Source organism: Lacerta agilis, chromosome 9, assembly GCF_009819535.1.
Source record: "Lacerta agilis isolate rLacAgi1 chromosome 9, rLacAgi1.pri, whole genome shotgun sequence".
NCBI lineage: Eukaryota > Metazoa > Chordata > Lepidosauria > Squamata > Lacertidae > Lacerta > Lacerta agilis.
Genome location: NC_046320.1, coordinates 44352641 through 44496819, shown reverse-complemented (window position 1 = coordinate 44496819; position 144179 = coordinate 44352641). Strand labels below are relative to the sequence as shown.

Here is a 144179-nt window from a genome sequence, read left to right as displayed (position 1 = left end):
AGTTTAAAGGACGAGTCGAAGTAAGAAATCAGCACATAAAGAGTTATATCTCCTTGTGATTTGTGCATGATTGAAATGCAAGTTAACGTAAAGCATCTGTTGTCCTAGAGATTTCTGAGTATTATTCTATCTTCAGTGATGGCAAGGCATTCTTAGTATCAGGAAAAGTATAGAGTTGAGCCAGTGGGAAGGATTGCTGACTCTGTTTTCTATAAACAATAGGGGGAACATGAATTGCTGCAGGCTCTGGTTTCTTTTCTGTCCTTTCATGCTACTCTACAGCTTTTCTCAAATAAATACACTGCCCGCTGCAGAAGAACAGCCAGTTGGCAGTGCTATTTTGAAACCTATCCACCGACTACCTTGTAATCATTTCAATCCAGCTGGAAAGATGGCTATTTCCTTTGGCTACTTCTGAAACGTGACCACTCATACAGCCCTTTGGGGCTCGTCTTGGAAGGCTCGAGCTGTGTCCCACTCTCTGAGGTTCTCCTAGGAGGCGCAGCCCATAATTTGTTGAGCTAACTGGACCCCAGCAGGAGTTCGGAGTGGTACTGCCAACTGAAAGCTAATTAGGGGTAGCTGAGACTGGCAACGGTCTTGACCCAAAGCCAGCACAGAGAGCTCTCGCAAAATAAAAGAATCTGAAATGAAGTAGACTGACTTGGTGATCCCCCAGTCTACAAACATCTGAGATTTCTTGTTTCTTCCACACTGTATTCTATTCTTAACTACCACTTGCTCATTTGCTTGAGATCAGAGGTGGGGAATCTACCGTCCTCCAAATGTTGCTAGACAACAGCTTCCATCATCCTTGATCCCTGACCATGCTAGCTGGAGCTGATGGGAACTGGAGTCCAACAGTGAAGAGCCACAGATTCCCCACTCCTGCTTTAGCTCAATGACTGTAAGACATGGCTTTCTTCTTCTTGCACCCTCTGAGGTTATCTACTTACCTGCAGGGCTCACTGAAGTGCTTTCATCCCCATATGTAGGTCAATGTGTGGTGTATGGAGATTGCTGCACTAGTCTGTAAAAGAAGCAAGTCCTAGTGATTAGAATGAGTAGCCAGCTGGCTTTAGGGCTGCTTCCTTTACTAGGTGATGAGCTGTTGACTTAGTCTTGCAGAGACTCCCAGCCTCTGCAAGGGCAGATGACTTGGTAGGTTGGTCCACCTCTGGAAGCCAATGCCATACTACAAGGTCTAGATAGATAGATAGATAGATAGATAGATAGATAGATAGATAGATAGATGATAGAACAAAATAAATTGAGCTTCTATTCAGCTGTTTCCAAGCTTCTTCCCATCTCATTCAACATGAGCTTTAAAATGCCTACCTTGTATATTTTACCTCTTTCTACCATGAATAGCTGCTGAGGCAGCATTTATGTACTGCATTTCAGGTGTTCAGAAGTATTTCACTTAGTACTCTCTGTGCTGATCTCCCTAGGCCCCGCTGGCCAAAAAACAGACAACTCACAGACAATATACGGGGAATTTCAACTCAGCGCAGTTAAAGTGGTTTAAATAACAAACATTCATCTGCTAGGCAGGAAAAGCATGGTCAAAAATTACTTGGGACTCAATCAATACTAACAATGAAATATAGCAACTGCCTTCCCACCATGGCTTTGAAGGGTGTGTGCTTGATTCCCTGTTGGTAGCATTTAAAATATTTCAGTGATGAAGTTACTTTACATCTGCAGCATATCACATTAAATTTGCGTTAATGTTAACATATCAGCTATCGTTTTAAATTACTGCCAAAATACACATGGCATTTGAGTGGATGGACTTACAAACAAGTCAAGGCAAACAAGACTTTTTAAAAAATTCATTAGAAATATTAACAGTCAAGGTTAACAAAAGAGGCTTTTTATTCTATTAAAAAAAAACAACACAATGTTTTTTTCTCTCCTGACAGCTATATCTTTGGCAAATCTCTTCTTTAAGACAGAAGCTTTCCATGTTTGGTCTCGGTCTGGGAAGTTGCTTTGCCAAGTATGACATCTTCAAAGTAACCAATACACAGAATTATGGAAATGAGGTTATGATTCCAAGCACACTTATTTGTAAGTTACTACCATTGAACATAAGTCACGGTGCCAAAATAACAGGCCAATCCTCCCCCACCACGTGTGTTTCAGACAGAAATGGTGTGTGCATGTGCATGTAAATGTGTTGAGTCAGTCAACACATGGTGCTAGAAATGCAAGCAGGAAGAACAAAGTCATTTGTCTTCATCATCCCTTCCCAATCCCCTGTTCTATCATAAAAAAGAAAAAGAATTCATATACATGACAAGTCCCATTAATATTCTTGATTGATTGATTGATTGATTGAATTTATATACTGCCCTTCATCTAAAAACCACAATGCAAACAGTTGTTTGTCGGAATACACTTTGTGGATCCGTTAAGATCTGCGGTTATTTGTTTATATTAATGCTTTATTTAAGTACTATTTTTAGTATCCTTCCGTTCTAAAGTGAAAGTAAAAGTAAACTCAGTGAGCACTTTGCCACTGAAGATCACTCCGCCCAAAAAGTGTAGTTCCAGAGGTTTTTGAAGTTGTCAATGGACGTTTATTCTGCTTCCCGCCTTTTTGGAGGGCAGCAACAGCATTTCTATTGGTAATTTATCAATCGTGATGTCATACTTGGTGATCAATAAAAGGCTGAGGCTCCCCGCTTAGGCATCTCAGTTAGATCTTAGTTCTTTTATCCTTAGTTCAGTAAAGTTTAGTTTAAGGGTTTGGGGGCTGAGGGTTGGATGGGCTGGAAGCGCGTGCAGGTGGTAGTTAGGGTCTAGATCGCGGAAGACTTGGCGGTGAAGGTTAGATAGCCCTTAGACCTAGCATAGGTTTAGATCGCGGAAGATTTGGCGGTATAGTTTTATTTAGTTTAGCATTGCGGAAGATTTGGAGGCGCAGGGACTGAGAGTTTAGGGAAAGCTTAGCATAGGGCTAGGAACAGCAAAGCGTAAAGAAGCCTATGCGGGTCAGCCAAAGCCGTAAAAGAAATATCGGTGTCTGTCTTTATTGGGGAAAAAGGTTTTTATTTAATTTTGAAAAATGTCAGGGGTTTCACCTTAGTGCTTTAACCTTGCCCTTAGTTTAATTGTTTTTACGTTGGTAACAGTACAGGAGGTCGCAAGTAACTTCAAGTTAGTTTGAGGCATTCATTTATTTTCGAGGCATTCATTCATTTTCGAGGCATCCATTCATTTCCGAGGCATCATCATTTCCGACTTACTCACGCAACTTCAGGTTATGAGGCTTGGCCGGCGTCCGTGCCAATACGCACATGGAACGCTGGCCGCATTTCCCCAGCAACTGGTATCCCGTGTGTGGGTGGCCTAGACTCACACACGGGAAGCTCCAGCACCGAATCCCCGCAGTTGTTGGCATTGTTTAATTTGTTAGTTGCTTTATCTGGCCCAGGACAACCCAAGGCAACTTACAAACAGTTTAGAATTTAAGGGGTATCTCACTCAAAGTGAAATCCCTGTATATCACTTAATAATCAGTGTTTCTCCAGCAGTTGTTGGACTACAATTCCCATCATCCCTAGCTAGCAGCACCAGTGGTCAGGGATAATGGGAGTTGTAGTCCAACAACCACTGTAGACTAGATTATCCATTCAGAGTGATGAGGGTACATTAGCAGACCAGCAGCCATCTTCATAAAACCAACTTCTGCTTTGAGTGTGCCAGCGAACATATTGCTCACCATTTCAGTGGCACACTTCAAATGTCAGCACTGGAGCTGAAATTTATCATGTGATAGGATAGGAAAAAGACCCTTACAGCTTTCCACTTGTTCTCAACACATTTGTTTGCCTTTCCAGACCATTTCTGGCTCGTTTTCTTTTAATAGCTTATATATTTCCATCAATTGAACTCTGAAAACCTGAGTTTATCTTCAAAATACAAGAAAATATGTATTTTCTTCCTTTTCTGCTAAATAATTGCTTCCATATTTTTGGCTCCCTCTGGATGCAATGTCAAATTGTTATGATTATTAGCTGCTGAAAATAAGGAAAGTTTCTTTCCATTAAGCTTCCATGCGGATCCCACCAAATTAGAATAACTTCCTTTTTAATTAACATTCATATGTACCATTTATCCACTTCATTCAATGAATGTATTTAAAAACAAACGCACACAGACACAAGATTAGCAATGCTACAAAAGACATCTGCTGAGCTTCCAAACACAGTTCTCACAAGAAAATCCGGCATGAATCTAAAAAACATACAAGTGAGAAACTGTCCCAAGAGATGTAAACATAAAGTAGCTGCTACCTCCATGATTCAAATTTTTGTTGTACGTGCGTGGAGTGGAAGAAAGTGTTATACGACTGAAACCACAGCTCAAATCCTATCAAAGTGCTACTATTCTTCCGCTGTCTCAGGAGAAAATAATTTCCTGGAACAGAGACTGAACACCGCATCAAGTTATGTAAATAGAACTTCCTGATCTTCAATATTTTTCTGCTTCAGTTTCATCTGTGTCTCTTATTAACATGTACATCTTCCATGACTTTTCATAGCTGGAAGAGGCAATAGATGTAGCCCATGGGCCAAATCCAGGCCCAAGGCACTTCTGTGTGTTCAACAGGAGTGCCTTATAATCCAGGGAATCCCAGCTTCAGTTTTTTAAAGTATGTTTCGATTCATGCTCTGTGTATATCTAAGATGACTCCCAAATGAAGCTCTGAAACAATTTGAAGCACAGAGTTTGGACCCTTGCCACCAAGAAGCAACCAGTGCCATCCATTCGTGACCCTTTCCTCTCTGTGCTGACATTTATTTCTTTTTAACCAGAAGCAATGGCAATGTAATGTCCACATACCCTCCGATGAAAATAGGGACGTCCCATTCCATAATGATAATTTTACTATTTATACCCCACAAATCTTACTGGGTTGCTCCAGCCACTCTGGGCAGCTTCCAACATATATAAAAACATAATAAGACATAAAAGATTTTTTTAAAAAAAAAAAAAAAACCATCCCTATACAGGATTGCCTTTAATATGGCTCAGGGGTCAGATAACTCCATCCCATCCCAACATTTCTCCACTGAAAATAGGGACGTCCTAAGGAAAAACGGGACATTCCGGGATCAAATCAGAAACCGGGATGGCTTCTCTAAATCAGGGACGTCCCTGGAAAATAAGGACACATGGAGGGTGCAGCATGTTAAAATGACTGCCACAATGAAAACAAACATGTACATAGAAAAGCCAGGAGCCAGAAACAAGCAGTGAGGGAAGCAGCTAGAGCAGCTGGCACCAAATCTGTGCAAAATCCTTTTCTAAATGCCCATACCTTCTATATACAACTTCATATATAGCCCCTATAATTTTGTAATAGTTTGACAAAGATTTAAAAAATCAGAAGAAACTGGAAGGCAAATATATAATTTTTCAACACCCAGTGTGGTGTAGTGGTTAAGAGCGGTAGACTCATTATCTGGGGCAGTGTTTTTCAACCACTGTTCCGTGGCACACTAGTGTGCCGCGAGATGTTGCCTGGTGTGCCGTGGGAAAAATTGAAAAATTCAAGAGAATTACTTTATATATAGTCAATATAGGCACAGAGTTAATTTTTTTAACATTTTCTAATGGTGGTGTGCCTCGTGATTTTTTTCATGAAACAAGTGTGCCTTTGCCCAAAAAAGGTTGAAAAACACTGATCTGGGGAACCGGGTTTGTGTCTCCGCTCCTCCACATGCAGCTGCTGGGTGACCTTGGGCTAGTCACACTTCTCTGAAGTCTCTCAGCCCCGCTCACCTCACAGAGTGTTTGTTGTGGGGGAGGAAGGGAAAGGAGAATGTTAGCCGCTTTGAGACTCCTTCGGGTAGTGAAAAGCGGGATATCAAATCCAACCTCTTCCATTCTGGCCACACCTCCAAGGCAGAACACATGTGTTTTATGTAAAGGTTAGTAGCTTTGATCCCTTGCATATCCAGTTAAGGCTGATGTGGGGAACCTTTGGCTGCAAGCAGTGTCTGGGCAAAAATCGGCAAAATGTCCAGGAAAATCTGGATGTATGGCAGCCGGTGTCGGCAGTGTTGATTTTGCCAATTTTCCTCAGGAAAAGCTCAAAAACCTCCAACTTCTTTGCAATGTTGCAAAAAAAAAAAAAAAGCTTTGGGGTTGTTGTTTTTTTAAAAAAATGCTCAACAACTTTTCTGTCCAGATTTTCACTTTTTGAAATATGGCAACCCTACAGATGTTCCTCAGTTGTAACTCTCATCAGCTCTAGCAAGCATGGCCAAAGGCCAGGGGTGGTGGGAGTTGTAGTTCAACAACACCTGGAGGGTCACAGCTTCCCCACACCTGAGTGAATGTTTAAATGAATAAATGTCTGTGCAGTGGGGGGGGAGACTGGGGGTTGGGTGAGAGAAGTAAAACATTCAAATTTTTGTTTAAAGCTGGGAGAAAAGGCCATGATAGGTCTTGTAGATGCCCTTCAGGTTTACACCAACAAAAATAAAGATTTTCCACTAAATGTCGTGAAAACTGATATTTGAATGTAACTTTTTGCTTCCAGGAATTCTGGTGAAAACTGTAGTGAATTATGTTTTGATAAATCTGTAACACTTAGAACAGGATGCATTCATCATGGTTGCACTTAACATAATCAACTGGCATTGATTTTCACAATATCTGCATTTCCATGTGATCTTTGGAAGAAGGGCAGTATAGAATAGTTAGTTAGTTAGTTAGTTAGTTAGTTAGTTAGTTAGTTAGTTAGTAAGAATAATAATAATAGTAATAGTAATAGTAATAAACAAAACCACCTCCTGCAAAAATCCTATGATATCAAATGCAGACAATAGGTATACATGCATGAAAATGATATGTTCTTATTTAGAAGACTCTAAAATTCACAATACAGTGTGACCTACAGTGAAACTACTGAAGCAATGCAAGCATAACTAGCATCTGCCAAAATCCAAAGCAGCCTATAAAATGCCACCAAAATCCACTGCCTGGGCCCCCAAAATGAAACTGAAACTGAAATTCTAGTGCTGATTTCACTCTTGACTAGCATCAGCTCCTGCCCTCAGATTGACTGCATTTCTGATGTAGCCCTTGGAGCACAACAAGATGTTTTACATTCTGAGTCATATCCCCAACTGGCACAATTAAAAATTAGGTCAGTGTAGCAACACTTATTAGCATATAAAGGAAAAGCGTACTGTGGGGATTCTTGAATGCATTAATGCGCATCTCCTTTGATGCAGAGAGAAAACCTTGGCTGTCGTCTCCACTATAGTATTGCTCTCTCCCTTTCTCTTGCTGTCTAGCTGCCAAGTGAGACTCATTCAGCAGTGTGTACCACTAATCACAGCAGGAGAAAAAGAGGCCACCTAACCTCTTAGATGGCAGCACGATAGCACAGGAATAGCCAGATGATTTATGACAAAGTGTTTGCTTCTCACTTGTTCGCTTGCCTGTAGGTACGGAACCACAGTAACAGAGAAGCATAAAAACAAAGATGGAAACAAATGAGAGGAAAACAGGGGAGGAATAAAGTGACCACATATACTGAAATTTTATGGAAAAACAATTTCCTCTACGGGACAATAGTGAATCCCAGGTTGTACTGTGGCCAGATTTTTTTTCCAAGCCATTGTTCCAAAAAAAGTCTCCACACTGCTCTTGCATTCACAGAAAACACTTTATATTTTCTCCTCAGCTACTCCATTTCCTCTGTGGGTATGTAGTTTTTATTATGCATGATTGCCACCTTTGCTCACTTTATGATGCATCATGTTTTTTGGGAAATTGTTCCCCAACTCATGGTTTGTTGGTGACGTACTATGTTCCCTACATGTGTTATTTCCACTTGGAAAGTAAGCCATCCACCAGAAAAGATGGCTAAGTGATCACCCTCATTTGCTTTTGGAGGGACAGAAATAATTCCAATGGCGCCTTGCAGGGACGGCAGCTTGAGAAATGTCAGAACTGTCTCATTGCTTTCTAAGAGGAAACTAACAGAAAAGGATAAAATGGAGAGGTCATTGTGGTTTTCCATTGTCCCCAAATGTTTATTTTTCTCCTGCACGGTGCATTTTTAAATTCACAGCTTAAATCTGTGGTCACAGCTGTAGTCACACACAAGGGCATGCACCAAGAATGAATGAATTTTCATCATATCTTTTCTGCATAATAATGTTAATCATGTTATGCTTAGGGCTGCCATAGGTTTGGGGTTTGTATAAAATTGGAAACCACAACAACTTTCAGGGTGTCCTGGTTTTTACTTCTTGAAATATGGCAACTGTAGTTATGCTAGTGTACTTTTGCCAGTTCTGTTCTGGCCATAAAGTCTGTGCAATTCTGCATAATCCAACAATAAATGTTGAATCTGTTATTGCATGGACTCCATATTCTGAAATCTCAGTGACAGCTAGAAAAACAGCAGCTTTCTTCCCCTGTTGCAGAGGTGGGGAATATCCAGCCTCTGGGCTGCGTATGGCCCTCCATGCCTCTCTGCCTGGCCCTTGGGACTTTCCAGGCCAGATCCCCTCCCTGATCTTACTGGTTCAGCTGAACCGCTTCCTAGCCCAGGAGGCTGTAAATACAGCTTCATGACAAGCTGTACCTGACAAAATCCCCTTCTCTGCAAAACTTAGCATTTATTTGAAGGGAATAAAGCAAATAAAAATTCATTTAATCAAATGTTGAAGTTCAGATACTTTTTATAAAATGATCGCAGAAACACAGAGCCTAGCAAAGCTTTCACAGAAAGAATCACCTCAGCTTAGTGGTAGAAACATGTTTTGCAGGTAGAAGGTCTCAAATTTAGTCCCCAGCATCTCGGGGGGGGGGGGGTCATACAGCCGGTGCTGAAAGTGATGGAGTTTGGTAAATTTAGAGTCTGGATTTGGTGGGCTTATGTTTGAATGGCGATGTGAATTTCTTCAGTAGCTTCAAAATGTGGCAGGCCAGTCCAACTGCATTTGGGGGCCCTCTGATGAATGGGGCACTGTACCTTTGCCACCAAATCCTACCCCAGTGGCGGACCTTGGGGTCTGATAATTCAGTGGCACCCTGTGCAATGTCAAAATTTGGCATCCCCCACTTCTCACTCTACATTCCAAAGTATAGTTGCAGCATCCCTTGTGGTGCCTCCAAGTCTCCGTACCGAACAGGACCAAACCAGTTGCGGTCCCATAAATTTATCTCTGCCTACCCTAACAATACCACTGAGAAAGATCTCTGCCTAAAATGTTGGAAATCTGTTGCTAATCAGGGTAGTCAGTACTGAACTAGATGGAGTTGCTATAAGGATCTCTGCTAAGCACCAACTTGAAACAAATAGTTCCTGTGTTCAGACCAGCTTCCAAACCAACCTCACTCTATATCTTTATTCCATTCTGCTTTGTTGGCACGATCATTTCTATTTAAACTAGGTCAGAATACAAGATCAGTCCTTTCATGGGCAAATACAACTGTAAGATCAGCAAAACTAAGACAAAAGTAGATGTTCAGGATAGCATGACATGAGGAGGTAAGACTGTCACCCATTACAGTACTGGAAATGAACTAGCAATAAGTTGTAACTGATACAATATGCTGCACTTACTCTGTTTTCCAACATTTAACTCCAAAGGTCAGGATTTATTAAGGCTGTGGCGCCTTCCACACTAGCAAAGTTGGAGCAAGTGGAAAGTTACAGATATGTTGCTGCAAATTTGTTGCAAGCTTGAGCTGCTTGAGTGGTGTATTTTTAGGCATAATGCTGAAGGAAGAACCGGCAGAGAGAGGAATATGGTTTTCACTTAGCCACACAGAATACTTCCAGCATGTAAGAAATGGATATGGAATACTGTTCAGAATCCACAGCTGGCCACAGGTGCCTTTTTTCTTTTCTTTTTTTCAAAGAGAGACAATCTAGGTTCGTTGAGTGTTAAGCCACATGCGGTAACATTATAGGGCCTGGCAACAAGGGTGGAAAATGGTCAGCTCAGCACTTGTCATAAAAAGTACATTTGTACAAAACAACGTTTTCTTATTCCTGGATCCTTCCATATATGGAGCTGCCTCCTCTTGTAAACCATCCCAATCTTAATGGCAGATTTATTTTCACCATATATGAATACATGCAAAGAAGTGATAGATTTGCACATTGATCTCTTTAGCAAATTAAACTGAGTGAAATCAATGTTCAGAAGTGTCCCCAACATTCATCACAGATCCTGCCATAAAAGGTAAAGGTAAAGGGACCCCTGACGGTTAAGTCCAGTCGCAAACGATTCTGGGGTTGCGGCGCTCATCTCGCTTTGCAGGCCGAGGGAGCCGGCGTTTGTCCGCAGACAGTTTTTCCGGGTCATGTGGCCAGCATGACTAAGCTGCTTCTGGCACAACGGAACACCCAAACCAGAGCAGCGCACAGAAACGCCATGTACCTTCCCGCCAGAGCGGTACCTATTTATCTACTTGCACTTTGACGTGCCTTCAAACTGCAAGGTTGGCAGGAGCTGGGACCGAGCAATGGGAGCTCACCCCATTGCGGGGATTCAAACTGGCGACCTTCTGATTGGCAAGCCCAAGAGGCTTAGCAGTTTAGACCACAGCGCCACCCACATCCAGATCCTGCCATGCCAGACTTATTTTATATATATATATAAACCAACCATCTGAGGTAGAGGTTCACCACCACGTGACTTCCCTCTGTCCCCCTCAGTATTTACATCGTACGTGGTTGTGTTTGCATTGGACTATATATCAGAATATTCTAGAAAACAAAATTCTTGTGCCACATGAACACTGAGTGTATGTGTGTGTGTATCCCCACCCCTGGCTCTAATAAGGCCTGTCCTGCACACTGTGAACCTCAGAACATTTATTCAGAAGGTCAACTGTGTTGAATGGGACTCACTGCTAAACAAGTACACATAGAATTCTAGTCTTAGGGTAGAATTAAGGTAAATCCAGACTTAGGTTTAAAACCACTGAAATTAATGGGACTTTGTTAAATTATGCTGTAATCCTACCCTTTTTACCTGGGAGTAAGGCTCACTGAATTCAATAGGACTTCTGAGTAACATGTTTAGGATTGCTCTCTTACTTAGTAACTTATATCTCACTGATTTCAATAGTTCTGCTATAAGAATGACTAATACCACATTAACATCCTATATCAAAAGCACTCTTTAATAGTCATGGCTCCCACCCACCCACCCACCCCAAAAAATGCTGGCAACTGTAGTTTAGGAGTGCTGGGGGCCATAGTTCTGTGAGCAGCTCCTAATTCTTAGCACCCTTAACAAGTCACAGCTCCCAAGATCTAAAAGTCGTAACTAATAAAGTGTTATAAGAATATTATAAACGTATAGTGTGGATATGACCTAAGTCCTTATTCAATCCCAGGTAGAGCTTTTGTGCGTAAGATGCTTTTCTACGCAATGTGGCAAACACAATTTCATATCTCTGGCGAAGGTGGTATCTTGAAAACGAATAAGCCATGGGCAAAAGAAGGGTTAAGCACACCTCCCTCCCACCTGACCGCTTCTCCTTTTCAAACGACTTCCACCCCTGCTGCTTTGCAGCTGTTTGGCAGAAAATTTGGTTCCCAGACCTGCATTTCAGCCCAACGCCTTGCTGCACCCTCTGTTGGGTTTTATCTCTTAAGATCCTTAGGAAGAAATGTCTGAAATGCATGCACTCTGCAAGTTTGACTCCATGAAAGAAAGAAAAAACCTCTCCAAAAATAAAAGAAAGAAAAAAATGAAAAGCCCTCTCACATCCAAATTTCTGTGCCAGATAGATTTGAGATGGAAAGAAGCCCAGATTTCTTACTGTGCTCACAGACTAAATTGCACTAAATTATTTCATGCTTCACTACTACTGCATATTATCTGATGTCCTGTGAGTACTGGCCTATTATGCAGTACTGTGAACCCTGGTCTACCACGCTGAGCTTTCTTTGGGGCAGCATTCCAAGAACTGCAGCACAGGTTGGATAATTTATACTTCACTGCCAGAGGGGGAAATGGCACTGGGACATGCCTGTGCGCCAACTCCAGCTGGGCTCACACCTCTTAAACACTCTGAAAAGGGAATATCGTTTCAAAGTGTCTTGCTGGAGGGTTTTTGTTTTTGTTTTTAATAGGGCACAGCCACCTCCTTCATGAACATGGATCATTTCTGGCCCTTCACAGTGGGTCCTTTGGAATGGTGAACAAATCAGTTCTTGAGATCACATAACCCACACAGCTGTCTCTGCTTAACCGGTGGGCTGGTATGACCATATCCTGATCATGGACCCGGTTCAGAGGCTACCTCCCTTCCAGGACTTCAGCTGCCAGAATTTCATTGATTTGATTTTTTTAGGAGGTCAGAGGGCTGCTCATATTCCCTCTTCTGGGCCAAGCAGCTACAGACAGACAAGACTGATATACAGGCTTGATTTACATGCAAATTCACTCTGACATCTACTCAAGTTTCACAAGCCTGATGCAGCAAACAGCAGTCCGTTCAGGGCATCTTAGGCTGGGAGCTTGCCGAGGCTTGGAAAGCCAGTCAGTCTATCCATGACAACCTCACAACACAACAGTCACTGGTAAGAGAAGTGCACATGGCTCATTGGTTACAATAAAATTTAGCATTTATAAACCACTTTGAAGTGCTCACTGTGCATCACGTCAGTTGTGTTGCTGTAATCACTTGTAATTAAATGCTGCAATCCGTGGTATTATTCCTATATTTCAGATGCAGAGTGGGGGAATGGAGGAAGGTGGGACAGTGCCTACAGTGAGTGTGGGCCAAATATAAATCAGGGTTTATTGGTAGATCACTGGGTGATTTTTAGTAGATTGTGGGGGGGGGGATATTTGAAACAGAATTATCTAACCCCTCCACCTGAGGGCTTAATCTCACCTCCCCTCCCAAGTGATTTTTTTATGACCTCGAAAGAATTAACCAATTTTAACAGCATCACCAAAACTATCTATCATCTATCTATCTATCTATCTACACACAGAGAGGAGGAGAGAGAAAGACCACTGGACAGGTCAAAGAGGTTTAAATCTATCTGCCCAACTCAGTGCCCTAATGGGAATGCAAACTATCCCATTCCCAGCCATCGGACTAATCATCTGATGGGCAGGGAGAGGGCCATAACCTACCACCTCAACTGACCTTCAAAGATCAGCAGAAGTTAGGTCTGTGTATATCATGTGTGTGGCATTTGTGCAAAAAATAATAATAAAGTGGGACATGCAACATAATGTTGCAGTGTGCCGTGTACCTGTTCACTATACTCTGGGTTCAAGGTTCTTGTGCTGCTATACAGAGCACTGAACAATTCCATATCTGCCTTAAGGACTGCCTGAGCCCTGGTGCTCCTGGTGAGATCAGAGAGGATGGAGCGGAGTATGAATGTTCAATTAACAGGTTGTCTAGAAGTGACGGGTTCTGTGATACACTAACACTTGAATTTATCCACAAAACCTTTTGTTTGCATCTCTATGCATAGTCTTTTTTCTGTTTAATTGTTTCATGCCAAAGCATCTGCATTCTCCCTCCTTCTTAATCCATTTGCATTAAATCATTTCCTCTAAACTCACAAAAACAAACTCACCCTTTGACATCAACCAAATCTCTACTTTACATAGATATGGGACTCCGTGGTCTTATCTTAAGGGGGAATTGATTACATTTCACAAACTGCAAAATAGCAGGAACCAACTGAAATTTGAAAGACCAACAAAAACTAGAACCGAAATGGATTCCTGAATTCATTGTACAGAGAAAACTAGCTCATCAGTGAACTAGAGTCCTTCTGTGTGACATAGTAACTTACCTCCACAAGTGGGTTTTCTACATGGACAACATCTTTAGATTAGATTACTACAACGCATTATACGTGGGGCTGCCTCTGAAGATTGTTTGGGCCCTCTAACACACTAGGTATCCGTGCAGCACCATATTAAACAGGATGAAACCCTGCCAATTTTCCTTACGAATACAGGCACTTTTCATGAAGGTTGCCATAGCATTTGGACTAACACAGCTAGTTGGTAAGCTCTCCAAGGCCAGGCTTCTTTCTCTGTAATGTTCCTCTTTCTCCACAGCAGTTTTTTAAATTATGAAATCTTAATACTCTGTTAAATTGCTTAATAAAAAACCTAATTTATTAACTAGTGTTTTTTAAGTGTCAAGACTTTCACTGAAAGAAAAATATGAACCAGTGTTGGCTGAAGCCGGTGCAGTTTTCCATTTACTTGTATGAATAAACTAGATACGTTGTATGCTTAACAATTTGAAAAAAGGAAATAATTTTTTAATTTAAAATGATTAATACTTACAGAGCACCGTAAAGAATGGAAAAGAAATGGTTTAAGCCATATGGTGGCTGGAAAAGTTATTTTAAAAGCCTTGGCCTCAAAGCTTCTTGATGACTGAAAACTACCTTTAATTTGCTATGCTATTTAATATTAAGCATCATGTAATTTGCTTTTAGAGTGTAAGGTTTTATATTCAAACCTCCCCCACATTTTTTTTAAAAAAACCTTTTTGAATGGTAGAGAACAAATAGGATTCAGATCAACAGAGTTTTCTGCAGGTCGGAAAAGATTGCATGCTTGTTAAATACTTAAAAGGCCACTTCTCGTGATAACCTTATCAGTCGCTAGTGCCCTTCTCTTTTTTTTTTGCAAACTCTTTTTATTTTCATCAAAAGGAAAATAAACACTCACAAGTCATCATACAAATGTTTACAATATTACATAAACTCCGCCGAGTTTTTTGGACTTTTGGAGCACTGAGAAGGAAGCTAGTGCCCTTCTCAGTGCTCTCCTCCTGCGTTGCCATCCACATGTTAAATGCTCACCTCCAAGCATACACAAGGTAGCTAAGCTCCCATTTTTTTCAGGGGTTCCCGTTACCTATGCACATTTGCTTGTCTATATGGGAGCATGTTGCAGACATGAATTTCAATTCACAAATATCAGGGAAGGTAGGTTTGTCACCATCCCCATGTTTGTATGGAAAAGAGCCCTAATGACTTCAATCTTCAGTCAAGGGACTCATGGCTTGCTTGGTGCCTTCCTTGCAACAAGACTCAACAGCCAGCGAAAATAGTATAAGAATATGAACGCGGCATGCTCAAATCTGCTGTATGTGTATCTTACTTTGGAAACCCATCCCAATCAAAACCTGATTTCTTCTGCAGAACAAACATGTAGGGTACCTTCTTGCCTGGGCTGACTTTCAATGGCCATGGCCAATTTTTGTTGTTGCAGTTGCTGTTATTTTGAGCAATGGTTATGATGCACATGTGCTGTTCATCAAAAATACTTTCCAGTTTTAAAAAGTCAGCTGATGCTTATGGTTAAATTGCTGCTGTGGTACGAGTTTGTACTTCTAAGCAATTTCCCAAAGGTCAAGTCATTGTAATACAAAAATAGAGTAAAGAAAATGATAAGAGAATAAGTACTGCTGTGTTTTATCAGAACAAGGCCCATTTAGTCCAGAATTCTGTCTCCAACAGTGGCCTCTGGGAAGGCTCACAAATTTGGGAAGGGGTTAGGCTTGATGCAAAGAAGTTACTCTCTTCTAGCTATAATTGCATAACACACAACAATTTAGTTATAGCATGGAAAACTTGGCTTAACCCAGCAGTGGTCCTAGGTTTTGGATAGAAAGTTCTGATATGTAATTATCTACTTTACTCAAACAATTGCTTTCTGGAATAGAAGTAACTGACTTATCCAACTGTGTTCTGGCAAGGCCCAATGCCTCAGTCCACGATTGTTTAGAGTTGAACCATTCTAAAGTTTAGAATCCCTGCAGAAAATATATTTATCATTCTCTGATGGCTTCTGACATTGCTTCATTTTCTACAAATCACAGTTGAGCTATGTATTCTGTTCAGAGTCACAGACTCCTATGTTTGGCTCTCTTTTGGATGATGTACTAGGAAAAGCCAGGTACCAGATCAATGCAGCTATGAATATGGTTGGTGATATTCTCTAACCCAGAACAAAAGCAGCATCTCCTAGTGGAACAACTAGTGCTCTACCCCAACTCAGTTTACTTAGAAGTAAGTCCCACTTACTTCCTGGTTAGGGTGTAGACAGCTTTAGTGAAGGAAAACTGAATATTCAGGTGAAGCTAAAGCCCTCCAAACCTATTTCAAGACATCCAAGTACAAACCAAACAATATATACTATGGGGTCAATAGCATCTTCTGGTTGCTTCATGCTTATTGTTTAAGCTGATATTAAACTATAAAGCAATGATTTGTGTGCTTTGCCTTCTGAAGATGGAGGACACAGAGTTCCAGCTGATAAATGGTGTTCACATTGGGCACAAGGATGAACATGTGCACATTTGTTAGTTGAGTCCATTAACTTCAATGGATCTAGTAGAACTAGCATTGAATACCACACTGATGTTGGAGTGATGGCGGCTACTCTGTATTACCAAAACATTGAATTTACAAGAAAGTAACTGCTGGTGAAAGATGACAAATCTAGTAAATGGAATACATGAGATGCTAACTCATTCCTATTTTGAATCACCAGATCAGTCAGGGGAAGAAATAGCTTGGAAATCTCTTAGACTGAGAAGCTTCGCAGTAAGGATTTCCTCATTGCATATCTTTTGGAAGCTCCACAGACTTTTAAGAACCATGTCATATTTCCAGAACTTGTCTAAATTTCTCACTAAACTTTGCATTTAACTGAGTAATTCAAGTAGGGTTGAATTTTCATCTCCCTTATCTGGGAGTAAGAAAAGCCTGCAGTCAACAGTCCTCCTTGACATTGAACAAATCTCTACTCAGCCTGGGATTCTACTCAATATTTTAAGAGCTCGGGGGACTGCTTATTTCACCAACCATATCACTGCATCCTATTGCTTTGGTGTGAAGAGTCCTTCTCTTACATTATCCCAGTATTGTAAATTGATCCTCAGCCTCTTCTGGGGAAACTTAAAAGGAGTTTGTAATTTGGCTTTATTTTCTAAAAAGTCTTTCCAAGATTAAACTTGGCAAACATGCTCTTAGTTTTAGATACTTTTCACGTCTGTGGGTGCTTGCGTCATGCTTATACAATTGCACACAGAGAACCACTTGTGTCTCATTATACTGAGTGTACCGCCATCTTACTGGGAGACATTCAACTGGATTCCATCTTATTTGTTTATTTTGGTGCAGGTGGGAGTGGGAGGAGGCCGCAGCAATAAATCAGGTCAGGCTAGAGTCTACGCCTCACCTCTCAGCATGAGAGATAAAGCAGAAACACAGAGAGGGAGGTGTGGACTTGATGAGGAATCAGAAATATTAGAGAAGCAGAAGAGGGGAGAGAAGGTGGAGAGGAATTATAAGAGCATTTCATCCTGCTGGCACAATGAGCAGTTTGTGGGGGCAAAGCTAAGTGGGTGGAGCCCTCTAAAGCAGCATCTGAAGAAAAATGAGAGCAGAAAGGGAATCGGGAGGGAGAAGCCCTCACACTTTGAACAAATGAGAAAACAACAAGAAAGAGAAATATTGGAGTCAGGGGTTGGGACAAAAAGTCCTACTAGAGAACCTATAACAGGAGACAAGAACATAAGGAAAGTAGAGATAGGACACATGATAAAGGACAAGCCTAGGGAAGGAGTCCAATGATGAGAAGTAAGTTTGCACTCTTGTAGCACTGGCCCCCACCCAGTATACTCTGAAGCAAGCATATGCTGGCACTTGGAGGATCCTTGTGGTGGGGGTTGATAAACACAGAGGCCTCATCCACAGTTCTGCTTGTCCCATGCCTAGAAAACGTGGGTCTGAGTGCTTCCCCACTTGTCCTATGTTTTCTAGGCATGGGTCCAAGTAGTTTTGCCTCCCCCCCAAAAAAAAAAACACCTCCTGTTCTTTAGTGATAAATCAAAACAAAGGAGAATCCACAGAATACCCGGTTGCCATTCGTTCCAAATCAGCACTAAATCACAGGTTTTCCTGGGGTGGGGGAAGTCAGGGAAAAATGGAAGTGTGGATAAGCCCAGAGTTAATGCAACAGGGAGTTTTAGGCTCAAGCAGCAGCACACCAACAGAAGATCACAAAAGGCTTTGCAGGGTAGAAGCCATAATGCCACAGTAGCATCTGCATGGCTGTTAGGTTGAAAATCATGTCTACTTAGAACATTGAGTTAAATGAAGCTTAGTCCCCCATAAGGGAATAGCACTGATTTCACTGGGGTTCCACAATTATGAATTATGAATGGTCTCATTCGTCCATTGACCACAATCCTAATACAGAGCTAGGCACACTTAAGCCCCCTATGTGGTGAATTACTGCTCACAAATTCAGTACAGAGAAAATTAAGAATTATTAACCGTGCACTAAAATTGCACAGGTTTCAATGAGGCTTAATCCCACTAACCTCTGGTTTATGACTCGTGTGTTAAAAAAAAATCAAGTTGCACAATGTACACTTTTATTGGCTTGTGCACAATGCATATGATCGAAAAGCTCAGAAAACCTGTGAATGGAAATAGAATACAGATACCTGTTTGTGTGCTCTTCTTGTAAGACAATGTAAGTCTTTCTGGCAAGGCACAGAGTGTCCCCCAAAGGTGAAGAGACTGAGAAGTGTAGGTCAAGGGAAGCTTAAAAAGCCAAGGACTCAAAAGACACAATAGATGTGCCACAATATTTATTTATTTATAGTGCTGGGCAGAAGTATTCAGTCCAGGGTTGTTGTTTTTTCAGCACTTTGGGGGATGAGGTGGCAAAAGCCTCTCCAAAGGTGGTACTAATCTGGGGTTGGGGGCAGAGAGAAGTGGTGGAAGTCACAGTACTATAGGGTGATAGTTGGAGCTTACACTTTGATGAGCTAGCAGATCTTTCTTCCTTCCTGTTTTTAACTTTGAGAAAAGTGACCACTCCAAGCAGTTGACTGGCTGCCATTTGCAAATGAGCCAGAATGCCCCATGGAAATGATTTTGAGCAATTGAGATTAAAGCACTCTGTACCCATAGCATTATGGACACTGGTGGCACTGTGGGTTAAACCACAGAGCCTAAGACTTGCCGATCAGAAGGTTAGTGGTTCGAATTCCCTCAATGGGGTGAGCTCCTGTTGTTCGGTCCCTGCTCCTGCCAACCTTGCAGTTCGAAAGCATGAAGTGCAAGTAGATAAATAGGTACCACTCCGGTGGGAAGGTAAACAATGTTTCTGTGCACTGCTCTGGTTCCCCAGAAGCGGCTTAGTCATGCTGGCCACATGACCCGGAAGCTGTATGCCAGCTCCCTCAGCCAATAAAGCGAGATGAGCGCCGCAACCCCAGAGTTGTCCATTGCAGCGCTCATCTCGCTTTACCTTTTACCTTTAACCATAGCATAACAAGGCCACTTTATTTTTTTTTATTTTTTTATTTTTAAAGAATCTGACTTCTCATGGTCAGGAAAGTGATGGAAAAGTGCATTGGAAAAGTGCATTGACTTCTCATGGTCAGGAAAGTGATGGAAAAGTGCAATGGCTAACTCGCAAACAAATCAGGATGAATGCTGGGTGAATGCGCATTGTCATTTAACTGTCTGGCAAAAAAAAATCTGAACGGATGCTCAGTAAAGCCCGGATATGATCTAACCTCCTTGTAAGCTTTGTGCAAGCAAATCAGGTTGAACACCCAATAAATAAGTCATCTGGAAGAGCCCCATGTTGGAAAAAAGAAAAGAATCATTATAACAGGGCTGTTTTTTTACGAAGAAATGGGGGGGGGGACCTTAGTTACTTCATGAAATGTAAATCTACTCACCACTTGAAAATATTGCAACTTCTCCCCATCCTCTGAAAGTCACCAATATTATCTCCTCATCTTCATATAGGAGTTAGTAATTTTCACAACGGTGTGTGTGTGCAACCCAGTCAGATGGGTGGGGTACAAATAATAAAATTATTATTTTAAAATTATTATATGAAGGGGGGGTTCTGCCCAGCCTTAATTTTTTATACTGCCATTCAGTTACCCGGTATATTCTCAAGGCTATTCATACACAAAAATAAAACAATTACAATTTAAATGCAAAAAAAGGTAAAAGCCATAAAAAATGTAAAAGCAGCATAAAACCATCAACAGGATTAAAAAAGCATCTAAGGAAATTTTGGGGGAAATAAAACAGCCTTCATGTGGAACTGAAAGAACAACAAAGTAGGTACCATCCAGGTAAACCATTCTGGGGACAACTTGTGTTGTTAAATAAATATGGAAATATTTGACATACATATATATCTGCCCCATGAAGAATTATATATAGCTTTCCAAGCCCTATATGTATAGCAACGCAAAATGAATCAACAAAGGCTAACAACTATTATCTTTTGCCCATCATGTAAATGTTTCTTTCTTTAAAGCTCTTAAATGCTTGGCTTAAATTTTAAACTAAGTTATGTAATATTTGAAACAAAATAGAAAATTCTTTCCAGTAGCACCTTAGAGGCGAACTGAGTTTGTTCTTGGTATGAGCTTTCGTGTGCATGCACACTTCAGCACACGAAAGCTCATACCAAGAACAAACTCAGTTCGTCTCTAAGGTGCTACTGGAAAGAATTTTCTATTTTGTTTCGACTATGGCAGACCAACACGGCTACCCACCTGTAACTGTTTATGTAATATTTGTCAGGCCAACAATATATAGAGCATGGCTCTTAAGTTGTTACCATGAAGATTTACAAAACATAAAACAGTTAAAATGTAAATACAAATGAAGGCTCAATGGGCACCAAAATTATCTTAAGACATGCATATTCAGTAGAGCCAGGAAACATGTTTTTATGTTTTGTAAAATTTTGTTGTAGTGATTGCCTCAACTTTCTGGAATTGGATACTTCTGGAGTTCTATTATGTATGTAAAGACAATTGTCTTGTGGCTCTTGATAAACAGAGATTCTTAATTAGCTATATTCCTTTGTTGTCTGGTGATTATCTTTTATCTTCTCTTTGCTTGAGATTAGAAGACTAATAAGATTTAATTTTTTAAAAGATTCGTGCTTCTCCTAAAAGGAAACCTCCAGTTGGATTTAAATTACCAGACTGCCCTCTAGTGGTAAACCCTTCTGTTTCTTTCTACAAGAAGACAAAAAGAGTTTTCTATACCATAATCATCAACGGGCAACAAAAAAATATTATGAACTACTGAAAAGACTAAATCTTTCGAAATGTGTTTTTTCTTTCATAGTTGCAGAACATAACTATTAAGGTGCTATGAAAATACACCATAGCTCAAGTTTCTAGAATGACTTAAAGTCCAAAATTAGTTGCACAGAAAAATCTATTTCATAGAATCAATTAATAGTAGAGTTGCAAGGGACCACGAGGGTCATCTATTCCAACCCCCTGCAATGCAGGACATGTGATTAAGAGTCTCATGCTATACCAACTGAGCTATCCCAGCTGAAAGCCTAGTTACTAACCTTATGCACTGAGTGTTAAATCAGAGCTATCTGCAGCCCTAGATGAAATACCTTTGTGGGGCAGAGAACAGAAGTAGATAGCAACATGGCAGTCCTTATATTAACAAAACTAGAGACTGCACAGAGTGCACTGCTTAAACTAAGTGTACTAAGGAGGTCAAATTCACGGAGGATAGAGCCATCAATTGCTATTAGGCATGAGGGCTATGCTATGCCTTTGTGGTCAGAGGCAGTGATGCTTCTGAATACCAGTTGCTGGAAACTCCAGGGGGGCAGGGGATGCTTTTGTGCTTTGATCTTGCTTGTGGGTTTGTGACAAGGATCTGGTCAGTCACTGTGAAAACATGGTGCTCAACTAAATGGGTCATTGGCCTGAACCAGCAGACTCTTCTTAAGTTCCAAAGCCAACAGAATTCCTGCTTAAAACAAAATAAAAAATAATTTTAAAAATTCCTTCCAGTAGCACCTTAGAGACCAACTAAGTTTGTTCTTGGTATGAGCTTCCGTGTGCATGCACACTTCTTCAGATACACTGAAACAGAAGTCACCAGACCCTTATATATACAGTAGTGAGAGAGTGGGGAGGGGTATTACTCAGAAGGGTATTCCTTCAGAAAAATTCCTGCTTAGTTAGCATTCAGCTCAGTGATGAGCTCCAGAGAACTCAGAATAATATTCTCCACCATACTTGGTAGAATTACTCTGTTGAGCAGCCTTCTCCAATGTGAGAAAGCCCATTCCAAGGTAGAATAGTCAACAGTGCTAAGCACTGTTTCAAGGTCAGGGCTCGCCAATCTCTGCCCAGAGCAACCCTCCCGGCTAAATACTCTGTGTAACCCTCTAACAAGACCCATCTATTTTCTCTCAGTCTTATGTGGCTATTTTTCAATCTTAGTCATACAAATTTGTAGCCTGTGCATAGTACCAAGTACATTTCCTTTCTTTCAGCCACACCCTCTCTTCCCTCCCAGCCCCAGCCCCTTTTGGATATTATACCTAGTACACAAAATCACATTTGGGCAGGAGACCCACAAATGCCTTAGAGTACAGAACAGTTTGGCCTATGCAGATTGAAGCACATGCACTATTCTGCTAATGCGCAGGAGCTTGTATTCAGGCTCTCTTGGGCTCTCACTAAGATGTATGTGTTGGCCTTGATTTTTCCTTAAGCTGCAAGAAAGGGAAAGCAACTGCAGAAGAAACTCCAAGGATGTTCCTGCTTTGCTACTGGGAAAACAAAAGCTATAAAGCAGAAACAACAAGAGGTCCATGAGTAAACCCAGGCTCTAACCCATATTTCTGATGTATAAGCTTTTCCTACCATAGGATAACTTTCCACAATTCTAAGCCCATTACCACCAAATGTGAAGATTCACGTGCCCAAAACCAGCAAGAAGCTACAAATGAACTCCCTCCCCAATGAAGGGAAATTCAACCAAAATGTAAAACTGAATCTGACTCTAAGGAGGAGCACAGTCTGAAACTCAAACCTTCAAGTCCCGAGTGACCTTTCTGGATGAATTATAAACCACTGATTTAATATGTCATCAACTGCCAAGGTTTTTTTGGGGGGTGGGAGAGTGGCGGGATATAAATACCTTCCGGGGGTAATTTGTGTGAAATGGAACAGCTTATTAGGTATTCTTTCATTGAAAAGACATAAACAAGGGTCTCAGCCACATACACACACAAAATTCCCCGGGGAAACTTTATGGTCTGATTTCTCAGAAACACACTGGAAGACTAACAGAAAAGCAAGAAACAGGGCATCTCACAATGCTTTGTTTGCATCAATGAAATACAATACAGGACCACGCCCAGCAAATATTTAACCAGAATGCCACAAACCAGCCCATAGAGAACATTCATATTCCAAGTATAAATAGATTAAGCATAACACCAAACAAGAGTACAACTCCTTCGCGTATCTATCTCTCAACTTTTATATTGGTTCCAAACATTTAATCCCATGCTTGAGACTTACTTCCAGGTAACTGTGTGTGATCTATCATTTGACCTACCTTTCTAGTCATCCCTTCCTCTAAGGAACCCACAGAAGCATATTTTCCTCTACAGTAGTTTAGGTAAGGGGTGACTAACCTGTGGCCCACTGTTTGCCATTTGATGTGAAACAGGAAGTATTGACCTGCCACTGCTGCTGCTGCTGCCGCCAGCACCACCCACCCTGCCACCTCCACTGCTGTTGGAAAAGCAGCACCAGCATTGGTGCCGATTTGAGGTGAGATCTCACCAATTTCCATTGGTGGAGGAGGTCGGGGGGGTGCTGCCTCAGTAGCTTCCAGTGTCTTAGAACAGCCTTGGAGAGTGGACATGGGGCAAGGCTTCTTTCTTTGGTGATCACTCATAGCCGAGTAAGATTGTCTTCCATGAACACGATTTTAACAGTGAGTCCGTGAGTACCTAGTGAGTAACTTGCTCCAAAGAGAGTCGGAAGTGAATTGAGGCATTTTGAACTTCTGCCTAAGTCCACCTCTCCTAGGCTTGGCCCCTTTCGGACAACTGCAGTCTCTTAAAGGGCCAACTCTCTGGCCTGAAGATGGTGGCTTCTCCTGTGCCCCATGACCTCCCACCTGGTGTATTCCTTGCGCTGTCTAACTGATCTTGCACTCAAAAGTACAGTCAACCTGATTGCTTATGAACAAGAAGCATTTGGCTGTGAAACTGCTGCTCACTAGTGCAGCATTCCATGTAAGAACCTGTTTTATACTTGACAAGCTTTTATGCTGAAAACGCTGGCCTCAACAGGCATTGTGTCCACCAAATGTATTACAGTCTACCAGGGCCGTCTTACCCATAGGTGCCAGGTCAAGAGTCCAGGGCCCAAGAGTTCAGTCCAGGGAAGAGCCCACCTGTCGGTCAGAGCGCCATGGCGGGCTCTTCTGCTGTGGCTCTGCACCATGAGTTCAGGGGCGACTGAGCCAGCGAGATGCTGAGGCGGCCAGCTGGCTCCGTCCTCTTGCACACCTAAGACTGAGCAACCTTGGCGGGGGGACGCCGGGCGGATCTTTGCACCCCAGCGCCGCATATGCTTCAGACAGCCCTGCAGTCTACCTTTTAATCCAGTGAAACTGAATTTTGAAAGATTCAGGACACGTAAAGAAAGAACTTCTTCATGCAGTGCGTAGTTCAACTATGGAATTCTCTTCCACAGGAGGAAGAGGTGGCCACCAACTTGGATGGCTTTAAAAGAGAATTAGACAAGTTCACAGAGAAGGTTATCAATGGCTACTAGCCATAATGGTTGTGCTCTGCCTCCACAGTTGGATGCCAGTTGCTGGAAATCACAGGAGAGGAGAGTGTTCTTGTGTTGAGATCCTGCTTGCAGACTTCCCACAGTCATCTGGTTGGCCACTGTGAGAACAGGATGCTGGACCAGATGGTCCATTAGCCTGGCCCACCAGTCTCTTATTATGTTCTTACATTTCACATATCCTCTAACCTTGAATACATCAGAGAGGGGGGGAGTTTCATGAATTTCAAAAATAGAAGCAGAAGCAGAAGGAGAAAAGCTTTGAGGCTTTGTTTGTTTACTCCCCTTTTTTCTTGTTTTATGGAAATTAACAAGAGCAATTCTCAGATTTATGTTTTCACCAATAGGTGGCGCTAGCTATTCTTCTATCTCCTGCAAAGTAAAACCAGGAAGTTATGGGAAACCATCAGTTTTCCATATTGTAGAGACATTTATTAGAGAACTCCAGAGCAATAAAATACCAGAGCACTAAGGTGAAACAGGAATGGGTAAGTGTATGAGTTGGATAGTGAGCCCTATTCAGAAACCCTCTTTGCAACCCAAGTATTTAATTAAGACTTGCATGTCAAAATATATTACATTTTAATGAAATTTCACTCATGAACAGACATTTACTGGTAAGCATCTGTCTTCAGCTTTGTTTTTAAATGGAGACAGATAACAAATCATCAAGACACATTTGTGTAAAAAGACAATATGAATAATATACTTACCATAATTTATGTGCCAAACAAGTACTCACCATTTATGAAACCCAGGGGGGCCTATTGGTAATGTTTTTTTTGAGTGAAATCCAGGTGTCAGATTTATAGCTTTCCTGCTTTATTGAAATAGTTTGGTTAGGAAGGAGAGAAAAATGTGTGGCTTTTGTAGCCGAGGAGGAGAATTAATGAGAGCACGAGATATCTTTATACTGCCTGATTTTGTTTCACACTCCCTACTTCCAAATGAAGTTCCAGGGGCTGCCTTTCAGGGTTTAGTATCTTTTCATTGAGAGAGCATGAAGAGACTTAGGGCACATTTATTTACAAATGTACAGGAAGAGCATGGCAAAGGTCAAGATAAGAAAGCAGCACAGCACACATCCAATTGCCAAATGTCAACTTTCAGAGCACTCCCCAAATGCTCCAGTTGACTCCCACTATAAATATATATTTATAGAGTACATCACTGGTAGGTAGAGAGGAGGAACGACTTCTGCAACAGGCACCACACTTGACCTCAGGCGTTTCCAGACTGTCACATTTCAGCCAATTCAGGCTGCACAATTAAAGCTCACTTGGAGCTCTTGTGAAACACAAACCCATTTCCCCCAAACACTGGACTTTTTGAGATAAGGAAAGTGGTGGAGAAATGCACTAAAAAATGTAGGGTGACTCTTGCTTGACACAACATCTAATCTCCCCACAAACAAATCAGGATGAGTGCTCATTAAATAGCGGACATCATCTAATCTCTCTGCAGACAAGTCAGGCTGAATGTTTAGGGAAGCTTTTAATGTTTAATATATTATTGTATTTTAACGTTCTGTTGGAAGCCGCCCAGAGTGGCTGGGGAAACCCAGCCAGATGGGTGGGGGTATAAATAATACATTATTATTATTATTATTATTATTATTATTATTATTACTCACTAGGCAGGTTGTCTGGAAGCGACCTTACACAGAGTATTAGTGCTGCCCATCTCTTGCATGCTGAAGGTCCCCAGCTCAGTTTCTTCCATCAACAGCTAAAATAGATTCCAGCAGGGGCATAGGAAGGGAGCGGGGGCAGTTCGCCCCAGGTGCCATCATGGAGGGGGGTGACAAATTATCAAGGGATAATTACTGCCCTACTAGGATGGTTCATTAAAAAAAACTTTTTTAAAAATGCCTGCTCCAAAGGTCTTATCTTACTACACTAGGGATTATATAGCTATATATGAAACTCCATGCATATCAATTTATATATTGACCCTTCCCCATGAAAATAGCTGTTTACTTGGCTGTTTTCCTATGTCGTGAAGGCTGAAATTTCAATTCAGTGAAACAGGGTCAAGATTTTAACTGATATGCATGAAATTTCAGATATAGCTATATAATCCCTAGTTTAGTAAGATAAGACCTTTGAAACAGGCATTTGAAAAATGATTTAGCGTTTTTGCACATGCGTGAGCGCCGAAACCCGGAAGTAACCTGTTCCGGTACTTCTGGGTTTAGTGCGGTGCGCAACACAAAAACGCGCGACCCAAAGCGTCTAACCCGAGGTATGACTGTACAGTCATACCTCGGGTTGTGTAGGCCTACTTTCGGGTTGTGTACTTTTGGGTTGCGTACTCTGCAAACCCGGAAGTAAAGATCACTGTACACGCGCAGAGCGTTCCGCAGTTCGTGCATGCGTTCTGTGCAGTTCGTGCATGCGCAAAAGTGCAAAAGTGCAATATTGCGCTTTCGCGCATGTGCAAAATGGACACTTGGGTTGCATACTTAATGGATCAGGTACATAACCCGAGGTACCACTGTACTCAACTTAAAAGCACCACCTTAGACTACACATATAACTGGCTTCAGTGCCTTCTTCACATCTGACAGCCCAAGGCAGCAGTATTACAGTTTTGCCTGAATTTAATTTTCTTCCTCATGATACCTATTTGAGTGGTAGCCTTCAGGAGGCAAGGGAGAAACATGCCAAAATGTCTCCTCAGGGCAACATATATTCACTGCCTGAAGAAAAATCTGGAATGTTGAACTGGTTTTTCATTGGTAATAGAATCCAAACTGGAGGAATTTCTCACACCAATATCTCAATGATTTTTATTTAATAGTAAAATATCAATGTGTCTCAATTCCCATCATGTGCGACACGTCCCCGCCACAACCACAGTATCAAGGAGATGGTAAAACATGGGTTTTACATTTAGATTTGAGATTTCCTCTTTACAACTCACAATAATATTTTTTAAATGGAAACTTGCAAAAGCCAACCTTGCTTTCTAAGATATCACTTACAGTAAAATATTTACTATATTTAGCTTGCAGATGAAAGAACGAGGGTGCAGGAACTACTGTGTTCCTTTGGAGTGCAGTGAAAGTTTATTACTGACTCTGCTGTCAGAGTAAGTTTCTATACACGTCTTCACAAGGAGTTTACTCTTCCGGTGATTGCATTCGGAGAAGGAGAAATCTGAACCACTAACTGGAAGTCCCTGTAATAGCGATCCCGCTTGGAAGGAAGCCTGAGCCCACATATTGCATCTCAGCCGGCTCCAGTCCACCACCACAGATGTCATAGTGGTTTGTCAGTAGAGACGAGGAAGGAAGGAAGGGTTAGGCTATAAAAAGGAAGAAAGTCTGTGAAAAGAATGTCTCAATAAATATGTATGTGGGTGTAGGCTAATACAAGGCAACTGGGATTGAGTTAAATGTAAAGTAGCTTGCGTTTCCCCACTGGCTCCCTGCTTCTAACTACTGCTCACACCACCAGTGACTACATTATACCATCAGTGGTTTCATTACATGCCGGCAAGCAGTGCGCTTTCATCGTAAAGGACAAACACATCTGTTCCAAAAAGGCAAGGGGTCACAGTCAGTACTTTGAGCGGAATTCTCTCTCTCTCTCTCAACGTTTTACTTTCTTTCAGCTTCTCAGATCATGCTGTGCCAACGCTATTTAACTCTACTAAGGAATTTCACCAATGCGGGTCACCTTTACAGGTGTACTTTGCCTGTCAAGTCATGCTTCTCTTTTTCTACAGCAATGGCTGGTGTCCATTAGGACTCGTAGGTCACAAGGCAGGGAGGCCAACGGAGGATGAGTCAGGGACAACGAGCGGAAAGGCCAACTGATTCTAGTTTTGTATTCCTGTACTTCTCGCTGCAAGCTGCTCCAATTGAAAGAGAACAAATCTCCTCAAAAGGGAAGATACAGGAAATGCCTCACATTCCTTCCTTCCGATTGCTTAGCAACCATGATTAAGTAGCTAAGTTTCCCTAGCAACAACAGCTTCTCCATATCAGCCTAATAAGCCTTGGGACAGGGGTTCCCAAACTGTGGCCCGCCAACTTCATTCCAGTGGTCCACAACACTTCCCTAAAAATAAAATTAAAGATCATGCAGAACCTAGCATTACAATTGCTACAGCCAGCAGAAAAATCTTTATGTGGTCCACCAAGAACCTGTTTGGGGTTCCATTACCTTAGAATGCTACCTCCATGCTTCATTTTCTAACTTTCTTTATAGATATCATTTTTTATTTTATTTTTAAAGAAAGCTAAGAGTCCAGCCCTTCTGTTGCGGGGGTGGGGTGGGGTTAGGTAGGTAGGTAGGTAGGAGATGAAAGTGAAGATGAACTACAAAGTGTTCAAAGTTCTACCCCAAAAATGAACTTAATTGACCTTTAGGGTTTTTTTTGATAATTATGAGGACTACTTTCAGGTGCATTTCAGAGATTTTTGAACTAGTTCATTCCATGCACTGTTTTGAATTCCCATGTTAGTTGCAATTCCTTGACCTGAGAGGGTAAACAACTTATTATCTTATCCCCCAAGTGCATTTAGCAGGGGTGTCAGTGGTCTGGTAATCTTCCCCATAAGGTTCCTATGACTTACAGGTAGGTTCAAAGCATCCATTTTAAACGCTACCTTGTCTCGCTTGAATCAAGTGAGGAAGAAGCCAGTAGCCAATGCTGTGTAACAAATCTTAAAAGGATTTAAAAACCAAGCACTTGTAACATTTGTCTTGCTGTTGAGAAAAATGCTCTCTAATTTCACTGGTTATATTGCAGACCTAAATGCAAACAGGAATGACAAATGTGGCAGTGCAGAGATTACTGTAATTGTCAAATATAACACAGGTGTCCTCCATAAATGTCAGCTATGTAACAATGGTTCCTAAGAGATTGGAGTTTTACAAACCTGAACGTTCTATAAGCATTCATCATTGAAACAGACGAAGTGTCATCCCTATAGGCCAAAACAATGCCAAGTGTTCTCAACCAGACGCGTCCAGCCACCCCCAATCCTAAAATGGAAAACAGAATATTTGTTTTTAAATTATCATGGGAGGTCAGAGCAGAGTCCTACAGACTGGTTTGCAGATTTCAGCCAGAACCTCATTCTTTTTCCTCAGCATTTTCCAAAGGAAAAAGTAATAAAATGAACTATTTCAGAGAAGGGAGAAATGCCACGGTTTTCCCTAAGGAAAATTGCTGTCTCTTAGCAAGTTATATTAGGGTTCCGCAGTTGGTAGATAGACCTATGTAGACCAGTAAAATAGTAATCATAACACATTTTTCTCTTCAGTATAATCTTACTACATGGAGCCAATTTCTGTTTAGATGAAGAAACAGTAGGAAGTTTCCAGAACAGCAATATCATACACTGTGAATAAATGTATTTAATTATGATATATAGGATTATTCATCAGACTGTTCATGGACTTTTACAATATTCATCAGTGCTCCGAAATCAGACACATTTCTGTATGTGAGTAATTTGGCATATAATGCTAGTGGCTGCTATGAGGATAGAGTAAGGTTTGGGGAATTAATATATTCAATTTACAAACGACATTACCAAAGACAAGGTTTCATCTGGTAACCATTTAGCAAGTGAATTATTCATCAATGGAGCTTGATTTGAACTTTAAATGTTCAAGTTTCAACAAACTATCATGCTGTTCTTGTGATCAATCATAGTGGGAGGTATAGTTAGCAAAGTGTCATCTCTCCAGCCTGCAAAAATTTAGATTCTTCAGTCTCAGGAGAAAAAGTAGCAGGAAGGTGCTATACCTGTGTGAGGTTGTCCAATGAGTTTATCCAAGCAAGGCTCCCTTTATCATGGCTTATTTTGAACCCAGCTCAGTAGAACTTACCTCAGAGCCTGTTTGGGATACCAGGGTTCAGTCCTGAGTTGGAACATTGAAACATGTTCTTGGACTCCAACTCCCATCAGCTCCAGCCAGTATGGGCAATGCTCTGAAATAATGGATGCTATAGTCCAGACATGTTCAACCGGTCGACCGCAATGGACAGGATCCTGGGGATGATCCTGGTTGATCGCAGGATTAAATGAAGTGGGCAAGGAATGCCGAGGCCCCTGGCACTCAGTCCCTCCGCTGCTGCTGCTGCAGCAGCAGGGGAAGCTGTGCTAGGCAGCAAGCGCAAGTAAGCACGACATGTGTGAGTGGCAGTGCAGGTATGGCTGGTGATCGATTTTCTGAATACCCCACACACGCTCACCCTCCCTCCAATTTTTTCCCCCATTTTTTTATACTGGGAGTAGATCGCAGTCTCTTGAGAGCTGGGAGTATAGTCCATCAACATATAGTGGGCATCACGTTGACTATACCTGACCTAATTTTTTATCCAACTCCTTTTCTAGTTGACACAGAACAGCTATACTCAGTGTTCCACCCTTCTGCCCTCTTCTCTTCTGTCTTCTATTTTTAGTAACTCCACAGAGGCCCAATGCTGTAACAAGGATGCTCATCAATTATGAGAAGCCTCTTTTGTCCGCAGTGTGGGTTTTCAACCACACAAATGGATAATGCATCTGTTTTTGAAAACATCCAGAGTTTTTCATTTATATTTTTTTTCCTCTTTCATTTTGATTATACCATTGTTCCAGATCATCCTAACATATCACTGGTACAATACTTTGGGAAACACTTGTATCCTAGTAAGTATTCTCCAGTTAATGGTAACCTTTTCCACATGCCACACTCACCACAACCCAAGGTCTTGTTTCTTTAATCAGGTGGCTTATTTCCAATTTTGCAACCCACTGGGTATTGGAAAACGCCCAGGGGTGCCTGCAAACCCCCAGAACTCCAAGCATCCTCCGGTATGCGCAACCCTGGAAAAGGCATCTCCCCCGTTCTCCAGTGCTCTCAGTGACATAAATCAGGTAATTAATGCACACTAATCTTCTAGTTTAACACAGCAAGAAACATGAAACATCATAGTCTAATCTACTATTTATTTACACACTATGTACAGACAAAGGCATAATGGCATCTGTTCTCTCCAGTTCTCAGAGAACAAACAAAACAAAGTAAAAGCAAAAGTACAGACAGCGGAAGAGAGATACGGCTGTCTTCCGTTCCCACAGTCTTCTCAGACAGGCATGTGAATTATACCAATCACAAAATGCAGCATTGGAGGAGTGAAATTGCTAACACTGGGGTGGCAGGGAGACCTGTTTGAAAGGAGTTACATGAGAAATCAGTAGGTGGGGAAAAGTTTACCTCCCAGCTACCTGTTCTCCCCTGCAGATGCCCTCCACCCCCGCTTTAATATTTTTAGATGAACACAAATTTGGCAACCCCCTATTTGCCTCATAATTCCACATCATAATTAGACTAATTTGTTTTATTACTTATTCAAACTGTTATCTCCAAGCAGCATTATCCAATAGGCATGTGCAGTGCTTAAAAGACTGAGTACACTGCTCCTGCTGACATCCCAGGTTTGTGCATATCATCATGGTCCTAAACCACAGTTTGGCATGTTGCTCTTGTAGAACTCAACAGAGAGGAGGCTGAGGACAACGTTAGAGTTAGATGGCTCTGACTGTCATTGCCTCTTGCTCCACTTACTGTTTCATCCTCCCTGCCCTCTGCCCCACCAGTGGGGATGGGTGGGAGATGTAGGACCCGCTGCAAAAGACCCAAAATCTCAGGCCCCACTGAACTGCCCCCTAACAACTTCCCTGCCTAAAACTGCAAAAACAAAGGGTTGTCAAAAAAAATGACAGACCACAATACATCACTGGTAGACTAGTTTTGCTTGTGCAGACCACATGTATATGAACAAATACATATTTGGTACTAGTGTGTGGTTTATCTGATATACATAGTAGTGATCTACTTTCTCTGCCTAGGAGAGAAATATTACCAGATGTTTTACATTTAAGAAGCTGTTTTAGGAAAATTGAACTCTTCTTAGGGCTCGTCAACACTTCCATTCACCCCCAGGAAAACCCATGGTTTAGCACTGAATCAAAACAAATGGCAATTGGGTTTTTCACGGATTGCCGTTTGTTCCGATTTAGCACAAAAGAGCAGGTTTTCCATGGGAAAGTTGTGGGACGAAGACAAAACCACTCAGTCCCTTGCCTAGAAAGCATGGGACAAGTGGGAAATTGCTTGGATGCATGCTTTCTAGCCCTTATAGATACATATTCTGCTTTACCGAAACTTCACCCTGTGTAAGTTTTGTTGAAAAATACATCTAAAAATATTGTTGCCCAAATTTGAGTTGGTAGGCTCTCCAGTTTTGGAAAATCCAAAATGCACCCTTTTCCCAGATTCATACTCACAATTCACAGATGTGAATAGCAAGGAAAGGGGAGAGAGAGAGAGAGAGAGAGAGAGAGAGAGAGAGAGAGAGAGAGAGAGAGACCTCCCTTTCCCTGGTCTCTGCCACACTGCACTGCCCTGAAAAAAATTGCACCTGCCATCCATCTTTGAGTTCTGCAGCTATTTAAAGCACAGGAGTTTACCGAGGGTCAGGCGCTGGCAATGTATATAGGTAGCTGCACCAAGTGAAATGCAGAAGGAGGTAGGAGTCTCCTTTGTGTTAACATCCACGAATCTCTCTTCTTCATCATTCAATATCTGACAATGAGGATAAATCCAGAGAGGTATGGGATAGTGTGTGCATACAAAATATTATAGAATGTGTATATACTTGTGTTATTATTATAATCCATGTTATGGAAAGGTTGATTTGAGGAGGAAGAGGAACTTAGTAGAACAGAGGGGAGGAGGATGTGGGTGCAGGAAGAGGTGGATACAGAACACTGTTTATTTTTTCTGTTCATGCAAAAGTTGTCAAGTATCTGCTGAAAGCTTTAGTAAGATAACAGAAACCAAAAAAAAATGTGCCTGGAAGTATACTACATGCCGTACATTACTAAAAATTCAGATGTCAGCCCACAGGCCTGCAGGATCACAATCCCTCTTGTTTCCATATACACACAATGGAGGATATACAAGCAATTGGTTCTGTGGAACTGGAGCAAGGCAAGAATTAACATGGGAATGCAAGCTTAGGGTTGCACCCAGGAGCTGAAGCATCAACAAAAGCAGAGGAAGTAGCAGCAGCAGCCACTAATCCTGCTCTAACACCACAGCAGCTTGTCATTCCAGTGGATCTGCTACAAACTGCCTGTGTCCCTCAGGAAACCACACATGGAAATGTCCCAGCAAGTCTGGAGGAGGTAAGATACTGACCCAAAATACAAAGCAAATTTCATCAGTTATGTTCCTAAAGTTTCAGGTGTTTCGTATTATGATAGGTGAGAATTAAATGGAGGGTGGGGAGAGAATGGTAATGAAAATTTACAATCAGGTGGTTTGTTTTGATTCATGTACCCATGTATGTTCATGGATTCATTATACAAATCAAGTGTGCTGGAAATCAAATAGCTTTCTAATTCAGAATTCCCAACGGAAATAGTAACAGAGCCTTGCAAACAGAGTACAGTAGCTATGTGTCTTATTTGGACTTAAACATTGCTGTTTTTCTTTCGTTACAACCTTTATATCATTTGGTTGCATAATGACATTTTCAGAGCAAATGAATATCACAGTCTATTTAAATCTCATCTGAGTACCTAAAAACACGAAGGGTGGCATAACATTTGCAAAACATTGCATAACATTGGCAAAACATTTCAGCTTTGGGATTCCCAGCATTTCAGACAGCCAGAAGTCCAGATTAAAAAAAGAGGATGACTTTAAGGCAATTGTCTTGGTATTTGGAGTAAGGTAGTTGTCAGGAATGAAATGACTTGCTGTCAGGGTGACTGCTAGGTACTTAAAGGATTCTGGGCAGAGACCCACAGCACACATTTGCATTGATGTGTAGCATGCCCCTAGAAAAATTAATATGGCTCTCTTTAGCACTGCACTTTGCTGCCCACCCATCCATGTTGAAGCAAAAAGGGGGGGAGGGAAGAGGCAGCAGATCAGAGAGCCCTGTGCTACCCACTAACAATGCCTCTGTTTGCCCTCATTGGTTTGAACAGCTTTGGATATCATATTGCATAGCTTCATTTGAGCCAGGGTTCACCCAGGTTCACCCAGAGTCCAAGTAATTATTATAGGGCCAGGTGTCATATATAAGTGCCTTTATACATCTGCATGTATAAATGGGGAGCAAACAGATTGGTAGGGGCTTATCCAGGTTTTGCTCCCTTGTTGACCTTGCCTATGGTTGGACAACAACTGGGAACACCCCGCTACTGAGCCTTGACCCCAGTTCTTTAGGGCAGTAAGTGACAATTTGGAGTAGCCTTCCCCAACCTGGGGCCCTCCAGGTGTGTTGGGTGCTGCGCTTAGCAGAGGATGATGGGAATTGTAGTCCCAAATATCTGGAGAGCACCAGGTTGGGTGAGGCAGCACTGAAGGAGCACAAAGAGAATCAGGATGGAGCAAGCCAGATGCTAGAGAGCTGGAAATAAAGCAAAGCAGGAACTGGGGAGGGGGGGAAAGGAGGGAAGCTGGAGCCTAGCAGGCTTGGCTAGAATTTCTCAACTGCTTGTAAACATGAAGCCCAATAGGATGTGTTTCATAAAGCAGATGGCTCTTTGCATTAATATTAAGCCTTAATGTGCTAATTCAAGGTTCTCAGAAACCCTAGACACAAGTCACCTTCCTTTTAACTTCCTCTTGACCCTTTCTCTTGCATGCTTCCTTTAGTTATCCTCTTTTACAAACAAACTTTGTTTTCCCTTGATTCGTGTCCAAAAATATTCTGGTTTTGATCTTTGTCAGCAACAAGCAGTCGTCCGTGCACTCACACACTCACTCCTGTGTTATCTTTTCCATTTTTCTTGGGTTCCCTTATATCCATTGCACTGTTCTGTGATCAAATAGCTTCACAGAACTCAGGACTCAAAACCACATGTGGTTCCTGCCAAGATGGCATTCAAGCCTGGGTTGGCATTTGCATACCCTCCCACATTTCTCCAATGAAAATAGGGACGTCCCATTACATAATGATAATTTTACTATTTATACCCCACACATCTTACTGGGTTGCCCCCCAACCATTCTGGACAGCTTCCAACATAAATAAAATCATAATAGAACATGAAACATTAAAATAACCTGCCCTATACAGGATTGCCTTTAGACAGCTCAGGGGTTGGATAACCATATCCTCCAACATTTCTCCAGTGAAAATAGGACATCCTAAGGAAAAGTGGGACATTCTGGGATCAAATCAGAAACTGGGACGACTTCTCTAAATCAGGGAAGTCCCTGCAAAATTGGGACACCTGGATGGTCTGCATTTGTTGGGGCTCATAGTCATCAGTGCCTAGAACAGCAGGGGGGAAAGGAACATTACTAAACCTAAACACATTTATTTAAAACCAAGCTGTACCAAATTCAGTGGTATTCATTCATTCGCTAGCCTAGACCCAGTTTTAAGTGCATGCATCATGCATAATCTGTGTGAGAAACGTTTTCAGAATCTGGCCATAAGATGGACAATTCCTGCATCCCATGACTTCCCTCATGGTGAATTCCCTGTATGAGGCATTTGATTTCTCAGGCCCAGGGGAAGGCAGCTATGGGATTTTTTACAGAGCCTGGTGCCATGCTATCAGGTTCAGTGGGTTCCTGCCTACCAGCCTCAGGTTCAGGGCTCCCCTGATTACCAGCATAAGGCTGAGAGCCAGGTACCCAAACTGGTTCCTAAGCCATTGACACATTGGCTCTGATGGTGTCCTGGTCATTGCTGGACTATGGAATCATAACACATTGTTTCAGTTGTAAGTGCTTAGGCATACTTTCAAGCTGAGTTACATTAGGGTGTGGGAAGGAAGAGATTGTGTCAAAGACTCCAACAGGAAAAGTGGACTTTATGGAGGTGAGAGAGGTAGCATTCACAGGTGTTTGGGGGTGTGATTCCAACCATGGGGCAACAAGGTAGAAAGGGTGGAGGCTTTTAAGGGAACAGGGGATCTCCAGATGGCAGAGAGTGGTGGGGCCTCAGCTCTTTGAAGGGTAAAAGCAGACCCCCTCCAGCAGCGACCCAGCTCAACTGAGCTACCCCTGCTTCCCTCTGACTAAAAAGATGCTCAGGAGCGTATCACAGAGTCCCTGCAGTGTTCTCCTGCTCCTCAACTGAACAAAAGCTCTGAGCCTCTTCTTATAAACTAAAAAAGCCTGTGTGAACTAGACTGTCCTCTCCTGGGCACCAAGGGGCCATATATTCCCCATTCTCATATCTAAATACTCATGATGGCCAGTGAAAGCCCACCATCATAATACTCCACACACAAAAACCCAGTGAGTAAATTTGTGGTGGTTTTCACCTTTTCGTCATCACAATTCTCTCCCGTCTCACAGGAATAGAGGACCTTTCTGTTCTTGCCATAGTTTAGCAAAGACTGCTGTGAAATACATAGAAGGTCAGCTTTAAAACAAGTAGCTCAAGCCACAGCGCTTCATGACAATAGTAGAATAACAGTCCTTCTTCTTAGAATCCCCTTTATACTAGGAATCATTGTTCTTTGCACACAAAAACAATCAACTGGTTGGGGGCTATTAAAAAGTGCCTAGGAATACCCAGCCAAATAGTCTGAAAGCATTACAGCTGTCAGGATTTGGAGGTGGGGGCAGGGATGTATTTGACAGGAAATAAAGCTTATGTTGATTTTTTTTTGTAAGGTCTAAGAAGAGGCTGAGTGACTGCGCTGAGAATATGAATAGGCAAAGTGGAAGAAAATCCCTCCATTTTCAAAGGAAAAACATAGTGATTATATTTCATTATAATGGCTGTACAAGCATAAACTAAGCCATATATTAGTAACAGAGCTGAGCTGTCTTCTCAAGGGCTGGGAGAAAGGAGTGTGCTGTAACAGGGAGATTAATCACTGGCAAATATTAAGAGATTATGAGGAGAGATTAAAAGATTAAAGGGAAAGACGAAAGGAACCTAAATCTATATATTGTGTCCAGATGACAATATAAGGGAGGGAATGGTCTTCTGTGCACATAAATCACCTGGCTGTACAAAGTAAGAAGTATTAACTATACATGATTGTATTAAGGACTGTTAAATGGAAATACAAGGAGTCATCATTCATTTATATGTCTGAATGGAGTTTGAACCATGACTAGCCCATTGAGCTTACTAAGGTTTTCAGTGATGGGCGTTAAGATTCCAGCCCTTCATGGCTTTATTTATATTAGAGCTTTCTGTTTGTCTAACAGCAGCATTGGACACAACACTATTGCTATGTGACTGAGATACTGTGACCATTATCATATTTGTCATTGTGTTTTATTTTCAGATCACGGACGTTTAGCTCTCCTGGTGAATCAAAGGTGGCCGTCCTTTTCTTTTATAGTTGCACATTTCTGTGGGGTTACCCAACTTACCTGTTTTGGGTAAGGCAATCGTGGTCTTGTTCAAAATATGGCTCTTCCTTGTACCCGTTGTATAGAATAAAAGTGAAAAGGAAAAAAAGTTGCTTTCTATGAAAGCCTTGGTATCATATGGCAATTAACCCTACATATACCAATGCTCTCTATTTAAGGGACTGAATTTTCCCTACAAGAATGGTAGTAAAATAAAGACTCTAATCATGATATAGATATAGATATAGATATAGATAGATATATAATTTGTTGAATCAGAATTAGAATGCAATCCTGCAAAGGCTTATTCTTAGAGCCAGTGTGGTGTAGTGGTTAGGAGTGGTAGATTCATAATCTGGGGAACCGGGTTCGTGTCTCCGCTCCTCCACATGCAGCTGTAGTCTCTCAGCCCCACTCACCTCACAGAGTGTTTGTTGTGAGGAAGGAAGGGAAAGGAGAATGTTAGCTGCTTTGAGACTCCTTCAGGTAGTGATAAAGCAGGATATCAAATCCCAACTCTTCTTCTTCTTCTTCTTCTTCTTCTTCTTATCTCATGATGGAGCAAACTATTTTGGTAGTGCTGTTGACCTCCTGCTTTCAGACTGGAGAAATATATTAGTAGCAGCATGCTAAGAATTGCATTAGGATGGCCACTTACACATAGCCAAAAAAGAGGAAATGAATCACACACATAATACATCAAGACGAAAGAGGGCAGATATGCACATCCTATGCAAATGATACTTTTTATGTATAGATGCAAATTTAGAAATAATTGCTGTAAGTTAAATAGAAATGCACTGTATCTCACTATAAATGGTAATATTGTGATCAGGTGACCTTGATCAGTCTGCTGTCCAGCTTCTAACTGCTGGTGGACAAGTACAAGCTCCCTCCCCTGGCTCTCTTTTTTATGTTTCTTTCTTTAAACTGGACTTGGATTTGGCAGCCCTACAAATAGAGGACTAGCCTCTGTAAAATAGGACACCTTGCCAACCTAGATTATATAAAATATCATTGTAATACGGAGTTGGAAGAAGATTAGTTGGTACCGATAAAATCCAAGGCTACCAGTATTTCTGGGAAATAAAGGTAAAAATTGATATACCATTACACTCTGATCCTGACACTGTTATTAAGAACAAATTTCTGTGGAATTACATCCAAGCAACTGCTCTTAACAGTATGATAATGATGCAGTTGATTCATGGTGTGCATCACATCAGTGCTGAATAATAATGTACAAATAGTTATTTCAGGCCAATATATGTCTATTATTACTTGGCCAAGATCCCAGATTCTAGGCAATTCCCCTTGGTTTACAGAGAAGAAAGGAATAGACAAAAAGAAATCCTGAAAAGAGTTTATTTCAACTGACTCCATGAAATGCAGCCAATATTAGAAAGTTTGTGGTGCTTGTTATCTAGTGTGATATTAAACTGTTGCATTCCATTAATATGCTTTTATTTAAATAAATGATAGACGTTCCGTATCATATGGATATCTGTTTCTCACTGACCTGAGAAGGTGGAAGGCGCTGCATTTTCTGGACTTTATACAATACAGTACTAATATAATACATTATTCTGTTTATATTCCCTGTTGCTCTTTTTATGGGAGGGAGCTGGCTGGAACTTTTCCCAAAGCTTTAGTGTACAATCCTTGGCTCAGTTTAAGTCAAAGGCACTTCTGTCATTGACTTCATTGAATCATTGGATCAGGACTGCATCTTTAATTCCTTAATCTGAGCATAATTCTTCAGTCAGCTGGCGGGAACATTATTGAACAAATGGTAGTATTTTATCTATGCAGAGCTAAATTGCCAAGCTAAATTGAAAACAAAAATCCGAAATATATTCTAAACTGTAATTTATTAGCATCTTTCACTTTATTATATTTCATGAAAGGAAAAAGGGGAATATCTTTGCATTTAAGTGAGTAGATGAATACAGTTGTCACAGGATTGATTTTCAGAGTGGCTTTTACAACCGCTAGGCTTTGATACGTACATTTACAAAATGAAATAATCATATTTTCATGAGAAGTGAAGTTTTAAAACATTTTCAATCCAAGGCAAGGGGAAGAGAAAAGCAGGAATTCAACAGTAATCTCCCCTTTGTTTGCCTCTCCTCCTACAGTGGTTTCTCTGCCTAATGATTCAAAACATATCTGCAAGACGCCTTTCCCTTCACTGTCACTATACGTATTCACATTATGCATCTCCATAGCTTGTTGTAGAGGCCATGTATCATTAAACTGGCTTCCTGGCATGGCTATACTTCTCGTCCTTACTGTTTAAAGATTTCCACTTCTCCTGTCAAGAAGAAGAAGAAGAAGAAGAGTTTGGATTTGATATCCCGCTTTTCACTACCCGAAGGAGTCTCAAAGCGGCTAACATTCTCCTTTCCCTTCCTCCCCCACAACAAACACTCTGTGAGGTGAGCGGGGCTGAGAGACTTCAGAGAAGTGTGACTAGCCCAAGGTCACCCAGCAGCTGCATGTGGAGGAGCGGAGACGCGAACCCGGTTCCCCAGATTACGAGTCTGCCGCTCTTAACCACTACACCAAACTGGCTCTCTAAAGGATAGGACCCAAACTAATGGGTTCAAATTACAAGAAGGGAGATTCTGACTCAACGTCGGGAAGAACTTTCTGATGATAAGAACTGTTTAACAGTGGAATGGGCTGCTTCAGAAGCTGATGAACTCCCCTCCATGGCAGTTTTTAAACTAAGCAATTGCCTGATTAACATTATTTGAAGTCCCAAGATGCATTTACACTCAGTTTGTAATGATGCCTAAGCAACGATCCATGTAGAAACATGGGAGCCAGTTCCTTGTGTCTGGACCTCATGTTGCTGTGGCAATATCTGTAGAAGGAATAACATGGAACCGATGGATTACTTATCAGTGGACAATACTGACACCGGGAAGGAAACATATAATTTGCCCAACCCATATGGTTCCTTCCTAAAGACTTTAATGGAAAATCTACATGTAAACAGCTCACACATAGAATCATAGAACCATGGAGTCAGAAGGGACCCTGGGGATCATGTAGTCCAACCCTCTGCAATGCAGGAAAAATATGCAATTCCGTAACACATGAATTGTCACTTTGTCATTTGGAAAACTGATGTGTTAGACTAAACCCTCATTTTGAGGGTGTCTGTATCTCCTATCTACAGGCCCAATGTCAAGAGTTGGCATAGTTGAGCAGCTGCTGGATTCTCTGACCTAGCAAAAGGCCCATTGCAAAGCACCACTCCAAGCACCTTCATCTATGTTAGGCCATGTGCATATGTTTCGACACAAAGCTCCATTGTTTAACAACAACAACAACAACTTATTAGTTGCCCCAGAAGCCATGGGCAAGGGCAGGGAGGCCTGCATGGGCAAGGGCAGGGAGGCCTGGGAAGAAGTGAACCCCAGGCAAGACTGCGAGATATGCAGTAGCACTTCTTACAGCTTTCAACCACCCCACCCATCCACAAAAAGCTTGGTGGTCAACAGGCCAGGTGCTGTGTGTGTCTGTCTCTGAGGGAGAGAGTCATGTGTGTATTTGGAAAACCCACACCAGGTTTCTTGCCTGTGACCCACAGAAACCTGAAACTTGGTCATGCCAAATTGGCTTCCCTTCTTACACACCTCCTTGTGTTGTCTCTTATCAATAAGCTTGCCTACTGTTAGCTCTTTCTGCTTCCTCATACTGCTTACCTATAATATTCTGTGTCTCTTTCACCTCTCATGTTGAGAAATCTCTCAAGAACTGCTACTCCAATTCCATCCAATCTCTCAAGATCTGCTCCTCCAGTTCCATCCAATTCTCGTTTCTTTATCCCCAGTTTTAGATTTGTCAGTCCCTAACTGTTTAAAGCCACCTTGAGTAGTACATGGGCACTAGAAGAGTGGGATAGCATAGATAGCAGAGAGGTTGGGGAAGGAGAGAGAGATTTCATGTAAACAGTATACTTACCTAGGCAGGCAGGCAGGCAGGCAGAGGTCAAGTACAGTATATGACTGATGCTTTTGTACAATGATTTGCATGATGTTTCAATTTGTGTGCCCGTGTATCAGGTTAGTTTTGTGTATCAAAGTGTTAAGACATTTGTCTATTTTCATTGCACAGATTATGCCGTTGTCTTTTAACACCCTGTGGAAGGCCCATGCTACCTTCCTCCTTGGCAATGCTCTGATGTGGTTCCTCTTCTTAAAAGCTTCTTTGATGAACCCAGGTTTGCTTCCTCAACACACTGATGAATATTACCAGGCCATCAGACAGGTATTTCTCCTGTACACCTTTCCATATGCAACCATCTCTCACACATTAGTAATAATTCTCTTTGGCAATAATCACCTCTGGAATTAAACAAATGCTGTTGCTGAATTGAAAGCATCCTTCTTTTGTCGTCATTTTTTATACATGCCTAAATGTTGAAGATAAGAAAATTCAATTAATGCAGGCAGCTAGCAAAGAAAGGCTTCAGCGCTTCTGAGCACATATCTGGGAGTAAGTCCCGTTGACTTAACTTCTGAGTAGACAAGTATAGAATTGTGCTGTTTTGGTGACTGGTTTTGTTTTCCACTATCTAAGAAGTCATGTTTTATAATATGATCGTGGGACATCCCAATAGTATAAAACAATGCAGCTACATAACAATATGAACCATTCCCAAAATATAATATGGATTGAATCTTCCTGCCACACTTGCCATCCTCGCCTGTCACACCAGTGTGGTGCGCCACACCCTTTGAGAACCACTGTTCCACATGCTTCCTGCTTTGGAAGGAAGAAATTGCACTTTTTGCTGATGCATTTGCCCTGGAGATGGATAAACTCACACAAGTCCACCTTCAACTAGAACATAAAGCATGAACAGCAGCTGTATCACCTGGTTGTCTGAAATGATGCTATTGTTCAAAGCACATATACAAAAGCATTAGGTTAGTTGGTTCTTAGATTCTGCCATTGCATTTTAGATTCCATCCTGGATATCTTCTTCTTTCTAAGGTGGATTATCTTAATTATTGGGAAGAGGGCAAAATCCTGTTGCCTAGACTATGTCATGTGTGCCGCCTTGTGAAACCTCTTCGAGCTAAACATTGTCGTATCATAAATCGTTGTGTGTCTGGCTTTGATCATTATTGTCCTTTTATCTACAACAACGTGGGATACAGGAACAGGTACCGATGTGCAAAAGAGATTTTTCCTGTAGCATTTAAGATAGCTTTCCGCAACCCAGTAGCTTTCAGATGTGTCATCGGGTCCAAGCCAGCATTGCCAGTGGTGTGAGGTGATGGAAGTTTTGACCCACAACAGCTGGAGGGCAACAGGTTTGGGAAAGATTGTTCAAGATATTTTTGCTCGTCTACTTTATAAGTCATTAGTAACTAAGCGTTGTTGTTTTTTCACAACATCACCATCAGATGTTGCACTGTTGATATATCTCATCAGAAACATTAACATGTGACGTAATAAGTTTTTGGATCACCACTGTATCTATCAGCCATCTATGGCCCTACAATCAGCAGGTGGGCCCTGTTGGTGTCACCCCACTTGGGGTATACCCAGCTGGTGGTAACTTGTGTCAGTAGTGGCTCCTCAGTAGTGGCTCCCCATTTGTGAATTGCCCTTCCTAATTTAGTATATTGGCCTCATCCTATGTTCTTATGAATTAAATCACCACATCAGCTGCATATGAAAAAGGTTGTTCTACTGACTGAACTTTGCAAAGGCTTTGTTAGCTTTTTACGTAGAAGAAGCATTGGTTTGTTTTTGTTTTGCTTCATTCTAGGCCCTATTTTGTAGGATTCCTCACTACTATGTGTCTGAACTCTGTTGTTGGAATATATCTATGCTGGAATTGGTTTAATGTAATGGGACGTAGTATTTTCATCGGAATCGGATTTCTCTTTCTTTCTGTCATTGCCACAGCATCAGCAATGATGACTTCACTGTGTGTATGTATCGTCTTGAATGCATATTTTTAATAGCAGGCTTTGGGGAGGTCACATAAATGCTTTTGGCATCACAGGTAGCTATGAGATCGGTGAATTGTTTTTATTAAAAGGAGTTTTTAAAATAAAGTAAAAAATGGCAACTTTTTAAGGGGTCCCCTTTTGTCATCACGGCATCGAAGTAGAGGACTCGTAGGAGCAGAAATGTTTGCTTTTTAATGACAAATTGGAGGGAGGTGTCTTCGGGGGCCAACTATGAGCCACTCGGTAGCCACTGGATGCTGATGTTAGAAAGACTGTTGTCTAAAAGAGGGAGGGCAAGAAGTTACGGAAAAACCAGATGAGGTTAATGTATAGTATAGTGGGAACAGCAGCTCAGTTTAGATAGAACTGTTAATGCCCTCTAGTGTCTCTTTATTGAAAGCCAGAGACAGAGAAAAGGTTTACTCAAATAGGATGCTAAGTAACTGCACTATTTTTGACTGGCTGATTTCAAGTGGGATCATACTGAAAATAAAACAATAGCATGCTTGATGGTAAATACATTTAATTTGCAAGGGAGTAAGTAGTATCCAATCCCTTTGTATATACGGTCTTTTACTGTTTTGGTATCAGCATATAAGCAGATATTAACTTTGTAACATGTACTGAAGAATAATTTATGTTTTGATATACCACCTGCATAAATAATACAGCTGGCAACAGAAATGATTAAATTGTATACTTGTATTATTTCTGTTTGGGAGTTTCTACTACCCAATGACAGGATATTCTGATATTGTGGGATAAACTCTCATAAGAAGAAGAATTAACTAAGATTATGGGCAGCAGAATATTTGGTAGTTCACTTACGCTACTATTTGTTCCTTATGGCCTTGCTTCCTTGAACATGGGAAGCTGCCATATATGAGCCAGACCAGAGACTCTCAGCATCTCCACTAGTTGTGATCCACTTGGCTGAAGCTTGAATTTTGGACTTCCACATGCAAAGGAATTGTTCTCCTACTGAGCTAGAGCCTTTCTCAGTGGAGGATGGTCCGTTAGGGTGAATGGGGCACTGCTCCACCAAGCTCAGTCTGCCCTTGACCAGCCTGCTTTTCTTACTTCCACCCAGCCCAGGTATGTGGCACTGCCTGACAGTGGCCTCCTCCTTAGTTTCAGCGCTGCTCTTGCATACCCTCCAACATTTCTCTGATGAAAATAGGGACATCCTAAGGAAAAGCGGGACATTCCAAGTTCAGAAACCAGGATGACTTCTTTAAATCTGGAACTGTCCCTGGAAAACAGTCTGCTCTTGTAGAACTCAGCAGGGAGGAGGATGGGGACAAAACTAGAATTAGATGGTTCTGACTGTCATTGGTTCTGGCACCACCTGCTATTGGTCTTCCTACCAATCCAAATACGCACAAACCACTGCTGGCCTTTCTCCAAACAGCCAGTCACAAACCTGATGGTAGAGTTACCAGAAATAAAACCAAGACCCTTTAGATTTGTGTGCTGCTGCCCAGTATGATAAGCAACTGGTCTTGGGCTGCTACTATGCCGACAGGAAAAGGACAAATACATTTTGTTTATGTTTTAATACATTACCCACAGTCATAAGCACTGGAATGTAGAGATTATTACATCAGACTAGACTAGGAATGGGGATTCTGCGGCCCTCCAGATATTGCTGGAATATAACTCCCAACATTCCTGACCATTAACCATGCTGGCTGGAGTTGATGGGAGTTGGGAGTCCAACAGCATCTGGAGGGCCACAGGTAGTAGCAGACGACACAGAGGGAGGGCGGCACTGCTTATGTGACCTCCCTCTGCTCAAGTTGCTGCTGTATACCAGGGTGGAGCGGCAACAGAGTGGTGAGGTTGGCCAGGTGCAAGCACACCAGCAGAGTCAATCTGGTGGTCCTACCACTATGTTTGCACTGTGTTGGCCTTGCCACCCCCATCCTCTTCCCTCTTCCCCGCTCTGTTCCATTGTGCAGCAGTGACTCATCTGGAGGAAAGTCAGGTAAGTGCCATCCACTACCAGACACAGGTTTCCCACTGCTGGGTTAGACCATAGTTTCCTGTGAACTGAATTTAGAGCATTGGCTGCTATCGTGATCCCACCTGACACTTTCGCTTGCCTATTTTTGATAGATTATTTACTGTTAGAGTTTTTCTAGTGTTCCAAACTGGCTTCTGCAGAACTTGTCAGATTGACCCTGTATCCATTCCTGGGACACTTAGCCTAGTCCATATTCAAATGCAGCTTTGCTCTGCTTTCTCAGTTCAGTGACAGTTGAAATAATCTACAGTGGTACCTTGGGTTACAGACGCTTCAGGTTACAGACACTTCAGGTTATAGACTCCGCTAACCCAGAAATAGTACCTTGGGTTAAGAACTTTGCTTCAGGATGAGAACAGAAATCGCACGGCGGCAGCGGGAGGCCCCATTAGCTAAAGTGGTACCTCAGGTTAAGAACAGTTTCAGGTTAAGAGCAGACCTCCAGAACAAATTAAGTTCTTAACCCGAGGTACCACTATTGTTTCCTGGTGCAGATGCAACCTATCTGTCAAGTTCTCTTCTTGGCGGTAAACTAACAGCTGTTATACGTGTTGGTAAACTCAAATTCTTCAGCTGCAATCCTTTCTCCATTACACCAAAACACCCAAGAGGCTATTGCCTCTGGGCTCCACAGTTTAATTGCAGGTGTTACATACAAGTCAGGCATTTATTATAATGATGAATTATTTCACAAAGTTCAGCTGGTCAGCTTGTAGAGTAATGAATCTTAGTTGCAGTACGGTGTCATCTGAGGGTAGCAACAGCAGCAGTGCAAACAGTTTATATGTAAAACTGAAAGTCATCTCTATGTTCTTCATTTTTAAAGGTTTACATGGCAGCAGTCAACTTAACTACCGCAGAATGTCTCAAAACAACGAAGTATGCATATCTCCTGGACCATCAAGGGAAGTTCTTCAATCCATTTGATAGAGGCATTATACTAAACTTTATGGAATTCCTTCACATCATCAAGCCTCTAACAGAGGAGGAACTGAAAAAAGCAGAACTGACTTTGGTATAAAGATTATAGAAGAGCCGTGTACTGTATAATATACCAGGACGTCAACACATCACTTTATCAGTAAAACTGACGGCATGTGGTGCATGGTTTTGAGCATGGCCTCTCTCTAGGGAAAAGAAATGTCTTGACAGAAACCTTTGCATGTGCATGGAATGTGACAGACCTTTGAACATGTACAGATTGTGGGTATATGTATGGAGTAAATGGATCTTTCTCCTTAAGTGCGGGATATGACCTTAAGCACAGCACAGCAACACATTTATTAGTCCATTTTTAAAATTGCATATTTCAGTCATTGTTCCCACCCACCCACAATTCATGAGAAAGGGCAATAAATTATCATTACACAATACACATTTCATTTTCAAACACTATTAATCACTGTGCACATTTCATTCTGCCTTATTCAGTATTAAATATATGCACAGCCTATTATCCATTCAAAGATGCTGATGGAGTTACAACAAAGCTAACATGGGATATAAAATTTGCCCAGCAGTTCTTAACTCAAATTCTAAATACTGTTTTACACTGCAGTTTTGTATTTCGATTCAACACTAGATGGTGCTGGCTTACTTTTTTTTTACTGTGAAGCTGACTTAGAATGTCTTAATAGAGTAAATGTTCAAACGCAACAGAACTGGGTGGATTTCAAGTTCAGATTTTGCACTTCTGCACCCTTCCCTCTTATGCTGGCAGGCATGCTGTTATATCCTGCAGAAATATAATAAAATAGCACCCCGTTGCTGACTCTGTGACTTAGTGACCCTAAGCCTGCGTGTTCAAGACTCAACAAATATAATTCTTCTCGGTGTCAAAGGTTAAAAGATTTGCAAGAAATATTTGTGAGGGTTCATTTTCACTTGCTTGACACTTTCTTCTCTTTCATTCCAATGAACTTTTCTGTAGCTGGGGGATATGTAAACATATGCATAAAAAAATAAAAAGCACTTCCCCCTTCAATCTGTTCACCATGTTATTTTAGATTGGTCTTTTTTGTTCTGGATTTTATGTTCTGTACATATTTTTTAAAAAGGGAATTTAGGTGGGGAAAGAGTGCCTGGCACCAATTATGTTTTTTATGTATCATAATTGTTGTATTAAATGTTATCTATTTTTTGTACTTGTCCCCATCTTATCAGTCAGGGGTGGGGTACCTGAGAGTGTGCTTGTTGAACTATTTATCGGTCAGTTAATTAATGTGACTAGGTGGTGGTGGTTCCCCCCCCTTTTTTTTTTTGTTCGGACTGCAAACCTTGGCACTTATTGAGATGGAAAGTCAGTTCTACAGAATACAGAGGGTCTTACTTCTGAGTAAACATTGGGATGTTTTTCTTTTCTCAGTAATTTACAGCTGTTAAAGCCTCCACATCCATTTCTTTCTGATTTTGCACAGCACCACAAAATCAGCAATATTTTTGAAAAAGACACCCAAACCTCTAAGGAAAAAAAGTACATTCTTGGGGCTGCTTTGAAGGTGGAAATAGCATGTTCGATGTTTACATTACCCTTTGGCAAAATAGCAGAAGACACTAGATGCAGATGTAAAGCTAAGGCTTTGAATCCACATTGTAGTGGGACTAAGCTTCACAATTTCTGTTTTTTCTTTTTTTCAACCAACATTCCTTTGGAGAACTTGAATATTTTAACATAGGGTTGCCATCTTTCAAAACATGAAAGATCTGGACACAAACGTTATTGAGCATTTTTGGCTCAACAACAACAACAACAACAAATGAGCTATTTTTAAGGAAATTTGCCAAAATCGACATGGGTTGCCATGCGTCCAGATTTTCTCAGACATTTCAGCGACTTCCACCCAGAAATCAGAAGCACCACTGCTTCTGACAACCAAATCCCAGCTATGTCCAGGAAATTCCAGACATATGGCAATCCTATTTTAACATTGTATCTTCCATAAACTCTGTCCAACCATTTCAAATCACATTCACTTAACATGCTGGATGTGGGCAGAGGCTTTGCACTTGGCCTACAAACACATGTACACCTGTAAAAAGCTATAAACTAAGGAGACAGCTCCCTGCCCCATGGAGCTGACAACCTAAAAATGGACAGTGGGAGAAGATGAAAGAGAAGGGAAGGAGACACCGGAGCAACAAATAATACAGAGGAGAAGAAGTCAGAAAATCACAGGCCACGAGGGAAGAATGCTTAGCTCCAAGCTTACATGCCTTGGCCACTGTAAAAATAGGGTTTCACTGAAAAGATAGGGTGTGAGGAGGGATTTAAAGGAAGACAGAGACATACCATCATATTTCCTCTTGGACAGTGTCCCAGACCCACTGGGCAACAAAAGAGATTGGACTCATAACTCTGGGGAAATTGTACAGGCACAGAACCATTTATTTATTCATTTCACTTTTTTAAACCACCATTTGTCCAAGCAGGATCCCAGGCTAGTTAACGAAATGCTGTTTAAGACATGACAACTGCAAGATGCCTCCAATAAAACATGATTTAAATAAAACCTCCATCAAAATTTGAGCTAAAAATTATTGCATACTATGAAATCAGCAGCATTCAGTAATTGTACTAGGACCCTGAGCAATCAATTTCCTCCTCTCTTTTATGCTGTCTCCATTATTTTAACATAAACAGCTTTGGGTGAAACTTTTTCTTGTTTTTAATGAAACTGCTCTTGAGCAATATTTAAGTTTGGTCTTTTGTAAGAGAGTACTCAATTTTGGTGTCTACAGGAAACAGCTGTGAGACAGATCTGTGGGAAAAGGTACTGGCAAACTTCTTCTAATCCTTCTCAACCATAGCATATCCCTTAAGTTCCCCCCCCCCCCGTGAGCCCTGAGACGTTGCCAAGTGGAGCAGCAGGCTGAGACAGATGAGGTGGGGGAACAAGGGGATGACATGGTGGCGAGCTGAGGCAGGGAGATAAAGGCTGGAGGAGGCATGTACTCCCGTCTCCCAGGATATGGCTGCTCTGGGTGGGGAAACAGGACTCCCACTTCCTCTCTTCCCTCCCAGAGAGAGGAGCACAGCAATAGAATCCAGGAAGGGGATCATTCAACCGCTAAGGATGGAGGAAGAGTCAGGAGAGGAAGCACAGCCTGGTCACCCAGAACAGATTCACATCCTCCCTCAGCAATCTTGCAAGGCACAAGAGGCTTGCAAGTAAGCTTGCCTTGCCTGTCTTTAAAAGCTTGGTGGGTAGGTGGGCCAACCCATTAGGACAACTCTGTTGCTTCAGAGCATAGTTCTGAACTCCTTGCCCCAGTCTCCATAAACTTGAACTGCTGGTTCTAGCGCAGATAGTCTTGACTTTCCTGTCATCTAGCCTGAGCCTAAAGGCTGCTGTGACCCACTACCTGTTGCTGAGCTATACCTCTACATTGCCTCAGTAAAGATCTCACCTTGCTCTCAGTTAAGAGCTTATTTTGTAATGACTGGAATGGGAGTCAGATCAGTTTTAGCAGCTGAGGGTTGGTATATGTGGCTCTGCCATTAGGCTCAGGGAGGTCACTGCCCCAAGCAGCTGATTCTGGGTTTCATGGATGGGCAGCAAATTGTTAGATATTTAATTATGTTGTATTTTTACTGTCAGGGAGGGCAATAGGTACTTGTGGGATTTTCTGCCTTAGGTGGCAAAATAATTGGATCCTATGCACCCAAATTTGTTTTGTTTTGCCATGTTTTGTTTTGTTTTGGAGAGGAAGTAAGCATTTGCTGTTCCAACTCAGGTAGCAAACTATCTTGAGCCAGCCTTGAATATATTTGGGTACCTTCACTTGACCCTGAAAGTATCTTCAAACCTTTCTCATATCACACATCTGCATCTGCAAATAAAAGTCAGCTTGGGATAGAAAATAGACAAGACCCTTTTACTGTGAAATGTAACAGAACAGATTAAGTTTTACATTCACACTACAGAGAGAGATCACAAAGATAACAAATATTTTCAATGCCACGTGTGAAAACTTCTTAGACCAGCAGCAGCTAATGTGATGGCCATAAGCCATTCTGGTGGTGGCTGGTGGGAAGTGTTGTCCCACAACATCTGGAGGACAACACACTGACTACTGTATTAGACCTTATATCATCATAGACATTCTGGAGAAGATGATGAGGCCATGGCAAAGAAAATTTTATGAGCAATTTCTTCTCAAATATGCATTGGTGTTTTGATAGCAAAATGATGGCTTTCTGCAAGGTAAATCTACAAAGCGAGAATCTACAAAAATTATTCCATTTTCAAGTGGTCGATTGGGGTTTTAAGCATTTGCAAATGGAATATATTTATGGCTTGCCTTTTAACCAATAATAATGGAGATACAAAGTTAGCATGTGTTGGCTGAATTCTAGTCACATCTATTCCAGAGTAAATCCTACTGAGTTAAAAGTATTTCACCTGCTTAAACAGCCAATATTGTGTGACTGTTTTATGAGTGATTCTCTAAATAAAAATGTTTCAGGTTGTAGACTCTCTGGGAGAAATTAAGCAGAGGTCCTGCTGTTTCGTACCTGCTGAGTGCTCTAATTGCCACTTGGGCCAATTTCACATGTTTTGAGTATTGCAGTTGCAAGCATTGCAAAGTCAATACTCTTTTCTAAGAAATATGTTAAATTAATTTTATTTCTGTAACTAAAACCTTAAAAAGAAACATTGCCAGTTAACGTTAACAATAAAATCGAAAGTTCTTTCTAGTAGCACCTTAGAGACCAACTGAGTTTGTTCCTGGTATGAGCTTTCGTGTGCATGCACACTTCTTGGTATCTGAAGAAGTGTGCATGCACACGAAAGCTCATACCAGGAACAAACTCAGTTGGTCTCTAAGGTGCTACTAGAAAGAACTTTCGATTTTGTTTTGACTATGGCAGACCAACACGGCTACCCACCTGTAACGTTAACAATAAAAACACTCATATGATCTTGACTTAAGCATGTAAATTAATATAGGAAATCCATATGTAATAATCGGTATTCAAACAAGATTGATTATTGTAAGCTATACGTTCAAACATAGAACATATCTTTGTGGAGTTTATCTTATAAATTTATTAAGGGATTTATTAAGGTTAACAGAGCAACCTTACACACACACACACACACATTACATTCAATAGAAAGGATGGATTGCAATTTTTAAAAAGAACAGCAACAGTCATAACAGCAGATAAAGCTGCATAAATCTAATTCTATCCAGATTAAGAAGTTATTAAAAGGCCTGGGACAATAAAAACGTTTATTATGACTGTGATAACTAAGTAGGTACTAGGTGATATTTTCTGAAAAGAGTATTGTACCGCTAAGAAGGGCTTGGCTGTTCTTCCCACCTGCCACTCCTCAAATGGTGAGGTCACCTAGAGGAGACAGTCTGAATATACAGGTATGTTGATGTGGAGGCAAGAGATTTTCTAGTGACTTTATTCCAACCCATTCAGGACTTTAAAAGTGAGCATCAGAACCTTCTGAACAATAGAGACTCCACTGCTCAAGGAACATTGAATCACACACACAGGCAAATGGTGGGACAAATTTCAGAGCCCACTGCTGTTGCCATTGGGCTGTCAGTGGCATTACTACAGCTGATGAGGCCTTGTTGGGTAGTGCTGGTGCTGATGGGAGCTCAGGGTCCACATGGTGTGCAAATCCTGCTTGGTATCATTAACATGGCAGTGCCAGCCAGCTGATATGCTTGGTCCATGGGCTCTGCTTGGCTGCACCACCACCTGTCTGTCCTTTACTGATCTGATCACAAATATGCCCCACTCTTTCTGTTGTAAAAGTGTGCAATGATGAAATATTTGCAGAAGGAATGCCTACCAGATGGGCAGGGTAGAAATAAATTATTGTTGTTGTTGTTGTTGTTATTACCTCAATTGGTCTGAGTGAAAGGATGGGGACAGAACAAAATAAAATAAAATAAATTCCTTCCAGTAGCACCTTAGAGACTTAGTTGGTCTCTAAGGTGCTACTGGAAGGAATTTTTTATTTTATTTTGTTTTGACTATGACAGACCAACACGGCTACCTACCTGTAACTGGATGGGGACAGGGTAGGGGACAGATCCACAGCATGGAGAAAAAGTGAATTAGACCTAGAATCCACTGTCATTGTATGCAAGTACTTTACCCCCTGAGTTAATTCACACTATACCATACCCTCAAAAATAAATACGCCAGCTTGTGCAAACTTTCTGCTAATCTCATTATCTCTGGTATGTAAAAACACACCCTCTTACACTTAAGCAAACTTCTCTTATTTCACCTATATGAGGTGGAATACTGGACGCAGGTGGCGCTATGGTCTAAACTACTGAGCCCAGGGTCTGCCGATCGGAAGGTTGGCAATTTGAATCCCCGCAACGGGGTGAGCTCCCGTTGTTTGGTCCCAGCTCCTGCCAACCTAGCAGTTCGAAAGCATGTCAAAGTGCAAGTAGATAAATAGGTACTGCTCCGGCGGGAAGGTAAACAGTGTTTCCGTGTGCTGCTCTGGTTTCACCAGAAGCGGCTTAGTTATGCTGGCCACATGACCCGGAAAACGTCGGCTCCCTCAGCCAGTAAAGCAAGATGAGCGCCGCAACCCCAATGTCATTTGCAACTGGACCTAACTGCCAGGGGTCCTTTACCTTTACCTTTCTACTGGCTGTACAAAATTTTGTGGTGATTTTCTTTACAGGACCTTTTGGCCAAATGTACCGGTATTTCCATGTTGCTTCCTGAAATGAACTGCAGTCATTTTTCTCCAGTGGCATTTGCAGCGGTTTTCTGAATCTGAGGTAACTGGAGTGTGTTTGATAATTGTTTTTTTATTGTTTTTTATTTTGGTGCCTACAAAAACACCTAAGGCTGTGTGCTGAGTTTTTTTTTTTTATGTGACCAAATTCTCAACAGTCGTATTCCCCCAACCTTGTGTGTATGTGTGTATCAAGAGAAGTCCAGTTGTCAGCTGTTTCACAATCAGGCGCAAAGGACTGGGTAATGTTAACATTATACAGTATGATATTTCTGACCCTTTTCCTCTCAGAAATCAGATACCCACCTCAGCAAATGTACATTTGGTACTGAATAAAAATACAGTAAAGAGTGAAGGCTTCCCCCCCCAAAAAAAAAAATTTAAATCCTGGGAAATATAGTTTGCTAAGCTATTGTTTGTATCATTTCCCAGAGTGGTTTAACAATCAATCCCTCTTCCCAGGGAACTCGGGGAATCTTAGCTCTGGGAGAGGAATAGGGGGTCTCCTCCTAACAACTCTGAGCAGCTTTAACAAACTACAGTTTCCAGGATTCTTTGGAGGAAGTCAAGTGTAGGCCTATAGCGCAGACGGCGGCTATATTTTCAATACGGAGTACATCAGTTTTGCTTAAACAAACCATTTGTAATGCTGTTTTCTGTGTTGCATGAACACCCTTCAGAAACAGAGCACACAAATATCACAAGAGAGCTCGTTTTTTTGGCATCCTGAGATCAAGCACGTTTATTCAGAACCAAGTGTGTGTCACTGAGCTCTATGGGACTGGCGCCCGGCTAAGTTTACATAAGATTGCAGCTTTTCTGTGTCTCGATTTTAAAATGTCACGAGCCCTGCCTAATTTTCAGAGTTTGAGGGGACTTTAAGACCCAGGGGAATAAGAGAGGAGGAGGGAGGGCGGACAGGCGTCCCACCTGCTCTGCTAAGCTAGAGCAGCAAACCGCGAAGTTTCATCTGCAGAACTAGTTTGCTGTTGCAACGGCAGGTTAGGGCTCTCTCCCGGTTGCAGCTGGTCATGGGAAGAAGGTGGGTAAGTGAGATATTCGAAGGAGGTGGAGATCGCCGGGTGCTACAGACGCCAGAAATTGGGAAGTAAGTTGCTTCTTTCCAACTCCCAGACGCAAAGGGCTGCTAGCAGCTTGGTAGTTTTCGACGACCCATCTCTCCTCCTCGGCGCTGTTTACCTTGTCTGGAGTCGAGCGACGAGCGGTTTTGCAAGATTGTGCATGAATCCCGATGGACTCTGCAGACGTGGCTTTGCACCCCGGCAATGAGGAGGAAAAGGCGCCGTCTCTTTCCGCAGCATGTTCCGCGTTAGCAAGCGCAGAATCCCCAGACCTGTCACCAGGAACCTGGAGGATCTGGACTCCGTTCAGAGCATCTTGCTGCACAGGTCAGTGTGAACCATTGTGGACTAAGGGAAAGTGCTGGTATGGGGAGCCGGGAGCCCTCCAGATGTTACTGAACTCAAGCTCCCATCTGCCCAAGCCAGCATGTTTTGGGACTACAATTCCCATCACCCTGACCACTGGTCCTGTTAGCTAGGGATGATGGGAGTTGTAGTCCCAAAACATCTGGAGGGCCAAGTTTGGCCACGCCTGACTCAAGGATGATGAAAGCTTGGAGTTCAACAACATCCGGAGTGCACAGTGATTCCCCATCCTTAGTTAATGCTTCCCCTTGGAATGTGAGATGTGTTACAATTTTTTCTCTCCTCTCTGGTGGTGATGATGATGATGATTTATACCCTGCCCATCTGGCTGGGTTTCCCCAGCCACTCTGGGCAGCTCCCAACAGAATATTAAAAACACGATAAAACATTAAAAACTTCCCTAAATAGGGTTGCCTTCACTTTCTTTCCTACACACAGCTGGGGTTACATGCATCACACACATTCATACCCGCCCCCTTCTAATTATTTTATTTATTATTTTTAGTTGGATCTCAAACATTCTACCATAGTTTCCATGTGGAAAATGCTCAGTGCCATAATTCTGCATATAGCAGAGGAGTCTGATATATTATAAGGTGCACTCTCAGCTCTCATAGGGCACTGGCCAGGTCTGATAGCCTTAACGTTGCCCTTATGCCTGCCAACACATTGCACATTATAATGTGAGACACACAAATACTTGTGACTATGGTAATTATCTTTATTAAGATACATATAGTACTTAAAATTGCCGGCTTAGATGAAGTCCCCACCCCCCGATACACACACTTTCTGAGAAAGTTGGGGAAAGTGTGGTGATTACTGTAAATCAAAATCATGGGGTGCTTAACTGCAAGTGAATGATTTAACTATTTTAATGCATGGATTTATTTTTTATATCCTTTGAGCTTAAATGTTTTCTGTCTATATCAACCTATTTTTCAGCAGCTAGACATCTGTAAGACTGAATGGTCATATATATCTCTCTTTACTTACTGAGAAAGCATCATTTAACAGACTATTAATTCTTCTGAAGGTAAACATAGTTGACTGTTTTTGGAGAGAGAGGAACTCTTTTCTTTTTCTCCATCTACTTCATACACAAAATTAAACATTGTAAAAATAGCTATCCATCCTTCACACTTTACTGGTGTAATGTTACTGTAGGCCATAGGTAGTCAACGTGGTCCCATGTTACTAGACTGCATCTCCCATCAGCTTTGGCCAGCCTGTTCAATGGTCAAGAGTGATTGTAACATCTGGAGGGCACCATGTTGTCTACCTCTTCAGCAGCCTCAGTAAATATAATTTCTGTGTCAAAGATACTTGCTTCTTTTCCACAGTTTAGTATTTCTGTAGTACACTATATCAAACACAGAAACAAAAGATAAGTGGAAGTAGTATTCACTCTGTTGATTAAGGTATGCACATCACTTTGTCTCCCTGACTGAGATGGCAAATGGTAGTGTTGTAATAACCTGCCTTTAATTCCTAGTCTAGACGGAACAGAAAATAACAACAAAAAAGACTTTAAAATACTGCAGGACATCTCCAGTGAGCTTTACTTACAGACTGTGCAATAAAGAAATCATCTCTTACTGTTTTCATATAACTTAATTTATAGACCCTGGTGCTGGGTATACTGCTGAGGAGCAGACAGTAGCCTCTGTGTAACAGGAGACTTAATGTTGCTTATACAAGTAGCAGTTCAGCATGGCTACTGATATTGCTTAACATAACCACAAGAAATTAAAGCCAAGAATGGCAGTTGTTAAAATTACACGTTGTTTCTCCATTTCTTCACTGAGTCACAATCTACATTTACTCCTTTTGAGATTTAGCCAAGAAACTGACGATTGGAACACTTTTTAATGTTTAGAAATTAAAGTCTGCTTTCTTACTTCTTAGAAATGTGCTTAGTTCAAAAGAGGAACTTATTTCTAAGTAAATAAGTATAGCTGTAGGCTTTAAGCCCCAACTGTAGCATACAGGAGAGGAAGGGGATAAATATTTACTAGTCAAAACATTAGCTGTGCATATCTAGTAGAAAAAATGAGAATGGCACCTAAAATGAAAAACTGAAATGGAACCCAGTGACTGCTACGTGCTAGCAGTTTTTGGAGGAACTACCTGTATGACAGGCAATTCCTCTATAAATTGCTGACAAATAGCATCTGACTGCATATTACATACATCTCTTCTCATTGAAGTTATACTTGGCTCTTCCTCTGCTTTCAAGCTGGAGAGGGAACCTTTCCAAGACTTGCAGCCTTAAGAGTTCAGTCCTAGGCATGTTTGCCTAGAGAGTTAAATGGCACTTACATTCTAGTAAACACAACTGTGAACTCACTAGGGAGTATGCTCTGGTCCATGGGGTCACGAAGAGTCGGACACGACTGAACTGAACGATTGAACAACAACAAAACCCCACTGAACGCATTGGAATTTGCACTTGGATAAACGTGCGTAGGATTGAGCTGTAAGGCAATGATCCATAGCACATTCTACCTGGGAATAAGTCCCACTGAATTTACACGTGAGCAAGGATTTGCACGTGCGCAGGATTGCGCTGCAAGGCACCCAAACCCACTTTATCTAAGAAGGGAAAAACCCGTTGAACCCAGTTGAATTCATTTGTCAGTAGATTGCGTTGCAAGGCTGCAGTCCTCGCACCTTACCTGGGAGCAGGTAAAGTGCGAGGACTGTAGCCCTGCAACGCAATCTACTGACAAATGACCTGGGAGCAGGTAAAGTGGGCTGTACCTGGCCCACTGAACCGAGTGGGCCCTAGATCATTAGGCAGGGCGGCGACGAATGAAAAGGGTATATAAAAGAGAACGTTTCCTGTTAACATGCAGAGCGGAGCAGCTCTTTGCAACGAGGAGAGTTTGGGCTCAGGGAGCTTCCTAGGTTGCCATGGTTCCGCAGACTGCGCCAATCGGCGAGCCGCTTGTGGGTCACGTGCTGCGCCTCGGGCTTCCAGAGTCTGCTGTCATGGCGGCGGGCTGCTGCAGGTCTTCCTGAGGGGAAGCTTCTTCCGGACGTCATGGAGAAAGCGTCGCCGTTGCCCTTTGAGGTTCCTCGAGAACCGCAGCAGCCTGAGGAATGCGAAGGCCGCCTCTCGCCTGGCAGCGGAGGTTCCTGCTCTGCGTCTCTGTCCAGCGGCTCCGAGTAAGGAAGAGAAGGGGGTGGAGGAGGGGAGCGCTGTGCAATTGGGGCCTCCTGCTGCTGCTATTCCAGCGTTTTCTGTTTCTTTCAAATGTTGGGATTTAGGCTGTTTTTTAATTTTTTAAAATCTGTCCATGTGTTATTCTGAATCCTGACTGTGGCATCCTAAAATATTTCCTTCCACCCCAACCTCCCCGCAGTCATCGCATCAGATAATAGAATTGTGGAGTTGGAAGAACCCACGAGGGTAATCTAGTCCAACCCCATGCAATGCAGGAATCTTTGTTCCAACTTGGGACTTGAACCCACAACCCTAAGATTAAGTTCCTCATGCTCTGCTGACTGAGCTTTTCCAAACTGCAGAACTAGGATCTTTGATGATGGATGGATGTACCTGCTTACAATCGCTGAGTCCCTCCTCTCTAAACAGCAGTAATCTTCCTGTCTCTTCATTTGGACACTCTTCATGCCTCCTAATGCTATGTACACACTGTACATTTAAAGCACTTTACATCTCCCAAAGAATCCTGGGAATTGTCTCTATTTCAGTCTCTATATCAAACTTTATTTTGGTCACAGGCCAGCATAAAATAAAACATACAGATAAACTGAACACACAAGACTTAAAACAGGTAAGGGATAAAAACGAATAATTAAAATGTGATTATACCATACATAACTTAAAAAGGTAAAAACAAGGACAAACGGTTAAAACCGACTATAAGGGAGAGAACATAAAGGAGCAACTGGGAACTGTAGTTTACCCACCACAAAGCCACAATTCCCAGCACCCTTAACAAACTGCAGTTTCCACAATTCTTTGAAGAAAATGATTTTTGGAAAAAATAAAAAATATGGTGTATGCATGAACTATATTGGAATGGGATAGATGGGAATTACTCATCTTTGTTGATTCTTGGCTAGGCTTAGTTGCCCTGGCAAGAAATCCAGATATTCCTCTCTTCACTCACTAGCCCTGTTTTTGCGTATGTTCTACCCCAGTTGTAGCATCTATGGTTTACATGCTCTATCTCTGTTCATCTTCAGCCTCAAGCCCTTCAGCAGCTAGGTAATCAGGGTGCTGTATATTTCATAGAAGTTTAGATATTTGTGACTCTTTACATTTTATATTTCAGGATCTATGGAACTCCTTGCCACTCTAGAATTCTTCAGTGTATCCCTTTTTTGCTGCCACCAATTATTTCAGAATGCTTTTAAGCTTGGTATCATAGGCTTAAGCTTGAGATTGATACCGACACTGGAAATAGGATGAACTGTTAACTAAGATTATTTATCAAATGAATATTTTGTATGTAAAGGAATACTGATATTTACACTGGGGTCATACTTGGACAGTTTCTAAGGACTCAAGAGCCACTATTGCTGACACCAGCTTCTAAGTGGTTTTACTGGAAGCTAAATTCCCTCACAGCTGGGTCCCAATACTAGGTACAATCTGCCTCTTACCCCCAAAGCTCCTCCCGTTGTACTTCTAATTGCTTGGACCGTTTAGCTGGTTTTAAAACCCGCTTGTGCAACCTTATTTTGCTAAAATCTTTGGATAGAGCTTCTGATGTGTACCAGACATACACACAGCATTTCTATGCACACAGCTACCCTGATGCTGCAAAGCAGTTTTTGCACCTCATTCAGACAAGCACTAGTACTGTACTAGTAAAGCTTGCAATGCTTGCAATGTCCTGGGTTACAGCATGGTGATTCATTTGTATTCAACCTGTAAAGTGTCTGAGACAGGTGAAGAGTAGGAAAGTGTAACAGGAAATTTTTTTTAAGCCATTGTGCTCTTCTCTGTTTCTGCACCTTTGTCTCACAAACCATTTTCCCCATCACAATTTATATAAATTCAGTCTCCCTTTATTTGCCTTCCCATGTCAAGTCTTAATGCATACAGCTCTTCCAGCAGCAGTGCTAAACCCCAGGGTTTTTTAAGCATATAGAATGTATAACAGAAGTCTGGCTTTCTCAGAAGCAATGTATACATTTAAATAGTGCTATTACCTTCCAACCTGTTCCTTCTCTCAATCACATAGAAAAACCCTTTCTTTGTCTTGTGATTTTTTCCATTCATAGTAGGATTTTAATTGCTGTCAGGTCCCTCCCATCCTTTCCTGGTAATCTGACATGCTCTTGCTCTTAAAAATAGAAAAGCAGCCTAATGCATCTGAAGTTTTCTATCTGGTTTTAGCGACAGAACACAGATTATAAGCTCTTAAATTCCAGTACCTCTTTATTGGTAACATTTTAAACCACATAATTTGTACAGATGTTTTAGTTGCTGACTCTGAATAAAATCAAACGAGTCGTCGGATAATGCAATAAGTTGTAGGTTGCAAGGAAATATGAAACTTGATTTTGTGCTCAGATCAGTACCATATCCCACTAACTACGTCAAAATCAGAAATGTAAGACTTGGAAGTGAGCTGGTAGAATAGGCCTTGGTTTACAGTACTGTACAATCCTAACCATATCTGCTGAAAATTGGCTTATTGAATTTCCTGGGATTTACTCCCAGTTAAATGGGGTTGGGATTGCAGCCTTAATTTCCTAATTATGTACAAATCATAGAGTTGTATTCAACTAACCCATACTCAGTCATGATTTCAATGGGTCTGTGCTGCGTATGAGTTATTTGGATATAACCCTTAATTTGCAAGTCTGCACTAAAAAAATGCAGGACCTAATATGAACTAGAAGCTCTTTTGAGAAGTTAATTCAAATTTGACCATAAAGGCTGCCTCCACCATTTTCTTAAAATTATATTATCAATCTTCTGTTGGGATCAAACAGACCCCCCTGGTCATTGTATGCTATTGTTAAACGTGTCTGAGTAGTGGCTGTCTGACAAAAAAATTGTGCTTGCCAGATGGCTATATTGTACCCACCAACCTACCCCTGCTCCATCTTTATTACTTTCCATTTTAACACGTGGTCACCCATTCAACTTAATTGGGTAAGCTATGAGTAGCAACATTTTAAGAATTGTCTGGTAACCCTGCTGTGTCCCATGAAACAAGAATAGTAAGAGAGATAGTTCTGTAGTACTGGTTGAAGAAAGTGGGAATGGTGTCTCAATACATTAGGGAGAAAAAGATCAGTCCATGAAGGAACACAAGCAGAAAGATCCTGTATTGTTGTGATGCAGCGTTAGCAAATAGCTGGGCAGGTTACTGTTTTGCTTCATACCTATTTTATAGTGGACTGTAGACATAGGAAGACAACTGAAGGTCAGAGTGTCAGTAACATCCTTTCTGAAATAATGGGGTTAAGAGTGATGGAGTTGTATAGTTTCTCTCTCACACCCACATATCTGGCCACATCCTGCCAAACCATGGGCTCATCCACTCCCTTCTCCTCCACTTGCTGGGAAAATGACTTTTGGTTTCCTTTAAACATGGTTGCTTGTTGAGTCTGAACCAAGGGTGATAATTTAACACTAACAGAGTCAGTTTTAAAACAAGCCAATGTCAAACCATCGTTTCTGAAGCTGGCTTGTTGAAAATAAGCATTGGATAAACCACGATCCCCAGTTGTACGTATTTAAAGGAAGTCAAAAGTAAAAATTTCCAAAGTCTTTGTTCTAGCCACATAGGATATAAGAGGGGGCAATGCACAAGCCCAAGGCTTCCTGCAGTTCATAAGTATTGTACTAATATTTAACATTAAATGCAAACTGTGCCACTGTAATTCAATTGCAAGGAATCTGCATTATTGTTTCTAAATTGCTTAACTAATAAAAAAAAGTTTAAAACGCAAAAGTAGCTTTCTTGGTTTGCTTTTATCAGTCTGAAGTGTCAAATGAGGAACATTTTTAGATGTAACAACAGAAAATCTTCTCTAATGTAGTCCAGCAACATAGTTTTAATTTGCATGCTGCTCATAATGCCACAGCAAATACTTTTCTTTCCATGTGCTTAGACTGAACGGGAGATGGGGCAGGTTGCCTTGTCCTTTTAATCAAAATGAGACCTCTCACTTGTAAATGTATGGTTGCTTATTGAGGCATGGGTGTGAAAAGAATGCTTCAATAATGTTGGTTTCTATGATAGATGCTTTCGCCGCCTCTGAATAGTAGGTCTCTGTTGAATGCAGCTGCTTTAGACTGAGGTCTGTGGTTCATCCCATTCCCCTCCTTGTCAGTGCTTTTATGTTCATTATGAACTAGCTCCAGAGGGCTGCAAAACTAAGCACATTGTAAGTCATTCTGTTCTTCACTGTCATTCTAATACTGCCCTTGTCTTTCACAGTGACCTTGAACCTGAATGGTTAGATAGTGTACAGAAAAATGGAGAATTATTCTATCTAGAGCTGAGTGAAGATGAGGAAGAGACTCTCCTTCGGGACACCTCTCCGGATATGCCTGTGGTGAACCGTGTCAGGTTTTGTGAAAATGAAGCTGAGGTCATTCGTGAGCGATCTCAAAAAGATAGAAAGAGTGAACACAGGCTGGAAAAGTTCACTAAAATATTAAAATATAAAAGGTTTTTATCAAAACATTCTAATAAGAAGATGTCAAGTGACAAATGCGATGTTCATGCCTCTGGCCCAGCATCCATACTGAAACACCATTCTGGTCAGAGGATGGACGATGTGGCCCAGCAATGGTACAAAGATGTCTGCCTTTATGTCAATCCGAAGAGGCTATCAAATGCTGAGAGAGGGGAGCAGCTCAAGCTTCTGGAATCATTAATAGGGATTATCCATCAATCTCCATGGAGAAAAACAGAAAAACATAATCACAGTGTTGAATCTGGAAGTGCCAGCGAAGAGAAACTCGTAGTACATGGTTTGATACCAGGCAGCTCAGCAATAAAGTCTGGTCACATCTTGATTGGTAAGTGTCACAATTTATACAGTTCTGGCCATGCAACCCAGTATTGTGGGAGGTGAAAGAGTTACTTATTTCAGTCCAAGTGACAACTTTTTAATTGGTTTGCATGCTCATGGTCTTGCCATGGATTGAGGAATCTCAGCTCTATTTGGACAATAGACTTGTCCCTGCGGCATGTGCAGACGGCAACCATATTGTGCAAGGGTTCCGTTACTGACCCCCGTGTGCATTGGCAGAGCAGGCATAAGCGCACCCCGAGCTGCCTTCTTCCAGGTCTAAAAGGACCTGCATGTCTGCAATCACGTGTCAATTGGACACACCTGAAATGGTTGTTGCCTGTATAATAATAGCAGTAAGTATTAGGGAGTCCGTCACAGTTTGAATATTTTTCCTAATTTCAATGTGAAACATCTCCAATAGAATATATCTCTAGGTTCCAATATGATTTTTATTCCTGAGCAAGCATGTTGTGGTAGCTCTCAAGCACACATACTCATCCAGTAAACACTGTTCCTTTAAAAAGAATTACATGCAAATGCACACAATGTTAAGGTTTCCTTTTGTGTACATATCCTTTTAATTCCTTAAACGGCACCTCTGCTTTTGGCTACCTAATCTCATTCATAGGGACGCGGGTGGCGCTGTGGGTTAAACCACAGAGCCTAGGGCTTGCTGATCAGAAGGTCGGCGGTTCGAATCCCCGTGATGGGGTGAGCTCCTGTTGCTCGGTCCCAGCTCCTGCCCACCTAGCAGTTCGAAAGCATGTCAAAGTGCAAGTAGATAAATAGGTACCGCTCTGGTGGGAAGGTAAACGGCATTTCCGTGCACTGCTCTGGTTCGCCAGAAGCGGCTTTGTCATGCTGGCCACGTGACCCGGAAGCTGTACGCCAGCTGCCTTGGCCAGTAACGCAAGATGAAAGCCGCAGCCCCAGAGTTGGACACGACTGGACCTAATGGTTAGGGGTCCCTTTACCTAATCTCATTAATGTTAGCAAAAATGAAATCCGTTATGAATGCTACTAAGTGATTATGAACTTTACATTTATGGAAGGTTCATTTAGGCATATGACAACTTGGGAAAATTGCAATGAAGAATTAAAACTAATTTTTTTTGTTCAAAAGCATATTAGCATTGAACAAAAGCATTTTTGCAGTATCCCAAGCTACCAACTGCTATTTTATGTTATGTTTTTCTTTCTATCATACTTCAGTCCTTTGGCTTTGAACTGGTAAGTGAGCTGCATCTTCTGCCAACTCATATCCAGATATATAATTTCCTTATAAAGTACTTTAAAATTATAGATGTGCAGTGAACACTGGGTACTTTTAGATCTAAATGTGGCATACAGCAAAATGTGTATGTTACAAATTTTGTTATAGTTGGCAGAAATAACTTATAATTAAGCACAAATGCATTGCTTTTTAGTCAAATATCTTGATCAAATTTTGCTTTTTGGCAAAAAATTTTTGTCAGTGTAGTGTATTTAGAACTAGAAAAGTTTTTAATGAACTGTACATCTTGCTTTTAAAATGAACACTTAAGTTTATTTTTAAGAAACTGATGTGATCACAAAGTTTTATAAAAACAAGCAAACAAACAAAACCCCCACTTACTTTGAAACTTTACATTCTCTACCATGTAGTTCCAGGAGTAAGTCAGGATAGTACCTGAGTGGAATCCAAAGATGGAAATAGACACGCACACGTAGGAAAAAATCATGCAACCAGATGGTGTTTTGTTTTGTGTGTTTCCACAGCAGTTTTCACTGCCAAAGAAACAAGCTGTTTGTTAAACTGGACAGCAGAGAAGGCTATAGTGGAAATACATGTACTGTACATCTTAAAATGAAGGTGATACGATGCTGTATGTCTCTGTGCTAATACCCTTAAGCAACACCAATCCTGCCTGACTTACCAGCAGGACAGATACCCTTGGAATGATGCAGGGTCCATAATGAATCTTGGTGTGCTATGGGTAAAGAGTTAGCCTGGGGCAGTAATCTAGCATAGTATTTGTTGGGAAATCACAAAACTTCATTGCATTTGCCATCTTGCTAACTAGGTTCTGCCAATTAATCATTTCGTGTATTTGTAACCTGAATTGCTCCTTTTCTTTATTCTTGTTTCTTTCCTCCCTTATCTGAACGGTAGGTTAAACTATATTTCCTGGCCTTAATGCAGCTATAGTTAGTTGTTGTTATGTTCCACTGAAAGCAACGGGACTTACTCAGAACTAACCGTAGCTGGATCAGGGCCTACATCATTCTCATTTATTGCCTCCATAGAACTTTCTGAGATGGGCTAGGCAAGACTTTCTCAAAAATCTTTCAGTGTATCTGAAGAAGTGTGCATGCACACGAAAGCTCATACCAAGAACAAACTTATTTGGTCTCTAAGGTGCTACTGGAAGGAATTTTTTATTTTTTTATTTTGTCAAGACTATCCAGTGAGCCTCGTGGAAGTCATTCCCTAACCACGATGTGACATTGACTAATTACAACATTGGTTCATTTAATATAAATCTGTGTATTTGTTTACCCATCTTTGGTAAGAATATTTGGTACCTACCTTCAGCTATCATCATAAACTGGTAAGATTTGTTAGCATATAAGGTAGCACCGTAGAATTCATAAGTCAGCCAACATCTAAACTGTTTTTTATTATAGAATCGCTTTACCTCATATGTGCCCACTTGGCTGCTTCAGTCTGTGGGCTGCCACACAGTAGTTCCACACTTGCAAGAAATCATTCTTTTAGTGTGGCAGCACCTACACTTCAGAACCCTCTGTCTACTGACACCAGACAGGCACTTTGGCCTTTTTGGTGCCTGCTTAAAACATTTTTGTTTTCTGTTGAAATGTTTTCTGTTTCTTTACTGTTGATTTTAATTGTTTTGAATGTTTCCAATTACTTGTTTTTATTTATAATTTTAATATTTATCATAAACCACTTGGAACTTTTGTTAACTATCAAGCAGTGTATGTGTTTTGTTAAATAACTACAAATATATTTTTTTAGAAGACCGCTATTTAAGACAGCTGTCTGAAATTTGCATGGCATATTTCTGTTGTGCACCTTATGAATATATTTCTGTACCTTATTAAAGGGGCATGGTAGTGCCCTTTTACTTAAGTAAGAAAAACAATGGCCTGCAATTATAAGCCTTAAAATTCTTGAGCTTGGCATATATGGGCTACCTGATGGGGTCCATGAAAGTGTCAAATTTCAAACTGATCTGATTTTTTAAAAAATTGCCACAGGTGCAGCTGATTTTAAAGTACTGAAAATTGACATTTTGTTCTCCCTTTCTCTGACTTTTGAACAAGTGTGTCATTCCCCCCTCCCTATTTTTAAGAAAACTATTGAGGTTCTTTATTCAGGCTTTATTTGTGATCTAAAAACAGCAGTTTTAAATCATTGCCGATACAGTGTGAAGTGGATAAGTACTCTTGCTTGCCCACCTTTTTAAAATGAGCTTATGCTAGTACAGGCCTATACTTTGGCTAACTTCTAAAGCATGCCAAGAAATTCTAAACTCATTTTCATTTTTTGTTTATTGCCTGCCATCCAACATTTCCCCCCCCATTAATTTTTCTGTATTCCAAGTAAGACACCTGGCATATTAACCAGGTGGGTAAAGAGGCGTGGAGCTACAAGAGCCTTAACAAGAAGTGAGATTGTGAATTTTCAGTGAAAATTGGCATCCCTTACAACTTCTGTCATCATGACATTTTTGAGCAGCTTACTCCTGCAATGCATTATTATGAAGGAATTGCCTAAAGAAAAGGTAATAACGGTGATACTCTGGTGGCTAGATTTTAGGTATTCAGTTTCTATCCAGCCACAATGGAAAAATTTAATGTTACAGCTGCAGGAACAAAATAAATAAAAATGGAATCCCAAAGCTGAGTACAGGAAACTTTATTTCCGTATTTTTTCCTCTCTAGTTTTTGAGAGATTAGTTTGATTGATTAGTGGTAATTTCTCTTCAGGGAATCTTTTTTGGGTGGGGAGGTGCTGTGGTTAGGGGTAACAACTTAGGTTAGTGGTAACAAAACTGACATGGTTCAAGCTGATGAACCATGGTTTGTCTGGCATAGAAGCCAATCAGAGATGTAAGAGAGGAGAGCCCACAGCAGTCAGAAGGCTTTTTCCAAAAGAAAGTTTAGAAAAGCAAGATGGTGTCATATTGGCCACGTGGCACTGATACTCACTATTGATTTATATAAAGCATATTTATCCTGCTCATCAGCCAAAAATGATTCCTAGAGCGGCTTACAAATTTCATTAATAATAATAATTTATTATTTATACCCCACCCATCTGGCTGGGTTTCCCCAGCCACTCTGGGCGGCTCCCAACAGAATTAATGATAATAATAATTTTAAAAATGATAAAACATCAGACATTAAAAACTTCCCTAAACAGGGCTGATTAGACTCAATTTATAATCTAAAAAGACATGGCAGTAAAGGGAAACAGTTTGGAGGAGATGAGTGGGGGAAGCAAACTCAGACTTAAAGTTTTTTAAGTTGTAATGACTGACTGAAATAAAAAAAATTCAAGGAGAGAAGGCTCAAGAAGCTGCTGGTCTTTCTACAGAGCAGGTGAAGAGGCTCTGCAGTCCCAACTCTCTTTCCCTCCTATATTAGCCTTTGGCTAATGAAATAATATATTGCCTTTTAAACTGTGGGGTAGTGTTCTGTTTATGGTGGTGTAGAAATTTTATAATCATCATCTAATGGAATGGCTGCTGATGAGGGAGAAGCCTGACAGAGCTAATATTCCAGCAAACCCAGGGGGACACTCTACAATCCCATCTCTCTCCCTTCCAGTGTGTTTTGAGGGGGCCAGGCTGTCTGAATTGAATTTAGTAGAAATTGATGTGTGCCTGATGGGCAAATAGAGAAATGCAAAAGTTGAGCTGGATGCTGTCTCAAGGAGAAACTTGCTGTCGCCATATAGCAACTTGCTTGATGCTGAGAAACCTAGAATTGGTATGTTCAAAAATGGCAGTGTTCTTCCTTCTCAGCTGTGTTAGCACACATACTATTCTGAAGAATTCCTCTGTTGCTTCCAGTGATGACTGTGTAATTAGATTAGGAATGTGATTGACAGATGAATTCAAAAGTCAGTCAGACTTCTACCGGTATATAAACTTCTGCTAAGCAGGCAGAATAAAGAAAATGTTATTTGAGGGGAACAGGAAGTTGTTGTTTTTTACACTGGACCTTCCAAGAATTCCTTTACATCAGGGTGGGAAACCTTCGGCCTGTGGGCCAAATTAGCCCTTAGTGTTCAGTAGTAGCTTAACCAATTCTTAACAGAAAATCTTCTGTACCATACTTTCTTATCAAAAAAACGTGTTCTTTTCTTGTTCTGCTTGCCTGCTGCTATTTTAATCTTATTTTTTTGTTTCAACTTTCAGGAGATGTTCTTGTCGCAGTAAATGATGTTGATGTAAACTCTGAAAATATAGAAAGGGTTTTGTCTTGCATTCCTGGTCCTATGCAGGTATACTATACTCGGTTTTTTAATTTTTAAAAAATAATGTTTTAAGAAAAGCATACAAACTTGAAGTCTGCGTTTTTACATGTAATTTATACAAGTACATTTCTCTATAAAATGCAGCCTCACTCAAAATATATCCCTTTGTTTTGGAGTGTGGGGGAGTTGGGGGGGGAGAAGCATGTAATTCCACCCCAAGGGCAAAGTCATACTTGGAATAGACTATTGAAATCAATAGACATAAATCCATTGATTTCAATCTGTCTAACTAACATTGAACAACCCCCCTTGCCTTTGACCTTGAATAAGAGATTGTATTATGCCTGAACTTGTTAGTTAAAACTAATGTTAAACATTGGATGATATCCAATGAGAATCTAGTTCACTGGCTGCTTTTAGCCAGACTCAGTTGCTGTAGTTACTGCAGTATGCTGGCATTTGAACAGGAATAGACAATTTTGTTTAGTAAATTCCCTGTCCATTTATTAGTAGAGCATTGATTTTCATGTTGCTCAAACATTCCAGATAAAACCTTTCATAGCAGATGGCTGCTATGAATTAAATGCTTCCTGCATTTCTAAAGCTATTGGATGGTATTCAGTAGAAAGATTTTATTGCTTCTCACATAGGTTTCCCAAAATGCTGTATTATATTTCACTTGTTCCTCATGTACTGAACAAGCTGAGCCAAAAGAGAAGCAGGATCACTGAAAGCAAACCTCTGGAGAACTTTAACTTGGATGATTTGCAATGGAAATTAATTCTTATACTGTAGCAGAAATTGACTATTTTCAAGCTAATGCTAATGCTAAAAACTTCTGAATAAGCCAAACACTTGTACTGTATTGTGAAACCTGCTCACTGTCACACTTTGGGATTAAGTTCAAAAGCAGTTTAAAGAACTGTTCTTCACCTAGCAGGTACAAGCTGTTAAATTATTTTAACTCTTACAATAGGTGAAGCTTACGTTTGAAACAACATTCTTTGAGTCAAAATATGCATCCCAACAAAGATGTAAGCAGACACAATCCTCCATGAATAACCTGCTCAAAGTGTTGTGGAGAGACCATTACGATGACCCACAGTTCTCTATCCAAAGTATACCACATATTATTATGTACCTCTCACTCAAACTGGATTCTGATACATCTAAGGATGAGGTATGTATTCTTAACATAAATAATTTTGAAACCCATTACTAATACTGAACTACAGTAGTAGCAATAAAGAAATATAATACTCAGAACTGTGTGTGAATTTCTGCTGTGGTTTTTTTTTTTTGTTTTTAAATAGCAACTTTCTCGTCTTTAGTACTGTGAAAAAAATGCTTTAAAACGTTTTAGCAGGGGCAACTGATACCTTGTACCCAGGGAAACGGCTGAAGAAAATTCATCTGCAATGAAATCACTGTTGCAGCTATTTTTAATCTTGTCTTGCACTGTTAATATGAATGTTACATGCAATTGTTTCAGCTTGGTGTACCTGAGCTTGCTTCATCTTTATATGATGTGTGTGCCTTAACAGAGCAAGTGCTGCCCACACCATTAGAATTTTAGTGCTCATCTAAACCAAGGACTCGGGCATCATAAGCTCTTTCTGGTATGCAAATTCTGAAGTTTTCATAAGATAGCTCCCGGTTTAATACCATGAATTTGAATGAGTTTCATAGAGGCTACGGTTTTTTGTTTACCACAGAGCGGCAGACTATTATCTCCTTTCCCTGAGAAAAGACACTCTTCAACAAAGGGTGCATTTTTAGAGTCCAGTTCTTGGAGGCTCTTGCAGCCTTTCAGCTGCACAGTTCTATGTCAAGAATTCCATTCAGTGCTCTCATAATGCCAAAGTTCTGTTGATTGGAGGAAAAGTACATTACATTAGAAACAACCAAAATTAAAACGTAATTTATTTACTGTCACACTAGTTAATAGAACGCTGCTCTGTTTAGAAAAAAACCCGCTGCGTTTACAACTACAATTTCTTTTCTTTTATTAAGTCCATTATCCCTGGCTTTTGTACCCATTAATTCCCAAGGCTCCTTTCAGTTTGTTTTGAAGATGCCTAATCTGGTGCAGCAATACATGTTAGACCTTACCAACACATTAATGTTTAGAAGTTGCTGCTAAGTTCCTTGTTTTGCATTTTCTTTTCTTTCCCTGGGAAAGAGTATAGATATTTCATAGATGAACCTTGTAAAAGTATTTTTGTTCATTAAAAAGGAATAAGGTTCTTTTCTCCGTTTTGTGCAGTGTGATAAGACAAGCCCATCCCCCCGCCCTTGTTGAGACAGATTGATGCATAATATCCTCGTTAGTTGGGCGTTTTAAAGACAGATAATTAAACTCAATGAAAATGGCACAGACTTGCCAGTTCTCTCAGTTGTGAGATTGAAGGTCCTTTTTAATAGTTTGAAAAGAAAAAATTCCCAACAGGGTTTTGGTACTGCCTAGAAAGAAAAAGGGAAAGAGCCTCCAGGACACAGTTAAATTAGTTAAGAATAATAATTAAGGATGCAATTCTAAATGCGCTTACTAGGACACAGTGGGACTAACTTCCAAGTAAATATGCCTAAGATTGACTTTGAAATCTGAAATCTGAATCTTGACTGTTGTTTTAAAAGGTTAAGATAATTATGCAATGGTATCCTGAAACATGTGACATCATATTTCAGTTTATTTCAGACTAGCGTTGAATATCACCCACAAAATTAAGCATTACAACTCATACATATTATAATTGTAAGAAAACAAAATAGAACTATCTATTGATAGTATATGCTTTTTCCACAAAGATAATTTAAAGGCAACATTATCTGCAGTTTTTCACGTAGGAGATTTCTGGGGAGGAAACTGCTAAAACCTGCTAAAATATAATTCATCAATAATCATTTCTTAACTGATACACAAACTGGCATTTTTTGGCAGCAAGAAATTCTCTACCAATATCCCATATCAGAAGCTTCCCAAAAAATGAAAAGTGTAAGAGGAATATTTCTTACGCTGTGTGACATACTGGAAAACATGACAGGAACACATATAATCAGGTAAGAGTCCTTTATTTCCTTCCTTTTTCTCTCCTTTGCCTGGTGGGCACAAATTTTATAGATATACTAGTTTCACATCAGTAATGTTTAACTGTCTCGTATAAATTATGCTGCTTGTGGAATTTGCAGATAAATAATAAAACACTGACTGAAAAAATAAATCCTATAACTTTGTAGCCAAAACATCCACATTATCAATCAGGAAAAAAAAACTTGAATTGTTATTGGTGATGATAGAGTTCACCCCCCTCTATTCAACCTTCCCCCTAATTATAAGCTCAAAATCACAGAATTAACCATTTTACTATGTAGCCACTATGGTCAGCTAATCAGAGTTATGGGGGAAGGTATTCTAGCCTATATATTTCTGTATAAGCTGCTTTCATGATAAATTGTTCCCTTGTGTGCTGATGTTTTGTAGTTCATCAATGTTTTTATGTGGAAAACTGATCCATGTTGCTTACTGGAAGGAATCGGATAATCTCCTTGTAATTGGCCTTCCAGCTGAAAGGTAAATTTGTGATATATTTTTTTCTAAGTGACATTTTTAAATGGTGGTGATAATGCCTAAAATAAGCCACTAGCTCTCTTATATTGTTGCTGGATAATGTAGACAGTTTCTTACATTACGTAACAGCTGGTAATCCTAAATTTGGACCTGGCATTCAATTACTTTCAGTGACACTTAGTTTCAACTAATTAACTTTTCCTGGATTGTGCTCATTTTGTCATTTGAATCTGTATTCATTGTATTATGTTAGCCCAAATCTTAGAGGAGCTGTTTTGGTTTTACAGTGTCCCTCTCTCTCAGCTAAGGAACATGATTGCAGATGTTGTCCGGACTTTGAAATTTATGTATGGCTCTCTGGACAGGTAAAATACTCCTAAATATACACTGTTTTGTAATTAAAAATACTTTTGCAAATTTGGGATTTGGATATGATGTTGTGTTGCTTGAAACCTGATTTAAGGAGAATTTTCATTTGGATCACAAATCCCTGTCCCTTTATTTGCAAACTTGCAGTTCCAAAGGTGATTTGTCTTGAAGCAACATAGTGAGAAACTCAATTTCAAAGCTTTATTGTGTACAGAAGTAGCTGGGCAGTTTCAGGTTATGTGTAATTTATGTGTTTCTTTGACATAATTTGCTAAACATTATCCTACTTCAGCTCTCAGTGACAGAATGGATTTTGTGTTCTGAGCATAATAACTTATATTTCACTTTACTTTCCAGTTGCCACTTAATAATAATAATAATAATAATAATAATAATAATAATAATAAACTGGAATGAAAGACATTCCATGCTTGTTTAAATTCTTGCATATGCCCTGTGACATTGTTTGTAATTTCTTTGAACAGTACAGTACGTCCCCATTCCATAGCTCAAACTTCATTTGAATGTTTCACTATGTGGCCTAGGGAGATGCTCTTAGAGAAACACAAGTCCCAAAGTCATTTGGATGCTGTAACCATAGAAAAGCTGCTACAGGGGGTGAGGCCAAAGGAGTGCACATTTTTCATATTTTGGCTAGTAAAAATCACCTGCTTCTAGACTTGAGGATTATATTTTCAACCAGGAGCTCTTCCAAGCTTAACTTCCTCCTACCCTAGGCAGGTATCATAAATGTGCAGAAATTGTTGTATGGTTCTTTGGATCACAGTCAATGTCTAAAACATTGTAAAGTATGTTCCCCAGTAAAATTTTAGAAAACATTTTATTCACTTCTTATATTTCAACTATTAATATACCTCTTAATTGTCAAACTTCCTTAAGTGGTATTTTTTCCTATTAAACATTATGTGTCATTTCATTTTAGTTGTAATTTAAGCGTTTTACATGAAGGCTAAAATAATGTGTGTGAAATGCTGAAATGTGCATAACTGAAATTTGTTCCAGTTCCTTTCCTTTTTATACCATTTGAATCTCATGCTCTAAATGGCATAGTTAATGGTTTGCCTTGAATTCCCCAATCCCATCCACTTTTCTCCTCCTTGCTGTATATTATATATCTAAGTTAGAGTTTTAACTGAATTATCATGACATGCAAACAACGCTATTGAAGTTCAAATAGCATGAAAGGGGAAATTATGGTTTGCTGTCTTGTGCTTCCTTCTGCCTTCCAGAAAGTTAAGTCAAATTGTGGTATCCTGCCATAAAACAATTTCTGCTGTGCACACAAGTTATGGAAGGACATTTCTTGTTGTTCTAAATTTTGCTTTATGTTTGTTCAGTGCTTTTTGTCACGTAGGAAATGTTTCTCGGTTGGATCACTTTTTCAACCTGTTCTTCCAGCAAGCCCTTCACCCTGCCAGACTCAGCTCATGTAGCAGTCCTAGTTCTCAACACTATGATAACTGCAGTGCATTGCTTTTATACAACTTTCCAGGAGTGCGGTGGTTGTGCCTTCCACAAGAAATTAAGGTAACCCTGACCACAGCTTTTTAGAGAAATATTAACAGATGAGAACCCAAGGTGCATAGAGGAATCTTCATATATTACATATAAGGCACAACTCTTGCCTAAAACGCTGTGTTCTCACTCTCAGGCCCAAATTGAGTGGGGAGTAAGAGGGGGCACGTGCCTTCGAAAGATGATTTGGGGAGTGGCAAAACAGCATCTTGTCATGACAAACCCACAGCATGGGAGATAAGAGGAGAGAGGAGCAACAGCTGAAGCACAAGCTCATTTATTCCTTATGGTCCAGCCAGGTTCTGCTGATTATAAGATGTGGGTGATTGTCCACCCACCTTCTCTAATAAGCACAACCCAGCCAGAATGCAAGGGATCACTCACTGAGCATGTACACCTTTCTCTTGCACAACTCATCAGCTTAGCTCCTCCTCTTTTACATTCCTGCTGGACCAGCAAGAACATAAAGGAGAAGTCAGGCCCTGATGTGGTGTGCCTTATAGCCCACCCGCCTCTTCTAATAAACGGAACAGCTTTGCTTATTAGAAGAGGTGGGTGGCCATAGAAAGGCCTGCCCCCTCACCCGCCCCAGGAAGAGGAAGGTAAGAAGCCGGAAAATGAACGTAAGGGTTCCTTTTTGCAGGAACAGGGGAGGGACGAAGGCTCCTGCATAAGACACAGAGGGGAGAAATGCTTTGTCCCTCTCATGGTGTGCCCCGCCCCCAGCAATCAAGAGACGGAAGTTCATGAAGCCTTGGTTCTCACAGTGGCAGCAGCGGGGCACAAACCTGCATAAGAGGGAGAGGCAGGGCAGACTTTTGCCCACTACAGCAAATTTTTTAGATCAGGCACACTTCATTCTCACAACCTAGCATAGTGTATGTATGAATTTCAGTAGTAAATCCGAAGTTCAAAGGGCAGCTCTAAAGAAATGTGTAGTTCAGAAGATATTTGGGCTTGTATTTCTGAATACTTAGCCCTGTGAAGTGAATGCACTAATAATTATTTAAAAGGTCGCTATGCACAACTCAATTCCCATAATATTGTCTGTTAAAAGCATACCCCTTCTCTAGGTTTTTGGAGTGATACAATTGTAGTGTGAAGTTTTATATTTTTGATAGATTCAGTTAAAAGAGTAATTTTGCCGTAAAAGGTACTTATCCCATTATTAAGTGGAAGGCTAGCAGCAGTTTAAAAAAAAAAAAAAACACAAACTGGAAAAAAATTGATTGCCTACATGGGACAGGAAGTGTTTTCAGTTGGAGATTAGGAAGAACAGAGAAGCTAACTATTTGAACACCAACTGTGTAGCTGACAATTCTGGCAGCACTGGTTTAAACCTAATTTTTCTCACTAAGATACCTTGTTCACATACTCTGCAGGAAGTGCTTTCTTACAAATTAAGCTCTTTTCACTGTGGAACATATTTTTGGCTGGTACCTTATGAAGATCTATAAATAAAAGGTTTTTTTTTAATGAAACTTACTGTAACACACTAGATGCTGAAGTGTGCAAGTTTAACACTTCTTGGGTGAAACAATAGTAATGTGTGAGAATGTTTTGGAAAATTTCCATAGAGACAAAAACTAAATCCTGAGTAAAAAAACATTTTTTCTAATAACTCAGCTGGATACTAAAGCTTTGCCAGAATTCAAGGGAACTTCGTGCCTTGTTTTAATCCATGAAAATAGTGAGATTGGCATGTCTATTATATTAAACAGTGGGTTTAGGAGACTGAGAAAGAATATTTTTCTTTCATTTATGAAGGGGGAAGTATGCAACCACTGGGTGCTTTTCTTTCAGCCCTGATTATAGCAATCTATAAGAGTTTGGAACCTGATTTTGCTCTTGTTCTGAAATGTCATATGCATCTGTTGGTGATTCTGTGTACCTGTTTACTATTGTCTCAGTACTGAGAGATGCCAAGGAGGCTTCGTCATTATTTGAAATAAATTTAATGCTTTAATGTTTTCATTTGCTAATGTTTTTCAGGTAGAAATTGATACAGCTCTGAGTGAGTTGGAGGCGGCAGACTTTGCAGAACTAGTAAGGATCCTTTTTTACACACTCATTAGCTCTTTTAGGGCCACAGTTGGGGGCACTTCTGGAAGCCCACTGAAACCCCTGTCACAGCAGGAAGACTCTGCCTGAGATCTGCAGCCCCATGGCCTAGCTCATGGGTAGGCAAACTACAGCCCAGGGGCCGGATCTGGCCCAGTCGCCTTCTAAATCCAGCCCGCGGACGGTCCGGGAATCAGCGTGTTTTTACATGAGTAGAATGTGTGCTTTTATTTAAAATGCATTTCTGGGTTATTTGTAGGGCATAGGAATTCGTTCATTTCCCCCCAAAAAATATAGTCCAGCCCCCCACAAGGTCTGAGGGACAGTGGACCGGCCTCCTGCTGAAAATGTTTGCTGACCCCTGGCCTAGCTGTTCCTTCTTGCGGCTTTCTTCCTCTGACTCAGAAGGGGAGGATCAGCCACCTCCCATTTGTTCCCTTTCCTCTGGGCCCCAACCTGACTTCAAGGTAGAGAGAAAAGCAGGCAAGCAATGGCTTCTGCTTTTCCTCACGGTCATTGCCTTTGAGAGAGGGTGAAATGCAAGGGCAGCCAGAGCCAGTGCTTACTTGTCTTTCCCTTTGGACACCAATGAGATTTGGTGACAGCTAGCCAATATTGGATCCACTGAGGGAAGGTGGGGGGAGGCTCTGTAGTGGGATGCAGTGAATTATAACTATCTATGTTTACTTATCTGTAAGCCATTATAAACAGTACAGAAAAAAGGAAATATAATTTTAAAAGCTGAGGATTATTACAACTATCTGTTGTACAATGGTTGCTGCAGAATATATTACTAGTAAATAGTATGTGCCTGTGCTACATACAGTATACTGACAGAAGCTGTGTGTACATGCTGTAATCATTACGATACGTTCTTTTGAGCTCTAGACATATTTTATTATTTCTCTCTAATAATATAATATTGCAGTTTCTCCAGGAAACTTTAAAACTTGCTTCAGGGAACTGGAATGTGCCAAAAAGTGATTTACCGGTAGTTATTCTGATGTAAATGTAATATGTGATTAATACTCATTTTAATTAAAGTAGATCTGATTTAGTAAACTGTAAATATATACATCTGAGGCATAAAGAAAACAATTATTCTAGCTCTTTCACTCACTTTCTCCCATTGTGGCTTTTATTCTAAGCATGATTTCACAAGTTTTCAAGAAATACTATACATATGAAAGGCTATGCTGTTTTGCTGTTTGTGCTGGAAGAAGTCCCTCTGGTGGCAAGAGCTGCAACTTTGAAAGCAAAAGAACTCTGTTCTGACAAAGATAGCTTTTGAAAATGAATCTAAATTGATTGATTATATTAGTTATAATCAGCTTGACAAAATAACTGGTAATTTTGTGACAAATTAGAACTTCTAGAAGGAAGTTTCAAACTTCCGTGTCTGTGTATCACTACTGGAAGACATCTGCTGGCCATTTGAAGAAAGTATCCTGAGGAATTAAAGTACTGTGTTGTATAATGCTTAAATTGCTTACCTTGAATCAGCTGAAATTTGAAATGGTGTCTTAATTGTTTTGTTTTACAGTCGGAAGATTACTATGACATGAGACGACAGTATACAATTTTGGGCTCATGTCTCTTCTACAAGGTAAGACATCGAACCTTTACCGACATACAGTCCCTTGGATTTTTGGGGGTAAATCATGTGCTTTGCATGTATGGTATGCAATGCAGCCTAAGTCCACGGAAGTGGGAATAATTTGGTATGAAAAGGCAAAACATTATACTAGACCTCCAAGTCTCAGAGCTTTTATGAAGCAATGGCTTCATCTTTTCAAAGTTCACCTTTGCAGCCTTTGGGGTTAGAGGTTTTGTCTTTAAATATAATGAAAGCTGGGTTTCTTGGGAACCCAGTGGATTCATTGCTTGGTTACAGGCAATGTGGCAACATTCCCTGGTTGCTAAGATTTCTTTCGCAAATAAAACCAAACCCTTGCAGGCAGAAAACTCTTTGAATAAAGAAACTGGTTATATATGATATCTTGAATCTGTGCTGTCTCTTTGTTTTTAATTCAGGGATATTTAATTAGTAATCACTTGCCAAAAGAGGATTTAATTGATATTGCATTATATAGCAGGCATTACTGCCTCTTGCCCTTGGCAGCAGAACAGCGCATTGGTCAGTTAGTAATATGGCGAGAAGTGTTTCCACAACATCATCTTCGGGCATGTGAAGCATCTTCTGAAGGGTATGAAGAACCCAGAGCAAGATACTTTTTACTCATAGTTGGTCTGGTAAGTTTTTTTGGGGGGGTTGGTACATTTACAGCTGTTTTTCTGTTAAAATGCATGTTCTAATGAGCACATGCTAAGGTTGCATATATGTCATTTATGAGCATTTCCTTTCTGCTAAAGTTATTTGAAATATATTTTGTGTCAGGTTAACAAAGGAGGCCCTGCTTCAAATAACCCACAACACATGCACACATACTCCACTGAGCGGGGTATTGACATGATACAACACCTTCTCAGTTGTAGTACCATACCACTAGAAAAGTTTGGTTGCCACTATCCCTGTCATCATAAATCACATTATTTTTATGTCTGGTAGTTGCTTTGCTCTCTGATTTGAGTTCTGAGATTTTGACTCTTGCTTGTTCTGGTTTTTCTGTATTCTTTTGAATGTCACAGACATTGAAAAATGGAATCCCACTAACAAACACATTCTTCCCTTTTTCTTTCAGAGGCACTTTATGTTGAGTGTTTTGTTGGAAGCAGGAGGTTGTGCTTCCAAGGCCATTGGAAATCCGGGGCCAGATTGCATATATGTGGATCAGGTCAAAGCAACTATCCTTCAGTTGGATGGAATAGATCTCAGCATAGATGAGAGTTTGGAATCACCCTCCACTCCACTGCTATCCTGTGTAGACTGGTTCCTCCCTGCATCGCGGGACAAACTGGAAAGCTTGACCAGCTTGTCTTTTCTCAACAAACTGCAGTACACAGCAGGCACTCCCGCAAGTAAAAAAGTGCCATTTAGTGATTCTTCCTTAAGGACACGTAAGCCTAGTCCCTTAAGAAATAGTGGGATGCCTGACAATGATAGCAACAGCCCTGAAGCAGGAAGTGGGAACCTTAATACAAATCCTGTGCAACTGAAAGGTCCTGGACGACTTGATGGAAGTAATAGTCTGTTTACGGTAATGCTCTTGCTTTCCCTAAATAATTTCTTAAAATTATGTTTCCCACATAGTAATGTGTTGGCACAAACAGCGAAAGCAAGCTGCAGGAGTACTTCCTGAGTGTAAGGGGAGGATGTGGTTCATATCCATGATGTAGCTTCCCAGTCTTACTGCCTTTCGGTTAACTCCTAAATCGTTTTCTATCCATAAGCACAGCTTGGAGAAGTGAGTTGCCAAAAATGAGTTATGTATATGGGTGTGCCATGTATTCTAATTGGAAGGTTTTTGTCATAGCTGTATAACCCTGTTTCAAGGGTGCTTTGCATGCTGTCATTGCAAGATGAGGTTACTAAAGTGTTCCTCTTTCTTGCCAGTATTCAATAAATACTCAGCTGAGTTCCTTTTTCTTTCACATTGCTTCCCCCCAGCACCTATCCTACAAAGGTTTTTTCACACTACTTAACCAAAAGTATGTGTAAAATAAATACACATTTGGTAGTACAGTACTTCTAAATTCCAAACTAAACTACAAGAATCAAGCACGAAATTTTAATTCTGATTGGCATCAAATCAGTTTAGTCTGATCCGCATAATTTATTAAAACTGCATAATACGTCTTGGGGTGAAAGCTATGGGTTGTATGCAACTAAATTATACCTAGATGCTTTGAAATCGGTGAACACACATTAGTATTGTCCATTATTTCTTTGGGTTTGCTCAAAGTATGACTTGGTTGGCTACAACCTTCCATCTCTCTCCAATAAAGAGAACAAAACAATTTGTAACAGAAGATTTGTTCAAGTTACATTTTTGAAAATAACCGTAAATCTTTCAAAAATAATGTGGCATGTCACTTGATAGCTCAGCATAGGATCAGAAAGCATGTGAATTGCTGAAGCAGCTTAATATTTTTAATAACAGCCTTGGTACTTGTATGTTAAAATCTGAATCACACACCTACTGTGAGCTTTTAATTCTGCTTGTTTTTCAGATTGCCAAAAAGAAAAATATTCTTCCAAATCCTTTTAATTTAGGAACCCTCAAAAAGAACCTTACAGATAAGGAAGCTGAACTGTATAATGTTATGAAGTAAGGTGTTACTAACTTTTGTTCTTTAGCTTCTGACTACATTAATATTTTGTGTGTGGATGTATGCAAATATAACTGCATTAAGGTTTATAGTCATTGGCTAGCCAGTGTGCTATGCAAGTGTACACACTTTTCCCTAAAATGAATTGCCACTAATCATGCACCTCCACACAGGAAACTTCCCCATGCTTTCTTCACGTTCCCCACTTAAGCTTTGTGGGGCAGCAGGAAGAGCTCTTTGCTAGGCTTTCCATTGGAATCTGGTATAAAAACACAAGCTTTTCACTAGTGTGCATATATTTTTTGTGCAAACTATTGCAGTATTTCATTACATTTGTTTAGGATTGAATCTGACCAAAAAAAAAAAACCCCACACAAAATATTTGTTAATTGTTACTGGTACAGGTTTCTTGCTGTTGTTGCACATTTCTTATAAACTCTTGCTTTAAATAACTTGACTGTTTGACTAATCCTTTTGAGCTAAGCCCAGTCCCCTGTACTTTTGCTGGGGGAACTTTTTATGCTTGATGTGGGAGGTTGTGAAGAATGGATCTTGCTGTCATCTCGTGCTTGGGCATGGGCCATAATGGACTATGCTTAGGAGTGGCCTTGCTGAGAAGTAAGAGGGACTTTGAGCGTTTGGACACAAAGGTCGGTCCAACATAAGGACTGACATCCTTTACTCCCCTATTAATAATGACAGGTAGAATAAACAGCTGATTTCATCTGCTGTCTTAAGCCACTCTTCCTCCACAGACAATCCAACCCAAAAGCTGGTTGTTTCTACTGTCAGCAGGTAGATTATTAGCAAAATTGGAGTTTCCCTGCTTAATTTGACCAAATTCCTTGAAACTGTATGGAATAAAATTGTGACCCTGCTACAAGTTGGGTCAAATGCCAAATCTTACAAAAAAAAATCTAACTTAATTTCAGCTAAACAGAATAGCTTGGAATCTTAAGAGAAGTCACCAGCTTCTTAGGACAGAACATACAAAATGAGTGCTTCAGCAAGCTTAGGAAACAAACTTTTACATAGTTCTGCAAGACTGCTTTATTGCAATATGTTGTAATATATTCCACTGTGCATAGTGTTGAACATTCCCATATTATATTATATAACAGCTAATGAAAACTCATCTCACTAAATGCCTCCCGTGTTTCACAGCAGTGCAGCAAAAGTTTATCTCAGACCTAACTAGTACAGTGGTACCTTGATTCTTGAACTTAATCCATTCCAGGAGTACGTTCAACTCCCGAAACCGTTCAAAAACCAAGGTGTGGCTTCCGATTGGCTGCAGGAGCTTCCTGCACTTCCAAAAAATGTTCACAAACCGGAATACTTACTTCCGGGTTTGTGGCGTTCGGGAGCCGATTTGTTTGGCAACTAAGCTGTTCGGGAACCAAGGTTTAAAATGATTATAAATGATTCCAGTCCCCTCTGTCTTTATAAGCTGTCAAAGACTGTACCCATCTCTCTCCCCTGATGATCAGTACAGAGATTGATGGGAGAGCACTTCTAAGCATACACACAGAAATATCCTAGCAATTTTCACTTTTTAATGGAACAGATTAGCTTTTAGATGTAGAATATCAGATCTAGAAAATATCACTTGAATATTATTTGTGTTTTTTTTCACTAATTTACTATTGCCCGTGACTATTTCAATAAAGCACTATCTGTGTTCACAATTAATTGGTACAGAAACAAGCCATGCCCTAGGAAAATTTCTTACTATGTTGTAGCTGATGGGTTTGCTTTGCACAGTAGAGTTTGTGTTCTTAATTGTAAAAAAAGTGATGGTTGATTAACTATTTTCTTTTGCTCTTGAAGGTTGACATCTGGTCCTGAAAACACTCTCTTCCACTATATTTCTCTAGAAACAATGCATGGAATTTTTATCACTCCAACACATGCTGAAGTCGCACAGCTGAGTGGAACTATCCATCCCCAGCTCATCAAGAATTTCCATCGTTGTTGCCTTTCCATCCGTTCCATTTTTCAACAAACTATAACAAATGAAGTATGCATCTTTATCTTTAATTATGGGGAAACTCTTTTGTTCCTAACAAGGGAATACATAGCTACTCAGAAGTAAGCCCTACTTAATTCAATGGGACTTTATCCCAGATAAGTGAGTATAGTATTGCAGAATAACTCTTTCCTCTTAAAATGGGGATAAATTCACTTTTTAAAATAAATTTAACTTCTGAACCACATTACTATGGCAAAATTAACTGTTTATTAATGAAATCTGATCTCAATTTAAATAATGGTAGAGCCAGACTTTGCAGAGGTTATAAAGTCTGTACTTTCAAGTAATTCACTATGTCTCATTCAGATATGACAACAAACCATGGTTTCTTGTTACAATAATGAGCTGTAGCAAGTATTGGGCTTACACACACCCTTCTACAGTTCATAAGTACAAGGAGAGAGAGGGAGGGGAGCACTAAGTCTGGAGTGTGCTATGGCATGTTCTTCTAACAAAAAACTATGGTATTTGTGTTAGGTTGAGACACAGAATTTAAGCTCCCTGGAAAGATTGATTCTACCATTCATGAAATCAAGAGAGGATTTGGTTATTGTGGTCTGATGTTACACCTGAACCAGGCTGCTGCATTGTCAGATTTCTTTCATCAGGACTGTTTTAGCACAATGGTCAGTACTAACAAGGGACGCGGGTGGCACTGTGGGTTAAACCACAGAGCCTAGGGTTTGCTGATCAGAAGGTCGGTGGTTCGAATCCCCACAATGGAGTGAGCTCCCGTTGCTCGGTCCCAGCTCCTGCCCATCAAGGTGCAAGTAGATACATAGGTACCGCTCCGGTGGGAAGGTAAATGGCATTTCCGTTTTCTGCTCTGGTTCACCAGAAGCGGCTTTGTCATGCTGGCCACATGATCCGGAAGCTGTACGCCGGCTCCCTTGGCCAGTAACGCGAGATGAGCACCGCAACCCCAGAGTCGGACACGACTGGACCTAATGGTCAGGGGTTCCTTTACCTTTACAGTACTAACATATGAAAATTAAATCAGTTTTACTATATGTAATTTTAATATCAAATTTGATGCACTTGATTATGTCAAAAATAGACATGTGCTTACATAATGTTTTAATGGAACACAGATATAACCTTTTTCGGTATAAGCTGAGAGCCAAACAAAGTGGATAAAATGTGATTTAAGCAAATTCTTTCAGCTGCTAACTTTAGTAAGAAAATCCAGCTGAGAGGTATATTTAATGATCATTTTCTTCAGTATTTATATCTCCTTAGCTGTGGCACCATGCCTAGTTTTATTCTTTATGTCTACAGCAAAGTCGCTTTGGAAGTAAACATTCAGACTTCCGGCGGCGACGCAATCGCCGGGTGGTCGAGGGCTGCTTCGGGTCCGAAGCGCCCTGTCCATCCCGGGGGTTAGGAGCCGCGCTACCGCAGCGCGCGGCTCCGGTTGGGGTGCGGGAAGAGCGTCCCGCACCCTGGGCTCCCCGGCTGCGCCCGCGGAGGCTCCGAACCCTTCCCTTGCCCCCCCTGTAAAGGGGGAGTGGGGGTGAAGGGACAACGGAGCCGGGCTTACGGGGACATGCCCCAACCGGGATGTAAATGCGGCGGCAAAGCCCGCGGTGAGCGTCTAAGTTCTACCTGTGAAGAATGGAGCTAAAGGAACCCGGTGGTCGTGAGTAAATAATCTTGGCAGAAATCGCGTTTTTGGAACGATCCGGGGGGAAGGAGAAAGGCAGCCTGCCTCCCTCCCTTCGAGCCTAAGAAATTAACCAATTTGAGGGATTGCTGCCACAGAACTGGTTACAAAGTATTTAAAATCGATACATGAGACTGGCAAACTTTTTTCTTGGGAAGCTAATTAGCGGAAAATATCTCCATATAAAGTTGCAGTGTTTGCGCTCCAGCTTAGGAAAATGGCGACGAACAAAGAGACAGGGGAAGAAATATGATACCCATTTCCTCCTCCTCTGCCAGTATGTTGGGTTTCGTCCTTGAACTGGTATTGAACTCTGGACTAACAGATGAACAAAGGCTCACTGCCCTGAATGTGGAATTACTTTATAGAAAAGTCAAAGTCTTGTGTGGGGGTCTGAAATGGAACCAACTGCCCACAGAGGAGGCTTATAAAACTTTTGACACTTTGGAAGAAAGTCTTGCCAAAGAGCTGAGAGGGTGGATGGAAAGATGGAAAGAAATGAGTGAGCTACTTCGGAGAAGAAATTCGCTCTTTGGGGGTGGCAGCCCCAAGGCGATGTCAAGATTTGTTATATCCAGTCCCCGAGGTGTGAGCTCGGGGGCCAGGGACAGAGAATTAAGGTATTTACAAGAAGAAAAGGAATGTTACAAAGAACCGGAGAAGCTGAGAGAGGAAGAGATGGATACCTCGGAGCTCGTGGCAAGGAGAGTTTTGGACTGTGCCCGGATCTGTGGACGTTTGGAGAGGGAAGCTGCAAGGAAGTTCAGTGCTGATGCCATCAGGAGAAGAATAATGGACAGAGGGGGTGTGGGGTGAAGCATTAAGTAAAATCTAAAGCAATCTGTTATGGTATTTTGAAATCGGAGGGTGAACACTGTCAACAATAGTTTGTTTTATTATTTGTTTGAACATGAAAGGAGATATTTCAAGTTTTTATGTTATAAGCAGCAGTTTAAAGGATAGAAGAGATAGATTTGATGAGGATGATTTGTGAGGATTTATGTGGATGTAGTATAAATAAAGTCAATTTAAGTGGTTAAAGTTTATAGATTAAGATGATTAAGATTAAGATGAAGATTAAGATGAATGTTTTACTTTATATATATAATTAAGTTTAATTTTTTAAATGAAGAGGTTAAAAAGTAGATTGTGGATATAAACTCGAAGGTGAAAAGGCAGGGGAAGTCAACTGTCAAGATTGGAAAAAGAAATTTTTTTTTTTTTTGAGATGTTTAATTAAGAAGAAAAATCATGGCAATTTTTGTATTAGATGTGTAATTGTATTTGTTTTGTATGTGTATAAATGTAGGTGTGGTTAAGGTTGTATGTTGTTATAAGTAAAAATGTCAATAAATTCTTATAAAAAAAAAAAAATGGAAGTAAACATTCAACTTGGAAGAGAAATCAGAGTAATGTTATATCTCCGAGTCTGAAAATTTATTTTCAATTCTAGCTGTATCTGAGTAGACAGCTATTTCTTGGTTCACACATCACATTAAACCATAGTTTAAAACAAACTATGATTTAATGTGAAGACACATTATGCTTGGTGCATGCTGCTGAAATGTACTGCACTGCCAGGAAACAAGCATGGTCAACACTTTTTTCCAGCTGGAACTTGCCAGAACTCAGTTCCGGCACCTCTCAAGTAGGTGCCATTGCCATTATAAAAGAACAAGGGAAGTGTTCATGGTGAGTTCTGGCACCTCTTTTTATAGAAAAATAGTACTGAACATGGTTGCTCTCTTCAAACAATCCATGAGCAGTAACCAAGGTTTGTTCTTGTCTTACTGCTTATTGTTTGTTTGGAGAGAAACGAACAATGAGCCCACGTTCAGACAGCACAAAAGCCAGACTCTGGTTTGTTTCCTGACATCACAACATTAGCACTTTTCAGGAGTATGCACCAAGTATACTGTGTGGTTACATTAACCCTTAGTTAAAAACAAACTATAGTTGAATGTGATGTGTGACTTCAGCCAGTGTGGACAGCTGTTTATCAAAAGGTGTAAAAAAATATCCTTAGTTATAACATTTCAGAAAATATTTGATCTATGTTTTATCACAGACAGTGAAAGCAAGGTTCCTATTCCTTGCTCATAATGCTAATTCAAATTTCAATGCCCACTTACTTTCTTGTTTTTCATTACAGACTAAAAAGACTGCAGGTAATAGACGTTCAGGCTGCAAAAAAGCAAACTCTGGCCTACATCAAGTGAAAGAACACGGGGTGTTGTTTGAATGTTCTCCTGACAACTGGACGGACCAAAAGAAACCTCCACCAACTATAATGTACTGGGTTGTGGGGTAAGTGAGCAATAATACCCTTTTTCTGTTTTATGGACTGCCCAAATCCTCAAAACTTCTGTTTTCAAAAGTTCGTAATTCAGCACTCATTTTACATGGGTGGTCTTACTCTCTTCCCTAATGCAGCTATCTATTTTTAACTTTTGTACCACAAAGGATTGAAAACGTAGCAGAGGATCAATTCAGTGTGCATAAATATACCTAGCAAAGAACATTTTGAAAGCTCAGCGCGTACTGCTGTATAGTTATTCCATTTTTAGTTCTTTATTAAATCCTTACAAAAGCACAGACTGTTTTTAGAATAGCCTAAAGACCTTATTCTGACACAAAGTTTTTTTTTGTTTTGTTTTTTACAGGAGACTCTTCATAGATCCCATGCCTCGAGAGTTTTATGTCTGTTTTCATGACTCAGTTACAGAGGTTGCTGTTGAACTGGCTTTTAAGCTATCTTTTGGCTTAGCTCTGTAAATTTGTTTAGCCATATGACCATCATAAACACTTAAGGCACACAAATAAGAATTAAATTATGGTTTTGTCCTGGACGCTCTTTGAAGTGTTCCTCTAGAATTATCTCCTTGATGAATAACTTTTCAAATGTTTATAATAATACATGGATGTCATCAACAGTATTCTGAGTAGACTGACTTTTCAAATTACTTACTTTAAAAAAAATCTAAGCAAGTTTTCATTTTCTCTTGACTGCCTTGCAACAAATTTTGCACATAAGTGCTGTGATCAAGAAGGGTTTGTACACGTGAACCATATGTAGATCTGTATTCTCAGAGCTGAGTTTCTTTCTTGCAAGGTTTAAAAGCTCAAAACATCTGTTACACTTTCCTCAGGTTAAAAATGCAGTTGGGCAGGGGCAGCGATCTGTGGGGCACTTTGTGAAAATGAGCAGCCGTAAAGAAATCAGTGTCACACACACACTTCTGGACTTCAACTAAGGGAGTGTAATGTTTAATATATTACATAGGGTACATAATTCTAAACATGTGATGGAATATATTAAAGATCAGTGCGGGGGGCACCCTGAGCATTTCCTGATTTTTATCTTACATGGGGTGGGGGGGGGGTTGAGAGGAAAAAGACTACCTTACATTAAAGGGCTATAATATTTTATACAATAAATAATGTTATGTATAATTATGTGAATGAATAAACATTACTTGTTATAAAGTAACATATGCTCTGCAGCAAACATCAGGAGGAAATAACCATTTTGTTTTCAAAAACTTTGTATAAACTATTTTTATTTTATTTTTTTACAATAAAGACATATTTGCAGAATGTGTCCTGTGTTTTTTTATAATCTCTCATGGGACTGTATACAACATTTCACAAGCAGCAGGCAGGTCACACAACCAGCATTTCCACTTCCCCATAAGCTCCCTATATGCACAAAAGACTGCAGAGGGTTAAGGGCATCTACTTAACTTTGGGCTGATCTTATGGGGCTGGCAGAAGAATCTTGCACCATTCACACAAGATTCCCAGTTACTGCATTCATTCTTAATGTTTACTAATTATTGCATAACTTCACTGGAAACATCACATCTCTTACTGTAGAAATATCTCCTGGGCTAGGGATGGGGAACCTGTGGCCTTTTAAAACATACTGGATTATCATTCCCATTAACCCCACTCATCACCAACAATTGGAACTCTAGTCTGAGGTTCCCCATCTTTGCCTCAGGTAATCTTAACAGCCTTGTGGGTTTGCTTGGTCATAATTCTCCAAAATAATAGAAATAAAGGCCCTGTGGCCTCTTAACTTTTGTACCACTAAATTTTGGACACTAAATTGTTGTTGCATAACTCCAGAACCTACAACACTGCTGAAAGTCTCTTCAAAGAAATGCAACAAGAAATGCTGAAATAAGGGGGGATTGATTGAGTCAGGCCCTAGAGTAACGGTGCTGTGTTTAAAAGCCAGTCTGAAATATTTTATTCCTAAAATGAATTCCATGAGCCCTCGTGGGATATCTTGGAGAAACATCACATCTCTTGGTTGGAGAAACTACATTCGGGGGAGCCCATCATTGTTATTCAGGCAATGTCCCTCTCCCGGTGCCTGCTTTGCCGGTTTCTAGGTCCTTGCTCTGGTCCATGGGGTCACGAATAGTCAGACACAACTGAATGACTGAACAACAACAAGGTCCTTGCTAGCAGAGTAGGCCCAGTATCTTCTTGGAGAAGGGATGCCCAGGAAGAGAGGCTCTTGTGATTGGGCACTGCCAGGTCATGTGGCTTGAGAATGCATGCTTCTGATCCGGTTGGGGGAGGGGGACTCCATTGGCTCTTCTTGAGCAGTGGCAGTTAGAAGTGTTCCCTGGTGCTGGGGGATGCCACTTGGGGCTTCCATTCCCACCCAAATCCCTGTGCCCACCCAGTCGACAACATGCAGGCCGCAGAGGGGCAGCAGCTTTTCGACCCTGTCTCCTTTGGGAAAGACCTCATGATAGGTGGGGTGGCGGCAGCTATTTCCAAGACGGCAGTAGCACCCATTGAGCGTGTGAAACTGCTGCTGCAGGTCCAGGGCTCGTCTAAGCAGATCCGGGTTGACCAGCAGTACAAAGGCATGATAGACTGTTTTGTGCGCATCCCTCGGGAGCAAGGTATGTCTTCCCCAAAGAATAGGCCCTCCTCAAAGGGTTGTCGTGATGTGAGAGCCACAAACACGGCCCCTTGTTTAAATCGTGCCTCAACTGTGAACAAAATAAGTGGCCTTGGAGGCAATTCTGTTGTGCCTATAATAGGCTAATAATTCTGGCCTACTTTTTGAGGTGGTTGTAAAAGAGTGTGCGGAAATGTACTATTAAGTTATCTGAATAGCTAATAGCTAGCACAAAACAAATACTTATTACTAATACTCTGAATTGTGTGTGTGTGTGTGTGTTTTCTCCAAGGCAATAATGCAGCTTTTACATTTTCCCAATCTTTTTCCTTAAGGGCTGTGTGCTTCCAATGAGGCCTCACTTCCATATTCCTATATTGTTTTCATTCCAACCAAACAGTTGCACACTCCAGAGTACATAGAGCATAATATCTTTTTTTACATCCTTTCCCCCACTATTGTATTCCCCCCATCACCTTCCTGGCTGCTTCCACCGTGCCAGGTTTCCCTAATTCATACTGACCTATCTACACATGCAAAATTAATACAACATGCTCACATTTCAGCTAATGGAATATATTCACCCAGCAAGCAAGGATTTCTTCTGTAATATATACTCCTGCTTCTCTAACCAACAGAAATACAAGACTCCCACTGCACCACACGTGCAGCCTGATCCTAGATATGTCTGCTTGGAGCTAAGCCCCACTGAGTTCAGTGGGACTTACTCCCAGGTCTGGGTAGGATAGAAACTTAATTTGACTTCCTGGAATAATAGTTGAAGATCTCATAGGTGGTTATCTTTCTCCAAATAATTATTATAACATTGTACACTGCCCTGTGCCATGTATTTTTGTGCAGCTACTCTATTTATGGTGAATTCTAAGGGTGTGGTTTTTTTTAAATGTTACAGTACGAATGTTCTTATTTATAAATTATAATTGTCAATGCAAGCAGCTCTTTGTGTTTATGGATTCCTATTACAGTGCTGATTTGATTAGGAAAGTAGCAAATCTAAAATTACAATTCCACTAAACAACTTGTTCCAAGTACTTCCATATACCTTTACATTAATTCAATAGGCATGGAATCTGTTTCCTTGCTGTGTGTATATAGCGTTAATGTGTACTAAATTTGTCGTTTAGCATCCCTTCAGTGTCTGTTTTACCAGCAAAATATTTAGCCTGGTTTATTTGGAGCCCACATCATGAAGCAAAGATTCTGAGCATTTTAGCTGCAGTTCTAAGCCACTTTTATTAAGAAATGTTTTACTGAACTCCGCAGGACATACCAGACCAACCTGTGTAGAACAACACCACTAGTGTTTGGGTAGTAAGTAAAATATGAATTATGAATTTGTGTAATAGTGAAATATGGATTACCAACTGCTCAAACTTTTATGTTCTGTGTCATTCAGTTACATAATAATAAAATATGAACACAAAAATGAACATAATTATCTACTATTCTTCATCAAATGTTGAAAGTATGTTCTTCATTTATGGTCTGTGCTACTGAATAAAACAGGAATCATGCCCTGCTTGCTTTTATTAGTAAAAACGTTACTTATAACTTTTTCATATCTCTTTTGCACTCCTGTCCTGACAGCCACTGATCTTGGAAGCAATACTTTCCTATCACTTTAAATTTAAATACTTGGTCCTGCAGTGAGACCTTGGTTTCTGGGGTCCTCAACATTTCTATTTGTCCCTTTTCCTGTTCTCAAAGGCTGCTCTTTATATGTGGTATTTCCTCTTGAAATACGTTTAATCCAGGTCTGCCTGTCTCGCTTTCTTTTGCCTCTTCACATCTTCCTCAAAGCCTAGTTTTGCTTTCACTTTCCCCAGCTTTTCACTTAGTAAGGCACTAACACACTGCATCACCTGAGTCTTAGCAAGATCACCTGAGCCTGAACAGCACAGTGGTTAGAATGTCTAAAATAATTATTGTTTGGCTAATTAAGGCTATTTAAAATTTATGCATGTATGCCTCCAATGCACTGCAAAACCAAGTCCACTACTCCTTATTAAAATGGGTTTAGCACCCCCTCTGGTGGTGAAAACATAAACTAAAAAACAGCTGTACAGTACTATCTTACTAAGACTAGGTGGTATATTTGATGGCAATCAAACACACAGATTTAGCATGCTTTACCATTACAGTGTACTTTCTATTTCCTGCTGTTTATTTGCTAACTCTGGCTCTTTAAAGGATTAATAGCATCCAGCTTACTGCTATCGATGATCTGAGCTTCCATTTTTTCCAGGGTTTGCATCTCTCTCTGCTTTTTAAAAAATCAGTACTGAGACAGTTGTACATAATTATAGGGGAGCTAGATTTGAGGTGAAAGAATTGGATGAGCAATGCACATTGAACTCTTTATGGATTCACTTATTCCACAAGTACCATTTCAAGCATATGAATAGGTCCAAGTTCAGTACACATAAACATGTAGTTATGCAGCAGAAACAATTTAAGATCATGTCAACTGTACATTTTTAAAATCTTCTGTCTGTAGGATTTGTCAGCTTCTGGCGTGGCAATCTTGCCAATGTTATCCGGTACTTCCCAACTCAAGCCCTAAACTTTGCTTTTAAGGACAAATACAAGCAGATTTTCATGTCTGGAGTGGATAAAGATAAACAGGTACATGTGGTCTAACATTTTGTTTATTGCTGATGTGTCCAAAACCATTTTGCTTGGTCCAAACAGGAAGAAATTGGGATATCCTTTTGAATTATTAATACGGTAGTATACAGTACATTTCAATAGGTGGTGTATAAAAGAGGCATTGAGATTTGTCCTTAAGAAAAAAAGCTAATGATTATGAGTAATTGCGTGAACAATGTTAATGCCCATCATATGTGACAAGTGGGACTTGCAATAAAATGTTCAGGGTTACTGCCAACACTTTTCCAGGATACTGTACTTCATTCCTGCTCTCCTCCCTACAAGTAGGCCAGTGCCCAAAAGTTACTATGCATGCTCTGTCCTCATTGGGATATTTTGGGGCTACATCTTAGAGTTTTTACTGTGATTTTTGTTTTTGTATTTCTGCAAGCCTTGGAGTTCACTCAAGCCTGCTGATACCTCCATCTTGTTTGTGAATGGTGCTATTTGAGCAATGCAAGTCTGTACTCTGAAGAGTGAGCTTCTTAGTATAGGGTATTTCTCCTTGAAGCTCAGTATCATGCTATTTACAAAGACATTCTTTATCTGAATTAGGCCTTTAAAAAAATATTTAAAAGTCCAGCTGGTACTTTAAGCTGAAATGAAAAAAGCAATTGCTCTTAGTAAGTGGAGCAAGCAGTCCTCTTCACTGATAACTGGTGCTCTCCGGACCTGTTTGACTTGACCAGTCGCATGGTATGCAGAGGCGTAAAGCAGCAGTTTGGAAATGGTCTTCTGTTAATAGCACTGATGGTACTGACTGTTCCCCAGCTATGCTTTTGATCTGTAAAGGTAGATGCATGTATTTTCAAAGGACACCATCAGAGTGCAGAACTGCCTCCTTCTAAAGCAATACTGAAAAGGCAGTCTTTAAGGGCAGGTTTACACATCACTGTTGTTCATCACTCTGTGACTGCAGCATAACATGAAAATTTGTGCATGTGAAAGTGCCATTACAAATCAAGCACTGTAAGTATATTTAAAAAATAGAAAAATCAGTGGAGACAGTTCACACACTCAGCAACAGGACTAGTTCAGATACAGTGGTACATCGGGTTAAGAACTTAATTCGTTCTGGAGTTCTTAACTCAAGGTACTATTTCTGGGTTAGCGGAGTCTGTAACCTGAAGCGTCTGTAACCCGAAGTACCACTGTATTTGTTTGGGCTGCTGCCCCCCCCCCCACCAAATAAACCACTCATGCACAGTAATGTGTGAGGCCGTTATTTCAATATCAAACTAAAGTGTGAGGTGGAGTTGCACTTTACAGAGAATTTTTAGGCACTGTTGCAGCTGTGGAAATTACTGCTGTCTGTTTCTGGTTCATATCCCCATATGCATGGGAGTATTTCTTACGGAGCAAAATAAATGTGTGAATTGATCCCAAGTGACAGGGATTTAGTGAATCAGCTTAAATAGGGGACCCAACCCTACTTGATCCTCTTCCCTGGCTATGCCTCCCCAGTCACGATTGAGCTGAGGTTTGGCAGGAACCTCAAGGTTTGCGACATGGAGAGGCGGTCCAGGAGTGCTCTGCTGGGAGTCACGTAGGATTGGGGGTGCTGCATGCGGGCATGCAAAGGGCGTCCTCCATTTGATGTGGAGAGCAGTCGTTGTGAATCAGCCCTAACATTCCACAGTTTGAGAAGGGGGATTGAACAACATGCAATTGCCTCAGCAATACAAAAAGCCTGTTATATGCCATATATTATACTATATATGTATTTTGGGTACATCTTTTATTGCTATGTAATCTTTGTTTGATACTGTCATGGGATTTTAAAAAGGATTTTTGCTAACAAGCTGGTTCATTTTCTTTCCTCCCAGTGCCTTCTGCATTGCCAGAAACTTACTGTCTAAAGCACCTGGTACCATTTCATGCCTAATGACCACTTACAAATACCCTGCATTTGGATTCAATACCTTGCATTGCATGCTCATTTTCTGTCAGTATTACCGGTATATGAATTCATATGTAAGCCATTCCAGTTTTAAAGCTCTTACTCTGAAAGAACATGAAATTCATTTTGACATACCTTGACGTACCTTGTGATATAAATGTTCCAAAGGGTAAAAGTATTTTTGATTTTTTATATTATCATACTGTTATATTTTCAAATAATAAATAGTTTCAACAATGTGTGTCTTGAATATTGAAGTTGCCATCTAGCTTAAGTTAGTTGTGTGTAATAACTCCCATTGAAACTGTATGTTGTAAATGTCAGTACCAAAAGATTCTGGGTGGTATTTAACTAAGTTAAGGGTAGACCCGTTTAAATTAGGCCCATTAATTTTAATAGGTCAACTCTGATAAAATTCAGTTTACCACCACTCAATCGTCCCCCAAAATGTAAAGAAACCAAAAAAATCTTCTACTTCAAAACACAACCTTAACCTAGTTATTCAAAAATAACTTGTGGCACCATAAATACTAAATAATCTATTATGGCTGAAGCCTTTGTGGACCACAGTCTACTTCATCGGATGCATGAAGTGTTACCCTGAGTTACATATTTGTGTATAAATAGATAGATACACATGGGAAAGGGCAGAAGGTAAACACAGGTAAATGAAATGCAGGAAGTACAGTGACAGTGATAATTGCATAATTTAATGTGGTCATTCATACAGGATAACAGACATCCTGGTGTTGGTAAACCAATTATCATGAAGTGTAATAATTTAAAAAAAAAAACTTTGTCCTGCTTCAAACTACAGGTTTGAGACTACACTGAATCTCTTGATGAATTATAATGGACTGGTTTCATATTTCTGCCTCCCTTTGAAGTTCCTTTGTTACTCAATTTTCATGGCACAATTTGTGTTGGGATGGATTTTGTGAAAGAGCCTCAGGTTGTCTAATATTTGTTTTACACACAAGCCAAGTTTCGCCACCAGGTCTTGAGTTTAGTGCGCCCTTTGCAACACAAGTTGTGGATTTTCTCGTGGGAATTTGCAAGAGGAAACTCCATCTTGAATTCCCTCAACTAAAATGTTGCCGTCAAATCTTAAGTTCCATAGAACACTGTTGATTTGCTTATATTCAAACGTCACCATTGGAAATGTAAAAAATCCAGTGATTTCAGGCTTGTGTCATTGTACCATTGCTTCAGGTATTTGTTTTTTTTAAAAAGGAGGGTTGTTACAAACCCTGTTTTTGAACTCAGCAGTTTTTCCTTTTCAGTTCGGGAGGTGGTTTGTTTCAAATCTGGCTTCTGGTGGAGCAGCTGGAGCAACTTCATTGTGTGTGGTATATCCATTAGACTTTGCACGGACCCGGTTAGGTGCTGACATTGGAAAAGGTAAGAGCTTCATCTTCATATTTTAAGGGTTGTGTGCAGTTTGTGTTTCTACCTTCTCTGTGGTGCTGCCCCAGTTGATGGAGCTCCCTTCCTAGAGATATGCATTTGTTCCCTCCATTAGCATCATTTTGATGTAACCTGGGGGGGGGGTGGATTTTCAACCCAACTGTTTAGTATGTGATGGGTAGTAGGTTTTCAGCAGCTGAAAATTTTATTTGTATGTTTAGGGAAGCTTTTAATGTGTGATATTTTATTGTATTTTGATTTTTGTTGGAAGCCGCCCAGAGTGGCTGGGGAAATCCAGCCAGATGGGCGGGGTATAAATAATAAATATTATTATTATTATTATTATTATTATTATTATTATTATTATTATTTTATTATTAATTTTGAGAAATATGTTTTTCATGATGTTTTACCTGTTGTATGGATCCTTATATGGCTCCCTGGGCTCCTTTGGGAAGAATGAATTAATAGTAATAGTTCCCCTGTTCATTGTGGGGAGTGCTTAGAGCTAAAGTGCTCCCCTAGTTTTGTTATTTCTTCTTTCATTTTAGGTATGGCAGAACGACAGTTCAAAGGCCTTGCTGACTGTATTGGTAAAATTGCAAAAAAAGATGGCATTACTGGCCTATATCAAGGGTTTGGTGTTTCAGTACAGGGGATCATTGTATATCGGGCATCCTATTTTGGATGTTATGACACCATAAAAGTAAGTTTTCTGATCAAACTCACCCTTTCCCATGAAAAAAGGATTTATTTGCCACCTTTATTATGGATGCATTTTACAGTATTTATCAGCTAAGATATTATTAATCCTATTGCAGAAACAGAGAGCTAAGACTTAAAGATAAAAGATATGCCCAATTTGGTTTGTATTCCTTTAGTTTGTTATTACTTTATAAATTTAATAAATCTACTACATGATCCGGAGGAGCTCTGTGGTTACCTAATGGTTGATGATAACATTTGTTTTAAAGCTAATTATTTCTACACATTTATTGGTCCCAATTTGCTAATTGGTTCCTGAAGCCCAAAGGTCTGGTGCAATATGATGCTCCTTTGCTCACAATGGCTGCCCTGTTGATTTAAAATGAGAAAGCAAGTTGACTGTTAAATTGTGCAGCCCTTACGATCAAGATCTCTGTGTATTCGTTGGACATGGGGGTGCTCATATATATGGTTAAAACAGTTTATACTATTTAGTTAACTAATGTGACTCACAGGTGAATCCTGTGCATTTTTTAAAGAAGCAAATCTCTTGTGATTTCCTGCTGCAGAAACAGCTTTTAAGCTCTAAGAGATGCTAACGATAGATAGTCTCATTCAGACTGCAAGCCTCCCAGAGCCTGCATGAGACTTTCCCAAAGCCCAATAAGCAAGTCTGAGAGCCTAAAAGCTCTCTGTCTTGTGCATCTTTAATTTGTGTGATATCAGCTGGCCAGCTGCCAAGCGTGTAAGGCTGCAATCACACAAGTTAAACGTGCATAAGTTGCAATCTTAATATATGTTATTTGCCCCCTCCCCCCAAAAAAAATCATTTGGCTTGTTTGCCATGTGTAAAGCGTAAAATAAAAGGAGGAAAAAATATGTTTCCAGTTACACTGACCATGTAAAATAATCCATTCAAAATACAATGCACTTAGGAAATTCTGAAGCAATATAATGATTTGACAGCATCTGTTTTTCCATTTAGATTCTCAAGATACCCCAGTGAATTCTTATTTCTCTTTTCTTAGGGAATGTTGCCAAATCCAAAAGAAACACCATTTCTAGTATCTTTTGCAATAGCTCAAGCTGTGACTGTATTTTCTGGCATACTGTCATACCCCTTTGACACTGTCAGAAGACGCATGATGATGCAGGTAAACAACACATACTTGCTAGTGTCTAAGCATGGGAGGCCTGTCTAGAAGGGCAACTGGGGTAGAGTCCTGGGGGGAATTCTAGGAGGGGAAATATTAAAAATTTCAAAGCTACACTCTTCTCCTGTCCCCCACTGACATCCTTCAGTTTGCATTTGCAGAGGCTCCTGCAGCCATTTTTATCAGTCAGCTAATTGCACAGCATAGCATATCACATATAACAAGTGCTATCACCAGGTCCCTCTCAGGTGTGTGTGTGGGGGGGGGGAGCATTTCCCTGGGTATTTGGACCCTACATTATGACCCTATATTTTGACCACAGATTTGTGTGGTTGCCCAGCTGGCTAGTCAGAAACATGCATTTGGTTGTTGGTGTGCTGAGCAAACCAGGTGATTTTGCTTTTGCATGATTTAATTTCAAAGCAGCAGTGTGTGTCTCTGTGTTAAGAGAAATACATTTATTTTTATTCTTTTCCTGTTGGGGGTAAGGGGGCAGTAACCACCCTGAGGTGCAAAGAATGCAAGCTCTGTCGTGTGCTTTCTTGAAGGTCTGGTATTTCAGCCAGGGGTCAGCAACATTTTTTAGCCGTGGGCTGGTCCACCGTCCCTCAGACCATGTGGTGGGCCAGACTGTATTTTGAAAAAATATATATGAGTGAATTCCTATGACCCACAAATAACCCAGAGATGCATTTTAAATAAAAGGACACATTTTACTCATGTAAAAACATGCTGATTCCCGGACCATCCGTGGGCTGGATTGGGAAAGCGATTGGGCCACATCTGGCCCACGGGCCTTAGGTTGCCTACCCCTGAGCAATGTGGGTCTGCCTCACTGCTGTTTTATTTGCAAAAAAAGAAACAATTTATGCAATTTTATATAATCTTCCTTCTGGATTTTTTTTCAACATTAGAGACTTTTGAAAGGGAAGTGTGCCAATTTGGAAGCAAGAGAAATTAACTTTTTATATCTTACAGATTTATATGGAATACTATTTGACTCTCCCAATATAAATATCTATTTTAAAAAATAGATTAAGAAAATTAAATTCCCCAGTGTAAACATTTTGATGCAAACACATTTTTAAAAACCATACTACCAAATTTGGGGAAATCTAAACACTTCTAGATTGGTACTTGCCGATGGTGGGGGTGGGGGTGGGGAACCATGTGAAGTTCAGCGAAAAGGCAGTGAAGAACAATGTTCCAAAAATATGCTTCAGACATTATCCAAGAATCAGCATGCCTCAAAACACCCTGAGGAATGACATGACCTTGTTTAACTCTGAAGCTTAAAAGAAACATCACAAGAAGATCACAGACTGGCTAAATTTAGCTGCAGAGAACTACTTCAGGGAAGCATTTACGGTACTCATTAAGGTTCTTATACTGAAACAGAGATAAAATTAGTGAGAGGTGTTTCTAGACTTATAATTACAAAAATGCCTAATACTATATATCAGACCCCAGACTGAAAATTATAAAAATACCAAATACCAGATTAGTCCCTTGCCACATAGTAAGCATGTACATTTTCCAATCATCTGACTTGGTTTAAAATTATTTTAACACAGAGTGGAGAGACTGAACGTCAGTACAAAGGAACCATTGACTGCTTTTTCAAGATATACAGGCAGGAAGGATTAAATGCCTTTTTTCGGGGAGCCTTTTCAAATGTACTTCGTGGGACAGGCGGTGCCTTGGTGTTGGTCCTATATGACAAAATTAAGGCGTTTCTTAATATTGATCCATCACTAGGCCGAGCATCTGACTAAAGTCACTGATAAGAGTCACCTATCCCTACTGTTAAAAATGTCATTCATTATTATATGATGAGTACTGTAAGAACAATCAAAAATTTTGCATGGGTCTGCTAATCATTTACACTAATGATTTGAAGGCAGCTAAAGCGTGATTTGTTTCCTTTCATAAAGAGTTGCATTTACTTGTTTTTGTGTGTATGCATTCCTTTCAAATGCCTGGCTTTCATTTTTCAGTTGTTTTTGTTGTGTCACTCATTTTCACTACCAAGTCAAAACCAAGGTTGCTGCTACGGTATTTTTATCTAACAATTGGGCAACTTGTAGTGACAAATCCCTGTTGAGTTCATGAATGAGCTGAGGTTGGAACCCAGATTTCCATGAGGCAAGGTCAGCACCAATCAGTAGAGAGCATTGGGGAACATGCAGCCCTCCAGATGTCAAATTTTTCTTCAGTCCAAACCAGATGGGGGGTGACATTTGCGTGGTCGCACACAGCCCCCTGGATTCCAGTGCGACCCCTGGTAGTTTGGGTTGGCGTTGCCTTCCCCCAGGCGGGATACCTGGGGTCTCCGCCTACCTCAGTTAACCGCCCAATCCCGCCTGGGGGGCGTTGCCAGGGGATTGGCCAGGTAAGGGGAGGGACCACCCAGCCCACACAATAGGTGTAGCCTACCTGGGAAGCGACAGTCACACTCCAGAGCTTCTCCCACCCTCCACTCCCTCAATGCTTATTTTTGCAGTTAACCTCTTCTCCACAGGTACACAGGCACTGCTATGTCAAGGCCGCTGTTGAAGGGCCCGAAAGGAATTTCCCTGCATTGGCAGGTTTTGCCTTTCCCATAGCAAAACGTCACAACTTTGGCGGTTTCAGGCCTTGGGCAGAATCCTTTAGTCATCTTCCTATATGGGGGGGGCATGGGGCGGCGACCCCACGCCCCCAGTGCGGCAGCGATACCAGGGTTCCCCGTTAAAGGGGTCTTGGGGGAGGCATTGGCCATATGCCGAGAGGTTGTCAGTGCTCTCCCCCACCAGTGGTGGCGAATGGGGGGGCGGGCTCTCTGCTTGAACATATGTTCTCCAGAGCCAGCCCAATCCCCACACATTCTGGATAACCCTGAAGTCTCCCAGATCCCTGGCTGGGGACTGGAAAGGATAAACGCCCAATGCCTGAGCCAAGGTCTCCCTACATCAGAATCTTAATAAAGTTGTGGCCAATTTTAATCCCATAGCACGTTGTCTTGTGTCATTTTTCCGCTCAGGGGTTGCCTGGGGTTTGGGGGACTCCGCCTGTCCATGCAATTGTAGTCCCACAACATCTGGAGGGCCACAGATTCCCTATCCATGCACCAGATTTTAGATTTTTAAAATTAGTGCAATCAGAAATGAGGTGCTTTCCTGACAATACACACATCCATCTGTTTTTCTGAGGCAGTTTAATATCCACAACCATCAAGGTAGCAGAGCTCTTGCAAAAGTTGTAATTTTCAAATCTTTAACTCCACACTAATCCCTTCCAAGTTAATAGAATTACTCTGGTGTAAATTACAGAAATGTGGGGGAAAGCAAATGGCTATGAATAGATGTAGCTTATGGTACTTACTAGACAGCTTGCTTGCATACATATTTATAGCACTTCTATCCGGCCTTTTGCCAAATAGCCTTAAGGCGGCTAACAATGTGAAGTAGTAAAATGCAATAGACATAACAACAAGAGATAGCTAACTAAAACAGCAGATAAAACAATAGAGAGGGTAATTAGAAGCTAAGATAAAGACAACATAAACAAATGAGAGTAAACTGAGTCATTAAAGGCATAAAGAACAGGACAAACTTCACCTGAAACTTAAAAGATTACAAAGAAGGTGCCAGGAAGATATGCCTGAGAAGTGAGTTGCCCTTCTCTCCAGTAGCCATATGCCTACTGTGGTTAGGCCCCCAAAAGAAGGGCCTTGGAAAAAGATCTGTCTGGTTCATGTGGAAGAAGACCTCCCTGCCACGTGGGAGTATAAAGAGCAAAGACAGCACTCTGAATTGAGCCCATAAACAAGCAAAGTGGGAGCCAGTGAAAAATCTATTCATACTGGAGTGATGTATCCTTAGCAGTTAGCTTCAGCAAATACCATATATACTTGAGTATAAGCCTAGATTTTCAGCACATTTTTTGTGCTGAAAAAGCTGCCCTCGGCTTATACTCGAGTGAGGCGGGTGGTGGGGGTGGCGAGAAAGAAGCCCTTTCTCTCCGCTCGTGCCGCCACCCGCTCTCCCCAGTCAACCATTCCTTAAGAAGTGTACAAGAACGGCGGTTCTTTACTCTCCCTAGGCAGCTTGTTCCATTCCTGAACTGCTCGCATAAATGCAAACTTGGCAAAGGAAGAAGAGGAAGGAGCAGCCCAAAGGGTTGCTTTCGGGCTGCTCGTTCCTCCTCCTCCTCCACAGCGGCAAAGGTGAACCGGCTTATACTTGAGTCAATAAGCTTTCCCAGGTTTTTGTAGGAAAATTAGGTGCCTCGGTTTATATTCGGGTCGGCTTATACTCGGGTATATACGGTAGTAGACTCTAGAGATAGTATTCTGCACTAGTTGTAGCTTCCATGGTGCTTTTCAGAGGCAGCTTTACGAGTGGTGTGTTACAGTATTGTAACCTGGATGTTACCAGCCTGAGGACAGGCCAGAGAATACCTTAGAGAATATGCCTTGAAGAATTTGAGAAAGAGTTGAAAGCTACTATCATTTAGTCACACCAAAGAAAACGACATTGATTTGCCCAGCTTGTCATCTCTTCCTGACAGACCTTGGGGATATACAAAACAACATTTAACCATTAGGTCAATGTGAAATCGAGGCTGGTTGGGTTCCTACTCCTTCATCAAATCAAATGTAAAAAAGCACTTCCACCACCTTGAAATAGAAAATTAAGGAAGAAGAAAAAATCTTCTCATTCAACAGATGGTAGGAGTGTGTTAATTCTTATATTACTAGCCAACAAGCTTGCAGGAGAATCCTTTCCCCTGGTGTATTCCTTTCACGCTTGCAGAATAAACCTGCGGCGATAACAGATGCTCAGTTGGCAGCACCCTGAAAGCATGTTTCAGAGAGGACAAAACTACAGTCATTTCAGTATGCCACGTTTCCATATGCCTACTTTCAGAGGAAGCCCAAAAGAGGTATTGGAAGATGGGGTTTAGGTGATGGCACTCTCATTCCTCCTGGAAATAATGGGTCATTCTTTCCTGTTCCATCGTTTAGAAAGCCACAAGGTTCTTTGACATGAAAGGTGGTAGAACTGCAGAAGAATCTAGCAGAGCAGAGGTTCTCAAAGTTTCTACCCTCCAGGACACACCTGATTGGGGTAGAAATTACTGGAACTTACTAAGTCGCAAAATGGCAGGGAAAGGGTGGAGCCAAATAGTGTTGGGTAGAGGAGTTTGGCATAAGCAGCAGTTATGGACATCAAATTCTGTTGATAATTAATCCCTCTTTGGAAATTGCTAATTTTGGCAAAGAGTTTCATAACTAATCTTTCCTCAAGCCAAGAATGGGCATTAGTCCTGAGATTGTAGTGTGACATGCTCATTTTAGGGACACCTTACTCATCTAATGGCTCTATCGACAGAGCTTTTTATTCTGTATCCCCTGTGCCTTTCAAATGTATTTTTACTCATCTATAATTTCTTTCCCCCTTTTCTTTTCACTCTCAATTTGTACCTTTTTTCTCCACACCCAAACTGTCAATTCCTTTAATCTCTCTGTCCTTCCTCCTATAGCAGCTTTACATTATTAACAATTGTATGCACTCACTATTTTCTTTAGCACATCCTATGGCCCTTTCCCTTCAGAGGAAGGAAGCACCTGCCTTCACCCCTCCCAAATTCACCAACAACCTTTGTTCAGTATGTGGGGAGTTGCTGGTGCTGGCTTCAGTTCATCCAAAAACTATGGCATGACCAGAGGGCTGGTTGAGTGTGTGAGGAGGCACTGAGTAGGCTATGGCATGAGGATCAGTTGTGGGCCCTGGGCCACCATTTAAGAATCTGGACCCCCAGATTCCCTTTCCCTCCATCTCCTCTGAAAAAGCCCCCCACCCACCCACCTTTGTGGACCTTGGAAAGTATTCCTTACATTTTTTAAATCTCATGTAAACCATACAGTTCAGTGGAAACCTTTATAGGACGTTGGAGGAGAGAAGGAACCACAAAATATGAAAGCAGCAGTAATACGTTGATGCAATAGTGTGACCACCATTAAGGGCAAAAGGTCCAGAAATTCAACAGGATGGTTACCATGGCAACACACCAAAAGCCTACTTGTTTTCCTTGGGAATGAATTGTATATGAGCGTACAAGGTGTTATGTTCAGTGGTTTATTTTTCATAAGCACTGCTACTCAGCTGTGGCTCTTAAGGGAGGCATAATGTTTGGAACTGAATATGCTGGTAAAATGATTTACAGCCTGCTGCACAGGGATGAGGTTGCAAGGCACATTATACCTATAGTCTTCCCTAGTGAAGCCCTCAGAAAGGCAGCTCATCTCACAGAATAGGCTGCATTTGTCAAGAGATAAGAACATTTGTTTTTCTATGCAGTTCTAGGGCAGCCTTTAAAGGCGCTTTCTCATTAAACAGTGTAGATTTTCCTACTTTAGAAGAAGAGAATTCAATTTCATTTGCTTGTGCATTTATAACATATTGGTAACTTTTAAAAAAAGTGTATGTATAAATGTAAATGTTGGCATCGTACGTCTCGAGAGACAATGGAGTGCACTCCAGCCGTAAAATCAAACCTCTGTGTTAGCAGTACCAAAGTGACCTCGAGGTGCAAGCCTGGGCAGTGTGTATGGAGGTCCTGGGATGCCAAGACAATAAGACCCCCATCTTGGCCTCAATGATGTGGTTTAAACGAAAGCAGAGCAATACATTTGGCACCAGCTGTGCTGCAGGAGTTGCCAGAAGAAGGCATAGAAGGCGCCATCTAACAGTCTTAGGGACTTCACTCCAATTTATGTAGGGTTTACTCCTTAGCGTTTTCTTCTCCTGAAGATATTCCGCAAGGCAGCAGAGGTTTAGGATCAGAGTTTTCCATCTCTTAGATGGGCTACCCTCCCAGGTTAATGAACCCCATCTGTCCCTCACTTCTCTCTGCAGCACGTACAGAAACTGTCTTTGTCATTGGACCCACTGTTGGTCTCATCTGCTCAATCTGCTGGAGATTGCCGCATGCAGAGGGAAGTTCCTAATTTATCCAGGGTTTGAGACCCATCGGCTACCCTCCCTTGGTTTAACCAGCCAATCTAAGCCATTCTCAGTGTGTGGCCACTGCCACACACATGACAGCTTCTAGGAGCCACTGCTGAGAGCTGAGTGCAGGGTGGAGACCAAAGGTGGACAAATTATCCCAGATGTGTCTCCCACCAGAGGTACTACCCCTCCTTTAACACCTCATATACCCCATGTGTAAATACACAATTAGTATTTATGGCCAAGTAATCTGTAATTCCAGGACCGTCCCGGGAAAATCGGGACACTTGGAGGGTATGTGACCAGCCAACACAGTTCATGGGCAGGAAGTGCCTGATGGAGCTGGGATGAAATCAACTCTGCTTCACAGCTCTCCCACTGAGGAAGTTTGATGGAATGGCTGCCCTAGATGACAGCTGAGGGGGGAGGAAGCCTGATGGTGCTGGCCTATGTCTATAGTGAAACAGTGGTATTTCACTATAGACTATAAAAAGAGGGGGTTGGATCGAGGAAACCAATAGGAAGAAAAACTGATACTTGGATAATTCTTCATGACTCCTCCCATTGAGATCAACTAGAAACTCTTAAGCAGGCAGGACCTGCTTACTGGAACACTTCCAGTTAGCACTGGAAAGGACATCTGCTAAAATAAGACTTGTGAATAAACATGACAGAAATACCTTTTCCGTGGATAAGAGCATTAAATGCTGCATTGAACCTCCATTTTCATTCAGTTTCCACCTGATTATGAAGAAGCAATGCCTCAACAGTTGTAGAAAGAGCTCTAGCCTATGGGCAAACTGGTGCAACAAATATTATCACCAAAAATGTATCTAGAAAAATGACAAATACAAGTAAGATACCCAGCTACCTATGATGGTTCCTAAAGCCATGCTTTTGGGAAAACTATCAGCATCATGTAGCTGCCTCTCCCAACATGACATTTTGTGGTGAGCTTAACCTCTTTATTCCCTTTCTGGCACTTCTTATACACATCTATAAATCTGTAAACACTACATTTTAATTTTATTCAGTGCAGCAGCACTTAGAGGCCACTTTAGTTCATTGACTTTTGTATCAGAAAAGGGAAAATAATGATTTAATGATGAAAATCTAGTGACTTCTCCTTTAATTACCTCTTGATTTCAGGCCTGATCATTCAGTATTCGGTTTGCAATGCAGTGCAGGTAACTGCTACAAGATAGTACTGGATGTAAAACCTGTTCTTTTGGTGCAGAGGGCATGTTTTACAGAAATCGCTCTGACACATGCCCTGACTAGTAATCTCTGCTTTGCTAGATCATCGGGTGTGGAAATTTCTTTTCTCTCTCTCTCTCTCTAGTTTACATTTTTAATTGTTTTCTTCACAATAGATTTCTATGACATAGTTGTGACATACTCTGGATGACACAGAAGCATTTAAGTAATGCAGATTGTTCTGAGACCACATTGGATTTCTGGGTCTTCAAGACTCTTCAAGTGCTCTAGAGTGTCACAACCCTAGGCACTCTGAGCATAATAGTAAATTAAAATGGCAGCTCCACTTCCAGGTCCCTCTTTGAGTGTTGCTGTACCACCACTGCCAGGTGCACCACCTTGCCCCCGTAACAAAGGGTGCCTGGGGTGTGCTGACATCACCCACCCACCCACCCCATGGCATGCATGTGCTGCTGAGTAGAACTTGGGGGGGGAGCGGCCACTTCACTGAAAATTTGTGGGTGCCTGGGCCCCAACAGCCCCACATAGATGGTGCCTATGACCACCCCCAAGTGAGCCTGAGATGGCCCACCAGAGAAGTCCCAGCAGAGGGCATTTGCCCAGCAGAGCTGGACTAGATTGCCCAATAGTCTGACTGAATAGAATGTAGCTTCCTTACATTCACATATTGTAATTGTCGACACTGGGCGAAGGGCCTTGTGAAGGGCAGGTAATTTTTTATATAAAGTAAATTAAATACATAGTCCATCAGTTACAAATGGGAGTAGGGTTTGTGTGTGTGCATAGAGCAATTACCAGAAACATGTTTTTTTGTGATTCTGGCCTGAATAGCTGTAAAAGGGGCAAAAGCTTGTCTGGTCCTGCTGTCAGGAAGAAACCATGCTGTGATTAATCAGGGCACGTGTGGGGAACCTTTAGCCATCCAGATGGTGTTGAACTACAACCCTCATATGTCCCCAATGGCCAGGGATGATGGAAGTTGTGGTTCAGTAACATCTGGAGGGCCAAAGGTTCCCCAAACCTGAATTGGGGAAACCATAATAAGCAAATACTTCTGCTGCTATGACAGCAGTGAACCTTGAACATTCCTTATTCTGCATTCCTTTGGCTGCTTACCTAACAGTGTTGCAAGATTCTATAGGGTGTGGAATCAATAGAACAAAACTGCCCTCAACCTCTTAAGTGATGTGGGATTTAGGTCTCCTTGATCAGAAGAATGCTATGCTAAGTCCTAAAGTAATAACATATAGACAGGGAAGTGATGACTGAAATAAAACTACAGCTGAAATACCTTTCTGGTTTGCTCATTGTAAAGGTTATTTTCCCCCACCTGCAAAGGGAGTCTAGTTCATGAGGCAGTGATACCATTCTTCTTAAAAGTCATTGTTGGCCCTTTTTTTAAAAAAGTGATTCTATTGTAAATATGTAGCAAAATACATAACAATAAAAAACAATAATAACAACATATTTCCCTTTCCCCATTTCTTGTATTACCTTTTTATTGAAATACAGATACTTCCTTCCACTGCCTTACAACATGTTTATGCTGTTTAATAATGGGAAAACCCTTTCATATCTTCAGATTTACAACATGAAGAATATTATTTAACACCCACATGAAATAAGATCTGCTGAGCTATGTCAATCTGTGTAATTACAGAAAATGATAAGTTGATAAGCAATCATGGTTTAATCAAATAATGACTCATTGAACTTCAAATCCTCAAGGATTTATGTCACAGTTGTCCTGTTGAAATTTCCAGGACTACTCTGGGGTGGAGATTCACAGTCATAGGGTGTGACCACATTTCCATTTGCTGTGGCTCCAGTGCACTCCCAACACCAGATTTTTAAGCCGGGTTCACATGATGTTGGACCCAATCCATCTGTATCCTGTAGCTTTTAGAAAAAGGCTCCTCTTCCATATGCGTTCTCCTCAAACAAGCTTCGGTGTGATTTGAAAATGGAAGCCACAATTGGTGTGAACAGTTCAGGATACGTGCACACAAATAATGGCACGCGCACAAACGAAAGCTTCACTGACTTGGGTGTTCAGCGCAGGAAAAGCAATAATTGGGTGAAGACACACCCAGCCAGCTGTGGTGTGAACAGAAGAAGGAAGTAAATTGGAAACGCAGCAGTGGGAAATAACCTCATAGTGTTTCAAGCAGAACTGCATATAAAAAAGAAGTCCAGGAAGCTGGGCTGGATATAAATAAGAAACAAGGCAGGTAAGGGCAATGGTGGAGCAGCATCAACATCCGCCCTAACAAACCAACCTCCAGTCATTCCCTGGCATGGGTGTAGCCAAGGGAGGGGGGGGATCAGTTGGCCTCCATCCACAAAAAAATTGAAAAGCATTGAAAGTACTCAATTAAGTGAGGTTCTGCCCCCCCCCAAAACCTGCCCCCATAATGTCCTATTTGGGAGGTATATTTACCCATGATTTCTTTTTTTAAAAAAACAACTCAATCCTAACTATGCCCATGTTCCCTGAAGTTAACTGTTTTCACTAGAAACCTCATCCGTGCCACTCCATAAATGTTTCTGTGTGTAGGCCAAAGGCTTCACACCATAATGTATACTTTGCATAGCAACTGCCACCTTCGTCACCCGACTAACAACCATGTTTTCCCAAGATGCAAAATTTAATTATTACTATTGTGTAAGTAATATATATTTTGGACAATAGGAACACTTAACATCTGTTTGCTTATGCAATACGATTGAGTTGTAGTGTTTCTCTTATTTCCCCCCATTACTATTATTTGATCATCAGGCGCCTGGGAGCCCCGTTTTAATAATTAACCAATCTCTCTCTGTGGATTTTCAATTCGTTGCTTAATTTATTTCTGCATAACAATATATAGGGCTGCTGGGCCGGTCTCTGTCACGTCAGGCCACCCCCAGAAATACTTTTCCCCAGGTCACATGTTCCTGCCGCGCGACCAAAACACCTTAGCAGCAGCAGCAGTACTGACATCTGGCCACAAGATGGCGACCGAAGCCATGCCCCCCTCCTCCCGCGCGCGCGCGCTCTCTCCGCTGCTCACCTTTCCCCCTTTCCAGATCTTTCTGGAACTCGGGGAGGCTTGCCGGAGAGCCTGTGCGGAAAGAGCCGATGCCGCAGCCGGAGTTTCGCGGCGTCCCCGCTTGGCGGCCTCTCGAGCGCGTGGACGCGCGTGCGCAGAGGCGAGGAAGTGCCGGTTGGTGGCTGTTGCTCCGCAGTGAGTGAGTGAGAGAGAGAGAGAGCGAGGCGCGCGAGGAACCGCGTCGCAGCAACAGCCGCAGCCGACAGCAGCGCCCGCCCGACAAGGCACCGCCGCCACAGCAGCGGGCAAGGGGGGGAAGGAAGAAAGGGGACCGCACCCGGCGTAGCCATGTCTGTGGTGGGCATCGACCTGGGCTTCCAGAACTGCTACATCGCGGTGGCGAGGAGCGGCGGCATCGAGACCATCGCCAACGAATACAGCGACCGCTGCACCCCGTGAGTAACCGGCCTTCTCGCCGCCGCCGCCGCCAGCCTCCCAACCGTCATTTGGTCGCGGGCGCTTCTTAGGCCCCGCGAAGGAAAGGGCCCCCCCCTCCAACTGCCGCTCCCGGCATGCCCCCCCCCCCGAAATAACTACCGGCTTCTTCACCTTACGCAGCAACTACCGGCCGTCTCCACACCGCATAATGAGCTTCGAATGAGAAACGGCCGGGCGCCGGTGTCTCCTCTCTCTCCTCCAGCCGCCGCCCGCGAGGGCCGGGCGCCTCCATTTTCATTCATGTACCCCTTGCTCTCTTCGCCGCACCCCCGTCCTTTTAATTTCCCCCCTCTCCTCCCCCTCCCAAGGATTGATTGCATTCATCTCGCTTAAATTGGTGACGCTCCGCACCCCCGATTGTCCGCAAGAGAACGGTCTGGGTTTGTTAGCTTTTTTACCTCCCTCCGAAATTAATCATGTCTCCTCCCCCCCCCCTTACTATGATGACAGTATCTCCTTCAGCCTTTAAGGACTTGGATCTCCTTCAGCCTTTAAGGACTTGGAACCCACTTTTAGCCTCAGCCTATAATGGGGGCTGTGGACCCTCTTCCTACTTGCTGTTTTAGAAACGTGCTTATATCTTTCCTTGGAGGGGGGGTGTCTTTTGCCATCTCATCGTTCTTCTGAATTTTACTTCTCTTTGAAAATAATCCCCCTCTCCATTTTTTTAAATGGTAGAAGTATTGGTGTGCAACTCGAGTCTTAGAGCACAACCCCGTGGTTGGAACCCTGTTTTCTGCAGGTTACAGCATCAAATAATCCCGAGGGAATTATTTCGTGCATTACTCAGTGTTCTGTTCTTTTCGCCTGCTCTTCACTATACGACTTAATTAAGACAGAGGGAAAAGAATAAAGCATTTTCCTACATTGTAAATAACCCCAAGGTTTCAATGTTGACACAATCTTTCCAGAAGCTTGAAAGGTGGCTATAATACTTTGCATGAAGAAAATAAAATACTCAGTTTAGGGGTAATTCTGATGGCAGCAATGTGAAATATTTACAGTCCACCCTCTGAATTCACCATATTGGAGTTGTGTGGATAAAAAGGAAAGGCGGGATAGAAGGGATAAAAGTTGACGCAGCTCTTCTTCTCTTTTTACATCCACACCCTTCTGTCTGACCTGTTACTACTTGTTCAGTTGCCTCACCTGGATGTAGGGCATGGAAGGTGATGTCAGTGAAGAGTTGGTGTGCAGTACGTATAATAACAGAGTATGCAAGAGTAGGTGGAGATTCCTCATTCTCTCTTGTTTCCATGGGTTACAGCCAGAAGTGGTAAATGAGCACTATCTCTGTGTAGTTATTCCAGCACAAACTTGGGATTCACATAACAAAAAGCAGGGGATCTGTAATTGCTGGCTTTCTGTCTCTTTGAAAAGCAAGCTTATTGCTAGGAAAGCTTATAACTATTCATTAATCACTTAAATATAGCATAAATGTAGTGAGGATGTGAAAACATGATTATAGGAAAGGTTAGAATATTCATGCAAGAACATTTTTGTTGGATCAGACCAAAAGTTCAGTATTTGAAAGCTCACAGCCAGGTCATAAAGATTTCTTTTCAGCTTTTGCTTCTTTGAGATACTGCCTCTGAAACAGATGGGATGGGATTGGAATAATGGGAAAGCAAAAGTAATAAGGGGTGGACAAGAGTAAAAGCAGTAATACTAGCAAAAAGTGCTAAATTATGGTTTAGCAATTACTGGGGAGAGCCTTGGCTGGCAGGCCCTGGGTTTATGAACTCCAAACCCTTCTCTCTTCTCCTTCACAGCTGTTGTTGAAGCATACTAGGACCTTAAAGCATTGTTTGCTCCTGAATTGTTTTTTAAAAAATTAAAATTTAAATGGATCAGTTTGTTTTAAAATGCCAGTCAATTCCAGTCTCTTGGTGGTGTCTTTGGAGAAGTAGGGAGCATGTGAGCCAAAGGTTTGCTCAGGCTTGTTTTCATAGTGCTAAACTATGGTTTAGCATTGCATCTACACTTAGACTTCATTGCTATTGAGGATAAAAGCTAAAGGTTAAGGAATAGCTTTACTTTTTAATAAGTGTATTACATGGCTACTAGAAAGGTTTCGCAGAAAATTTACCATAAATTTTTAATTACAAGAAATAATGTACCAGTATGTGGACAAATGCTGAAGAGTCCCTCTCTTCTCTCCCTCTCCCCATCAAATACTTTTCTGTGAACCGCCCTGAGACCTCTGGGTATTGGGCGGTATATAAATTCAATAAATAATAATAATACTGAGGTAGCTTAGTTATCAGATGAAAAACATAAGAACCTGCTGGATCAGGCCTGTGACAAGTTATTCCAGCATCTGGTTCTTGCAGTGATTCCCAGCAACTGGTATTCAGAGGTATACTGCTTCAGGCAGTGAAAGTAGAATAGCCATCATGGCTAGCAGCCATTGATAGCCATATCTTCCATGAATGTCTGATTATCTTTTAAAGCCATCCATGGTGGTGGTCATCACTACTTCTTGGAGGAGCACATTCCATACTTTAGTTATGAGTTCTGTGAATAATTTATTCTTCTCGTAAAGGTAAAGGGACCCCTGACCATTAGGTCCAGTTGCGGACGACTCAGGGGTTGCGGCACTCATCTCACTTTATTGACCAAGGGAGCCGGCGTACGACTTCTGGGTCATGTGGCCAGCATGACTAAGCCGCTTCTGGCGAACCAGAGCAGCGCATGGAAACGCCGTTTACCTTCCCACCGGAGCGGTACCTATTAATCCACTTGCACTTTGACGTGCTTTCGAACTGCTAGGTTGGCAGGAGCAGGGACCGAGCAACGGGAGCTCACCCCATCACGGGGATTCAAACCGCCGACCTTCTGATCTACAAGCCCTAGGCTCTGTGGTTTAACCCACAGCGCCACCCATGTCTTCTCTTAGTCTTAGTCTGTCTTAAATCCTTCAATATTCACATACATTGGATTACCCATCATTTCTGATGTTAATGAAAGAGGGAGAAAAACCTTTCTTTCTCCACTTCCTCCACACCATGCATAATTTTATAAACTTATATCATGTCTCCTCTTAGCTTTTCTCTAAACTAAAAGCCCCAAATATTGTAATATTTCCTCACTGGGAAGTTGCTATATTCCCTTGATCAATTTGGCTGCCCTTTTCTGACCCTTTTCCATTTCCACAGTAGCTTTGGTGGTCATCAAGCTACCACCCTAAGGGTCAGTTGCTGCCATTTCAGACCCCGTGAATACACATGTGAAATTCATTTATTTTTGCCCCAGTGCATCAATTGTGTACATTGACCTGCATTTGCTGTTTTACTGCCCATTAATTCAGTTTAGAGAGATTCTTTTGCAGCTCTTCTTAGTTCTTTTTTGTTTTAATCTCCCTTAACAATTTAGTCAGCAAACCTGATTACCACATTACTGTACTTGAACTCTAAATAATTATGAACAAGTTAAAAAACACAAGTCTCAATACAGATTTCTGGGGAATGACACTTTCTACATTCCTTCATTGGCAGAGCTGTCCATTTATTCCCATTCTTTGCTTCCTGTTTCTTAACCAATACCCACTATTCAAACTTTTGTATGTAAAGGACTTGCTAGATGCAGCTATTCAAGGCTTTTGGAATTCTAGCCAAGGGGAGCACCAAAATAAGTTTTATTTTCATGTGCATTGCAATGGCTTGCTGGAAGAAGTCCTTCAGTTCTCAATTTTGACATTTGAAACAAAAATCCAAGGCGTTTTTTGTTTGTAGACACTCATTATCCAATCCAAATATTTTATTGTACTAGCCATTGGTCATGACAAATCTGAATCAAAAATAAATACAAGCAAAAGGGATGTCGCACCACAAATAATGGTCTTTATTTAGATCTCTGCGTCTCCCTTACAGTTCACTGCTATATTGTCCAGAGTCTTCTTTCTTATCTTTTTGGCCGCCAAAGCAAAAAGGGCAACATCATGAGTCACTGAGGCATTTATTTGTAGACACTCTTTGTGACCATGAGGAAAGAAATACCGGTAAGCTGTGCCTGTTTTGCTTCAGGTAGTTAATATTTTAGTAGATAAACTTCTCATGCAGACATTTTTTTTTAGACTAGCGTGTTTAAAATGAGGGTTCCCACCTTTGGTTGTAGGGCTGTTGCCTGCGTCTTTGTCTTTGTTTTCTTTGTTTTGGGGGTGTTGTAACTTTTTTGGGGGGAAGGGGGGATTTCTGAGTATCATCTTTTTTCTGTAAAATTGGTATTTGTGGTGTTTGTGACAGATTCTAGATGCGCCCCCAGGACCAAAATGTGTGGGGATTGCTGGTTTAGACACTAGGTAATGATGAAAACCATAATCTGATCTGCATTATGCCAAAATCTGTATGCAGTCATTTATCACTAAAATAATCTAATCTGCACAGGAGGGGGGGAACTACCTTTGATCTTCTGCAAAGGTATATAAATTCACCTTCTTTGTTGTGCATGTATTGCTGTTAGCTAGCAGGATTTAAGTTGTGCTTGACCAGCAAGTATAACAGCAAAAAATTATTCTAGGGTATCTACTGGTATATTATAGATGGGGAAACTCAAATTACTGTGGTAAATCCTCTGCTGTATCCCCCTCACAAATACTGTACACATACTAAAACAGAGTACAGGAGGCATCTGTTGGAAGCATTAAAGGAACAGATCTCTCATGCTATGAAGTTTCCAAGCTCTCTTAAATAGCTCTTGTAAAATCATAATTTAAATTTAACAGTGTAAGTACCATGGTGGGAAGCTCATGATCTGGGTTGCCTTAGTAGAATGGAAGAACCCAGTTCCTGGAGATAAAATTTAGACAATCTCTGCTTATATCCTAAGAATCCTAGTCCAGTAAATTGATAATACAAAATGAGCTTCCATAACCTTGGGAAGCATGCCTGATCAAAAGATAATTGAAGTGGGGTATTCCTAAGCTAACTCAAAATGCCATGTTTTCTATTTCAAGCCTTTTGCAGTTCATTGAGGTCAGAGTAGCCCAATTTTTTTAAAATTTGTATTAGACCTGATGGTGTAGTCTAGCTCCTAGTGAACATACTGTACAGTTATCAGTATACTGCATCTGGACCTTAGGTTTCCTAAAATTTAGCACTTTGGCCTTTTCATAGTTATACAAACATTCAAGGAGCTACTCTAAAGAAGAAAGTCCCAAATGATGTATCAGATCTTTTTAGTATAAGGCCGTTTTTGCATGTTTAGGTTTTATAGCTTCATTCTTGTTGTGACACTTGGAATTACAGAAGTAAGATGCTGTTTGCAATTGGCTGTCTTGAAGCTGCATTGGAAGGCTTGGTAGTGCTGAAAACTGGGATTGCTCTTCACAAGGAAGTAACCCTGTAAAAATCTGCTCCTAAAATTCCCTATCATTCGAGGATTTGAAAATTGTGAAAGAGGATGATTACTTGCACAAATAATTAGTGCATATAAAATGAAGTTGCTGTTGATTGATACAATGCACCCCATGTTGCAGTACATCCAGTGAACCAAAAAAAAAAAACTGTAATAAACAAGATATTTGTAACTTCCCAGTCATTTGAATGCTTTGGGAAGAAGGGTGGGAGAGAAATTTAGTAAATGAAAATAATAAATAATGATTTCAGGCTCTCACGTGCACCAACTTTAAAAGTGGTCAAGCGTTTTTAAAACCCCTATTATGAATCTTACAATGGTCATACATGTAGGATAAGAATAATGGCTTCTGCTCTTTAGGCTGATAAGGAGCTGTAAATCAACTAGGCATGAGTTGATTAGGAAGTGCTTAAAAGGCAGTATTGGGGGATATATATCTGAGACTATAATTATGCTTAGTAATGGGCAGCAAGAAAATAATAACACTGTGGAAAATAATATGTACAAGTTTTTTATTTATTTTAAAAAAATTAATTCATGCCATGCAATATGCAAGCAAAATGTACTGTGAGCAAAGACTGCCTCTAATTTCCTATCCCACATTGCTGAAAAATTACTGCCTGCAATTAAAACAAGAATTAGCTTTCGGTGGCACACCAGGGGGGTATCCATGTTCTTGCCTATGAAGTGCAACTGTGCCTCTTTGAAAAAATGGAAGGATGTGCATCACTCCATGTGAAAAAATGAAAAAAGGCTAAGCCTGGCATTAATCAATCTTGGGCATATACTTACTTTTCTGACTGAAGAAAGTCAATATACAACAGAACTGAGGCTGTTCCATATGATATCACATGGAGGCAGTCATTAACTAACATTATACTATCAGGCAAATGTGTACTTTAAACTAACAGTATTACCCAGTTCCTTTGTTTGTGACATCCCCAAAGGAGCTGTGTTTTTGTTAGAAAAAGTTGTAAATGTGACAATCTTACTAGAATTCATTACATAGAATTCTCCATATGTTAGCTCACCAATTTCTGAGATACATTCTTGAGATTAAGACCACCTGTCCTTTTAAGGATGGATGAATAAAGCAAGTTGGCCTGAATTTGAATACATGTGGAGAGGTGTCAAGATGATAGTTCAAGGTTCTGCTTTGCAAATTATGCTAATGGTTGAGTTTTTGAGATGCAGGTGTGAGTTCAGTCTGTTTGTGTGATTACTATTTGTTCTAGTACCACAGTGGTTTACTTGCTTGGTTTTGCTACTAAGATAGCTAATGACACAACTTTAATTGTGTGTGATGGAAAGAAAATCTGCTTGTTTCAGAAATAAGTCTCCCAAAACCACCAACTGCCTGTTTATTCTTTTCTGGACTCATTTGAAAATTGAATATATTTTATATTTCAGAGCTTGTATATCACTAGGAGCTAAAGCCCGGACTATTGGAAATGCAGCAAAGAGCCAGGTAAACGTTAAATTATTAGTGCTTTAGTGAAAGCTGTTGTCATTCCAAGCAGCAGCTCTTGATTCTCATGAGAATTTATAAACATTGGAAATTAGTAATGGCAATGTTATACTTCAACAGATTATCACAAATATTAAGAATACATTGCATGGATTCAAAAAACTGCATGGGAGAGCATTTGATGATCCTTTTATAAAAGCTGAAAGAGCCAAACTGCCCTATGAGCTTCAGAAGTTGCCTAATGGGAGTGTTGGAGTAAAGGTGAGTGTTCCAGCCAGTCTTGCAATATCTGCATTTAAACTGTTAATATTTGTGGTGCTTTGTGCATCCTATCAAATGATCCCTTCATTTTGACTTGCCAGATTGTTTAATGCCAAAACAGGGCAGTGTTGATGATTTGATGAGACAGATCTGAATATTTGTAGAAGGTATAACAGAGATACTGAATCTGCTCACATAAACCTGTCTGTGCATCTTTAGAGGGACTCCTCAAATGGGAGATGAGACAGATGGCAACTGGAAGAGGGCCTTTCTGATTGTTGTGTGCCACCTGTGGAATGTTTCCCTAAGGAACCTTTCCTAATGCCTACTTTAAGATCCTTTTGGCAGCAAAGAAAGACTATTTTTCCCCTTTTCCCTCTTTCATATCATTATTCTAAAGTAATCTTATCTGTGGGGTTTTTTTTTTCTTTTGTTTTATTTATTTAAAATGTTCAGTGTGTGTGTGTGTGTGTTTGTGTGTGTGTGTGTGTAAACACTAAGTGTATATATATGCAACATTGTAAGTTGTACATTTAGTCTTATCTGCCTAATGAATGTACCTTCATGACATGTTAGTTGCATGCATGATTTACCTTTAGGTATGCATACAAAATATCTTGAGTGGATATCTGATACATCCATAGGGCATTTTATATTATAGTTCAGAGGGCTATTAAATGTTATGGCAATATTTTGGAAGGCTGCATGAAACATTTATTGGAAACCCATTGTGATAAAATGTAACACTTCTGGGGCACTGTGTGCTTTAATGGATACTGTTTTCCTTTTGTTGCAGGTACGATACTTGGATGAGGAGAGACCCTTTGCAATTGAACAGGTTACAGGCATGCTCTTGGTTAAGCTTAAAGACACGTCAGAAAGTGCACTTAAGAAACCTGTAGCAGATTGTGTAATTTCAGTAAGTTGGCATTTTATGACTTTAATATGCTTAACATCAATTGTGTGGTATTCTGTTGGGAATATCAAAATGAAACCTGTTGCTTAAAAGGAAACATAAATATGCTAAGATGGTTATGCTTTGCAGAATATTTACCATAATTTCTTTGAGTTTTTCCAGCTGATAACACTTATAGAAATGTGAGCAACAGAAGTCCTTTCATTTACTGTTGTACTCAATGCTGTAAAATCTTTTCAAAGACAGGCTTCAGGTAAAGTTGAAGGTTGACCTACTTAGTTTTACTGTGTTCTCTATGAATAAGGATAAAGGGAGAAACTAGCTCAGTGGTAAGTCACATGCTGCAATCTTGGAAACCTTTGGCAGCCTGAGTAGCTAATACTTAGCTCAGTAGACAGACAGGTCTGGTTCACACAAAATGATAAGCCGTGGTTTGGTTAACCAGTGTGATTTATTTGAATATGTGAGCCCAGCCCAGCAGACACAACTATGTTTTCTTTTCTGTCAACAAACCATACTGTGAAGCCATAGGGTTTTTTTCTCTTGGTTTTAGAACCATGGCTTGTTTTAACAATGATGAACCGAGCAGCCTTGCTTAAACATTGGGGTTTTTTTAACCATTCCACTCCAGGTGCTCTCTGATAATAGGGCTCAAGGCAAGAACAGCTAGAAACTAGTCAAGCTTTGGAGAAACAAACTGTTGCTTGTTTGCTCATCTGCAAAATGATTCCTGACTTGTTGAATACCATATTTTTCGCTCCATAAGATGCACTTTTTCCCTCCTAAAAAGTAAGGGGAAATATCTGTGCGTCTTATGGGGTGAATGGTGGTCCCTGGAGCTGAATTGCTCAGGGGCCAAAAGAGGATCATGCTTTTTATTTTACAAAGAGAAAAGGGGGTGTTGAAAGGACCCCGCTCAGCAGCTGATCAGCAAGAGATAACAGTCCTGGCTCCCTTTCAGCCCCGCCCTCCTTTGTTGAATGTGCTGCAGAGGGAGGTGTTTGTTTCCCCAGCTACATGTGGCTGGCTGATTAGATTATCTGTCTGGAAACTGTAGAAAAGGCTCCCTTTCCTTTAGAAGCTGCAGAAATGTGAGTTGAACCCCATAAAAACAGAGCTTTTCCTCTTTGCTTTTTCCCATTTGCAAAAGGAGCTTTGCAAAAAAAAAAAGCTGCAAAACTTTTAGCTGATCCTCAAAAAAACCAGGGCTTTTCCCTTTGCAAAAAAGCTGCAAAACTTTTAGCTGATCATAAAAAAACACGGCTTTTCCCTTTGCAAAAAAAAGCTGTAAAACTTTTAGCTGATCCTCAAAAAAACAGGGCTTTTAGAGGAGGAAAACCAGAAAAAAAATCCTTGTTTCCTCCTCTAAAAACGAGGCACGCCCTATGGTCCAGTGCGCCCTATGGAGGAACAAATACGGTAAATTGTGGCTTAGCATTATGTGTAAATGAAGCCAATATCTGACATGGTGTAAGGCTGCTTTCTCTTTTCAATGGGAAAGGAGTCCAGGTTCAGGGAGTCAAGTTAACCAGCCTCTGACATAGAAGAAGCATAGAAAGTGCATGGACAAGAAGTAGTTTTAGTGTGACAGATTGATAGAAGCTGTACTTTTTTGTTTAGTAAATTGGTAACTGCTAGAATGAAGTATTTCATGTAGCTTTGGATAAAAAGTAAGAAATCTTAATGCAACCAGGAACCAAGCTTTTAGAATCAGACTGGAAGCATGCATTTTGGTATGTGTACATGATATTACCTTCCATAATATATCACTTCTGCAAATACCACTACTGTATTAGATTACAAGACTCTCGTCACTTTGTGTTATATTTGACTAGATTATTACTTGGGTAGAAAGAATGTAAAGGAATGTATAGGCTAACATTAAAGGCTTGATTTTTTTAATTTTTAATTTTATTTTTTTTATCAAATGAGCCTCACCAACTGGGAAAACAACCAACAACACTCCTGTAGATGTTCTCAGTGATCAAGCTGGGATGTAAGGGTTCAGGCAGTCCCTGAGCTACTCTGGACCTAATTTGTAAATTAATACAATAACCTTGAACTTCCCTTGGTAGTAAATTTTATTTTGAATCTAGATTCAGTTTGAACAGAAATATTAAAGAAACAAACTTGATCCCTTTAATAAATTTCCATGCATAGTCATAAAATAACACCAGGATGAGCACTGTCAAAAAGACTTCTATCCAGCACTTTGCTGCCATTATTCTCTTCTCTTGTCACTCATTCTGTGACTCTCTTTCCTAAGTCCTTACTTTTTCTGCCCATTCCATGTCCCTTCTATCAAAGCCCTTGTCCCTCCCTCTATATTTCTCCATATCCTGATGCACCTCTGACTGTGTTCTTTACTCTTTAATCTCCATCACCCTCTGTGGTCCAAAGGACTCTTCCTTCCTCAGCTCTTTATACCTTGAACTGCTTCCCAAACACTTCAGTTTAGCTACCTTGAAATTCAAAACCCATATTTCATTAGGCTTTTGGCACACACCAAATGTCCCTATACCTTAAACCTGAGTATATGCAACTGAAATAAATGGATATTCTTTTCCTATTTACACCTATTGTCTTGTCCTTCTTTTGCCTCCCTTGTGCTGGACTATGGATAAGTTTTTCAGGATAAGCACCAGTCTTCCTGTACTTACTAATGCTGAAAACCTAAAAACTGTAGTGATTTCAGCATTTCTACTTAATCAGAATGTGAATTGAACTATTAAAGTACTATGTGTTAATAGACATATGCTTAAATAGAGTATTTTTTAGTTTTACGGTGCAATAAGATGTTTGGAATATGCCTTGTGTGAAATTCATTAGCAAAAAAGGAATGCAGTGAAGCTAATAAAACATTTTTTTTCAACAGATCCCAAGTTTCTTTACTGATGCTGAAAGAAGGTCAGTAATGGCAGCCGCGCAAGTAGCAGGTTTAAACTGCCTGAGGTTAATGAATGAAACTACAGCAGGTAAACTTGTGGCTTTATTACTATATAGCATGCAGCTTAGTTTAGAATCAAATTTACATTGAGTGTCAAGATGTAAACCAGAGCAATTGCTGAAATGATGCACTATATCATGACCCCCTAGGGCAGCCTGTTTACAAGTAAACTACTCTATAGTAGAGGTGGGAGATTAAGGCAATGTATATACAAATCCATCATAGTTTTTAATCTTACTCTGAGATGTCTCATTTAACTCCTTACACGTTTTTAATCAAAACATTTTGAAGACGAGTGTTTACAATGTCACTTCTTCATGATGGCTTTTAATTTGGCAGTATCCAAAATGCCACTTAAATACTTACATGTACTTTTGTATAGATCTTGATACACAATACTTTCTAAGTTGTTACAGTTACCATTATAAAGCTATTGATGACACATTCAGTCTGTTTTAATAATAATAGCTTGACAAAATTCCTGATCATGTGTGGATTCTGGCTTCATTGGTCACCTAGCCTTTTGATTCTAGCAGGACATTGGAATATAGGAGCATACACTGAATTGTTTGCTCTTTCTGTCTTTGCATGTTTTAAATCAAGTGCAAAACACCATAATTGGATAATTCAGACACTGATTGTATTTAGATATAAAATGGTTTGGATCTTATCCAATGCTGCTGTTCTGTTAGCACAACAGATACCTGCTTGAACAATGAAGCTTTCCCCTCTGTCCAAAGGTTTGGTGGACCCTCTGGAGAAGATTTTGAGAGTATGCTGGGAACAGGAAACAGAACTCCACACAAATAACATTGAATACAGCCCCTATTTCTGTTAGAGAATAGATTATTGTAATGCAAGTGAAGCAGACTTCTTTGAATGAAGAGCCTGAAGATATATAATGCCTTTTTAGTTTTTTCATAATTCTATAATGTATTTCATAATAGTATTCTAATGCTACTTAAGTTTCACAGAATTTATTCTTTACTATCTTGCAGTTGCACTGGCCTATGGAATTTATAAACAGGATCTACCAACCCCAGAGGAGAGACCAAGGAATGTGGTTTTTGTTGATATGGGACACTCTGCATACCAAATTTCTGTTTGTGCTTTTAACAAAGGAAAATTAAAGGTAAAATATTGAATTGGCATGTGATTCAGAAAAGTAAAGAAGCATAGGAAATTATCACAGTTACCAGTAATTCATATGCTGTAATTTGCTGCTGCAAATCAGTGTCTGGTACTGTGACTATTCCTTTACATCAGGCAATCCTTTCTGAAATGCATATAAAGAAATATGATTTTGCCTACTACTTCATCCTAACCTAGATTTTTGTTCTTGTGGCATGACAATAGCAAAAACTTTTTGTCTGAAGGAGGCTGTATAACATTTTTTCCAAAATCTTGTCCTTAGTACCAGTGCATCAGGATATAAACCATATACCCATCCTCGTATTACTTTGTGGCAGTCAAAACATGTCCATCCCCTCTTATTCAGTTGCAAATGTTGGTTTTGTATCCTATCATACCACATTGGCAGGGGCAGGGAGAGAAAGCTATCCATGCCATAAACTTTGCCAACACTTGCTCAGACTCTGAACACTGCTGACATGTGACTCCCAACAGATTACCAACATAGGAAAGCAACCCTAGATTAAAATACTTTTACCACCCTGCTTTAGAGGGTTGGTATCTAACTTGAATGCATTTCACTCTTTATGTAGCTGAATAAGTTGTCCCTAGCTGTAAGGCCAAAAGCAGTTTGAAATGTCAATATATTGGGCAAAATCCAGCATAATGCAAGTCAACTTTCACTTATGTGACAGGACTTCTCTCCTGTTCCCTCACACTCTCCTTAAATTTTAGGGATGCACAGGGGACTACAGGGACATGGAAAAGGTGAAGTCCCATTGCACAAACCATAAGTCCATTCCATAACCACACAGAGACACCATTTATCTCTTATTACTGCAGCTTTTTAGCAGAGGATGGTGAAGACTAAATCTTAAAGCCACAAAGAGATTCATACATGTTTGATCCAACTTCCGCGAAGGCAGCAGAAGCTGAAATATCAGCTATCTGTTTCTTTATCCATGGATACAAACTGTTTTGTTTAAGAGATTTAGAAGCAAATCGTAGCTTTAATCTCTGCCATCTTTGCAAAACAGTTAACATTTTTTGGACCGCTACTAAAATATGTTTATAGTAAGCATTGTATTAAACTTAGTGCATGCTACTAACTTCCTGGGAGGCATAAACTAAACGTTTTTGGCACCTCCTAAAATATTTATTCAACTGGGTCTTTGCTGGTCATTGAGCCCAAGCCTTTGAGAATTGTCTGGCTACTGTGGTTCTTGCTGTTTTTACTGTATGTATTAGGAGGGGGGGCTTCCGGGGCAGCAAGATGGCGAACAGCACCTAGTCAGCGTGAGCTCTCTGTTTTTATCTTTTAAAGACTGTTTTAATGAGCATAGAAGCTGGATAAAATTTAGGCACTCCATAGCACTTTTTAGCATTTTTAGTTTACTAATTAGGGGATTCCTTTCGTTATTGTGGGAGATATCTACTGACCTTGAAGCTTTGAGGCGATTGTGTGAAGAGAGAGATGACTCAGCAACCGCGCAGCCCTGCTGATAAGAGGAGAGGAACTGGGAAACGTACTAGAGAATCAGAGGATATAGAGGATATAGAGGAATTGTTGTGCCTGCCTCTTGCCAAGCAAACGAAAATTAGTGAATTTTTCCCTGGGAAAACAAAGGATATTTTTAATATCCCAGTCTCAAACACCTTCTCCCCGCTAGCAGAGATGACTGACGAGGATGTTATGCTGAAAGAATCCCCTGATAAATTGCTCACTAACCCCTCAAGCAACAACACCACTAAATCAAAAAGGTCTAAAAAGGATACAATCTCTGGTATCCAACCGAAAGACTGCATTAGAGAAGGAGAAAGCTGCCTCTCTGATATATTATTTGAACATTCGACTACTTTAGACCTAGTTGCCAAAACAGTGGACTATATCTTTAAATTCATAAGAGACATCCGAGGATCCCTAGAGAAGATTATTACACTTGTATCCTTAAAAGGTAAAGACAGTCCTCCAGATGCCTTACCTGAGGATAGGACTATACAAATGCCCAGAGCACCTGATTTACCTCACATAATTTCTCAGGCCGCCTGCAAACATGAGAATGAACAAATCAAGGAAGAACAACTGTCTATATCTTCTCATAACCTTTTTCTGCAAGCTACTAAAGTCTGCCTAACTGTTTGCCCCTTCAGAGGCCAGGTGATTAACTGGTACTCCAAGAACGATGCAAGGAGGCATCTAGCCGGACTTTTGGGGGTAAATCCTCGCTCCATTGATCTGAAATATATTGATCACATAAGCAGCAGGTCTCATACGCAGAGAGTCCTGCTCTCCTTTGAATCCAAAAAGTTCCCTGCATTTATTATGTCTTTAAGAAGCACTTTAATTAACTTCGGAATCTTTGCTACAAGAGTTTTTACTAATACTAAGATTTGCCCTCTTTTACCTAATTGCTTGCTCAAAAAGAAAGTAGTCAAGCCTGAGGGCCCTCCAACTACCACAATTTCAACTTCTTTGGCCACAGATCTAATCAGCTGGACTGATGCCCCCCTTCCCCCACTGACAAAGGCCACCCATCTGGAGAACTCCATAGAACATGAACTACTTTTATCTTTCTCCCACCTGCCAAAACCTGAACGAGCAGAGATAACAGACAGATTGGATGAGTTACTACTCTGTCTCCGTAACTCAGAGGATTATGCTCATATAAATAAGACGAACTCCTCCCCTAATCTTGACCAGCCTACACAAGCCCAAGTGAATCCTGCTGTAATGATCTCTAATCCTCAAAATGGCTGCACACTTCGTATGGATGCCAAGTCAGTTCAGGATACAGTGGGAGATTCGACAGCCCTTTGGTCAAACTCTGAGGCAGTGGCAAGGTTGAACGCCCTTTTGGAGGCAAACCGAAAAGGATGCCCCCTACCTGCCATGCATTGTATGTTCCCCTCAACAACCGTAGACCCAAAAGGTCCATCTTCCTCAATTATAGAGCATACCCTAAATGCAGACTCTATGGACCTGTCATTAAGTGATACCCCCATGCACCAAGACCTATCCCCACAGTTACCAACAAATAAGCCCCAGTCATTGACTGTTGCTGCGGCAAGTGGCGCCCAGAATCTGACTGGCAAGCAATCTACAATTACTTCTTTCTTTCAGCCTATTGCTCCTCCTCGTAGCATGCATCCCCGGGTGGATTCCTCTGCGCTGATTCCGCAAGGGTCAGCATGACCCGAAGGGGAGACCATGAGGACACTTACATTTTTATCCTGGAATGTAGCTGGTATTAAATCTAAGTTGATGGATCCATCCTTTGTCGCTTATATAAAAGGCAGCGGCATCCTTTTACTGCAAGAGACATGGGCTTGTGAGGATTTCTTCTTATCAGGGTACAAGGGCTTCTACCTGAGTGCGAAGCAGGATCCTTTATCACCTGGTAGACCGCAGGGTGGGTTGGCTATTTTTGTCTCTTTGGCCATAAATCTCCAGGCAGAACAAATCAATATTAAGTCGCCATTCATGCTAGGAGTAAAGCTACAAATAGCAGAGGAAGTGTTTGTGGTGATCAATGTTTACCTGTACCCAGTTTACAAGAAAAACCTGGTCGACCAGAGATGGAAGGAAATTCAACTGACACTCGAAACTCTCCTTGAGAAATATCCTGAAGCCACCTTCCTGGTCGCAGGAGATTTTAATGGCCGATTGTCCTATAATGATAAATCCTTATTCACTAAATATGAGAAGTACCCATCATTACCCATTATAACTACAGATCTTTTACCCAGGAATTTTAAAGACAGTGTTGCCACATATGCAGGCTTTAAATGCAGGCAAACCTTGTTGGCTCTTAATTTTTACCTGCTAAATGGAGCTCTCAGCTCTGATTACCCAGCTGAATTTACTTTCTGGTCAGGTTCCCGTGCCTCTACCATTGATTTTATTTGGACATCATTAGATTTGATCCCTAAAATTTCCAACTTTAGGGTGGTAACGAGACTGGAAAGTGATCATTTCCCCTTAGAACTCTCCCTGAACCTGGCTGGAGAACTGGTCACGTATTCCCGTGTGCACTTAACAAACGATCAGTTGCAGATGAGGCCTACTGCCTTAAAATGGACCGATAAAATGGCTCGACGGATAAATGAACTCCTTTGGTCTGACCAACTTCAAGTGACAAGGGACTCCCTTATCCAGGCAGAAGAGCCACTGCCAATATATGAGAACTTAGTAGAACTGCTAAAACCAACCATGGCACGGGCCCCGGTAACGAATAGTAACCGTTTTTCTCATAAAAAATGGTTTGATGAGGAATGCAGGTACTTCAAGAACTGTCTATATAATGAATTTTTGGCATATAGGGCATCAAATGATCCCCTGCCTAGTAGTCATCTTATGAACCTCAAGAGAAGATATAAAGCATTATTAAAGGAAAAGAAGCTTGCGGCAGAAAGAAATAATTGGAATAACCTTTTAAAAGCTGCGGAGAATAGAAATCCCTCCTCCTTTTGGCACCTAATTTCCCAATATTTGGGTAGACCATTGACAAGAATAGAACCCCAAATTTCAGCCGACACCTGGGAAAGTTTCTTTTCCAACCTATATGCAGCCCACGCTGTTGGCGGAGGAAGGATAGAATTGGGCCCCTTGCCTGAGTGGGACCCAGTTACCTGCTCTGAAGTGGAAACACTTATAGACCAATTTAAGGCGGGCAAGGCACCTGGAGATGACCTTATATCCATTGATGCCATCAAAGCCAACAAGGATTGGTGGTGCCCACTCTTAGCAGTACTCTATACTTATATTAACAAAACAGCAAATTTCCCCCCAAGTTGGAATTCTGCGCTAATTGTATTAATACACAAGAAAGGTCCGCGCACTGATCCGGCCAACTTTAGGCCAATCAGCCTGCTGAACGTTATTGGGAAGATTTACTCAAGATACTTGCTCAACAAACTAACGACCTGGATGGAGAACAACAATATCATCGCAGAGGAACAGGCGGGTTTTCGCCCTGGAAGATCGACAACAGACCAAATTCTAATCCTGAACCATTTGGCAGACAAGTATGCTGGCAAAGGCCCAAAAGCTCTCCATGTCGCCTTTATTGACTTTAAGCAAGCCTTTGACCAAATTCCCAGGAACCAGCTATGGACAAAACTGGCAGCGACATCTATCGACCGCCGTCTTCTTCTCCTGATTATCAACCTGCATACAAATACCTTCTTGAGAATTAGGTTAGATAATAAGGGGTTAGTTTCCAATCCGGTTGCCACCACTAGGGGGGTAAGACAGGGCTGTTTGCTTGCCCCTGCCCTGTTCAATTTTTGTATTAACTCGCTAGTGGCTCATATGGCCAATGCTGCTTTCCATCCTCCAAAATTAGCAGGCCGAGCTTTGAATGTCCTCCTGTATGCGGACGATGCTGCCCTTTTAGCTATTTCCCCCATTGGGCTGAGGAGGATGCTTCGAGCACTTCATGAATACGAGATCCAACATGAGCTCCAACTTAATTATGCCAAGACCAAAATAATGGTCTTTGCTGCTCGACCGAAACTCCATTCGTGGTCGATTAATGGTATTCCCCTAGAGCAGGTTAGCTGCTTCAAATACCTGGGCCAGGTAGTACGATCAAACGGGTCTTTCTTGGCACACAGAGAATATATAGCCACAAATGCATCTAAAGCAGCCTTGCTGATTAGATCCCTGTATGCCAAGAAACAGGCCCAAACAGTGGAAGTTGCCCTGAGACTCTTCCAAATGAAAGTCCTTCCACTATTACTGGTGGGCATTGCTTTGGGCTCACGTAGAGACTTTGAAAGATTGGAATCTATCCAGTCACAATTCCTTAGGGCCATTCTCAGGATCCCCCCTTCCGTTGCGGGTGCGGTCATGAGACTAGAGACCGGCTGCCAAGCCTTTAGGTATGTGGCCCTGAAGGCAAAATTATGGCTATGGCTCAAGTTGTGCTTTAGACCGGTGGGTTTGGCCCCCCTGATACTGAAGGATAATTTTAAATCACCATGGGAAGGGGAGGTGGTGGAGGAAGTGCAGAAGTGCGGACTGTCCTCCCTCTATATAGAGTCCATGACTTATAAACACGCTAAAGCGGTGATTGCTCAGAGATTGGGGGATATCGCCAGACACGAGGACATAGCCCGCGTGAAACCTGGGATGTTTCTGGGGGAGCAGGTGTATCGGGCTGCACCAGCCTGTTACCTGGCGGATATCCACTATGTGGAATACCGCAGACTTCTCACTGCGGCCAGACTGAACGTTCTTGATTCGGTGGTTTTGAGGGGAAGATTTAGAGGAGTTCCATATGATCAGAGAACGTGCCATTGTGCTTTAGGAGAGGTAGAATCCACAGAACACATTCTACTGAGTTGTCCCTTTTATAACGATTTAAGGCAGTATCTCATAGCCCCATATTTATCTCAGTTTAGCTCTCGTTTAAGAGAAAGGCAGGTAGCATATCTGCTGAATAAGCCCACTGGGAAAATAGCCTTATCTGTGGCTAAATTCCTCTTCCTGGCACTCAAGTGTCGGAAGCGCAAAATCGAATGTCTCGATGTGGGTTATCTGTATGAGGTTTACTAGTGCTGTCCTATTTTTAATTTTTAATTGTGTATCCCTCTGATGTTTTTAGTTCTATAATCTTGTATTGAGAAATGTTTTTCTTCTTTCTGACTATCGGTCGAATAAAGGATTTGTATGTATGTATGTATTAGATTTTAATGGACTTTTTGTTGTATTGGTATTTACGGTCTGTATCCAATGCTGCAGCTCCAGTTGTACAACAGACTGCTCTGTAACAGAACTTCCTCTCCTGTACCTTCCATCCCCACCCCAAAATCAGAACCAGCTCCAGAGGGTTGGGGGACTCTTTGGAGCAGTTTTGGGGTTATACAGAGGGAATAGAGGGAATAGAAGTCACATGGTGCAAGAAGAACTTCACTTGCACAGCATTTGATGCAACTCATGTGTTTTAAACTGCCCTAAAAGGGTGGTGGTATGAAGGACAGTATTAAAAAGTGTTAAACAACGTCCTTTCCTTACCACTGTCATCCTGCATCTTTAACTTCACAGGTACTGGCTGCTACATTTGACCCATTTTTGGGTGGTAGAAACTTTGATGAGGCTTTGGTAGATTACTTCTGCGAAGAGTTCAGATCAAAGTATAAACTAAACGTGAAGGACAATCCTCGAGCACTGCTGCGTCTGTATCAGGAATGTGAAAAACTGAAGAAGCTTATGAGTGCCAATGCCTCTGATCTTCCCATGAACATAGAATGCTTCATGAATGACATTGATGTCTCTAGTAAGATGAACAGGTATTGTGTTCAGTTTTGTATAAGGCTTAAATTAAAAAGTAGTCATTTCTGTCCATAATACTTAATGGATTCCTCCCTTTTAAACAGGGCTCAGTTTGAACAGTTGTGTGCATCGCTTCTGGCCAGAGTAGAACCTCCTTTGAGAGCAGTGATGGAACAAGCAAGTAAGTGAAAATTGCTTCAGCTTATTATGAATACGTGTATTCTGCTTGTCTGCAAGCTAAAGTTCATGTTTGCCAGTCTGACCTGTATTTATTATTACATTATTTATTTTTAAAATTTATATACCACTAGAGTGCTCCTGGCATTGGGCAATCAGGACAGATTAGGGATTCTGCTGGATTACTGCCCACCTCACTCCCCAGCAGTCTCCCTGCCTGAGCTGACAGCTGGTTTCGGAGGTGGTTTTGAAGACCCCCAGATTTCTGGTTTTGGGGGACTTCAACATCCATGCCAAGCTGACGGACTGGGGTGGCTCAGGACTTCATGGTTGCCATGATGACAATGGGGCTGTCACAACATGTCACTGGCCCAACATATGTGAGGTGATGGGAGAGTTAGGGGTAAAAATTGGGGGGGGGGGAAGATTTGTCATAGGGATGGGAAGTTGAAGGAGTTTGAGTTAGATGTAAAGGGAGGAGGTGGCAGTGTGGGGTAGGTAGGCTGTGTTGGCAAGCAATGTGAGCAGCAGTGGCAATCCCTAATAAAGAAATATTTGCCCCAATCATGTATACAGTCATGGCGTGGAGTCCCAGTTTTAACAGCAAAAGGGACAGTTCATTCCTCTCCCTAAGTACTTTTCCCCCAGGCTGAGAGTTCCAGTATCAAAAACTGCAGTATCTTCTCCTCTAACTATGGAAGCAAATTGTCTGCTTATGTCTCTGCTAGAACTGCAGCGTGAAGATATTTACAGTATAGAAATAGTAGGTGGAGCAACTCGAATTCCAGCAGTGAAGGAGCAGATTTGTAAATTTTTCTGCAAAGAGATAAGTACCACACTTAATGCAGATGAAGCTGTTGCAAGAGGCTGTGCATTGCAGGTAAGTTTACTTAACAATATTTCATTATTCAGCAATATTACTTAATATTTCTGGGATTGGTAATTTGACCTCAATGAGACATGCTATAATTATAGTGGGATTTGGACCAGGCCATCATAGTGAAAATTGCAAGGTACTGGTATAATGCCATATTTTAATTGTTCACACTATTTTTTTGTAGTAATTTCCATTTTGAGTTCTTTTTGAAAGCTTCCTTTTTGGGGAAGAGTTGCAATTCTTTCTCTTGTTGTTCATTGCATATCCTTTTTGTGCTGGTGGCTAGTGTAACAAGTCTTCATGAAAATCATTACTTTGTGAAATTAAATGTATGTGGCTGGTCATAAAACCAGACACAAGGCAAATATGTGATAATCACAAGACTTAGTGATATTTTATCTTTTTTCCTAGTGTGCAATTCTTTCTCCAGCATTTAAAGTCCGTGAGTTTTCCATCACAGACGTTGTTCCGTACTCAATTACTCTGAGGTGGCAGTCATCTTATGAGGAAGGGACAGGGTAAGAATTTGAGCAACGTTCCAAATAGATAGTGTGTCAAAGCGTCAGTAAATAGATGAGTTAGATTTGCTATTTGTAATACAGTAAAATTTCTAAAAATGGGCATTGGATGTAAGCAAAGCAGAGTTACAAATCTCTTTGACATAGACATTCCCATGAAGAGCTTTTCTTTCTTCCTGTTTGCTTGAGAACATGGTCTTGTGTCCTTTCATAGTAAGCTGGATAGTTAACACATGCTGGAAAACATTTGTGTGACCTATGCTATCCAGATAACTAGGCATTCTTTTTAACCTCCAGCTTTCTAGGGAAGGAAACTAGGACAGGAGCACATCATGCAAATTCATTTGCCACGTTCACCTTGGCAAGCGTTCCTCTCTCTTGTAGTGTGAGCACCTCCGAAACTCATGATGACACAAAGAGCCATCCCCTGCCTTTATTCTTATGAGATGTACTCATAGTGGGGAAGAGGAGCACAGGGAAATGCAGCCATGCTAGGCATCAGAGGTACTTGGGGCACACCTGAAGCTTAGCATCACTGGGAAGAGAGCACTCCAAACTCAGGAGGAGAATTGGGACTTGTCCTTAACCTTGTGCTGGACTTTGGAGATGTACCACAAGCATCTCCAAATCTCAGTATAATATCTAAGATGTGATCCTGCATCTGCTAGGTAAACTTAGTAGTGTCAACAAATTTTGGTCAGCTACCAAGGACTTTCTTATAACATCTGCTACTCTTTCTTTCCACAAACTCTCTTAATATACAGGAGAACTGGGAAAAGGACATAGTTGAATTATAGATTCTTTAAGTTTGAGTCAACACATGCAAATAAAAATGCCTGCAAATAAAAATACCTGCACCTCCGAAACTCATGAACAAAACTCTGAAATGCCTGACATTTTATTATTTTATTTTTTGTAGTGAATGTGAAGTGTTCTGCAAAAACCACGCTGCTCCATTCTCAAAAGTTATTACATTCCACAAGAAGGAGCCTTTTGAGCTGGAAGCATTTTACACCCATCCACATGACATTCCTTATCCTGATACAAGAATAGGTAACATGTTTCTTTACTTCTTGAGCATGGCATTACAGTGTGTTCTAACTTTGAAAAGGAACCATTGTTTCAAAAACTCAGATACTAGTGCAACAAAATTAAGAAATGGTTAGTCTCAGAATCAATCTTTGAATCCGCTCCTCGTGTACAATGCTTTCATTTACACTTTGTCCTTGAATATATTTAATGTTTAGCTTTGCTGCTTCATTTACTTAAGACTGTATTTCTCTCCCTTTGAATCCAGACCTCTGTATTTAAAGAACTACGTAACAAATCCTCATTTCTAGGGGAGCTTTGTATTTCGTTTTTTTTTTATCAGTGTCTTGCCAGGCTTGCATTGCAAGTCTGTTGGAGAGATTTTCAAAACCAGTTTGATATGGCAAGAAGTACCTGCCATTTAAAAGTTAAAAGTAAAAGATTCCATGGGTTGGCTCTGAGTGTACCTGTCAGGGAACTGCCCTCAGCAGGGCGGGAGGTGTCATTGATGTATCGACAGCCCCAACACCTCCTCAGTAGCGACACCTCGTCAAGCGGGAAGAGCGGTACCTCGATGAGGCAGGGGCTCGAGGATGTTACTGAGAACCCCAGCACACCTCGTGAGTTTCGCTCTGGGGGGAGTGCGCCACTTCCGTCACCCCAGTTGCGCAGAGGGGTCAAAAGGAGACAGGAGGAGGAGCCTCAGTATGCCTAAATTCCTATGTTGGGGTCACAGCCGGAAACCAGCACTCCTGGATTCTGCAAGTGACTGAGACGGTCATGTTTTCTTGTTCTCTGCACTGTAAATAGTTTGCACCAATAAACTTAAAAAGACAGTTGGGACTCATGTTTGGTCACTCGTGAGCAACCGCCAGCAGATCTGACAGTACCCAAAGTTGCTGTTTGGATTCCAGGCTCAGTAGTGTTTCAACAGATAATTTAAACAACTTGTACTGCAAAATTCTAGCAATACTTAGCTGAGGAATGATAGCTGCGAGTTTACAGTGGGCAGAGGGAAATAACATGAATATAGTAGTTGTCAAAGCAGAGGCACAACACTGTCATTTGCAAGGCAAAAGCAACTTAAAATGCAGTTTGGCCTCCATTGACTGCTTCTATTCAGTATTAATATGTTCTGGTTTGGCTGTGTAAGGCAGTGGAGTGGCACATCCTTACGGCCATCATGTCAGGCAACTGTTTCCCTCCTTTCTCCTAATTTTGCTGCTAAAGGTTCTAATTTGCTTCTGGGCCATTTTGACTTCTCCCTGTATCTGTAAGTGTTCTGCTTCTCTGGCATATCTTCCTTGGTGTATTTCCTTTTTCCTAGCAATTGTTGGCTATTCCAGTCTGGGATGAAGCTACAATTGGGAGCTGAAACAGCTTTTCTTACCTGCATGGGTTCGTTGCTTTTAGATTAAACAATCATAGTGGTACCTTGATATTTTTTTTTAATTAAAGCTTTTCTTTTCTATAGTGTAGTTGCATAAGTTCAGAAGGTCAGTTCCTGTCAGGAGTATGTGATGACTGACTCATCTGTCTCAGGGCACAGTAACAGACAGTACTTCATGGTCTTTTTGTATGCCTAGGCAGATCAACATTGGAGATCTTAGGAGCTTACCAGCAAGACAGGGACTTACGCACCTCTGTGCATGTGCCCTGAAGGCTAGGACAGGCCTCTGCATAGCTCAGGAAGGTTCCAAATGTTGATCTGTGTAGAAACAGAACCAATACATACAGAGCCAGAACACATTTCAAGAGCAAAAGTCCTCTAGCTTGAGTCTGATGTCACTCAATGTGTTTATAATCCCACAGTAATTTAATTGGATAGTAAGTACAGACAAAATAGATCTTCTGGTAGGAGTTTGTAGAATATTGAAATGTTAAATAGCGTACATCACATTACAATGCACATTGTTGGTGAGTCCACTCTGTCTACTGTGCCATCTTCTTTTCAGCTGTAGATTTGTTTCAAGAGTTTATCTTGTCCTTGTTGGGGACAGAAGCAATGTAGGTGCCTCTGATCAGAGGCAGCCTTCATAAAACATCTTGATGAACAAGTTTCTAGTTGCTAACATTTACTTTTTTAAAAATGTGTACATAAATGTAGGTAATCATGAGATAACTAAATGAATTTGGGTTTAGCGCAAAAAAACAAGTCTACAAACCAGTGTCCAATGTATGCTTTGTATTGTTCAGGTCATTTTGTTATTCAGAACGTTGGACCCCAACATGATGGTGACAATTCAAAAGTGAAAGTTAAAGTTCGAGTTAATGTCCATGGAATCTTCAGTGTGGCTAATGCATCTGTAATAGAGAAGCAACATGCAGAAGGTGATCCAAGTGACATTGCTATGGACACAGAATTGCCTTGCAAGAATCCAAGCAAAGAGGAGCTGGTATGTTAAACTATGAAATCCTCTCACAAGCGCAAGTAGAACATAATTTTTAGTAAAACTTTATTTTTAATGATCTACTGAAAACTCTACTTGCTTAAGTATCCCCTTAGCTTTTAGTAATATTTAAAAGTTATGTAAGTTCCTTTTCCCTTGAAGTTTTCTTTGTCCATCATTAACTCCATTTCCGACTTCTCCTGATCCTTTTCTGGTATCCATACTTGCTCATAAAACTGCAGATTGTAATTGTAATTGTAGGCAGTTCACCTGCACTAATACAAGTTGCTTTCAGTAGCTCTATTTTGTATGTTCCTTTTACCAAAATAAATGATTTCTCCAATGAAGCAGGAGTGAAAATACACATACACACACACAAACTCAGTAACCCAGCTGTGCACAATAATACTCACTTTGGATTAAACTTCAGTTTCCGCAAATAGATTCCCATTTATAAATTTTGCAGTGCCTTCTTGGCTTGCAATGTTTAAAATTTCATTCTGGAAGTTTTTAAACATTTTACTAAAACAAATTATTATTGAAGGTGAGCAGTTGATGCTTGTGTTTGTCTTTGAGGCATACAAGTAACCTGAATATCTGCAAAACCTGGTTTTTTAAATTTAAAATGTCCTGAATACTAAGTAGAAAAATGCTTTGCTCAATAAAAAGTAACCATTTTTAATGTCTAAGACTTGTTTTCTGTGGCGTACCAACTAATTATCTTCTGTTTCTACTGTGATGCATATCAGCAATTAGCTTTCATAATTGAGGATGACTCCCTTGACTCTGAGGATGAGGTTTGTTTATATACGTAGCATTCAGTTTGCTTTAAGATAGCAAGGATACTTTTCCCTCAGTTTGTTCCTTTTCTGAGAAAAGTGTGGCATAAATGAAAGAAATCTTTTCAGAAAAGGAAGTTCTTAAGTACTTGGCAATAGCTATGCATTTCGGAATTAGAATACTACTAGTCTTGGTTTTAATATTGTGATATTTACATCTTAATATTCAGTGCTCGCTTCGGCAGCACATACACTACATCTTAATATTCTATAAGATAATTCAGTATCTTTAGCAAAAATTACTTCTCATCTAGTGGTTGGTTAACTGCTTCAAAACTAATTATTAAATGAAGCATGCTATTGGTGCCAGTGTAGACACTCAAAACTAGTAAACAGTGTAAAAATACTTTTCTAAATTTCTTATTTACTGAAATCTCATATACAGGATGAATGCTCTGCTATCCCTGAGTTCTTATGCTTCTGTATCCCTCTGTGACTCCTTGTTGTATTAGGTAGTTTGCTAGGTTTGGGGCCTATACCGTAGGTTCTTTCCACCATCTGTTTCTTGCTGTACTCCTGCTTACCTCTATAGCTGAGTTTAAACCTTCCCATTTTTCTACTCAGCTTTTTGTTTTTGTAAGCTAGAGGAAGTCTCTAGTTGCAATGCTGTTTCTTCTATATTATATTTTAGGGCTTCTTTGATATATTGTGACAGTGTACGTCAAAAAAATCAGATTACTTCTAAACTGTCACTAATGTATTTATAAGATTAGATAGGCATTTGGCAGAGCAGTTAAAACCTCCTTTATTTACACTGGCCTTGGAGAGGAGAAAGAGGTTGGATTGGGTGAAGGTGCCAAATGGCCAGGCAGAAACCAGCAGAAAGCCCTGAAATGGGAGGGGACTGAGTTGACCTGGGATTCATTGGTTTCCAGGCTGGTCCCACTCCTGTCATGTGACTGCATCAGGCTCAATCAAGACCAGATTGCCTCATCATCTCAAGGTTTATACAGAGATCCACCTTTCCCCTTCTTCTGTTACATCCAGCAATGCAGATGCCGTGGTGGCCCTGCTAGTTAGTATGTTATACCCCACTGAGCAGTGACCAGAATCTAATAGAATATGAAAGGATTCAGGACCCATAGTTCTGAAAAGTTTTGTCTTCATTTGGGGTTAGTCAACTCCATCCTCTTGTCTTCTTTCATTTGTTTTCCAGTATTTTGGGAGTAATCTAATTGCCACCATTTGGAATTTTATGATCTAGAATATGTTTTCTTTGCTTTATCATGTTGAAGGAAACAAGGCTTGAGAAGCCTTAAACATTATGCTAAGAGTAACAGTTAATGTGCTTCAAGTAAACAAGCACTAGTTAAGTAAAGTGCTTTTTTTACTGATAAATCTTGTCTGATTGCACAAAGCTGCTATGTAGATGACTAGAGTACACTTTCCTGTAAAGTTTAGTGTGGAGGTAAAACTTTTCTTTTTATAGGCTAAAATGCAAGTTGATCAAGATGATGGCAATCACAAGAACCAACATGAGCAGCATAATCAAGGTGATGAGGAAGTTGATCATATAGGCTGTGAAGGAAAGGTCAGTATGAAATAGCAAATATAAGTTTGAGGACCTCAAATCTTAGAATAGGATGGCTCTTGTCCAATACTTCTAAGAAGTTGTTGGGGAAATACCCTTGTACTATTGTGTGATCAATCTGCAATAACTTACTTAAATATAGCCATGAGTTTTGCTATCTAGGCATTAAACACTCATTCAAGCGCTAATAGGCTTCTAGTGCATCTTGTGACACAGGGAATTAAGATAGCCTTACACAGCCTCAATAGAAACTGATGCACTAGCTCTTCTTTGGTTGTTAATCTAAAGTGCTTCTAAGAGGATTTTCTATTGAAGCACTGCTTGAACTAGCTTCCTTGCTTGACTTAGGTGTCGTGCAAAAAATCCTGCAGCATGTGCAGATGCCAAACAGTAATACTATCCTTCTGTGGATCTTTCATCTTAAAATTGTATTGAATCAAATCTTTATATGACATGTGTCAGGTTACAGCCGAGTAGCCAGCAGCTACAGCTGTCTGGGACGGCAGCCAAGAGCTGGGAGAGCAGGCTGTCATGGATACAGCAGGAGATAAGACTGAGGGAAGCGCTCAGTCCAGGGCTAGTCCAAGTCTCTCTGAAAGCAGTTTGTCAGAGCCTTTACTGGCTCCTCTTGGCTCAGAGGAATGCAGGAGGGGTGGGGTGCAAGAGAAAGGGAAGTTGTCATCACAGAGGAGGCGAAAGAGGATGGTGTTCTCGCGAGGCTTTAAAGGGAAGAGGAACCACCCTGAAGTTTCAGATGAGTCGTCAACAGAGTAGCCAGAGGTCGTGAGAGCGGGGAGCTCCAGTCAAGAGGCTTGGTTGTTTTCTTCGTTTTCTTTAAATAAACTCAACTTCACTGAGTTAACGTGTACGCATCTTGCTGCTGCTACAACACGTTTATGTACACTGGGTTCAAATATTCTGAATGTTAACAGGTATTTAAATGTGTAATTCTGCAGACTGCTTCAGGAGACAAGATTGACACCGCTCAGTCTGGCAAAACTAAAGCAAAGATCAAGAGTATTGATCTACCTATCCAGGTTAACCTATACAGACAGGTGGGACAGGATGTTATTAACTGCTACATTGAAAATGAGGTAAGGATACAGAGTTATTCCATGTCTGTAAAGCAGATGTCTTAATTCTAGATTAAATAAAAGAATTACAGGAAACTGAGTTATAATAGTAAATCTACTACAGTTAAGTGATGGAATATTGTAAAAAAAATTATTCATAAGTTTACCAAGTTTAGAGTACATGACAGTGTGGTTGGTTCAGTTCAACAGATTCTGAAGAGGTTTGTTGTGGAAGATTCCCAAAATCATGTTTGGGGGGAAAAAAAAACATCTTTGTACATTTAAAAGGACTTAAAATTTTCTTACAGGGGAAGATGGTAATGCAAGACAAGCTGGAGAAGGAGAAAAATGATGCCAAAAATGCTGTTGAAGAGTATGTGTATGATCTAAGAGACAAGCTCTGTAGTGTCTATGAAAAATTCATCACTGAAGATGTAAGAATCATTGTGTATTTATAACGTGAGGAATCTGTTTAATTGACAAATCATATTGAAACAAAAGGAGGATGGCTGTTGTAGGAAAAGTGCAGTGTGCCTTAAATCGCAGCTGCACTATAACATTGAATTCACCCTTTTTTCTTTTTTGCCAAATCATTTTTATTAAATTTCCAATTATAATTATCACATCAAATATTCCAATTTTACATATAAATAAGATCCAAATAATCCATATATATCCAAATAAACTGCCAAATTATTAATTTTATATGACTTCCCATGCTTCAGACTATCAGGAGTCTTAATGTCGAATTTCCATTGCCTTCCATAGTCCTATTCAATATCTTCAGTTCCCTTTCTGATGTTGTCCTTCATTCTTCTTTCAGGCCACTGGGTTGATCCAACAAGCGACATAAAACAGCCAAAAATAATCATTTCTGTGTGGATTTTATGTCCATAGTCTTTTTCCATAAATTGCAGCTCCCCCTGACACACTGGTATTTCTTAAGTCCAAATCCAAAAGTCCTTACTGCAGCAGCTGCCATTTTAACACAGTCCCGATAAAATCCAAACATTGCGTTCTGCTTAATATTTTTTCAAACAGACTACATCAAAAGCCTTTCCAGGGGAGATTGCCTATCACTGTAAGTTCATATATAAAGATTAATTTATTTTGGCTTCTCTCCCCCTTTGACTTCGATGGTTCGCGGCCCGTTCTTCGACATGGCGGTTCCTAAATAAAACTCTGTCATAAATCAGAGTCAGACATTTCCAGGACACCGACCGAAGTTCTTATAACAAAAAGAAAACATCCAGTGGCAAGGGGATGCTCTGCCAATTAACAGATTGAAGCACCTTTTTATCCTCTTCCAAACTGCTCCGAAATGTAACATCTTATTTATAGGAATGGTGTTGTTTATCTCTTACTTTCATTTCCACACAGTTTACATTTTAGGAATCATATATGTCCACATATATCACACTTTTAAACTTTCCAATCTCACCTGTTCTGAATGGTGAAAACAGCTCTTCGGGGGGGGGGTTGCCCATTAATGTATTATTATGAAGCAAAGTACAGTAACAAAAGAAGGGGCTCCCCCCCCTTTCCGTTCCGTTCCCACATACCAATAAGGAGTTGAAATCTTCCTCTTGGTCTTTCTTGTCTTCTCAGTGGCTGGGTTATTTAGCAAAATACTTCTTGTCTGAAGCATGTCCAAAACTTATTATCTAATTATTCATTTAAATATTGAAACTCAAGCGCCGGCAGGGTAGCCTCAGGGAGGGCCAAATTCTCTCCGGGACTTTCCACGCAAAAGCCCGCCCCGCCCCCCGCTCCTTCTTCCTTGGAATTCGGAGCAGAGTTAATAGGCAACCGCAGGTGAGGCAGTGTTTTCCCATAGTCCTGGGAAGATTTGGGAGGCTGTATACTCCCATCGCAGCCTTCAATTACCCCATGAGAATGGGAACGATGTTATAATCAACCATCACCCGTCTGCGCTCAAGCGGAAGTCCACCCTATTTTCATTAACCACCACAGATAACAAAGTGAACAGTTTTTGAAGGCGTAAGTCTTTGTCACATTGGAGAGTTCTGGCGATTAGTCTGGCATGGGCTTGGTGCACTTGAAGATCTTTGCCTTCACCTCTTTTACTTGCTTTTTTTGAAGTTATAATACAGGATTGTAATGTTTAAACTGGTCCCATAAAATAATTCTTAAAGTTGATTTTGGAGTTATATATTATATTAGAATATAGAAAATTCCCACTGTTACATTTTTCCACCAAAACTTTCTGTTTTGAGAAATGCATTTTGCATAAAAGTAGTAACATAATGAATGTACACAATGCCAGTCAAACAGGGCAACTAGAATGAATAAAATAGCAGGCAAATGAAATTTGTAATTTTAACAGGAACCGTACTGAGATTCTTATGCATGCTGAAGCATGCATGTTTATTTTCACTGCTTTCAGTTTTTTCTTATATTCTAAGTAATGTAAGGGAAGTTCCTATTATCACATCATGTCACAAAATATATACAAATATTAATATATACAAATATTCTAATAATCCTTTCCCGGTAAAACATTGAATTTGAATATAACATTTAAGTCTTACGAAGTATGCTTTAGGAAGAAAAGTCAATCAAATATTTCAGTCAAGTACATTGTGGACCATTGGAGAAATTTTTCCCCAATATTTGTACAGCATATTCTAAAGTTAACATGGCATAATTTAGGGTAGCAGAAACTGATTTTTTAGTTGACTAATTAGTTAAAAGAAAGATAATTTGATGTATTGATTCCATGTAAATAAATTTGCATATTACCTAAAACATAAATGATCCCTTTTGAAATATGAGGGAAAGTGTGAGGTAGTAGTAGTAGTAGTAGTAATAATAATAATAATTATTATTATTATTATTATTATTATTATTATTATTATTATTATTATTATTATAACCCGCCCATCTGACTGGGTTTCCCCAGCTACTCTGGGCAGCTTCCAACAGAATGTTAAAATACAATAATCTTATTAAACATTAAAAGCTTCCCTAAACAGGGCTGCTTTCAGATGTCTCCTAAAAGTCTGGTAGTTGGTTTCCTCTTTGACATCTGGTGGGAGGGTGTTCCACAGGGCAGGTGCCACTACCGAGAAGGCCCTCTGCCTGGTTCCCTGTAATTTGGCTTCTCGTAGCGAGGGAACCGCCAGAAGGCCCTCGGCACTGGACCTCAGTGTCCAGGCAGAACGGTGGGGGTGGAGACGCTCCTTCAGGTATACTGGACCGAGGCCGTTAATAAAGAATCAATAAACGTATATTTCATTTTTAGAGAAAAGCCACCTGTCATTTTTCGCTTCCAGTTCTTTTATAATAACATACTGAAGCCAAAACAAGCTTAAAATATATGGGTGTGCTTTTAACTTTCATTCCTATCAATTTAAAATTGATTCTGACCTATATGCATTTCAGCTACAGCTTTAGAATTTCATTTTCCCCCATTTTGTTGACTTTCCTGAATTTCCTATTGCTACATTTGTCACAAATCACTTGATGAATATATATTTGAATGGAAAATAAATAAATTAGTGTGGCTTTCTGCATGACTATAGATTTAAGTATACTACATTTTAACTACAGCAGCACTAAAATAAATTAGGATATTTCAGAGAGAAGCTTAATTGGAATTATAGCCTTCATGCATTGCTTGACTAATTGACCATTAGACTTAATTTACTTAGCTTTACCTTGTCCTGTCATTCAGGCTGTGGCTGAGTCACACAGATTGTTAATATTTATGCAGAAATTATGAGGGGTAAAGCAAGGACACGATACCCTTGGAATAATTGTAACAATTTCTACTAGCTGTTTATGTACCTTAGCATAATGCATGGGACCCAGTTAGCTTTCCAGTTTAGTTTTTAATACCATTATAGCTGAAGCACTGAAGCTATTTTCCCCTTTTTCTGTAAAATTCTGTAAAACTCAATTTCCTATAACATTATTGTTACGGTGTCAGTGTTGGATAACACTGTATGTAGCTGTATACATTCTTACACAGACAGCTTCTGTTTTCACTAATTCAAAATGGCAAGGCTTTTTGTACTGCTTTTTCTAGGATTCAAGAAAGATAACTTTAATGTTGGAGGACACAGAAAACTGGCTTTATGAAGATGGAGAAGACCAACCAAAACATGTATATGTGGAAAAACTTCAGGAAATGAAAGTAAGACTTGTATTTTAAGAAGTGTAATAATTGAATGCCGTAGATATGTGGACTAGTAGCTTTGCTGTCTTAAAGCCACTGAAATTTGACCAGAGACAGCAAGAGATTCAAGATGTCACAAGAGCATTAATTAAAGTTGATTAAATTGAGTAGTTGCAAGTACTATAGCTTCAGACTGACTTTGAGTACTGATATCAGCATTTTCTTTAGTATACCTCCCAGTAAAAAAACCTACGCCTTCAACCTGTACACGTGTAGAAAAAACCTTCCTACCAACCCAAGTACCTTATGGTGGCTGACTATAAAATTAAAATTAATAAAAAAACAATCTGGTAGTTAGTCCTTCATGGGTTGAGGCTTACACCCAGCCTGTTGTTTGTTGTGACTCCTCGTAGAAGATGCAAGAAGAACCAGGGGACCAGAGGCACAAAACTATTTGCAAGTCTCCCTACCATCCCCCCAAAAAGCTTGGCTAGAGATAATGATTTGCTTGGATTGAAACAAGCCTTGATCCCCAGTTTCGACATAATGCTAAACCAGTAACTAGTTCATTTGCTTCTCCAGATTGCCATTCTTTTTTCCTGTAGGTTTTCAGGAATTCTGCTTAATAGTTTCAAAAATATGCTACCTTTATTCATGCTTTCTCCAGTTTTTAGGGAATAATTTTTAAATATCTCAACTTCTGTTTCTTCTGTTGTAGAAATTTGGCGGTCCTATTCATGATAGATACATGGAACATGAAGAGAGGCCCAAAGCGTTAAATGATTTGGGAAAGAAACTCCAGCTGCTTATGAAAGCTGTAGAAGGATACAAAAACAAGGTAGGTCCATAAAATTTACAGGATAGTTTTAATAGTACTGTATTGAACTCCTGTATAACTTACCTAAACAAAATCTTTTGAAAAAGGGTAGAATGTGTTTCCTTTAAACAGAAACAAATATGTCTTCTTTTTCATCTTATCTTGTAGTGTCTTGGTTTTTTTCTTTCATATTCTTAACATACTATATTCACAATTAAACGTTTCTTCTGTAGTATGTAACAACTGATAATATATTTTATGTCTAAGCTTTGTTTGTCCGTCAGTAAATAGGATGGAGTGACTTTTCACAAATTGTATTTCCAAACCTAGAGTTCCTTTTAATAATATAATTACTCAAGTTTGAAAAATTGTGCTGTTTGGAAAAGACCTCAAAATAGAGAAGAGATGAAGAACTCCTGGCTCATATATTGGTTGTGGCCCATGAATATGGTATTCTGTTTTTTCTGATTTGCTTGCTGATAGCAAATCATGATTTATCAGTTCACACATCATACTTATCCATAGTTATGCTTCCTTAACAATAGTCTGGAATGACTTCAGAAATGAGCGTATGTATTCATTACCTTTCTGAATTCTGAATTTAAATAACTTATTAATAATTACAGTATTTTTTCTCCTCTAGGATGAAAAATACGATCACATTGATCCTGTTGATATGGAAAAAGTTGAAAAGTATACCAGTGAAGCAATGAATTGGTTGAACTCAAAAATGAATGCACAGAACAGACTGAGTCTCACCCAGGATCCTGTTGTGAAAGTGGCAGAAATAATAGCGAAATCTAAGGTAAATGTGAAACTTCTGTGAATGAAATGGGATTAATATAAATATGGATAGACCAAGAAATAAATGCATATTCCAAGTAATAGAAGGGGATAACAAACATTTCTATTAAAGTTAATGAAAAGGATATCAGTAGGACAGATACTCTTTAGCATCTATACACGGTGAGCTTCATCTACCATAACTGTTAATGTGACCCCTGTGTAGACACAGGGCTTTGAATCACAGTGTCTCAGTATCTTTAAGTGTCAGGTTACACCAAAAATCAGCTAAAGCTCTGATTGATGCAGAAGAATTTGGCCTGGATCTTAAAGTTTCACTCCATGAATGGAAAGAGCATCTGTTGTTTTTCTTACACTAAATTTGCCTAAAGGATATATAGGTGTTTTTGTGTATGTCTGCGCGCATGGCTGCACATATTGCTGGTAAAACCATATATCTTTTGAAAACCCTGTGTTCTGATATTTAGCAACAATTTAGATTGATTGAAAATGTGCAAAGCAGTAAACAGATTTTGACTAGCAATGGATAATTTCTGTCTCTGGATAAGCAAGAAGCAATTTCCTATGTGTGCCATTTAGCATACTTCACAGAAAGCTTGATGATTCAACAATTGGAGCAGATAATAATGTAGCTAACAAGATTTGTAGCAGTTTCCATTATCTGAAGGCTATTCAAGCTGATTTATAAACAGTTGCTTAATACCAGAATCTTCCAGTCTTGGGCAGATCTTTAGTGAAATAATTACCCCCAGGTATACCTCCCAAATACCACATCATAATCCATTACATTTGTATTTTTTGCCAACTTATCATATTTCCCCCCTCTTCATTCTAATAACAGGAACTGGACAGTTTATGTAACCCTGTTATTTACAAGCCTAAGCCCAAGGCAGAGCCACTGTCTGAAGATCAGTCAAAATCTAGTGAACACAATGGACCAATGAATGGACAGAGTGGTGCTGACACAAAATCAGAGGACAGTTGCCAGCAGCCTAAGTCATCTGAAGAAATGGATGTGGACTAAGTTTTGCATTTCTTTCAGTCCATTAAAAACAGTGCAAGTAATCAGAGGGTCCATCTTTCTTTTATGTCTGATTCACACTACAGATGTTCAGTTAGTCAACTTTCTGTCCTTTGTTCTTTGCAGTAGGTTTGAAAGTGTTTTTCTATTTGAGTGCATTCCCATTGTTCATTCCATTGATACCGCTTATGTGGAGCGTTAGTTGAATGTAGATTGTAAAAGTCAGTTTAAGCTTTCCCGATATATTTTATATCAAATAGGCAGAATTGCTATATAAACGACAACAATCTACCTTATTTAAAGCTTTTATTGTGGGTAAGCCTCTGCTCCTTTATTCAGGAAAGGCCACTGTATTGCACTACTGATGCTGAAGTCTTTGCATCTTTATTTTGGAAGATATTGGATTTGATGTGGCTTAAATATTGCCACTTGAAGCACTGACCTTTTTCTAGTTGTTGTACTGTTCTAATTTAAATATTAAAATAGAGGTTAGCTGGCAAATTAGTAAATCTTGTTGATGTACCATGAAAACTGTAAGAACCTTGTAGACAAAACATCCATGGCTTGAAAGGAGCTCATACCAGCAGCATTCTTTGTCATAAGCCTTAGCAACATGACTCAAAATAAAGCTCATGGTCTCCATGTACACACAGTCCTATATATCATATTCTGTGTTGATGCTGAGGACACTGTTTAAAGTTGTAATAGTATGAAACGTTAGTGAAAGTTTGAAGGCCATAACTGGGGACTCACTCATGTTTTCATTTCTCTTAATTACCTCCAATCTTGCTAATTTAGCTTAATTTTGAATGCTGCCTATGCATGTTCTTTAAATATGTCCTCAGAATTAAAAGTGGAAAATACACACACATTAACTGGTAATTGATCTCTGTTAGTGTTCCTTACTGAAGT

The 144179-nt window shown here is 40.6% G+C and overlaps 4 protein-coding genes across 10 annotated transcripts; all 4 read left to right on the top strand.

The window, feature by feature from the left end:
* Positions 1-33192: 33192 nt before the first annotated feature.
* On the top strand, positions 33193-48018 carry LOC117053467 (probable palmitoyltransferase ZDHHC12). Of its 2 annotated transcripts, XM_033161199.1 has the most exons (6): positions 33193-33310; positions 37979-38075; positions 42174-42326; positions 43056-43228; positions 43840-44005; positions 46879-48018. In XM_033161199.1, exons 1-6 carry the CDS (start codon positions 33291-33293, stop codon positions 47071-47073), a joined length of 804 nt encoding a protein of 267 aa, XP_033017090.1. In that variant the 5' UTR covers positions 33193-33290; the 3' UTR covers positions 47074-48018. The 2 variants fall into 2 exon arrangements, with proteins under 2 accessions (XP_033017090.1, XP_033017091.1); XM_033161200.1 differs by lacking the exon at positions 37979-38075 and having other exon boundaries at positions 33205-33310.
* Positions 48019-54995: 6977 nt separating this feature from the next.
* INTU (inturned planar cell polarity protein) lies at positions 54996-87487 on the top strand. Of its 6 annotated transcripts, none has more exons than XM_033160163.1 (16): positions 54996-55191; positions 62664-63250; positions 68676-68761; positions 69711-69914; positions 71676-71794; positions 72216-72305; positions 72590-72667; positions 74030-74219; positions 76200-76253; positions 77812-77874; positions 78303-78521; positions 78971-79426; positions 80400-80497; positions 82329-82518; positions 86346-86500; positions 86857-87485. In XM_033160163.1, exons 1-16 carry the CDS (start codon positions 55103-55105, stop codon positions 86966-86968), a joined length of 2790 nt encoding a protein of 929 aa, XP_033016054.1. In that variant the 5' UTR covers positions 54996-55102; the 3' UTR covers positions 86969-87485. The 6 variants fall into 6 exon arrangements, with proteins under 6 accessions (XP_033016054.1, XP_033016053.1, XP_033016057.1 ...); XM_033160162.1 differs by lacking the exon at positions 54996-55191 and adding an exon at positions 58225-58401 and having other exon boundaries at positions 86857-87484; XM_033160165.1 differs by lacking the exon at positions 54996-55191 and adding an exon at positions 62450-62551 and having other exon boundaries at positions 86857-87484.
* Positions 87488-88773: 1286 nt separating this feature from the next.
* Positions 88774-98898, top strand: SLC25A31 (solute carrier family 25 member 31). Its single transcript, XM_033161023.1, has 6 exons — positions 88774-89118; positions 91636-91763; positions 94971-95088; positions 95646-95800; positions 96828-96953; positions 98528-98898. The coding sequence occupies exons 1-6, from the start codon at positions 88902-88904 to the stop codon at positions 98726-98728; spliced, it is 945 nt and encodes a 314-aa protein (XP_033016914.1). The 5' UTR covers positions 88774-88901; the 3' UTR covers positions 98729-98898.
* A 9505-nt stretch (positions 98899-108403) lies between these two features.
* HSPA4L (heat shock protein family A (Hsp70) member 4 like) lies at positions 108404-143919 on the top strand. Its single transcript, XM_033159678.1, has 19 exons — positions 108404-108653; positions 115462-115519; positions 115640-115780; positions 116577-116699; positions 119572-119671; positions 120642-120775; positions 127823-128067; positions 128155-128231; positions 128956-129107; positions 129516-129622; positions 130542-130675; positions 132848-133047; positions 135310-135411; positions 136368-136505; positions 136793-136918; positions 140536-140643; positions 141344-141463; positions 142086-142247; positions 143088-143919. Exons 1-19 carry the CDS (start codon positions 108547-108549, stop codon positions 143268-143270), a joined length of 2517 nt encoding a protein of 838 aa, XP_033015569.1. The 5' UTR covers positions 108404-108546; the 3' UTR covers positions 143271-143919.
* Positions 143920-144179: the final 260 nt, after the last annotated feature.

Coding starts and splice junctions, on each gene's coding strand:
- LOC117053467 (XM_033161199.1), top strand. CDS start 33,291: ATGAGGATAAATCCAGAGAG. Junction 33,311..37,978: donor ATGAGGATAAATCCAGAGAG/GTATGGGATAGT, acceptor TTTTATTTTCAG/ATCACGGACGTTTAGCTCTC. Junction 43,229..43,839: donor AACGTGGGATACAGGAACAG/GTACCGATGTGC, acceptor GCTTCATTCTAG/GCCCTATTTTGTAGGATTCC.
- SLC25A31 (XM_033161023.1), top strand. CDS start 88,902: ATGCAGGCCGCAGAGGGGCAGCAGCTTTTCGACCCTGTCTCCTTTGGG. Junction 91,764..94,970: donor GAGTGGATAAAGATAAACAG/GTACATGTGGTC, acceptor TTTCCTTTTCAG/TTCGGGAGGTGGTTTGTTTC. Junction 96,954..98,527: donor GAAGACGCATGATGATGCAG/GTAAACAACACA, acceptor ATTTTAACACAG/AGTGGAGAGACTGAACGTCA.
- INTU (XM_033160162.1), top strand. CDS start 58,277: ATGGAGAAAGCGTCGCCGTTGCCCTTTGAGGTTCCTCGAGAACCGCAG. Junction 63,251..68,675: donor GTCTGGTCACATCTTGATTG/GTAAGTGTCACA, acceptor TTCAACTTTCAG/GAGATGTTCTTGTCGCAGTA. Junction 86,501..86,856: donor ATAATGTACTGGGTTGTGGG/GTAAGTGAGCAA, acceptor TGTTTTTTACAG/GAGACTCTTCATAGATCCCA.
- HSPA4L (XM_033159678.1), top strand. CDS start 108,547: ATGTCTGTGGTGGGCATCGACCTGGGCTTCCAGAACTGCTACATCGCG. Junction 129,108..129,515: donor CAAGAGGCTGTGCATTGCAG/GTAAGTTTACTT, acceptor CTTTTTTCCTAG/TGTGCAATTCTTTCTCCAGC. Junction 136,506..136,792: donor ACTGCTACATTGAAAATGAG/GTAAGGATACAG, acceptor ATTTTCTTACAG/GGGAAGATGGTAATGCAAGA.